Here is a 111,457-nt window from a genome sequence, read left to right as displayed (position 1 = left end):
AAGATGAGGCTTGTGCTGTTTCATGGGAGCTTGGATCTTGCTCCCTTGTTATTTTTTATGTTTTTATGTTGACACAAACCTCAATACATGTAGTTGTTTTTTTAGCCCCTTTTAATACACTTTATTCAATTTTCACTACAGGTGTGTATTGGCCTAAGATAATTACTATATTGACTTGTCGTTCAATAAAAGATAGATCGAACTATAATTTTTGGGGGTCAATATTTATTGTGTGAACTTTTTCTTTGCACTAGTGGGAGTTTTTTCTGCAATATCATAAGACTTGACCTGCATAAGATTGAATTATGAACTTTTATAACTCATTATAGATACAATCTACAACAAGAGTTTAATTCTGCTATTTAATTATTTATTGCAGCCCATGTTTTTTTTTAACAATATAACATTTATGTCTGTGTAATCTTGCAGTCATTCAGGCATTATCCATAGTAAGAGAAAAATTCATATCGGTGAACTGGACAAGAAGTTGGAGTGAAGACGTTTTGCTGCTCATCCAAGCTGCTTCTTCAGATTGTTGCTGTACATCTCCATCTCAAAGCCACTAACCACTCCTTTGAAGATAGTGAGGTACAAATCTTAGCCAAAGAAAAGAAATGGTTTAAGCGGGGAGTTAAAGAATCAATTTTTGTTAGGAAAGACAATCCATCTTTGAACAGGAATGGGGGTCTTAGACATCATCTGTCTCCTATTTGTAACTCCATCCTTAGACCTATATCTAAGCACAGAAAACCATAGGGCTAGCCAGTATGCTAATAGTAGGGAGAGCATCAAGGGCCTGAATGATTATGCTAAGTATGACTCCGGCACATTTCACACTTAGTGTAGCTAACTAGACCTAACCTACTAACAGAAAGTATAAACAATAGATGGGTTAGTTTCAGTGTAGCTAGCTTCCTCCCTTCAGCAGCTTTGATGAGCAGTAAAACATCTTCACTCTGACAACTTTTTGTCCTTTTGACTTGATTTGAACTTTTCTTTTACAATAATGACATTTTGAATGCTTTTTAGGAGATAATTCTGCTTCATGGTTTGGTTTCAATATTATCATTCATCGTCTATATTTACTTGAGTAAATAGTTAAGTATATTGCACTTCGTATTTTGTTATTGTAGGAAATGTCATAGAGGTGGTTCATGAATATAAATACCTTGGTGTCTGGATTGATGACTCTCTCACCTTTAAACCACACATAGAAAACTTGTAAAGAAACTGAGTTCAACTTGTTTTTTTCTTCCGTAATAAACAGTGCTTTTCTTTTGCAGTAAAAGGCGTCTTGTTACTGCAACCTTTTTATCTGTGCTAGATTATGGTGACATTCTGTATATGAATGCTTCTTCTTCATGTCTTCTAATGTTGGACACAATGTATCATGCTTCCCTGAGGTTTAATACCAACTGTAGATCTATGACCTATCACTGTGACTTGTACTTAAGAGTAGAATGGCCCTCTCTGGCCACTAGAAGGCAGGGGCATTGGTACACTTTTATTTACAAAGCTATACTTGGATTGCTGCCTCCTTATATTTGTACTTTGATCACAAGGAGAAATAGTGGCTCTTACTCCTTGTGATCAAATGATCAGTTGTTGTTTTAACGTTGTTTGTTTGTATGTACTTGTTTTGAAATGTGCTGCCTCTTGGCCAGGACTCCCTTGAAAAAGAGGTTTTTAATCTCAATGGGACCTTCCTGGTTAAATAAAGGTTAAATAAAATAAATAAAATTGTGACAGCCCCACATGTGTACATGTGTATGCAGGTGGCTGGCCGTTCGACTGGAGTTTGTGGGGAACTGTATTGTGTCGTGTGCAGCCCTGTTCGCTGTGATTGCCCGAGAAAGCCTCAGTCCTGGGATCATGGGCCTGTCCATCACCTACGCCCTACAGGTCAGCACCTCTCCACCCTCATCCACAAGGGAATGAACTTGATCACAACAAATATAATTTTCCCCAAAAGCACATAAACCACTATGTGTGTTTGTGCAGCTGACAGCCTCTCTGACCTGGTTGGTGCGGATGTCCTCAGACTTGGAGACCAACATTGTGGCTGTGGAGCGTGTGAGAGAGTACAGCGATACGGACAAAGAGGTCTCACACATCTTGCTCATTCTTGCTCAGTGTAGCTCTAGTCTAGTCTAGTCTAGTCTCGCACTTTCTGGCACAGTCTGGCACAGTGTCGCGCCGTCTCGTGCCATCTCACAACACCCCTGCTTTAAACACATATTTGTGTACCACTAAGGATCTCGCTTTACTAGTTCAGTCCCATCTTCATTCAGCCCCGATTTCTGTGCAGACTAACATCAGGGTTGCCAGCAAAAGACACACAGACTCACTCCCTGCTGGTAGCACCAAGCACTTCCTGGAGAGGGTTACTACTACGGGAAGCAGATTAGCTCGAGATTAGATTGCTCATCAAATTTTTCAGAAAGTAGAGGGCCTATATGCTAAAGTTCTCAAGCACGTGTAAATGACATTTACACATGTCTTAATGGTGGAACAAGACACATTGTTGTGGCAGGTCAGTTTACTTTTGTTTATCATAATGTGGACATTTTGATTTGAGAATAATTGACCATTGACTACTTCAAATTAAAACTCAATCTGACTCCCTGGACAGGATCTTAAAGTGTTACATAGTGGCAAAGGTTTCAAAGGACTTGAATCCAGATGTAGTCAGAGTGTGAGTGTATACAATGCCTAAGTGGGACCTCCATGTGATCCTTACTGTGCTGTCTGTCCTAGGCCGAGTGGACCCTGCAGTCCCCGGGGCCCCAGCCTGACTCCTGGCCCTCCATAGGCTGCATCGACATCAGGAACTTTGGGCTGCGCTACCGCCATGACCTTGACATGGCTCTGCACAACATCACCCTGAGCATTAGAGGAGGAGAGAAGGTATGGACTGTGCCTGCACGCACAACACTACAGGACAAAACTGAACATTTTATATGTGTGTGTGTGTGTATATGTGCATGCATATATGCATATATGCATATATGCATATATGCATATATGCATATATATATATATATATATATATATATATATATATATATATATATATATATATATATATATATAAAAATAAAAAATTGAACAACACATTATGTGTTCTTCAATTATTAATAATTTTTATTGTGCATGGGATGTGCTGGGAAGAGGTTTTGATGCCACATCCAAGTTGTCTTTATGCAGCCTGTCCTGGCTCATCTGTGTTGTGTATGTGTGCTTTAGGTGGGGATCGTGGGCAGGACTGGAGCAGGGAAGTCCTCCCTGACCATGGGGCTTTTCCGCATCATCGAGGCCTCAGAGGGGCAGATCCTCATCGATGGAGTGGACATCTCACAGCTGGGCTTGCACCAGCTCCGCTCCCGGATCACCATCATCCCACAGGTTAGAACACTACACTCTTTTACACCATTAATGTTTTTGTGACCAAAAACATTAATTACACTTTTATTTACACTTATGCATTCTGAGCATCCGAATTATTCACTGCAATAAATTTACAAGTGTTTTTCACAACTTTCAGAGACCAGAGCGGAGTTTCACCATCACAGTAATGATACAATGGCAACAAAAATATTACAATAATCTATTTATATACTTTAATGCTAAAATTGTGGAATGCCCTTCCAGAGTCTCTGAGGGCACCACAAAGTGTCGAGGCCTTTAAAAAAGGCCTTAAGACATTCTTTTTTTTAAAAGTCTTATCAAGTTTTATGACTTTTAACGGTTATTACTACTGCTATTAATTATTTAATGTTTGCAAATGTAAATTGTAATGTCTTTTTTATATGCTTATTACCTTTTCTGATTTATAATGTTTTTAGTGTCTAATGTTTTTTCTGTGTCTGTAGCACTCTGAGATTTCTCTGAAATGTAAAGTGCAATACAAATAAAATTTATTATTATTATTATTAAAATTGTGACCACACAATGTGTTTATAAATTATGTCAAAATCTCATCTTGTCCCGTTCTTGTGGCTCAATCTCACAAGACAATCTCATGTCTTGTGGAAATTGTGTAGTATAGTATACAAAATCGGGTACAGGGCCTTAAAGTTATACGTTCAATGCAAGGCACTGGGAGAAGTTTCAAGTCTAACTTAAAGTGCTTGAGTTAATGCATAGTGTTCCCCCAGGACCCGGTGCTGTTTTCGGGCTCTCTCCGCATGAATCTTGACCCCTTCGGCAGCTACACTGATGAGGAGGTGTGGAGAGCTCTGGACTTCTCTCACCTCAAGACCTTCGTTTCGGGGCTCACGGGCAAACTGAACTATGAATGTAGTGAAGGAGGGGAGAACCTCAGGTATGCACAGCGCCACATTCACCTGGCACATGAACGGCAACCCTTAAGGATTATTTATGTAGCTATTTATGTTCTCTTTTACTGTGTAATAAAAATCACTTAACTTTAGGTTTAAATTAATTCATTTTTACATCAGCATATAAACCCACAGACCAGATACAGCAACCATTTCCCATTTAAATTACATTTTATTTCTTTGAATGGTTTAGACCTACACCTGTGGTAATGAAAATATTTCACCATAGTTATTATTATATTTTATCTTAATAAAAAATGTAAATGACAGAAATGAGTGGGAACTAGATCCAAGTTTCAAGTATATTTATATATCACAATTAAAATGGTTTCAGCTGACAAATGTGCTTTACATAAAAGTAAAAAAAACAAAAAAAAAACAGAAACAAACTTATAACATGATACATAGGAAAAGTACAATAAAGCACCTAGATGTTCTGTTTAGCTAGTATTAAATGCCACAAAGAAGAGGTAAATTATATATTTTCGGGTTGATTAAAACTATGATTTATTAACTATTTAGCGACTAAAACTGAAAATCACTTTAGTCACAAGACTAAAGTCAAGTACAAATATGTAGTGCAGAGTGGTGTGAGCGGTGTGAGCAGCATGAGCAGCTGTCCTGACTGTTTGGTCTGTGTGCTCTCCTGACACATTCCTGGGACTCCTGTTTCCTACTGCTCCCCTTCCTGTCCCTGCACCCCCTCTCCCTCCTCCTCTAGCACAGGTCTAAAGGCAAAAATCTAACATTTTTTCATAATGTTCATAGATTTTACTCATGTAAGGGTACTGGCACTTAACTAGAAAGACAACAAAATATCTATACACTGTACTGATTGGTATCAACAGGTGAAGGTCATTGCAGTAAAGTACTTCTTCAACAGTGTATCCCATACCCCCCAGTGTGCCAAGTACTGTTAGTTCAAAATGGAAGTATAGAATACAGTGTGATAATGTGATTGGAGTATCAAACAATGTACATTTTCTCAGTATTCTCTTTGTAAATTAGTTATACATGGTGTGTTGTGTCCAGTGTGGGTCAGAGACAGCTCCTGTGCCTGGCTCGTGCTCTGCTCAGAAAGACCAAGATCCTGGTGCTGGACGAGGCCACGGCAGCTGTAGATATGGAAACTGATAATCTGATCCAGTCCACCATCCGCTCCCAGTTTGAGGAGTGCACTGTGCTGACCATCGCACACCGCCTCAACACCATCATGGACTACACCAGGTGGGGCTGGCTGTGCACACACACTCACTGTCACACACAACACATATCAGGTGGGGCTGGCTGTGCACACTCAGTCACAACACCATCATGGACTACACCAGATCGGGCTGACTGTGCGCACACACACTCACTCTCACACACAACACATATCAGGTGGGGCTGGCTGTGCACACACACATTTCCATACTTTGTGGGGACACTGACTTAATCATAACCTTAACCATAATTACTATATCATAACATAACAACTGTAACAGTTCACTGCAACTAATCCATAGCAAGGTTTACTGCAAATACAGCATGGCTATTAAATTGGATATCCTAACTTAAAACCATGTAATTGGTCTAAAATTAAAGATTTACCTCACAAAGACTTTGTACAGAGTTCAGACCCTGCCATGTAATGAATCCCTGCCCACAGGCACACTTGGGCCTCATAATAGCTAGTGATGGCAAAAGCAGTCCCATGAGTGATATGTTTACTCTTGCCCTCTATATTGTAAAGATGATGATTTATGAAGTATGTACAAACTCTGTAGGTGTCCTGTCCCTCCGGCTGCTCTGATTGGGTATTTTTAAGTTGATCACAAGTGACAGTTGTAAATATGAAATATGCTGGAATAATTTGAGATTTTGGAGCTGCGCCCTGACAAATAGTGCTTACAGAATCGCACTGACCCCACAGATATAAAAAGATAAAAAGTGTCACCCCAAAGAATCACTTATGAGAAGCACTAGTCAGGCCACGCCTCCCATAACTCAGAGCCAAATCAGGAAAAAATTGGGCTTAAAAATTGTCAATGTGTATTCGGCTTAACTATGTCCTCTGTCCTGTAGGGTCCTCGTTCTGGATAGGGGTGAGATGGCAGAGTTTGACAGTCCAAACAACCTGATCGCTCAGAGAGGACTCTTCTACAACATGGCCAAAGATTCTGGGCTGCTCTGACAGCCCCAAAAACCAAGCCGCAGTGTGAAGCTCTGTTACAAAGAAAAGCTATTTATATTTATGTACTTGTAAGATTGTTGTGTTGATGAGTGAAAATATTATAATGAAAAAAGAGATGACAAAGACTACTATGCCCAAATCTGTACTCTCTCAAGAGATCATGGCTGGGTCTCATTTACTTCTCTATATCAGCTTAATCCAGGTCAGTGTTGTTCCAAAAATACTATTGGGTCATAGTGGATGTGCCTTCAAGACGTGACCTGTCTCCGTCCACACCTTTCTTTGGAAGGCACCATATTTGAGTGTTTAAGTGTTATATTGGCCCAATAGTGTCAAAATATGGTTGATTTGGGATTTAGTTTTTCCATTATTTGTTGTATGCCTATTGTTTAAAATAATAAATTGTAAAATGTTCTTGCAAAATCAAAATTGTTAAGGTGTTTATATTTTAAACCAGGTCTATTCTCCAAGGACGTGTACAGGGAGAATTCCTTGGTTTGTTGGTCAGTTGTTGCTTTTATCAGCTCTGCATTTCAGTGTCAAAAAAAAAGCAGTGCACAATGACAGTCTTTTGCACTCCAAGGTCCTTTTTGTACAGAGGGAATAGCCAGTAACTTATAATGAATGTATACAATATGATCTAATGTACGTTTTCAGGTTTGTACTTTGTAAATTAAATTTCTTTTTAATAAAATATAAAATGCCATAATTTTTTGTTTTGTTATTGCTACAGTTTCTTCACATGCTCTGGTCCACTTTGTGACATCACTAGGTGTTGAAACGCTCCTGGGTTTTTCTATCTATTCACCTTCATCACTCATCTTGGTCATTTCAGTGCTCAAATTGCCTTGACTATGGTGCGCCCTCTACTGACAACTGGTAGTTTAAGAAAATTAGGTTTAATTATTATTTGTACTTGTTTTCTGTACATTATAATCATCAAATGGCTCGTATCTGAAATGTAGCACAGGTAGGCAAGTTATACGTTTGGCATATTAGAACAATGTGTAAATGAGACCTTTGTTTAATCATACATGTATTTTTTTTATTAATGCATTCATAATTTATTTTTATTTTATTTTATTTATTTTTTTTACATCTTTTGGCACCATTATGTGGTGGTTAAAAACTCAACTGCTACACTGCTGAGTTTTTAAGAATGAACAGAAGATAGATGACGTCATATGAAAACTCAATTCCCCACAATTCTGTGCGACCGTTGCATCGATTGAAAATGGCGGCGATTAATGGATGGATGTGCGCTTGAGTCGGCTTCAAATCAGTGAGTTTTTACTGTACAATCTTTAAATATGTTGCCGCAGATGTGCTAGTGCAAGGCGACCTGGGGTGTAACTTCATGGCAGGAGAGTATCGGTGGAAAAGGGCTCGATCCGCGGTGTTTATGGACTCTTTGGTTCGTTAGCTAGCCTCTGCGAGCTACATCACCCTGCAAGAATGAATTGTTCCGCTTACACATATTTGCCGATCCCGCTCCTGTGCTTGTATTTGTCCACGGCCCGTGACACAGCCATGCAGAGCTGCTGTGCTTGTAACACACGGAGCTCTGATGGGACGCGTAAGCGCAGTTTTGGGACAGATCAGAGCCTCTCCCGACAGCGGCCAGCGGAGCCACGGGGAGGGAGGCAGTGATCCGGGCTGTTGCGTCCCGTCCGCCGCCTGTCTGTGTTTACAAAGACTCCGACAAAATAAAGCATCTGATTGCTGGGACAGTGGATGTAAGATCCAAGTTCCTTTGTGAGATTAAATTCGTAGATGTGGATTAATCAACATGGAAAATGTATTTCTTTGCCGCATTTCTAGATTGATGAAGTATGCTGATTTTACGTTCTACCTCAACAGTACATCTCTTCCTCAGGGTACACTGAGTAGCGGTGGGGTAATGGGATACTGTACACTACATACAAATACAAATTATTTTTATTTGAATAATGTGTCATTCAGTTTGTGGAGTATAAATACCGCATACTGCCTATATAAATTTTTAAGCAGTCATTTTGACCTGTGTTTTATAAAATCATGGTAATATAATGAGCAACAAATTCTAATTTTGTTATGCCAATATATAGTGTTTAATTTAGACTATTGGACTATTTTAGATTATGGGGAGCACCACAGTCTCCCGTATTAATGGGAAATACTGTTTAAAGTTCTAGTTCAAATTAGATGAGATGCTTATATGGCGTTTTACTAATGCTGGGTATTTCAGATTTAATATGGCAGAGGCAGAGCTTGAGGTAAAAACTTATTTATGCCAGCCATTACCTTATAGCTAGGAATTCATTCATTGTATGATAGTTTCTGACGATCTTGATAATGATAAGCAGATCATTTTGTCTGTCTAGTGCCTTTGGGTGGATTAGTGGGGGGTTTAATATTGCATAAATGTGACAGTAAAATGAATCCACTGTAGTGCAGAAATAACTTTTATAACCTTGTTTTATTTAGTAATTTACTTACCATCCATAATTTTTATATACGGTTGAGATATATAACTGTGTATTTAATCCGTTGTAAAGCAAATTTGTTTACAAAGTAATTTATTAAAAAATAAAATTCTAAATACTTTGAGTTGTCATTTTTGCTACCTTATTGTATTACTTTTTAAAAAAAATATTTTTTATTAAATTGTAATTTATCAGCTACGGTGTCCAAGTGATTTCCCTTGTGTAACAATAATGTTTGTCTAAATCTAAATGTTCCACACTTTTTAAGCCCAGAAATAGTAATTTATATTTGTTCTTCCCAGGTTTCCAGTGGCTTCTGGTGTGACAGCGCTCCCTTTTCCTGTCCTGGCCTGCACATGTGTAGGAGCACACCTGGCCCATGGACCTGTCCGTAGCATCGGGCTTCAAACCGAAGCCGGCTTTCCTGCCTGGTGAAGTGGCTGAACTCCCTGACAGAAGCCCGCCAGCCAAACCCCAGGCTGGGGGTCCACTTTCCCCTGGCCCTGGCCAGCCCTCCCCGTCTGCTGCTGCCTCTGTGGACTCCACCTTTCCCTCTGACCATGTTAGCGAACTGGACGGAACTGCCATTTCTTCAACATCTCCTCCATCGTCTCCTCTGCCCAAAGACTCTAAACAACCAAGAGAAATGTACGATCCATTTTCTCCAACTGATGCAGAGAAAGAGGAGAGAGCTGGGTATGAAGAGGAGGTAGCTGAGAAGTATGACCCTTTTGAGCCAACCGGTTCTCCTGCATCAGACCATGATATGAGCAATGAGTATTTGAAGAACCAGGTAGAAGAACAAGTACAAAACAATGAGCCTACCAAAATGGAAGAAAGCATGGAAGAACCACCTGATTCCACAGACACACTGGTTGATTCTCCCAAGCACTCCCCCGGTCTGCTGTCTCTGCGACGCACAGTGGACTGCAGCACCATCAAAGAGGAGCACACAGACTCGGAGCACTCGGAGATAGAGGAGGGGGAGATAGTGGGACTGGCCGACCGGGAGGCAGGGCTCAAACGGCCAATCATGGAAAGCCTCTCAGTCAACTCTCCAAGTGCCACCTTTTTTGGTACGAAGCCCGAGCGGATCCTGCGAGTCCTGGACGGGGACGGGTTCGTGTCGGTGCGGGCTGACCCGGACTGGCCTGTGAACAGGGAGCCTGAGGAGGAGCTGGTGGTAGGGGTGGAAGATCTAAGGAGGAAGTTGGTGAGCAGGCGCAAGGAGAGGTACATCACATTTCCAGGATCCTCCATCACTCTCACCACCGAAACAACCCCACCCTCGGGACACCTACACAGTCCGCCGCCAACCCCACCACCAGCCCCGCTCGATGAGGAGGATGGCAAGATGCACAAGTCCTGCAAGAGTACCAACGACCGAGACAGGCAGAAGAGCAAGGATAGAAAGAGCGGAGCGAAGGAAGAGAAGAGAAAAAAGAGGAGGAAGGAGAAACGTAGTCAGCACAAGAGCAAAGATGCAGCGAAGGATGATCTGAAAAGCGCCAAGGAGACAAAGTCCAAGAGTTCGAGTCACAGCCGAAGCTCGAAGAGGAAGAAGCGGCAGCATGGAATCCTGGACGCCATAGGAGTAGAACGCACTTCCAGGATATCACCGGAGCGCTCCCGAGACAGGCCAGTGGACACGAGCAGACATGGGGACAGAGACAGGGACAGAGATCGCAGCCGGGACAAGAACCGGGAACTAGACCAGAGTCGAGACCGCAACAGTGAGCGCAGCCGGGACAGACATCGAGAGCGCAGCAGAGAGAGGACGCGAGGAGACAGAGAGAGGAGCAGGGAGAGAGGAGACAATGAGAGGAGCAGGGAGAGAGGAGAGAAGGAGAGGAGCAGAGACAGAGACAGATACTGGGACAGACACAGGGACCGCGACAGAGACCACAGAGACCGCCGAAGCCAAAGAACTGACGAGGGCGATTCCAGGGGCGGGAGGAAGAGAGTGCATGACTCCAGAAGCCGAGAGCGAGACAGTTCAAAGAGGTCCAGAAGGAACTCGGAGAAGAACGATGGAGACCGTGAGAGAAATCGGGACAGAGACAGAGAGAGGGACAGAGAGAGGAGACGGGACGGGCGCCCTGTGGTACCCCCGTCTATCCAGGATCTCAACGGCTCCGACCTGTTCGCCATAAAGAGGACAATTACCGTCACCACTACCACCACGACCACCACTGTTCCAGGCTCCCCACGGCTGGCCCCCGATTCCCCCAACAGGTCGCCCCTGGACATGGACAAGTCTCACCGGAAAAAGAAGCGGAAAGGACGCTCGAGTCCCGGCGACAGAGTACGCCCCAGCCACTCACTCTCGCCCCAGCGCTACCACAACTATGAGTCTGATCGTTATTCGGATAAGCTGGACATCGATGTGCTGTCCTTGGATGGAGAGGCGTTAGACTCAGACTACCCCTCCTTAGAAGACACGCCTCCACCAGCTCCACCCCCACCTTTACCCAGTCCCAAAGCCAAACCCATGTCCAAGACTGGTCAACTGAAAAGGAAGTCATTGAAGAAGAACTCAGAATCCTCCAGAACCAAAAGTAAAACACTCACGGGGTCTGCAGAGTCAGATATTACAGCAGTTTCGTCTGGGCTCCCTGTGGTTAAGCGAACGCGCAAGGTAAAGGACAAAACTCGCGACAAGGGCAGTCGCAAAGAGTTGGGCCGCTCTGGAAAGTCGAAGAAGGATGGCACCACTAGCCGGAAAGGCAAGCTGCAGTCCAAGGTGTCTGTGCTTGTGCGTGAGGGCGTCAGCAGCACCACAGGCTCCTCAGGGAAGCTGGGTATGGACCTGTTAGGGAGTGGAGGGCCTGGAGGAGGAGCAGGCGGTTCGGTGGTGGGTGGCTCCATCGCAGTTGTATTTTGCAGAGACAATGAGAGCAGATCTCCGTTCCTAAAGCCTTGCTCAGAGCCGCTCTCACTGGGAGGGCGAGGCAAAGATCTGAGCTCCATAGGGAAGCGCAGTAGCCTGGCTGCACCACCATCCTCCATGAACAGTCCAGCAACTCTTCCATCCCAGAAGGCTAAGCCTGGCTCCATCACCTCCACCTCCTCGTCAGCCTCGTCACCCTCTTCATCTCTGGTGACAAAGCGGCGGCGGCGCCTGGTGAAAAAGACAAGAGAGAAGGGCGGGGCTGGTGGTTCCAAAGCTGAGGAGGGCACTCAGGGTGCAGCCAGTGCCTGGGTAGGAGCCTCCACAGAGCCTCCAGCCACGTCCGGAGAGGTGTGCAAGGCTGCCAGCCCTCACCCAGGCCCTGCTGGTTCTGTACCCTGCTCCTCCTCCTCTTCCTCCTCCTCCACAAGTGTGCTTCCTCCCTCCTCCTCACCCCCTCCCTCTCCTCCCCCCTCAGCAGCTCCGATGCGGGACATGAGGGAGTCCTCTCCAGACTCTCAGACTGTGGATAGCAGCTGTAAAACTCCAGAGCCATCGTTTTTGGTAGAGGAGTGCCCCTCTCAAACCAGTCCCACTACACCACGCTCATCCAGTCCCTCCATCATGCCTACGTCCCTGGGCACCGGTCTGAGCCTAACCCCCACAGACCCCCCGAAGCCCTGCAGCCCTCCCCCCTGCCCCTCCTCCTCTGCTGTCTGTGGCCTATCTTCTCTGTCCTTGGACCCCTCTTCCTCCTCTGTGTCCTCCTCATCAACCAACAAGCCCCCACCACCTCCACCTCCCCCCACTGCTCCTGCTCTGCCTTGGAGCCTGCAGACTGGTGTGGACTGCACTGCCGGAGGCGTGCTCGCATGTGAGTGTGTTCTCTCATCACATAAATTTGTTTACGTACCTGTACTGAACACCTCTTGTGACACTGATGGAAGAGATTTGTGTAGGATAACAAATGTGAATGAAGCACAATTTAGTGTTTTGAAAGTATAAATTCACTTTTTTTTTTTTTTTTTAAGTGACTGCCTTGCTTTTCAAAATGGAGGAAGCTAATATTGCCAGTAGGGCCAAAGCACAAGAGTTCATCCAAGCTACTAGTCAGGTAAGGTTATAATTTTGTTTACTTCAATGTAAACCTAAATTTTATGGAATTTAATCTGGAATCTCAACTGATCAAGTCGATCGTAGCTGTGATTGGCTAATGTGCCACTGAAAAGTCCCACCTCCTCACAAGCAAATTCAGTGGCCGTTGTTGTAAATGATATTACAGAGCTAACCTTTTTAGCACTGTATTATCGAACTGTTTTTTCAGCAATTTAACTTGTTTTCTATCCATGAACATAATGTTCATGGATGGAAAACCAGCTATGCCAAGACTGTGGTGTAAAAAACATTTATGATATGCTTTCTCAAAAAAGTATCTGTTAGAAAGATCCTTTCAAGATTTTCAATTTAATCTCAAGATTTGCCCAATGTTTGTTTTGTGCCTGTCCTGTGTGTCACAGATTTTGTCCCAGGCCAATCAGAGCCAGCCTACCCCCACTGCCTCGTCACAAGTCCCACCCTCGCTCCCGCCACCGTCTCGCGTTAGCCCTGGGCAGTTCATCCTGCACAACTCCTCCCATCTGCACCCATGCGCTCAAACTCCGCCCCCAGTCGGGCTCTCGGGGCTCAGCAGTAGCATTGGGGATTCTGGCTGGGACAATGACAACAAAGACCCTGACAAGGTAACCCTCCCTTTGTACTAAGCTGATATAAGTACATTGATGTCAGTACTAAGCATGTGTGTCTGTTTCCCTCCACAGTACCTGAAGAAGCTACACACGCAGGAGAGAGCAGTGGAGGAGGTGAAGCTGGCCATCAAACCATACTATCAACGCAAAGACATCAACAAAGACGAGTACAAAGACATCCTCCGCAAAGCAGTTCACAAGGTATGGAGCATACAGAGCATTGTGGTCAGCAAGTATCACACATTTTAGCTCAACCTAACACACTGTAACTGTTACAGATTTGTCACAGCCGCACTGGAGAGATAAACCCAGTCAAAGTGAGCAACCTGGTAAAGCTGTATGTGCAGAGATACAAGTACTTCAGAAAGCATGGACGCAAAATGGATGGGGATGACCGAGAGGACCGGGAACCTGGGGGTCTGCACTCCTCTGCCTGAGACTGACCCAGCCTGGGAGGGCTGCCCTCCTCTGAAGGGCTGACCCAGCCTGGGGTTGCCTGTCCTCCTCTGAGGGGCTGACACTCTTAGAGGGCTATGCTCCTCTGCCTTGTAGTGCATTGGCTCTCATAGACATGCTTTTATCTTACCTTTTAGAAGTCTCCGTCTTGTTGCTGTGATCTGACTGTAAATGTTTCACACAGATACACATTTTGGAGAGTGGAGGCAGTAAACCTGTGTGTACTGAGACAAACTGTGCAATAAATGGCCTTTGTGATGTAGATCTTTTTCCAGTCAGTGTTTTTGAGGGGCATGTTCTGCCTTTCACTTGCTCCATGCTTTAGAAGGCCTGTCGTTTTCTGCAGTCCTGTTCTTCATCATGACCATCATGTATGTTTTTATATAAAAAAAATCATCTTGAGTTTGTCAAGTTAACATTTGTTTCCACCTTTGTGATTGTATAATACACTACATAGAATATCAAATTGAGCATCTATAAAGAATGTGTTACTCATGTGTGCATGACTTTTCACTGAATTCACTGATTCATCTTGAGTAAAGAGTGTTTGTGAAAACTATCACAACAGCCAGTTAAAGGTTCATTTAAATACACAATAACTTCAAAAAATGGATTGTCAATTTTACTAACATACATTTGTGAAGTGAATTAGATAGATTCTTGTGTGGGACTGAAAAAGGTGTGTTTGAAATGTAGAAAACCAAAACCCAGCTAAAGATGGTTTTGACAGCTTAAAGTGCTTCTTTATAAAATGTTCTTGCTCATGGCTTCACACATGGCTGCAGTTACATGCACACTGAAAATCAGATAGCTAGTTTTGTTTTGTTTCATTTACACATGTTTAACAAACAAACCATGTCTATTCGTCATGTTTATTTAGGGTGAGAAAACACTCTGATGTCATGTGGTAATACAGGAAGTGCTCCACTGGGTTTTTAAACTCCATATACCTTCATTAGAATCATTTGGATAATTTTGGCCATCTCTACTCAACAAAAGGCAAAAGGAGCTGTTAACTTGAAAACTACTGATTCTCGACATCACAAGGTGGAACACAGCATTTTGAGCTTTGGAGATGTAAACAGACAAAGGGTTACTCAAAGGTGTGAATGAAACAAAACATAACTCTGGGTAAGTTTTTGATGATGTAACAACATTCTAACATGGCTTAAAGCTCAAAAAAGTCAATTTTGCGTAACAGGGGACCTTTAATGACTGATTTTGGTGTGCAATTAAACAAGATTCAGGCTCGTTAAACTGAAATTGTCACGTGAGTCCGCTAGGTGCCGCTTGTGTCTCCTGTTTTGCATTAGTGCGCGTGGTCATTATGCGTCGCTTTACGGCAGCCCGCCATTTTACTCCGGCGCACATATCCTGCACACATCTGCTCGCCCTGATCACATGCTAACGCCCCAGCCGCTTTTGTCTGCAGTTTGGACCGAGTTTAAGTGAGGGGAAACCACCGGGAGCTCCGTGGAGATCTCAGACCCACTCCTCTGATGGTGTGACTTGTGTCCGCTCACAGGAGGAGCTCAGGTAAGGACCGAACACCGCGGCTCTATGTAGCATCACGCTAACGCTAATCCCGAGGGTTTCTACAAGAGCGCGACAGAGGCGGTTTGTCCGGTCTGTTTGGCAGGTCCGGGATAACGCGGAGGTTTTATTGGTATTGTTGTGCTGTTTTGTTGTGTTTGAGTTGTGTGTTTGGAGCACTTGCTTAATGCGAGCGGCCGTCCTGGTCTTTGTGTGCGCCTCGGCCCGTGGCACAGGCGCAGTGTTTGGTGCAGGCCGCAGTGTGGCACATTTAAACTTGTTTGCGTAAATCTCTTTGGGCTGTTTCAAATGGATAGAATATCGCGTCTTTGTCCCATCGGCCCTGTTCACAACCTGTTCTGTTTTATGCCTTATTCCATGTCCCGCACTGTTTCGACGCGGTGCGGACGTGTAGATGTGTGGCGACATACAGGAAGGCAAGAGGAATACACTTGGATCTAATAGTATGTCCATGTTTTTCCAGGTAAAAAATGACCCAGTTTTTGCCTCCAAACCTGTTGGCGCTGTTTGCGCCACGAGACCCCATTCCCTTTCTGCCGCAGCTGGAGAAGCTGCCCCATGAGAAGCATCACAACCAGCCGTACTGCGGGATCGCTCCATTCATCAGGCACTTCGAGGTGGGTCCTCACCCAGCTCTCATACACACTGCTCAGGGGGTTGTTGTCCATGTCTCATGATGTTCTTTCTTCAGGACCCCAGAGATGCTCCTCCACCTACAAGAGCGGAGACCAGAGAGGAGCGCCTCGAGAGGAAGGTGAGCAGCAAAGTCAGGACTTGTCATCTGAGTCTATGCGCAGTCTATGTTTGATATACACATCTGGGGCATTGTGTCCAGAGGTTGACGCAGCCACTGCCCTTTATTCAGACTTAAAACGTTAATTGTTGGGATTTATCTTACCACCAATAGTTTGGCCACTCCTGCTGTTTTGACAAGTAATCGTTACTTAAACTGTGGAAGTTCACATTGATATATTTCTGCCAGTTTGCCCCAGGGCGGCTGTGGCTACAAAAGTACAACCAGTATGGAGTGCATGAATAGAGCACGTAATTGTAAAGCAACATTGAGTGTCTGGAAAAGTGCTACATAAGACTAATGCATTAGTAGTATTTGGCCAGTGGCTCTTTTGAGTTGCTGTTGTTGGAGGTAAACCTGCTTCTTTCTTCTAAATGAGCAGTCCTTACTCTGTTGGTCCTAGTACTTGTAACAACACATTTGTTTTGTTCTCAGAGGAGAGAGAAGATTGAGCGCAGGCAGACTGTGCTGGAGTCTGAGCTGAAACTCTGTGAGTACTTATACTTGTACACGCAGTATGTACTCGTACAGATACATTTTTGACTGTCTGCTGTTGCTTTGATGTAGGGGACCCCCACAATGACCCAAATGCCCAGGGCGATGCCTTTAAGACCCTGTTTGTGGCCCGAGTGGTGAGTACTTTATCATAATGTCAAATGTCTGAAAGCACAAACATGTTTTTTACTCTCTATTTTCCTCAGAACTACGATACCACAGAGTCTAAACTCCGGCGAGAGTTTGAAGTCTACGGCCCCATCAAAAGGGTAGGTTTGTACCACTCTGCTGCAAGGACTGAATAGAGGGGTTCTTCCATTTACCTGTTATTAACTGACAAGATGACAATGAATGTTTTTATCAAACCATGTGTACATGGTGCAGTTGTACTACTTTAAGTGGATTTTAAGAGTGAGAAACATGGGGCAAAAGCAGATTAGTGCAGCAGCACAACCACTAATACTGAAATGTTATGTGTGCTTGTTTAGATCTACATAGTGTACAACAAAAGGACAGGGAAGCCTCGTGGGTACGCCTTCATCGAGTACGAGCACGAACGGGACATGCACTGTGAGTACCCCGCTGTACCCACCATCAGGCTCTGTGTGCACATGAGGCACAGTGTGCACAGTGCAGGCCTGGCTGTGTCCTGGAGCCTGGGCTACGGTTGTCGTCATAATAAAATCTACAACTATGGTATTGACATGAGTATCGCATATTAAGTCTATTTCTTAGTATCAAAGTAATTATAAGTTAAAAAATTATTTTGACAATAGACTGACATTTTCAACACAAACACTCACTACGTGGTCTTAAACTAGTTCTGATCAAAACTGTTCAGGAAAGGGCAAACTGTGCAGTTAATGTGATTTGACCTTTTCTCAGTATTTGTATCTGTTCAAATGAGTATAGAAGTTTCAACCCTAGTTTTATGGATAGTGTCTGAATTTGGAATCAACCCTAGCCTGTGTGTTGTAGCCCATGCACAGCTCAGGCCTGGCTGTGTGCTGTAGGCCTGTGCATGTGTTAGGCTGTGCTGTGCTGTTGTGTGGTCCTGAGGGGTAGGCTGTGTCTGAGCTGTTACCTCTGTCACAGGAGCTATTATAAGTGTCAGACGTGTGAGCTCTGAGGCCAGAGCTCAGCTGTGAAGGCGCATGGTAAGCACAAGGTGGCGCTGAACAGGGTACTTGTCTGTGTCCATAGTACTGGGTGTGGTAGTGCACAGGTCCTCAGGTCTGCTCTCAGTGCCCTCCCCACACCTTTGGTGGAATGCTGGAGCACTGGGAAGCAGGGCTCTAGGAACTGTGCCTGGATAGGGGCAGGAGAGGGAGGGGGAGCGCGGGCCTCTGGAGTGTATTAACTCTCTGTTGTTCTCATTGCCACTGCAGCCGCCAATCTGTGATGGCTATTGGCCAGAGCTGGCTGGCAGATGATGATGCTTAAGATACATCTACTCTACTACCACAGCTCAGTTATGGTTGGTATAAAGGGTTTGTATGATGGGTAAGATTTCTTTCCACCCTCATATACTACTTAGAGCTGGAGTGGGACACGCCGGTCCCGGTGCACTGGAATGTAAGCATTGAGTGCACACACACATTTGAGCTCAGGCCAGAGTACATGCAGACACTAGAATAGGAGTCAACACACTCATAACCTCACAGCACACAGCAGCCTCATCACATCACAGTGCACTTGTAATTCTACTAGTCTTATTGGCTACTGCAAGACTAGCTATGACCTCCCTCACATTCAAATCCAATTCCACATCTAAAATACAAAATTACAAGTAGGTAGTTAAACTCTTGTTAGTGTTGGCCAGTGTAAGTGTAGCAGCAGTGCACATCTCCACCTGGGTGTGTCCAGGACAGACAGGTCCACTTTAGTGCCTTGTACAGCTGTTGAACTGTGGGTGTGGTAAGGCCCTTCTGCTTTGGCCTGGTCCTGTAGAGGCCCTGCGGTTTGGAGGGTATCTGGTAAGGCCCTCTGTGTGTGGTACAGGGGCGTGTATCTGGCGCCATCAGGAGGCTCTGAGGGATTCAGCAGGCTTTAGATAAAGGTTAATTTCAGCCTAATGCATGTTGTACAACATATAAATGGACTACATTAGATTTTAATGGAATAGACTATTTCGCCAGTGCCATTTTGAAAAGCATTAGTTTTCCAGGTGTCCTTGTAGGCCCTGCTCATCAGGAGCGGCCTCTACATAGTAGTAGTGGAGCACTGGGCTCTTAGGACAGGCTTGGTGGTTGTTCCTGGCTGTTGGCTAGTTCATGGTAAGCCTGGGTAAAGGTGTAAAAGGTTTTGCGCTCTCGTCTGGTGGAAGGAGGTCCTCCCCATAGTGCCTCGGCTTTTGCCCAGCGAGCGGCCCTCTGCTGGTCAGTATACAGAAGCACTGATTCCTTGGCCACATAGAGCTGTTGTTTTGGCTGTAGCTCACCTGCATATTTATGTCGCTCTGCAGCTGCCTACAAACACGCCGACGGGAAGAAGATCGACGGGCGTAGGGTGCTGGTGGACGTGGAGCGTGGACGCACCGTCAAGGGCTGGAGGCCACGCAGGCTAGGTGAGGCTAACCTCTACTGTACAAAGGCTCATATGGCTAGCACATGTTGGATTCATTTCTCCATGACATCAAAGGTGTTCATATTGGTTGATTCGTGTCTATGGCTTTGACTTGTGATCAGGAGGGGGTCTGGGCGGCACAAGGAGAGGAGGAGCAGACGTCAACATTAAGCACTCGGGCAGAGACGACTCGTCACGCTACGACGAGCGACCACTGGGCGGGTGAGCCACTCGCTTACATACAGTTGAAACCAGAAGTTTACGTACGCTCTACAAAAAGATGCATGTTTCTTTTTACTCTCTGTCTGACATGAAATCTGACTCAAATTTTCCCGTTTTAAGTCATAGGATTACCAAAATAATTTCTATTTGCTAAATGCCAGAATAATGAAAGATGGATTTTTAAAGACAGTTCTTTTCATTACTTTCTTTAAAGTCAGAAATTTACATACATTTCATTAGTATTGGGTACCATTGCCTTTAAACTTACGATTTGGATCAAACATTTTGGATATCCTTCTATAAGCTTCTAGCAATAGTTGGCAGGAATTTTGACAGAATTGGTGTAACTGAGCCATGTTTGTAGGCTGCCTTGCTCGCACAGGCCTTTTCAGTTTTCTATCCATAAATTTTCAATAGGATAGACGAGGGCAACTCCAAAAAAAGTGACTTTGTTAACCTTAAGCCACTTTGTCACAAGATTGGCAGTATGCTTTTGGTCATTATCCATCTGGAAGACCCATTTGTGCCCACGTTTTAACTTTCTGATGTCTTGGGATGTTACTTAAGAATTTCCACTTGATGTTCTTTCCTTGTGATGCCATCTATTTTGTGAAATGCATCAGTTCCTCTTGCAGCAATACAACCACACAACATGATGCTGCCACCCCTGTATTTCACAGTTGGGATGGTGTTCTCAGGCTTACAAGCTTCCTCCTTTTTTCTCCAAATGTAACAATGCTCATTATGGCCAAACAGTTCAAATTTAGTTTTGTCTAACCACAAGACATGCATCCAAAAATGTAAGCTCTTTGTCCCTGTGTGCACTTGCCAACTGTAATCTGGCTTTGTTTTGGAGTAATGGCTTCTTCCTGGCAGAGTGTCATTATCCCCAGTGAAACGAGTACTATACCAACATGGGCTGAAAGGACACTCTTAACAGCTTCAGCCAGCATCTTCACAAGATCTTTTCCATTTGTTCTTGGGTTGATATGCACATTAATCTCTGGGGCAAAGAACCTGTCTCCTTCCTGAGCAGTATGATGGCTGGACATTCCCATGGTGTTTATACTAGTGTATAATTGAACAGATGAATGTGACATCTTCAGGCATCTGGAATTTGCACTCCAGACTGGTGCAAGTCCACAGTTCTCTTTCTGATATCTTGGCTGATTTCTTTTAACTTTCCCATGATGTTACACCAAGAAGCAGCATGTTTCAGGTGTGCCTTCAAAGACATCCACAGGTGTCTCTAACTCAAATTCTGTCAATAAACCCTATCACAAGCTTCCAAAGATGTGACCTCATCTGGGTTTTCCCAAGTTGTTGAAATGCATAGTAAAGTATTGAAAGATTGTCTAAACAAGATACTTCTCTCCATTATTCTGGCATTTAGGAAATGGAAATCATTTTAGCAGTCTTAATTGACCTAAAACAGGAAAAGTTTAGTCAGATTTCATGTCACAGTAAGGGGGGGGGGGGGAAGCATATGTGTCTTTGTATATAGTGTATGTAAACGTCTGGTTTCTGTATATTCATACATGTATACAGTTGGCCTGTGCTCTGTTGGAGGGGTCTTCTGACTTTGTGTTCCTTTTGTCCTCAGTGAGCGTGACAGAGGCGAAAGGCGAGAACGCACCAGTCGGGACCGCGACAGGGAACGTCGTCGCTCCCGCTCTCGAGAGCGCCGCAGGCGCACTCGGTCCAGAGAGAGAGAGAGGGCCACTGGAGAGGACGCGGGCAGCAGACGCAGAGACAGGGACAGAGAGGCCCGGGGTGAGAGGAGTCGGGAGAGAAGTCGAGACAGGGAGCGCAAACGCAGGAGCCGCAGCAAAGACCGGAAGAGGGACCGCGACCGCACTAAAGGCCCAGATGGAGAGGACGTCCTGCCTGGAGAGGGGGCCCCTGAGGGAGTGGAGAGGGGGCCAGATGAACAGCCAGAAGCAGAGCCCGGGGCCGAAGGTGATGAACAGCGACGAGACAGAGAGCGGGACAAGGAGCGCAGACGCAGCCATAGAGACAGGGACCGCAGACGAGACCGAGACAGAGAGCACAAACGAGACAGGGACAGAGACAGAGACAGGGAGCGCAGGGACGACAGGCACATGGAGCCCCAGGACCAGGCCCCAGAGGAGGACAACGGCCCCTCACTGAAGACGGATGAGTACTCCCAGGATGAGGGCACAGAGCTCCCCACAGAGGGGCCTGAAGACTATGGCAACGGGGAGAACGGATACAAGATGGAGGGAGGCGGGGACGAGTACTGAGCTCTGTGGACTCATTGGACTGTAGTGAAGTGTTCCCTCCAAATCAAACCATGAGCTCATGAGTCACTCAAATTGCTCTCATAATGCCTTTCAAAAATGACCCTCAAACAGTTGCAAGGGGCCCAAAAGGGGTGCAGTTTTTAATTTAGATTTTTCCAGAAGTGTGGTTTAAGTCTTAGTTGAATGAATTGGTCTTTTGCTCTGCATGTCAGACCCATGTTCTGTTGGGGCTTCTTTTCACAGCTTTGTTTTTCAGAGAACAGCAAAGTGCACTCGGCTCACTCTGTCCATGTGAGAGCAAACCAGTCACGCTAATGTACCGTCTGAAACTGTAAATGATCCGCTGTATTTGACTCTGAGGGTCTCGTGTTCATTCTCAATTAAACTTTTTAATTATACCATGTTGGTTTTGGGTGTCTTTTTTCTTCTACTGCACTCACTTTATGGCCAGGTCCAGTTTGTGTGTGATTAGTCATTAGTTCCAGGGACACACTCTTATAAAAGGACCTTAGGGAAACTGCTGTAGAACATCAGCTCCTGGCACACGTGCCTTAAGCGTCTGTGCAGAGGAATCTTTTACTTTGGAAAAAAAAAGATGGCTAACACGCACATTAAATTTAAACTAAAAGACCACCATGTCTTACGAACATTACTTTGGTAATGTTTAAGTATTTTCCCTGTTTTCTACCCGTGTTCATAAAATCCTCACAGTAAAATGTGGTCGTCTCCTGTCTCTCATCCAGCGCATTGAGGACGCTGGCCCTTTAAACCACTCTATTATCCACAGACGTATCGCTGGGGCCGTGGAGTGGTCTCGGTGCAGTCCTTGGTAGATCGGCCCGCTGCTCGGAAGCGCAGTGCTGGTGGGGTTGTCATTTAGAGCTGGCGCATCAGTGAGGATGGACGCGCTCTGAACAAACCTTCGTCGACCTCATCCACGCAGCGTGATCCTTCTAAGCACTCGACCAGGGGCTCACCATGATGTCGTCCTACTACCACACCGGCAAGGAAGCAGATATGGCAGCCATGACAGAGCCGTTGTGTCTGGAGAGAGGTAACCCCACCCCCTCGGCACACATCTGTGCGCATCTGTCCGGTGACCACAAGCCCAGTGACCGGAGGCCCAGGGCTGTAGCCTACGTGTGTGAATCACCGCGACTACCCGCTTGAATGTTAATTTGTGGGGGTAGAAACGCGTAAAAAACGGATCTGTGATGAGATGGACTGTTATTAATTACTCCCTCTGACATCTCATTCTGTCGATTGTTCTCTCATCTTTGTGGACAAACCATCTTCGTTGGCCCAGTAGGTGCTGATGCTCAGGGTCTGGCGATAATAAAGAGCAGGCTACATTTTCCTCATACAGGCTGAACGGGGCTATTTCTGATCGCTCTGACACATCACGTGCCGTACGCGTCACGTGCCGTGTGCAGCAGCATCACTCCGCTCGGACCTCGAGCCGGTGCCCCGTAAAACAATGACTTGTACAAGCCCCGTCTCCCCTGTCTCCCTGTTTCCCATAGAGAAGAGCTTGGTCCTGGTCAGATGTCAGGTGTGTGGGTGGGGGTGGGTGTGTGTGTGTGTGTGTGTGGTCAGATGTGTGTGGTCAGTGACTGTGGGTGTGGTCAGATGTGTGCAGGGTGGTGGAGCTCCTAGACCGGCTGCAGAGAAGTGGGGAACTGCCTCCGCCCAAACTGCAGGCTCTCCAGAGGGTTCTCCAGAGCAAGTTCTGCGCAGCCATCAGAGAGGTGCCCCGTCGAGACTACTCCGCTAACCCATGTCCCAAAATATCACTGCTCCCTCCTCCAGCTCCTCACCCTTCTCCATTTGCAGTTCCACCACTTCTCCCTCCTCCAACAACCCCTCCACCATCTCTCCAACCTCTTCCTCCTCCTTCACCCTCCTCCTTCTGCCACTCCACCTCTGCTGTCTTCTCCACCTGCCCCTCCATCACTGCTCCCTCCTCCATCCACCCCTGCAACACCTCTCCTTCCTCCATCTGCCCCTCCACAACCGCTGTCTCCTCCATCTGCCCCTCCATCACCACTGTCTCCTCCTCCAGCCATCCCGCCACCTCTTTCCCTCCTCCGTCACTCTATCTTCACCCAGTTTGTGGTGTTGCTGCACACTTCCTGTGTGTGTGACATGTCCCTGTGTGCTGCAGGTGTACGAGCAGTTGTATGACACACTGGACATCGTGGGAGGCCCTGAAGTGCGTGCACAGGCTGTGGCTAAGGTACACTCACATACACATGTACTCTCACACACACATGTACACTCACATACACATGTACACTCACACACACATGTACACTCACACACACATGTACACCCCCCCTACACATGTACACACACATACACACACACACCCACATGTACTCTCACACACACATGTACACTCACACACACATGTACTCTCACACACACATGTACACTCACATACACATGTACACTCACATACACATGTACACATACACATGTACACATACACATGTACACTCACATACACATGTACATGCACACACACATGTACACTCACATACGCATGTACACATACACATGTACACTCACATACACATGTTCACATACACATGTACACATACACATGTACACTCACATACACATGTACACATACACATATACACTCACATACACATATACTCTCACACACACATGTACACTCACATACACATGTACACTCACATACACATGTACACATACACATGTACACATACACATGTACACTCACATACACATGTACATGCACACACACATGTACACTCACATACGCATGTACACATACACATGTACACTCACATACACATGTTCACATACACATGTACACATACACATGTACACTCACATACACATGTACACATACACATATACACTCACATACACATATACTCTCACACACACATGTACACTCACATACACATGTACACTCACATACACATGTACACATACACATGTACACATACACATGTACACTCACATACACATGTACATGCACACACACATGTACACTCACATACGCATGTACACATACACATGTACACTCACATACACATGTTCACATACACATGTACACATACACATGTACACTCACATACACATGTACACATACACATATACACTCACATACACATATACTCTCACACACACATGTACACTCACCCCCACATGTACTCTCACACACACATGTACACTCACACACACATGTACTCTCACACACACATGTACACTCACATACACATGTACACTCACATACACATGTACACTCACATACACATGTACACCCCCATACACATGTACACTCACATACACATGTACTCTCACATACACATGTACACATACACATGTACACATACACATGTACACTCACATACACATGTACACATACACATGTACACTCACATACACATGTACACATACACATGTACACTCACATACACATGTACACATACACATGTACACTCACACACACATGTACACTCACATACACATGTACACATGTACAATCACATACACATGTACACGTACACATGTACACTCACATACAGGCCTACACTATTAAATGCCATGAACAATGACACATCATTTTTAGAATCTGAAGTAAACAGGGCAGCAGGCATTATGCACATTTCATTATTTCACAATAGAAAACAAAATAATCATTGGATAAGTCATTAAAACAATGGGATGAGGAAAACTAAAACATTTTTAATACATTTTATTAATATAGTGCTTCTGGTAAATTAATGCCAACTAAGCAAGCAATGTGAAAAACAGCCATTATGAAGCAGGTTAGACATTAAAGGAACTGTATGTAGAGTGCACTTTTACAGTTTTTAAAAAGGTACTATAGTCCCAACTGACCCTAGGTTGCCAGTACCTGCAGAGTGAGGACACAGTACAAGTATTTCTCATTTTCACTATATGGACAGGACATTCCACACATTAAAACTCCAGAACTCCAAAATTCACTCACTGAGTTGCAGAGGCTGCACTAGCACTGATTTATGCATGGTTGCAGGTGCTGTGGTTTAGGTAGGTCTTAAATGAGAGACTCATGTGAGACTCTTTCTACTTTCTGATTGGATAGTAGTCTTTAAAACACATAAACAACATAGCCATCATGCCCAGTCTTTTTGTAATTAAGGTCTAGGACACTGCACAAGTGTAAAATCAGCACATTTTGGACATTTTTTTATGTATTAAAAGTGAATGGGAGCGGTAGGCGTGTATGGAGCAGTGCACTGTGCGCAAGTAGATTTCAGAAAATAGAATCAATTTTTTGACAATTTACATGAACGTAGACACATATCCCCATCAATATACATAGAAAACATGCATTTGTTGTTGTTATTGTGCATTTACCATCAGCACAACACATTGCTGTGGCAGCTATGCATCATTTGAAGGATCTCCGGTTCAGAAAGACTGTCAATTTGTGTTTTAAAATGTACTTTTGAAATCCTTGCTTTTGGTGTGGTCAGCCTGTGCAGACGGCAAATACAAGCTTGTACAATGCAGTGTATTTGGGCCTAAGAATAAATCAGTATTGCAGTTGTTATCAGTAGAAGTTATATTTGATTTGAAAATGTTTACCTCATATCTGGGGACACTGATAGGTCAAGTTTATGAAATTTTAAAACTAAATCTTACATACAGTTCCTTTAAAAGCGGTTTTAAACAGATGGGTCTTAGGTAGTTTCTTGAGGGTGGAGAGGTCAGTGCAGTTTATGCAGTGTAAAACAAAGAGTTAAGTTACATGTCTTCACCAAAGACCAGTTGGTTGTTTTAGAATGAGCTTCTACCTGACCACTGCTGTGACCCTCAGGCCACAGTGGCAGCATTTGCCGCCAGTGAAGGCCATGCCCACCCGCGCGTGGTGGAATTACCCAAGACAGACGAGGGGCTGGGCTTCAACATCATGGGTGGCAAAGAGCAGAACTCCCCCATCTACATCTCCAGAGTGATCCCCGGGGGAGTAGCTGACCGGCAAGGGGGCCTCAAGAGGGGAGACCAGTTGCTGTCTGTCAACGGAGTGGTGAGGCATCCAAACTGACCACTGTACTGGCTAGTGTTGTCATGATACAAAACTTTTGAACTTGATTTCAGTACTAAGGAATAGACTTAGTACTCAATATCAATTTTAATAGCATGATAATAAAAAAAAAAAACATTTGTTCCTTAGACAACAGAATGTGATTTTCAATATTACATGGTAGTACTTTGTTTTCTATTCCCATGTGGCCTTATATCTGTGTAATCCCTCAGTTGTTCAGTAGGTTCCATAGTGGTCCATGGGCATATACTAGTCTATGTGTCTTATACTTGTTCTGATACAGCTCAAGATCATTCTAAAACTATTCAGGAAAGGTTCATCGCTGTCCTGTGAATGTGACTTTCTAGTATCTTGTTCAAATGAGTATCTACTTTCGATACTAGGTTTAGTATCTCATTTTTGATATTTCGATTCTCTAGGACGGACCCTTCACTCAAACCACTGTATTGATCCTATCCACTGACCACTATTCCTCCACCACTGTCACTCCACTCAAACCAACACCAAGCACATGCCCATGTTCTACAATGTAATTCCTTAATGGTGCACTACTACTGACTTTTCTGATGGAGTTTGCCAACTGCTTGTCTCCAAGGAAATTTTATTCCTTTGCCTGAAATGTTCCACAGTATGGCATTAAATGTATCTCATCTCCATGGAGGCAAGCAGATGACGCCTCCAGGCAAAGTTGCAGGTCAGATCTGTGGAGAATCAAGCCCTCACAATAAGAATGTATGTTTTTCAAGGCATTTCTTAGCAATAAAACATGTTTTAATATGTTTAAATTGAATCTTGACACAAAATTTTCAATGGTAGTTTGATGTCAGACCTGCTTCTCATTTTTACATTTTTTACATAACTAAAAGCAGGTCAATTCAGCAGCTCATTTATAAAGTGTGCAAAGAGTGTAATCTATAAAAAGCAAGATGTTACTAAGCCAGGATTACAGCCCTCTTTGTTTATACATATTTTTTAATAAGAATTCCATGTAAAGTTTTATAAAGGAGATAAGCTCACAGGGACCCTACCTAATGGACACCTACTGCAAGTGCAGTGTGTGCTGACGCTGAGCCACCTCAGTTTTCCTGAACTGTTTAGTGTCTGTTGTTTGTCATAAAAAAATCTGTAGATTTGGGAATGCATGACTCCCGAGCGCCGAGTGCGTATTCATCACATTGTAAGCAGGGCTTAATTTGTAAATCAATAGAGTTACAGGAGAACATTCAGACTGAGTGTGGGGGACATGACAGTTTCCGAATCCTTCCCTTTACACTCATAATAATTTCTCAGATAGTTTCCAGAGCCACCAAAATCTACCCTGGTCCTCTTTGTGGGGGACTAAAATCACAAGTTAAGGGTTAAACAAGGTTAAGATCATGTGATATCCCTATGAAGCATGGAAACCTAACGTGTGTGTGTTGCAGAGTGTGGAGGGCGAGCACCATGAGAAGGCCGTGGAACTGCTGAAGGCGGCTCAAGGCACAGTTAAACTGGTGGTGCGCTACACGCCCCGAGTCCTGGAGGAGATGGAGGCACGTTTTGAGAAGATGAGGAGCGCCCGGAGACGACAGCACACTACCAGCTACTCGTGAGTCCTGCAGCCTGGGGTCACAGGGGTTTAATGATGGACAAATCACAATGTGAAGAGACAACTATAGTTTAATGATTTTTTTTTTTTTTTTACAAAATGTCATTTGAATGGAATAAAGACAGACACATGCACTTTTATTCTGGCATATAGAAAGACACCTTTGTATTTTATTTTAACAAACACTTCTCCAGGTATGTTTAAGGTCCAAAGATATTTTAGCTTCATCCCTGAAAGGTGCTTAAAGGAACTGTATGTAGCCTGCACTCTTACAGTCACAACTGAACCTGAGCTGCCAGTATATTAACCTGCAGATAGGACGGTATATGGACAGGCCATGTGAAAGCTCAGAACCTCCAGAATTCACTCACTGAGCTGCAGAGCCTGCACTATCACTGATTCATGATTGGCTGTAGATGCTGGGCTTTAGGTAGTGACAATTCAGATTGGAGAGAGTCATTCTGGGTTTAAACCAGCTAGATTCCAGCATTAGCAGCCCAACTGAGGTGATTGGATAATCATCTTGAAAACCAAAACACCAAATTATAACAACTTGTTCATCATGTCCAAAGTTTTTGTAATTAAGAATTAATTACTTCTTTTCAGTGAAAAATAGATTTGATTTGCGCGTTTACCTTGTATCTGGAAAGTCAGTTCATGTTTATGGAATTTAAAATGAAAATCTTCTCACAGGTCACTGGAGTCCAGAGGTTAGCTGCCTACCCTCTCCAGACCCCCCATGCCCCTCAGCCTGATGGACACAATGAGCCTCTCCTCGAAGACAAGCCCCACCTATCTGTAGCCCGCCGCACATTTCTGAACCAGCGCTGTGTGCCAAAATCCTTAGCTCAGAAATAGCTGGAGGCTACTAGCTTAGGTATAGCATTTATGTATATGTATTACTGCCACTTATTTATCCCATATAGCCTGAAGAATAAAGATCTGTGTCCAGAATGTCTATGTGTCTATCTTACTGTTATAATGTAAACAATTATTTAGTTGATTTTATATATTATTTGCGATGGTAAAAATCTAATAAACTAGAATTAGGAAATATCTTTTTACATTTTTTTTGACAAATGATACACATTACACAAGTTTGATAAAAATGAAAGTTATATTTAATAACAACACTTCACTTCAGGATTAACATGTTTCCTAAGCAAAAAAGATTTCAGGTTTGATTGCGTCTTGTACTCGTTGACTGATGACTCTATTGCTGCAGAGTGTGAACACCCCTGTCCTATAGGACTTTTAAATAGAATAGTCCTGACCAAATTAAGCTAGCGTCGAAACTTTGGTCTCTCACAAGCGTGAAAAGTCTTCACGACGTCGGACCAGAGCCCTGCTCACCTCCGAGAGCGAGCGGCAGCCTGCAACAGATATGGCTTCAGAGAGCAGCATTAAAGGGGGGCAAGTGTGGGGCACGGGTCAGTCTTTGGGCTTTTACATGATATAAATATGTATTGGATTGGTATTTGTGCTGTTTAGGTATTTTCAAGTAGTTAACAAATCTCAAGGTGTTATGATAACCAACATTGCCAAAAAAAAACAACATTTTTTGTAGAAGTTTTTCAAAGGAAAAGTTTTTTTTAAAAAAAAAGGAAAAGACAGACCTGCCAGGGCCATAGCCAATCGCAGCTCCTCTTTCAGAAGGTTCAAGAGCTCGGTGACGCCCTCCTCCCCCTGCACAAGCACACAGACAGATTTTTAATGGGGGATTTATGATAATTGCCAGTTCATTGACAATTGTTAATTGACAGTGTCATAAAACAAGTCTTAAGACAGTTGTTTTAACTGTAATTATATCAAATATTTAGCATGAAACATAATTAGTTCCTGTATTATATCAAACCCTCTGCTCTGTTTTTGACATCATAGCTGCGTTGGGTCCAGCTTCACATTTTATGGTTCCATTTCTGATACCAAATGTCGTTACATGGTCCTATGTTTTGTAGTATTTTGTTGAAATGGGGACCGATCTGATACACTCCTGATAAGGCCCTGGTTAAATTAAAGGAACAGTATGTAGCCTGTGCTCTTACTGTTTAAAAAGGGTTCTACAATCACAATTGAACCTGGGTTGCCAGAGTCGTAACCTGCAGATAGGACACATACAAGTTTTCCTCATTCTCAGCATATGGACCGTCCTCATGTGAAAGCTCAGAACCTCCAGAATTCACTCACTGAGCTGCAGAGGCTGCACTAGCATTGATTCATGATTGGCTGCAGGTGCTGGGGTTTTCAGATCAGAGAAATTTCTTTTAGGTTTAAACTGGATTTTAGTTCCTTTAAGTAAATATGCTAATGTAAATCAAATCATGCTCATTTGTGGATGTAAAAATGCCAGCTGAGATGGAGAGATGTACCGATCCAGCTCTTTCAGTTCTGATGCCGATTCCGATACTATAATTTAGTTGAGCAGTTACTAGAGGTCTCAGTGGTGCTGTGCCGATTCCCGATATCAACAGATACCAGTTCGAGACTGAAAAGAGCATTTATTTCCTAAAATAAGCCAAAACTGATCCAAATGTGTTAAGTAGCTGTTATTGCTGCCTCTTGTTCAAATATTATGAGATTTTCTGGGCCAAATGCAACCAGTAAATTATTTGCAACAGCTGATATCAACCAGGATATCAGCTGAAATCATATTTGGAAGCTGATATCCGATCCAGCAAATTCTTCAGTCCCAGTGAGTGCACAGTGTGAACGAGCATTAGCATGGAGTGTGGAGCATCACCCCACAGGCCAGGCCCCAGAGCACCGGGCGGCCCACGAACACGGCTTTGGCCCCCAGAGCGAGTGCCTTTAGGATGTCCGTGCCCCTCCGGATCCCTCCATCCAGGAAGATGTCGCATCGGCCCCCCACGGCACGTACCACCTCAGACAAGACATCCAGCTGGAGAAGAGTGAAAACAAGCATCATGGAGCATTAGTTTATTTCATCATACAGTGTAAAACAGGATATATTTCCTTTGGGTGTAGTTTTGAATGCTGTTGAGTGGATCAGCAAACTCACAATATCTAAACAAGGCCCAAACCAAGACTAAGCCAGGAAATGACCAAGTTACCACCAAGTAACTACCTAACCAGGTCAGAACCAGGACAAAAAATCTACTATGTTTCAAACTAGAAAAATAAAAGATAAATGTCAAAACAAGCCAAATAAGAACTACTGGTCTATCCTTTTGAAATACCAAACATACATGACATAAATCAGACATTATGGCCCAAAGATTATAAATAATCAAAAGTATGTTTTTAAATCTATTTCCATGGAATCATGCAGGTGATGTGCCATCTCCAGAAATAGCTTTAACTATAGCTGCTACTAATATTTTACACTTAAACATGTACTTGAGTAATACGCTTTTAGAGAAATACTGACACTAAAGGATCTCTTCTCCCCTGCCCCTCCACTGACCGTAGCAGGCACCCCGTCCAGCTGGCGCGCTCCGTGGTTGGACACCAGGATCCCGTCCACTCCACAGTCCACAGCCTTACGCGCATCCTCCTCTGAGAGACACACACAGAATTAGGCAAAAATACACAGTTGCAACGTATGCTATACAAGTATGAAAATATGTTTCACAGTTAATAAAATATGTTTCATGTCTTCTTAATAACATTTGTTCAGGCGTTTTTTGCTGCCAATAACAACTTGAAAAACACTGGAAAACACTAATGGAAACAAATGTACAAATATCAGACATGTTGTTTTCTTGAAGCTAAATATAGATGGGGAAAGACACAATTTGTGCAGGACAAGATTGTAACATAACTCTTTATTGTGTGGCAATTTTCAATTCTGTGGCTCACAATTTTTCATTTGATTTAATATTTTTGTTGCCATTCTAGTACTGTTTTTTGGAACCATTTTTCTCATGTGTGTGCTCTAAGCTATGACACAAAATACACAAGGCAACAGATGAGTTTTGTCTCACGAGATGCTCTGGCATGAGATCTTTACTGAATCTGCTAGGGTTAAAAAGGTCATGGCCATACAGAACTCTTCTCAAAGAGCTTTACATCAAAGACAAATCACACAATATTGTTTACAACCTCTCAAAGCAAAGCAGCAGGCAGCAAGAATCTGGTACCTTCTAGTTAGAGGGCAACTGCACAGACTGTACATACTGACCACTGAGGACCCCCTTGAGGATAACGGGCAAGTGTGTGTTCCTCTTAAGCCACAGGACGTCCTCCCAGCTCAGAGAGGGGTCGATGGCTTTGGACACGTAGACGGCCAGGCCACTGTCTGCTCCGTAACTGCCCTCGGAGAAGGACAGGGAGGGGGCCAAGAAGTTGGACATGCTGCACACAGACACAGAGGGAGGGGTCAGATGGGAGTTAGGTTGGGGGGTGAATGTTACTATGATCATGATTATAATGCTCTTTTACTCTTTTAATGACCTTTAGAGTCATTTCACAGTTCCATTATTATTCATCAACTCCTCATTGACACTCTATAATGTCACTTTTACAGTCACAGCTGCCCTGGCAGACTGGCAGAGGTGTGGCTGCCTATTTGCATTACATTCTCAGTGACTACTACCAATCACACAGTCACACTTTTTTTTTTCATGTACTATGGAGTGAGATGAAGTGGGGACATTGGTGAGGACGTGGTCATACCAGAGGAGAGTGTAGTCATACCAGAGGAGGGGGTGTGGTCATACCTGAGGAGTGGGTGTGGTCATACCTGAGGAGTGGGTGTGGTCATACCTGAGGAGTGGGTGTGGTCATACCAGAGGAGAGAGTGTGGTCATACCAGAGGAGAGAGTGTGGTCATACCAGAGGAGAGAGTGTGGTCATACCAGAGGAGGGGGTGTGGTCATACCAGAGGAGGGGGTGTGGTCATACCAGAGGAGAGAGTGTGGTCATACCAGAGGAGGGGGTGTGGTCATACCTGAGGAGTGGGTGTGGTCATACCTGAGGAGTGGGTGTGGTCATACCTGAGGAGTGGGTGTGGTCATACCAGAGGAGAGAGTGTGGTCATACCAGAGGAGAGAGTGTGGTCATACCAGAGGAGAGAGTGTGGTCATACCAGAGGAGGGGGTGTGGTCATACCAGAGGAGGGGGTGTGGTCATACCAGAGGAGAGAGTGTGGTCATACCAGAGGAGGGGGTGTGGTCATACCTGAGGAGGGGGTGTGGTCATACCAGAGGAGAGAGTGTGGTCATACCAGAGGAGAGAGTGTGGTCATACCAGAGGAGGGGGTGTGGTCATACCTGAGGAGGGGGTGTGGTCATACCAGAGGAGGGGGTGTGGTCATACCTGAGGAGGGGGTGTGGTCATACCAGAGGAGAGGGTGTGGTCATACCTGAGGAGTGGGTGTGGTCATACCAGAGGAGGGAATGTGGTCATACCAGAGGAGAGGGTGTGGTCATACCTGAGGTGGGGGTGTGGTCATATCAGAGGAGGGCGTGTGAGCATACCGGAGGTGGGGCTATACCTAAGGTGGGGGTGTGGCATGCCTAAGATGAGGAGGTGGTCATACCTGAGGTGGCTGGGCAGTTTGAAGCGGTTCCGCATGTCGTCCCACCTCCGGCCCAGGTAAGGAGTGTCGACGGTGAGGAAGATGGCCTGATAACCGGCCTGCTCAGCACGCCGCACCAGAGACAGGCTGAGCTCCCGGTCTTTGTAGATGTAAAGCTGCATCCACAGGACCCCCCCGGGACCCCCTCCTGCCTCAGACACCTCCTCTATGGTGGAGGTGGCCCAGGAGCTCAGCATCATGGCTGTGCCCACTGCCCTGCACGCTGTGGGGTCAACACAACAACTCGATCACTACAGCAAAACGCCAGAACATACTTGTGTACATTTCAGTGTCCCTGGAGGAAAACTGAAGCTGTGGGCTCTGAGTGGTCATTTAGTCCTGAGTTAAGATCTTCTGCTGGACCACCACACACAGAAACTCTCCCCCTCTCTCCCCCACCCCCTGCTGTGGACTCGTCAGTGCATTCATGTGCTTCTGATGCCATCACTGACCTTATCTCCACAATGGTCTTGATAAATCAGATAAACTGCTCTTCTGAACTGATTAACTATCTCATTTTAACTATCTCAAACTCATTTCTACAGTACTATTTTGAGTAAATGTTCTAAAACTCTACAATGTCAAAATTAAACAAGAAATATTCTGTACACCATGACTAACAATGTGCTAACACTGTACCATGTATCGGGACCATTGCAATAGTGACAACAACAATTAAGCAAAATCTGATCTCTTTAATCTCTCTGAATTTTGCAAATAACAGGAAGCTGAAACGCTGAATTAGAAGCCACTCAGTGTTTGAGAGTTCACACTTCACTGTTTGAGAGTTCACACTTCACTGTGATTGGTATGCTCTGACTGGTGGATTTGACCAAAGGCTGACCAAGGAGGAGTGGATGTAATTGTGTTTAGAAAAGAGGCGCTCAATCACAACATGACATGACCAAAAAAAACATATTGTCACAGGGATTCAATTCAAATGTCATTCTAATCATCATATAGACCCTAACCCTGCTGTACCATGGGAAAGAATGGTTGGCAATGTTGGTAGGAGCCAATTATGTAAAGTGAGCCTACAGTATATAGATATAGGCCTATAGTGTACAGATTACAGTTGTCAAAAGAAAATAAGATCGAAAATCACATATTAATAGCTAGTATTGAAACTTTGGAAGCTTTAGAATGATCTTGAGCTGTATCAGAACAAGCATAAGACACAGACTAGTGTACACACATGGACCACTATGGAACGTACCTGGACCTGAGGGAATAGAAAGGCCACATGGGAATAGAAAAGAAAGTACTAAGATTTAATGTTGAAAATCACATTCTATTGTCTAAAGAAAGAGTGTTTGTTAGTATCAGAATCAGTATTGATTATTGAGCCTATTACTTGGTATCAAAATAGAGTTTGGCCTTTTTTTTTACTGTGACAACACTAGTAGAGATGTATACAGTGGAGGCCACAGTGTACAATTATAAGCCTGTAGTATACATATGTAGGCTTGTAGTATGCAAATATAGGCCTACAGTGTACATATAAAACCTACAGTGTACAGATGCACCACTAGTCAAAGTTTGGCTGTACCCTCTCATTCAGTGTTGTTATTCTTTATATTTAGTACTTTCTACATTTTAGATATATACAGAAGCCATCCAATATATGAAGCAAGATATATGGAATAATGTAGCAAAGAAAAAAAGTAAAAAACTCAACCACTTAAAAAAAAATCCTCAAAGTCTGCACCCTTTGCATTGTTGACAGAGCTGCAAACTTCTCTCATTGAGCTTCATGATGAAGTCTCCTGAAATGATTTTCACTTCCCAGCTGTGTCTTGTCAGGGTCAAGAAATGCCAAGTGCTCAAAGCATTGATCGAAGCAAAGGTTGTCATTGTTAAAAATGTGAAATCTGAAACAAATTGTTATTTTGAGTTCTTTTTTTTTTTTTTTTTACTCCATCCCATACACATACACACATACATAGTTTTGATACCTGCAGTGAGGATCTACAATGTAAATAATCATGGAAATAAAGAAGAAACAAATGAAAAAGTCCAAACATTTGGCTGATGGTGTATAATCCTACAGTGTGCACATACATCAGGAGAGAGTACCTCTGGCTGTGGCTACCTCCCCGTCAGCATGGGCCATCCTCTGCATAGCTGTGGAGGCCACACACACAGGCATGCTCAGCCTCTGTCCCAGGACACTCAGGGACATGTCCACTGAGGACACGTCCCGGAGGACACGAGGGAGCAAACACCACCTGCACACAAGGACAAATGAGACAAGGCCTCTCATTGGAGCACATTAAAATAATGGAGCAGAAGAGGACATGGCAGAAGTAAACACTGAAGACTATTTATGTTTCAAGACAAGGGGATGATAATAGGACAGACAATGTATATCACGCCAATATTAAAGGTGCACGTTTTCAAGTTGAGTGTCCAGCACCAGTTTGTCACCATAGAGATGTTATTGTTTTGTCTGAAATGGGCCACAGTGAAGCATTACACATACCTGGCTTGCATTTATTCTATATCTTGAAAACATGCATTCTTACTGTGAACGGGTTTGCCTCTCCACAGATCTGATCTGCGACTTGGCCAGGTAGTGTCACCTGCTTATCTCTATAAAATTTGGGCAAGTTCGATATGGTAACATTTTAGGCAAAATAATAACATTATGGAAAAAAAACAAGCAGATGATGGACCCTTTACTCAATAGTTACAGTCAAAGCCAGTTTACAAATACTGTATGAAAAGACACTTTTGCTTTTTCCCCCACTGTCTGACACAAAATAAGACTAAACTTTTCCTGTTTTAGGTCAGTTAGTATTACCAAAATAATTTCCATCCATCCATCCATTTTCTTCCGCTTATCCGGGGCCGGGTCGCGGGGGCAGCAGTCTAAGCAGGGACTCCCAGACTTCCCCCACCCCGGACATGTCCTCCAGCTCCTCCGGTGGGACCTCAAGGCGTTCCCAGGCCAGCCGAGAGACATAGTCCCTCCAGCGTGTCCTGGGTCTTCCCCGGGGCCTCCTCCCGGTGGGACATGCCCAGAACACCTCCCTAGGGAGGCATCCAGGAGGCATCCTGAGCAGATGCCCGAGCCACCTCAGCTGGTTCCTCTCAACGTGTAGGAGCAGCGGCTCTACTCCGAGCTCCTCCCGTGTGACCGAGCTCCTCACCCTATCCCTAAGGGTGCGCCCGGCCACCCTGCGGAGGAAACCCATTTCAGCCGCTTGTATCTGCGACCTTGTCCTTTCGGTCATTACCCAGAGCTCATGACCATAGGTGAGGGTAGGAACGTAGATTGACCAGTAAAATCAAGAGCTTTGCCTTTGGGCTCAGGTCCTTCTTTACTACAACGGACCAAAATTATTTCTATTTGCTAAATGATAAGGACTTTTTTTAGACAATCATTACTTTCTTCAAAGTCAGAAGAAAGTCAGTACTCTTACTTTAAAAGTCAGTACTATCTCTTTAAACAAATTGGGAAAACCCAGATGATGATGTCATGTCTTTGGAAGCTTCTGATTGGTTTATTGACAACATTTGAGTTAATTTGAGAAATACCTGTGTATGTATTTGAAGGCACACCTGAAACACTCTGCTTCTTTGTGTAACATCATGGGAAACTCAATAGAAATCAGCCAAGATATCAGGAAGTGAACTGTGAACTTGCACAAGTCTGGTTCATCCTTGAGTGCAATTTCCAGATGACTGAAGGTGCCATGTTCAAACAGTTAAGCTGGTAAGAGTGTGTCATTATCCACAGTGAAATGAGTACTGTACCGACATGGGCTGAAAGCACACTCTGCCATGAAGAAGCCATTACTCCAAAAGAAACATAAAAAAAAGACAGATTGCAATTTGCAAATGCACATGCAAACCTGAGAACACCATCCCAACTGTGAAATACGGAGGTGGCAGCATCATGTTGTGGGGTTGTTTTGCTGCAGGAGGGTCTGGTGCACTTCACAAAATAGATGGCATAATGAGGAAACAACATCATGTGGAAATACTGAAGAAACATCTCAAAACATCAGCCAGGAAGTTAAAGCTTGTGCGCAAATGGGAGCAAACTGACAATGACCTGAAGCATACTGCAAAACTGGTTACAAAGTGACTTAAGGATAACAAAGTCAGTGTTTTGAAGTGGCCATCACAAAGCCTTGATCTCAATCCTATTGAAAATGTATGGGCAGACCTGAAAAGGCCTCTGTGAGCAAGGTGGCCTACAAACATGGCTCAGTTACACAGTTTTGTCAGGAGGAATGGGACAAAATTCCTGCCATTTATTGTGAAAAGCTTGTGGAAGGATATCCAAAATGTTTGACCCAAGTCATACAGTTTAAAGGTGATGGTATCAAATACTAATAAACTATAAAATACTAATACTTCCTGCTTCTGAAGAGTGCAGATGCAAACCTTGCTTGCTCCTGCTGCTTCCTCCTTACTTTGCTTTTTAAATAATTTTACCTCTTCCATTGCTGGGAGATTTGTTTAGTTATGATTTTTAAACCATTTTCACTTTTTTTTTTTTTTTAACAAAATTTTTGACGAGCCAGCAACATGTCCGCGGGAAGAAACAAAAGGAATTCTTTCTGCGAACGCTGTCGGAACTATCAACAACAAATTAATGAGCTACAAGCATGGATATTTGTTTTAGAATCTGAAAAAGGACTTCACCAAACGCTTCCTGTGACCTCCAGTGGTAAGCTACCCACAGTTACTTTCAGAGAAGAGAGTGAAAAATCTGCTACTTTCAACTTAAACCTGAGTGATACGGTGTCTTTCCCAAAACTTTGTAAAGACAAGAATTTCAAGCCAACGCGACAAGTGATAAGAGACAATGCTAATATAGTTACATCACCCAAAATACAACTTACAAACAGATTTTTACCACTGTCACAGACTGATGTTGATGTTAATATACAAACAGAAAATGGATTTTTGTCGCAAAACAAGAGCAATGAAGTTGGCAAAAGAGCGGCGGCAGACAGGCGGTCTGTGCCAAACGTCAAGGTCAGAGATACGCTGCTGCTAGGAGACGGTGCTATCAGAGATGTGACTCACAGAGGAATCCAAACTTGCTCGTACCCCAGTCACACTGTCTCTGAGATTACAAAACTCCTCCCAAAAGTTTTGTCAACACACCAAGGAGCTAAACAGCTGATTGTGCACGTGGGTGCAGTTGACACCAGAATGAATGAAACTGAAATCTTGAAAAAGCATTTCATTGAATTATTTGAGGAGCTTGATAAAGTGGAGGTTAAGACTTTCATCAGTGGACCTCTTCCTACCATAGACAGAAGGAAGATGAACAAATTTACCCGGCTGCTTCAGCTGAACACATGGCTGTTCAACGAATGTGCAGCCAGAGGACTGCACTACATTGAGAAGTTTGATCTTTTCTGGAAACGAGAGGACCTGTTCAAGGGAAATGGCCCGCACCTGAGCAGAGGTGGAGTAAGAGTGTTGACGGATAACCTCCTCCACGCTCTGAGAAACCGGCCTGGACAGGGTCCTGGGCCAGTGAGAGAAAAGAGGAATGAGAGAAGCATTCCTGCTGCACCAACCACAGACCAAGCCAATGTGTCAGCACCACCAGCAGCACCACAACTACAACCACCACCTCCCCCAGCGAAGGAGTCACCACCAGCAGCACAACCATCTCCCCCAGCGAAGGATTCAGCTGCACCACCACCTCCCCAAGAGAACAAATCACCCCTGCCCACAGACCAACCCTGGGTCCCCTTTGCTACATCCACTCCCTCTAGGGACTCCTCACTCTCCTTTTCCTCCCCACCTTGACCTATGGCCCTTCCCGACCATCTAGAAAGTCTCATCAGATCAGGAATTAAGATGGCTCCTCTCACACCTAATATAGAGCGATCAAGAGTTCTGGCATCAACTATGCTGAACTCTTCCCCGTACCCACCTATCCCCCCTCGTCTTTCACGCAAACTCCCCCCTGCTCCGCCTCCTCGGCCCTCACCTGGTCCCTCACCCAAACTCCCCCCTGCTCATTCACCTGGTCCCTCACCCAAACTCCCCCCTCCTCGCCCTTCCCTGCCTTCCCCCAGAGCTGTTATCAACAAGAGCTAGGACACACAGGGCCTCTGCTGTCTCAGGACATACAGTCATGATAAAGATAATATCATGCTGAGGCCCTGTGATGGAGCTATATCTACAGTTACACCGCGTAGACTGATTAACAGAAGGACAGTTAGACTGTCCAATCAGAGACATTTAGTTCACATTCCCTGTAAGAAGATAACATGCAGTCCTACTGAAACTAATCTGAAACTTGCTGTGCTCAATGTCAGATCTTTATGTAACAAGTCCTTTTTAATTAATGATTTTATTTCTTCTTTTAGTCTTGACTTTGTTTTTAACTGAAACATGGCTCGACAAAAACACAGGTAATGCAATTCTAGTGGAATCAACTCCACCCAACTTCAAATTTGAATCTGAAACACGAGTAAACAAAAAAGGTGGAGGTGTGTGCGCATTTTTTAGAGATAGTTTAGTTACTCACAGATTGTCATTTGGAGTGTTTTCATCTTTTGAGTATGTTTCATTCAAAATGGAGCTAAAACAATCCCCCTCCATACTCTACTTAGTCATATACAAACCTCCCCAGCACTGTCTGAGTTTTATTGATGATTTTACTGAGATGCTTTCAGTCATATGCACAGACTTTGATGGTTTAGTCATTACAGGTGATTTTAATGTACATGTGGATAATGTGTTTGACAGGAACGCTAAAGAGCTCAGTTCTGTCCTTGAAACCTTTGGCCTGACTCAGCATGTCAGCGAGCCCACCCACAACAGAGGACACACTCTGGACCTGCTCATCACAAAAGGAGTAAATATTTCAAATGTCAATGTAGTGGATGTTGCTCTGTCTGATCATTTCTGTGTCTTCTTTGACCTGTCTGTTATTCCCAAACCAGCGGCTGGTCCTGCAGTTGTTCGAAGGAGACACATAAATGATAACACAGGTGCACTGTTCATGGAAATGATACACTTTGAAAATGCCTCATGTTCTGATGTTGATGATTTGTTGAACTCTGTAACTTCGAGTGTTTTGAATGTTCTGGACACCATTGCCCCGATGAAGGTTAAAATGGTTAAAGATAAGCAGAAAGCGCCATGGAGGAATGATGACTCGGTCAGGGCACAGAAAAGGGAGTGCCGGAGGGCCGAGCGGGAATGGCGCAAGTCAAAGCTCCAGGTTCATTATGAAATTTACAGAGAAAAGATGCACATGTACAACCACAGTTTATGTAGAACAAGGCAAAGGTATTTTTCTGACATTATTGGAAGTTGTAGTAACAACTCTCGTATCCTGTTTGCAACGGTAAACAGATTAACAAACCCCCCAGCTCCACTGCCGTTAGAACTAATTTCCACATCTAAGTGCAATGAGTTTGCAGTATTCTTTAATGACAAGGTTCAGGGTATTAAAAATGCCATAAATTCCACAACACAAATAACAACCCAGCACCCACCTAGACACTTAGAGCTGACTCACTTTACACCTGTAACTGATAAAACTGTCCAAGAGATTGTCACCAGTCTGAGTTCATCTACATGCTGCCTCGATGTGCTACCCACTAAATTTTTAAAGTCTGTGCTCAACAGTTTGCTGTCACCACTCACTCACATAGTTAATATGTCACTTCAATCTGGAACATTCCCAAGTGCTTTGAAAACTGCGGTTATCAAGCCTCTCCTAAAGAAGAGCAGTGTTGTGGAATTTCTAATAGTCAAAAAGTCTTAAAGATATAAAAATAAACAGAGAAGTTGTCTTGAATCAAAGGTCTGGTTTATTGAATCAATTGTGCACAATTGTCAAAGAGCTGTGTCCCTAACGGTGTCGTCTCGCCCTCCGCTGACAAATGTAAATAATACAGAGTATTTATACCACCAAAACAATCTTGCCAGTTTGGTCTAATCGAAGCGGCTTTGACGCCAGACACAAAAGAACATAACAACATAACAGATAGTATTATGAAGGTTAGGTCAGAATGATAGGTCAAAATGATCCATAATAATACAAATAAAGATTTATGCTAAAGAATGCCATAACAGCAGTCTTGATGCCACAATATTGAACAATTATCGACCAATCTCAAATCTGCCATTTTTAGGCAAAGTCCTTGAAAAAGTTGTTTACCAACAGCTTATTAACTTCCTCGAAATGAACAACTCCTTTGATGTTTTCCAATCAGGTTTTAGACCCCACCACAGCACTGAGACTGCTCTTATCAAGGTGACAAATTACATCAACCTGAACACTGATGCAGGCAAAGTCTCAGTCTTGATCCTGTTAGATCTGAGTGCTGCTTTTGACACTGTTGATCATGGGATCCTCTTACAGAGACTGGAGGACTGGGTGGGCATCTCTGGTACGGCACTAAACTGGTTCAAGTCCTATTTAGAAAACAGGGAGTACTTTGTTGAAATTGGAAAATGTATATCAGATAAAATGTCCCTGACCTGTGGGGTGCCCCAGGGTTCAATCCTGGGACCCCTGCTGTTCAATCTCTACATGCTGCCGTTAGGCCAGTTAATACGCAGCAATAATGTGTCTTACCACAACTATGCAGATGACACTCAGATCTATGTCTCACTAGCAGCAGGTGAATATGGACCAGTGGATTCACTCTGCCACTGCATCCAACAGATCAGTGTGTGGATGCAAAACAACTTTCTTCTGCTAAACTCAGACAAGACTGAAGTTATCATCTTTGGCCCACAGAAACATAGAGAAAGTGTCAGCAGTCACCTCCAGTCTCTCTCTCTAAAACCTTCAAATCAGGCTAGAAATCTAGGGGTAATAATGGACTCAGACTTGAACTTTAACATCCACATCAAATCAATAACATCTGCAGCTTTTTACCACCTAAAAAACATTGCAAAAATCAAAGGTATACTGTCAAAGCCAGACTTAGAGAGACTTATCCATGCATTTGTCTCCAGTAGGTTAGACTACTGTAACGTCCTGCTCACTGGCCTCTCCAAACGAGCCTTAACACAGCTGCAGTACATCCAGAATGCTGCTGCTCGGGTCCTGACTAGAACCAGGAAGTATGAGCACATAAGTCCTGTGCTCAGGTCTCTGCACTGGCTTCCTGTAGCTCAAAGAATAGACTTTAAAGCAGCTCTGCTTGTGTGCAAGTCTCTCCATGGCCTAAGTCCAAAGTATATCTCCGACATGTTAGTACCATATGAACCATCTCGCAATTTGAGGACTTCAGGGATCGGCCTCCTGCTGGTGCCCAGAGTCAGGACTAAACATGGGGAATCAGCGTTTAAATTTTATGCAGCTAAAACTTGGAACAGTCTTCCTGAAGATGTGAGACAGGCCTCTACTTTGACAATGTTTAAATCCAGACTCAAAACAGTTCTGTTTAGCTGTGCATATGACTGACAGGTTTTTATTCTGCACTCTTCTCTTTTAATGTTGATTTTATGATGATTATTTGTGATTATTTATGTTTGATTTGTGTGATTTTAATGTCTTTCTTATTCTGTAAAGCACTTTGAATTACCTTGTGTACGAATTGTGCTATACAAATAAACTTGCCTTGCCTTGCCTAATAAACATCTGACTTTGAAGAAAGTAATGAAAATTTGTCTAAAAACATCCATATCTCATAATTCTGTAATTTAGCAAATTGTAATTGGTAATCCTAATCCAAGAAAGGTTTGGTCTGATTTAATGTCACACAGTGAGGAAAAAAACAAAAACAAAAAACAAAACAAAACAAAAACGTATGTCTTTTTATATAGTGTATGTAAACTTCTGGTTCCATCTGTACATAACCCCCTTTTATTCATAAAGATTTTTTCATACATTTGTCCACTATGTATTTAAAAAATCCTAAATATTTATCACAGAATTTTTTCATTCCCAGGTTGTCTTCAGTTGAGAAAGAAACTTATTTTACAAAAGTAAAAGTACATTTGTAAACTTTACTAGGGTACAACTTTACTTTTTAAAATAATGATATCAGAAAATGTCAGCTACTAACCACAACAATAAATATTGGTTGTTGTTTTGGCATTAAGGCATTTTTTTAAAAGTAGCATTTCTATAATACTTAAACTAATATGACACAAATGCATCAATACTGTGCTAATATGACAGCAATATGAATATTGTTACCTTCCCAGCCTCTAGTGCAACACAGTTTAAAGATCCCCAGCTAAACCTTTTCTAAATATCTGGAATAAAAGCCCTACTGTGGAAGATTCCACTGAATGATCAAGTATAATGTTATGCTATGTCAAAGGTTGTTTCAACTTTCTTACGTCTCCATGGAGATGCCCGCTACCAGAAATCTTATGCAGTGTCACTTTAAATATTCAACAACATAGATCCTTAAGATGCCACATCATCAGAATGTTAAGTCTGGATTGGAGCACATACAGCACATTTTGACTGATTAACTGACATCAGATCAAACTGCTAATGGTTAGTTTGCGTTTCTATGACAAAACATGGGAGAAGATACTGTTTTCTACCCCCAAAATTGTATTTACGCTCACAAATAGTAATCTGTTATAAATTATGTAGTACATCTGTAGCAGGGTATATGTAGGAAGCTTGAAGTAAAATTGAATACCTTTTTTAAAACTTTTAAAGATTGTTCAAAAAAAAAAAAAAAAGACCCCATAGTAATTTTAAGTAGGGCTGCAACTAATGATTATTTTAGTAGTTGACTATAGTCAGATTTTTTTTTTCTGATTAATCGATGAGGCAAACCATTTGTACACTGAAACTTTTTAAATATATTTAACCAAATGACGACTGAAATATGTTGACTGAAGGCTTCTTCAGCGTATTATTCATGAAAATAATACATTGTTTATTATTTTTGGGACATTTTGGTGTAATAAAAGCCATTACAAAAAACTTTTGGCATGAGTTTGTACAGATGTGTCATCCCTCAGTTATCCAGGTTTGTTCCATAGTAAAAGAAAAAAATCAAGTCTGTCAACTGAACAAAAAGTTTTTTGAGTGAAGACGTTTGGCTGCCCACCCAAGCCGCTTCTTCAGTTCTGCTCAGATTGCTGGTGATTGCTTGATGAGCAGCGAAACGTCTTCGATCAAAAAACTTTGTCCAGTTGAAAGAATACATTTTTTCTTTTACTGAGTCTATATAATCAAATGATGATTAATGATCAAAATACAATCATTTTAGTAATCGGTAAGTCACAATTAACTGTTGTACCTTTAACTTCAGTCATACCCAAATTTAAACTTTTTTAATTTCCACCTAGTTTTCACAAAAGTTAAAGGTCTGACTTTTAAAGAGCCTTCATTTTTTAAAATCTTATTTTGAGGTATTCTGTGGTTAATTCAAGTTTCTCTACCGGAACAGCTGCACAATGTTCCACTGCTCTTTTGCCTCATTACACATTTTTAGTCTATATGAAGCACAATTAACAAGTTTGTCTCAACAGTTGAAACGAACCAGAACTATATAAAAAAAAAATTCAAATTCCAACAGCTCCCATGTGCCAGTAAAGTTTGAAACTACATTATTCGGATTAACCAAATGCTCCCTTTTAAGTATACTTGTGTTGAGCCTAGTCAAAGCATATATTTTAACACTGAATGATAAGGTATTAAAATGATAAGAACCTAGCAGTAGCCCCCTCATGTCCACATAATCACCCTCCCATGCAGAGTACAGCTGGAGCCATACCTGTTGAAGGCCTCCACATTGTCGTGCAGAGTGCGTTGCTCATCGGCACCAGAGCGGTAGTAATCGTACACTGTTTTGGGGAGCACTTTTCGGGCTTGCTCCTCGAAGTCACTCACACACACGCGCTGGGACATGGCTGCACTGGGGACAGCTGAGAGGGGCAGAGGAGAGCAGAGCAGGGACAAAGGCCAGTGCTCCATCAATCATTAACCCCAGCACTGGGCCAAATCGGGGGGGACACATGGATTGGACAATATCTTATTAGATATGCAATAATATTTCATTCATGGTAGCTCTGTATTATGAAATCAGTATTAATTATGTGGAAAATTTCTCTGCTGCATTTGCCCCATCCCTGAATCCTGCTGGAGAAATCTGTCAGGAGTGGGGGCCCCCATCTCCCAATCTTGAGCTAGGTTTGGTAGGAGTACCTGAGGGATAGCCAAAATACTGAAGGAAACCCACCCAGACTTGTGCAATATATTCACTGATTACTCACAATGTGTTAATGTGTCTTAGAGACAGAAGCAGTTTTGAACATATGACAGGAGAACCCCCAACAGTACTCGACATTACTGCAAGGATACCAAAACACAGCACATCTTGTTAACTTTCAGATTTATTTAGCATCAAACAAATTCCAATAAAATCATAAGAAATTGTGTTCACCAGCACCAAACCAATGTCCCACTAAAAAGGTAAAACTAGAAGGAAGGTTAATAAAAAGCAGGCAGTAGGGCTGGGGTGAGTACACGAGGAAAGCAATATATCAAGAGACAAGTCAAAACACTAGCACTGAGCCAACAGGACACTACACGCTTACAGACAGTCCAGTCTGAGACAGCAGCCTGTGGCTCTGTCAGAGCAGGCTGCTCTACAGTCCTGTTCTTTAGGTTCACATGGGTCACAAACATGTCCGAGTAGTTTATGTCCCGCTGAGCTTCAGTCCCCTCCTCCTGGACCTCTCCAGGAACCACAAGGCCGAGCCCAGAGTAGAGCTGCAGGGGCCCAACGGGATGCACTGTTGATGGGTACGTCTGAGAGGCTGTGCAGGTGTGTGGGGGGGGCGCAGAAGTCCGTCCCCCTCTCCCATCCCACAGCACTTTACCACCCACACCCAGAAAGACGGGCTGACCGCAGGCCAAGAGGGCGTTGTGTTGGCCCTCATGTGGCGGGTCGTGCGGCTGCCGGCGAGGGGTGCCAGGAGCGCGGGGTGCCTCCCAGCTCCTCCCCCCGTGTGCTCCGGTACGGCTGTGCCCCCAGACCCACATGAGTCTGGTGGATCTCCAAGCCTTCGCTGGACCAAAGACAAGAAGCAGTGTGAGCTCACACCCAGGCGGTCCATCCCTCATATAGCTGGGCCAGGTTCTCCAAGCTGGTGGCCTCCTTAATCACCATGTCCACCTAAGCATAAACAACACTGAGTATAACAGAACCAGAGAGGGGCTCATCCAGTTGTTGGAAATCTTGTAAAATAAAATTTTATTCTGTCAACTGGACAAAGGTTTTTGGCATGAATATTTTTGGCCACTCATTCACGAGGCCTCTTCAGCTCTGACAAGATTCTGTCACCATCTTACATCTGTCTGAAGGGAGGAACCAACACACCTTAGTTGTTTTCTGAATTTGTTATTAGTTAAGTGCATTGAACTACACTGAACTCAGTGTGAACTGTCACCCAAGTCCTATTTTAAACGATGTGCAGGTTTAGCAATTCTTTTTTTATTTAATTGTTAGGCTGTTAGCAACGTGAAGCCAAGACAAGAGAACCATCATATGTACCACAACAGGGGAATTTCAATGTTGCAAAGTGAATAACAGGAATAGTAGTATAAAAATAATTTGATGATAAAGAGTCTTAAACCTAAGCATTAAATTGGAGGCTAGGAGCTCCATGCAATGGTGTACGGGCTGTACAGGTACCTGCTCTGTGACGCTGATCCTCCTGTTGGGGTCGATGTCACGGCCCTCCAGTTTGGCCTTGACCCTCTTCCACACACTGACGGCATACGAGTTCCTCTCCTGCACAGCTGCACACACCGAGCACACCGAGCACAGGGTTAGACCATACTCACCAAGGGGTAGCAATAAACAGGAGCAGCAGAGAGCAAGGTGAAGCAGAGGGGCAGGGCAGGGGCTTACCTCGGCCTGTTTTGGGGTCCCGCAGAGCCCTCTTGGGACTGGGGTTCAGGCCCTTATTCACCACTAAAGCACTTGGGGGGGTGTCAGTTGGTGTGGCGATGTTGCGTGGGAGGGTCTTGCGTGCATTCTGGGACATGGAGTCTGGCTGGGTCTTCACCAAGCTACACCGCACGGCTGATGGTGTAAAGAAAAACAAATATATAAGAAAGTCAGAATAAAAATGCATGTACTTTCATTGCACATTATGACTGCATGACTCCCTACACTTTCATTTCCTGCTGTAAAACTGTTCTGAGGTGGAATTAAATAAATTAATGATATTTACTCAGTATGTTTAATTTTCATAAGCATGACATCTGGGTCCCAAGATATGAGGTAAACATGTTAAATATTTGCTTTACTAATAACAGTTGTACAGCCAATCAAAGAAGACAGAGGCAGGCCACATACTATGGCCAACAGAAAACAAACCAGTTGGAAATAACCTAAAAAGGCTATATAAATTATAAGAATTCTCACTACGGCAGTCAAGTACTGCCATTGTGAGAATTCACTACGTAGTGTTCTATTCATGTACCTGTGGCGAAGGTGGTTTGAGCAGAGCTCACTGGACTGTAGCAGGTGGTGTCCTTGTCAGTGACCAGAGGAGATGCGAAGCCCACCAGCCCATTGTACACACTACACACAAAACAGTACACAACAGTATTATTGTAAGAACTATTAGAACTATTCAAAATTATGTGCACTTGGTAATGCGTTCTGAGACCCCCTGACCTCTGGGTCTGGGGCAGCAGCTCCTTGAGTGTGCCCGGCACTTCCTCTAGGAGCTCCAGCTGCTCCTGGCTGCGTGGCTGCCCACTGGCCTGCAGCACGGTAAACAGGGCCAGCTGCATGTTGTCGTGCCATGCCTTGTACTCCATCAGGAAGTGCCTCACACAGCCCTCATAGACCACCTCCTCCCCCTCTGTGAGAGCGGCCTCTTCGTCCTGTGGGAGGCCATCAGGGACATAGCGGTCAGACATACAACATTAAGGAGTGACTAAGAAAGACTGCATTCAGGCATTTAAAGGGCCTGTACCTGATTTTAATTAATGTCAAAATAAATGCTCTTATGTGCCGTTTGTTAAAAGAAGCTACACAAGAGATAAATTATAATCTGTACAATATAATCCATTCACTTTACACTGTATTCTCAAATAATAATTATCACAGAAGCCACAGGATCACCTTTTATTGTTCAGTGTTAATCAGGCATGATTCCTGGTAACAAAGTGCCTAACAATTGCCTGATACTATTGTTATTTGGATTCTCTCTTGGTGCATAATCAGTAGTGTCCTTACAGTTGTCCAATCTATATATGCCACTATACACCTTTGGGATAGTGGCATATAGTTCTGACAAAAAAACAAACAAACGGACAGTCCTTTCTGCCACTGTGATATTGCACCATGACACAGAAACAGCTAAGTGGGTGGGGCTAGCAGTTCAAACTGAAACATGTTCCTGACTCATAGTTTCAAATCAGGTACAAGTACTTTAATAGTATTAACTAGAACTGCAAAAGCATTTAGTTTCACCGTCCTCATTTCATATTTCACACTTTAAAGTTAAAATACTTAAAAAACAAATTGCGCTATTATTGTTGAAGTGTGTGTTGAGGGATTACATAAACTCTAAATACTGTATGTTGGTGCAAAAATGTGAGCAGTTCGACCTTGGCCATAGCTCGGAGCAGGTGCTTCACGTCTCCCAGCTGGCGGTTGTGAGTGGACAGAATGCTCTTGATGGAGTCGACCAGGAGCTGCAGTGTCTCTCCACAGGTCTCCAGCTTTCTTTCCTGCTCCTCCTGTTTCCTCTGCTCAACCCCCAACTCCTCCTCCAGACGTCTGCGGGCACAACTCAGCCAATCAGGGCTGCCGATGGGGAGGTCCAGCACAGGGCTCTGCAACCATAGGACACAGTTACATCTGACACTTACAAGTACAACTCTAACTGTATGTCTCAGTCACAACCACCAAGCAAAGATCAATACTACCAGACATATTTAGACTGATCAATGTATGAGGGGGGGAGGAGAGGATTGAGAACAAAGGATATCATTCAAAACAAGAGAGCCATGGGATAGTCATTAAAGCCTCCACACTCAGGACATACATTCCACTGTACCCATCCATGTACAGAAAACCTTCTGGTAGATGTGCAGGTAACGGACTAACCAGCCTCTGCAGCAGCTGCAGCTCCAGGGAGGACACACTGCTGTTGAACTGGGCTGCGTACGAGCACGTCTGTTGGCAGCGCTTCAACAGCTCAAACAGGGTGGCGTCCATATTGAGAGCCTCTGGGGTGCGTGTTCTCAGACTCTCCAAGTTCAAGATGGTGGAGCACAAGAAGGTCACCTGCAGGACAGCAACCAGTGAGTGGATGTGGAATCGTCATACTCATGAAATAACAGCAAAGCAGATTACCTGGCTGGTGCGCTGGTTCTCCCTGGCCACCATGGCCCTCCTCTCTCTGATGGTCAGCTCAAAGTCCTGCAGGACTGGGGCCAGGGCGGGGTTGGCTCCTCCTGCCCACTTCAATCGCTGCTCGATACTGGCCTCCAGGGACACCAGCTTCTCCTGAACACACAAAGCTACATGTTAGAAGAGTGTAGCTTCCATCAGTTTAAGATGATATAGGCATATCCATTGATTGTTACACATGAATGTAACACTTATTCATTACATCTCCTACTGTTGGAGGACCCGTGCATGTGAAAAGGCAAGGGCAAGGCAAGTTTATTTGTATAGCACAATTCGTACACAAGATAATTCAAAGTGCTTTACAGAATAAGAAAGATATTAAAATCACACAAATCAAAACATAAAAAATAAATCACAAATAATCATCATAAAATTACCATTAAAAGAGAATGGGGCAGAATAAAAACCTTTCAGTCATATGCACAGCTAAACAGAACTGTTTTGAGCCTGGATTTAAACATTGTCAAAGTCGAGGCCTGTCTTACATCTTCAGGAAGACTGTTCCAGGTTTTAGCTGCATAAAACTTAAACGCTGATTCCCCATGTTTAGTCCCGACTCTGGGCACCAGCAGGAGGCCGGTCCCTGAAGTCCTCAGAGTGTGAGATGGTTCATGTGGCACTAACATGTCAGAGATGTACTTTGGACCTAGGCCATGGAGAGACTTATACACAAGCAGAGCTGCTTTAAAGTCTATTATTTGAGCTACAGGAGCCAGTGCAGAGACCTGAGCACAGGACTTATGTGCTCGTACTTCCTGGTTCTAGTCAGGACCCGAGCAGCAGCGTTCTGGATGTACTGCAGCTGTGTTAAGGCTCGTTTGGAGAGGCCAGTGAGCAGGACGTTACAGTAGTCTAATCTACTGGAGACAAATGCATGGATAAGTCTCTCCAAGTCTGGCTTTGGCAGTATATCTTTGATTTTTGCAATGTTTTTTAGGTGGTAAAAAGCTGCAGATGTTATTGATTTGATGTGGCTGTTAAAGTTCAAGTCTGAGTCCATTATTACCCCTAGATTTCTAGCCTGATTTGAAGGTTTTAGAGAGACTGGAGGTGACTGCTGACTGGCCCACAGAAACGTAGAGAAACAAAGATGATGACTTCAGTCTTGTCTGAGTTTAGCTAAAGAAAGTTGTTTTGCATCAACTGATCTGTTGGATGCAGTGGCAGAGTGAATCCACTGGTCCATATTCACCTGCTGCCAGTGAGACACAGATCTGAGAGTCATCTGCATAGTTGTGGTAGGACACATTATTGCTGCGTATTAACTGGCCTAACGGCAGCATGTAGACATTGAACAACAGGGGTCCCAGGATTGAACCCTGGGGCACACCACAGGTCAGGGACATTTTGTCTGAGATACATTTTCCAATTTCAACAAAGTACTCTCTGTTTTCTAAATAGGACTTTAACCAGTTTAGTGCCGTACCGGAGATGCCCACCCAGTCCTCTAGTCTCTGTAAGAGGATCCCATGATCAACAGGCACTCAGATCTAACAGTATCAAGACTGAAACTTTGCCTGCATCAGTGTTCAGGTGGATGTCATTTGTCACCTTGATAAGAGCAGTCTCAGAGCTGCGGTGGGGTCTAAAACCTGATTGGAAAACATCAAAAGAGTTGTTCATTTCGAGGAAGCTAATAAGCTGTTGGTAAACAACCTTTTCAAGGACTTTGCCCAAAAAACGACAGATTTGACATTGCGCACCTCTCTTTTCTCTCTTGAACAATTATCGACCACAGTACCTGCACGGACACGATGGCGCTCTCCTCCTGGCTCAGCTTATACAGTTTCTTCTTCATGTTATTGAGGATAACAGAACGAGGGGGGATGCTCACACTCAGAGGCTGACTGCTGGAGCCCAGGACATCCTCGTGCTGCCACTGTACTCAGATACACCACAGTTTTAAGTACTAATATGGGTTATATACAGTACTATGATGTGAGCAGTCTATCTTGCTTGTACCTGGAACACTGCCGTGTGGAGCTGACTGCGCTGCAAGCTGGCCTTGGCTATCTCCAGGCCCGTGTCCAGCCTGCGGAGAAGGTCCATCTTCTTCCAGGCTGTGTCGAAGGAGGAGGCCAGCACTGTGGCCCTGTTCAGGAGCAGCTGAGAGACACGCCCTGAAGCCAAACACTGCTCCACCGCAGTCTTGCACACCTCCTCCAGAGAAACCTGCAGAGCCCAAAGAAGCATTAGACTGAGGGACATACTGGAGATGTATATCTTGTATAAGATCCATGCAACTACAGGCCTTTCCTTTTAAAACAACATGATTTAAACAATTTGCGCATTTTCACCAGAATCAATGGAGTCACTGTTTGATCCAAGTAAGAGACAATAACTGCTGCTCTATGTGTGTCTAAACATCCGTCTGTTGCACTTTAGGTCTGTCTTGGCCATTGTTCCTTTTTTCCACAGTATTAAAGATGACAAAAGCCATTGATGTTTGTCAATAGTTAAACATTTGATTAAGATGTTGCCCTATCATCAGGTACTTTTAAGTTAAATATCCATGCTGAGCACACCTTGCTTTCTGCTCCAAAGTCTTTGGCCTCCACGTGGCTGACGATGTCCAGTCCCAGAGCAGAGATCATGCTGCAGAGAGCCAGCCCCATGGCTTGACTGGGCAGCCCCATCAGCATCTCCCTCACAAAGTCTGCAGTGAAGGCTCTAATAGGTCGGACCATCTGATCCTCGCTCACCACAGCCACACTGGCAGAAGTGGGGGGCAGGTGCAGTGGCTGGCCCCCTAATGCACTTGGCCCGTTGGTTGGAAACAGGTCTTCAGAGGGGTAGGTACCTAAGCACATGGGAAAGGTGGTTACACGTCAGCAACTATATACTATATGTAAGTAATATAAGTCCCAGCGTATGGATCTTACCAGCAAGCACCTGGGAGAAGGAGGAGCACAGTCTGAAGAAGTCCCTGATTGTCTGCAGCCTCTTGAGGAAGAAGAGCTCATCCATGAGTTGCCTCTGAGATGTGCTGTCAAAGAAGTGCATTTGGGCAGCGCGTGCCTCCTTCAGCACATCCACCTTCCTCCAGGCGACTGGCACCTCCACACAGCTCAGCTGAGATCAAGATCTACAGTTAGTATTGGTTCAGAGCTCTCACCAACAATCACCAATTCAACTAATGGACAGATTGTTAATGCAGCAAATATAATTTACATATTGCAAGCTGTAATGCACTCTTTCCCTGCCAGGGAAAGCATGCAGCGTGCAGCTTGTTGGTGCACATGAACAATCTGCACAAATCAATCTAAAAAAAACAAAACAAGACAATTTAAATGAATAGTATTCCCGCTTCAGTGGAAATGCAGGTTAGCAGCAGTCAAAAGTAAAAGTGGGCAGGAGGAATAAATTTAGATTGTGTTATTACATAGTGCCTTGTGTGCTGAATGTTAGGACAGCAAACACCACACTTGCTGTCCTCTGGTACATGACTGGTACATGACCACCCATGTCTGGGCCTCCTGAAGCAGTTCATCCTTACCTTTTCAGTGAGCTGGCCAAAGGCAGTCTCCAGCTGAGTGAACATGCCGTCAAAAGCCACTAGCAGCATCTGGCCCGCAGACATCTGCCCCGCAGAGGTCTGCCCCGCTGAGGTCTGCCCCGCTGAGGTCTGCCCCGCTGAAGTCTGCCCCGCTGAAGTCTGCCCCGCTGAAGTCTGCCCCGCTGAAGTCTGCCCCGCTGAAGTCTGCCCAGCTGAGGTCTGCCCAGCTGAGGTCTGCCCAGCTGAGGTCTGCCCAGCTGAGGTCTGCCCAGCTGAGGTCTGCCCAGCTGAGGTCTTTGTATGGTCCTGTAGGTCCTGTACAGAGCCATCACTGCGAGGCTGGATCAGCTCAGAGTATTGAGCGCGCAGCAACCTGGACACAGGGGATTGTTACAAACTATTCTCCCATAATGAATGTTTATTTTTTAGAATAGAGTGTGGGGTTGTGTCGTCACACCTCATTCAAATAACTTTTTGAATGAAATTCATTCCATTTTTCATTGTTTTAGGGAATGCATCTCCAAGTTTTGAACACTTGCATACAAACATAGCAGAGTTTGCCAATAATGTTTGTAATTTCACTTTCAACCCTGAGCCCTATATATCACCAGGCATCACATCAGACAATAGCAGTGTGTTTAAGGAGGGGGTGTGTCCTGACCTGGTCACATGCAGATAATGCCCATCAGGCTCTAGTCCTGCAGAGGCTTGCAAGTTCTCAATGAGCTCTTGGAGGTCCAAGCCATCAGACGCCTGCTCCACCAAAGTGTCCAGCTCCACCAGCATGTTCTCCAGAGTGGACTCTCCTTTGATCATGCAGCGCAGAGCCTCAGGGAAGATGATCTGACGGAAGTTTGTGTTCAACTCCTATAAAGCATGAAAATATGTGAAAGCGTTAGAATAGAATATGTGTGAGAAACCTAATGATCACACACCTGTAGGCAGGTATAAACTGCATTGGCCAGGTACATGGTCTGGCTGGTTGCTGAAGGGGCAGGCAGATCCATGTCATGGGGCAGTGGGGGGCAACATTGTAGCAGGGTGCTCAGAGCACAAACATTCCCCATCATACTACACAGCTCCTCCAGGAACCAGGCCCCATCACGAGAGGTCAGCTCCAGAAGCTGCTCTCCTGCACTGGCTGCAGCACCCTCCATCACCAAGTTCCTTCTGTAAATGGCCCAGAGAGAAGACACAGATGGTGCTTTCAGTAAAACTACAACTGTCAAATTCAATGTCATTCGTCTGCTCTCAATGTATCAGAACAGAAAAAAGCCATTTGTGTGACCAGTCCAATTTATTATATACCATGTAGCACAAATGAGACTTGTGGAAGGGTGAGGGGTAGAGCCTACCTGCAGAGAGTGCACAAAGCAGAGGTGACGATTCCTGATAGGCTGAGCGCACCCTTGTCTCCATTCTCCTGCAGAAACACAGCGATACAGTGCTGGATCTCTTGGAGCTGCTCCTCACACGCAGCCGCACTGCTTCCCTCTGCCTTCAGACGTTCCGCCTGGTGCAGGATGCGCTCATTGGCCTCTGCTACCTGATGCTGTAAGGTCAGCTCCATTTTGGAAAGAAACTGACAGGAAGGAGAGGGGGTCTGGGACGCAAACAGCACCTCGTATCTATAAATAAACCATTTATGAATCAGTTAAGATTAAAGACACTAGACATATTTGGCTCTAGTTTAGGGGGTGTGAACCATAAAAACTGTGGTACATACTGTCGATAGATATGTTGACATCTCTCAGCTGTCATCTCCCTCATGAGCTCCTCTAACCAGCTCTTCCACTGGTAGGCTCGGTGGCGTCTTAAGCTGATGCGAGGGTACAGAAGGGCCACAGTAGCATAGCTGTGCAGCTGCTCCAAGCAGCTCCGTAGGAGCCCACGGCGCTGCTGCAGCAGAGAGCTCAGCTCCGCCTCTAGGCTCTCACACTGGCTGATCACATGGGCCTGTCCAGCATTCTGCAGAAAGGCTGTGGCTGGCACATAGCTGGGAGGACCTGAAAAGCAGAGGCAAAGAGGTCACTTTCCAACACAAACCCTTGCAGATCACTTCGCACTTCCAATGCTATGAACGCACCCAGGTCTATGGGGCTGCTGATGTCCTGTAACAGGCTGGCCAGCTGAGTGGCCTCCAGACTGGAGAAGGCGGCCTGGTACTGACTGATGCACTGCTCCAGGTCAGACAGCTTGGACTGGATGGCCTCCTGCACAGTTCTTTGTCGAGACTGAAGTTGGTTGTGCTCAGAGTACCTGCACATACACAGCCATTAGCATCTATAAAACACATTTTCCATGTCTTTGGGTATTGTGTTATATAAAAATTATATGAAATTTTCTTCCAAATTCTCAATTTTCCTTAAACATAAAAATATGGCTGGAGGAGATTGAGCTATTCTTAAATTAGCATGAACAGTAAAATGACTTGTGCTCAAGGTTTAATGCTGAGATGGTGCAGCTGTGAGTCTGACCTCTGCTCCAGTGTCAGGATGAGGTGCTCCGGTTGGCCCTCGGCTCCTTCCAGGAAAGCCAGCTCCTCCTGCAGGGTGACCTGCTGCTTCTCTCCCTTAAACAACAGCTCTTGGAGCATCAGGTACTCATCTAGGGCCTCCTCCATCTGTGGCAGCACTGCCAGCATCTCGTCACGGTTTTTAAACCAGTTTACCTGTAAGCACACAGGCAGTTAGCCCAGCAACCCTAGTTTTTTTTTTTGTTTTTTTTTTAAACATTCATCTATTATATTTTATTAACTAAACCGTATCAAAAGTTATGTACAGAAAAAGATAAATGACATTTCACCTAAACCACCAGCCAGTCTTGTGTGCTAAGATGACATGCCTGCTTTTAGTTGAGTAATAGTTGCAACAACACAATGGACATTTTTACACCTGTACTTGCCTTGATCTCTGCCACTCGTGAGGAGAAGAGGGAGCGTGTGATGTCCCTCTCCATCTCACGTTTGGTCTGCCTCGTCTCAGTCTGCTGGCCCCCTCCTCCGTACACAGCCCCAGCAAACCCCACCTCTCCCCCGGCAGTCCAGTCCACTAGGGGATCATACACAAAGGCTTCCAACAGGGTCAGGAGGGTCTCTCTGCCCCGACGCATCATCTGAACCACCTGCATAGCACCATAGTCAAATCATTGTCCCACACAGGCTGTGGTACTTTCACATGTCAAAAGGGGGCGCAGTTACCTGTTCACAGGAGAGCCGAAAAATCCCCTCCACTCCTGTCACTCCCAGAGCTGTTTCTATATTGTGAGTCATCCTAAACGGGACCTTCTCTGGTACTCGCAGACTTTTGCCTAGCACATACGGATGCACATCATTAGCATTGTTCAACATAAACAAAATGAGCACTGAACAATAGGGTGATGCTTATTGATACTTTGCAGCTAATGTCATCAACATTCCCTGGGGTTGTGATGCTACAGTTGAAACCAGAAGTTTACATACACTATATAAAAAGACACATGCACTTCCTCACTGTCTGACCTAAAACAGGACAAGTTTAGTCTGATCTCATGTTAAATAGGATTATCAAAATTATTTCTATTTGCTAAATGCCAGAATAATGAGAAACATTTTTAAGGCAATTTTTCATTACTTTCTTCAAAGTCAGAAGTTTACATACAGTAAGATTACTGTGCATTTAAACAATCTGGGAAAACCAAGGTGATGATGTCATATTTTTGGAAACTTCTGATTGGTTTATTGACAACATTTGAGTTAATTAGAGACACCTGTGGATGTATTTGAAGACACAACTGAAACACTCTGCTTCTTTGCTGATTTCTTTTGACTTTCCCATGATGTGCAAGTCCACAATTCTCTTCCTCATATCTTTGTGTAACAAGTCTGGTTCATCCTGGGGTGCAATTTCCAGATATGTATAATTGTTTGAACAGATGAATGTGGCATATTCAGGCAAGTATAAAGACCATGTCTTGGAACGTCCTGCCATCATACTGCTCAGGGAGGACGTTCTGTGTCCCAGAGATGAATGTGGTTTGGTCTGAAATGTGCGCATCAACTCAAGAACAAATGCAAAAGACCTTGTGAAGATGCTGGCTGAAGCTGATAAGAGTATGTCATTATCCTCAGTGAAATGAGTACTGTACCGACATGGGCTGAAAGGACACTTTGTGCATTTGCAAACTTATGTGGCTTTTTAATGTTTGGAGTAATGGTTTCTTTCCGGCAAAGGGACAAAGAGCTTAATTTTTGGAGACATGTCCTGTGGTTAGACGAAACAAAAATTTAACGATTCTCATTATGGCCAAACAGTTCGAGGAGAAAAAACGGGGAAGCTTGCAAGCCGGGGAACACCATCCCAGCTGTGAAATACAGGGGTGACAGCATCATTATTTTGCTGCAGGAGGGACTGGTGCACTTCACAAAAAATGGCATCATGAGGAAAGAACATTATGTGGAAAGCAACATCTCCAGACATCAGCCAGAAACTTAAAGCTTGGGCACAAATGGGTCTTCAAAATGGGCAATGACCTGAAGCATACTATCAAACTGGTTACAAAGTGGCTGAAGGATAACCAAGGATATCCAAAACATTTGACCCAAGTCATACAGTTTAAAGGTAATGGTACCAAATGCTAATGAAATGTATGTGAACATCTGACTTTGAAGAAAGTAATGAAAAATTGCTAAACTCCAGAATGTGAGAAGGATTTTTTTTAGACAAATAGAAATAATTTTGGTAATCCTAATTGACCTAAAACAGGAAAGGTTTGGTCTGATTTCATGTAATTGTAAGCACTGCTGTATCTGAGGCTTGTTAGACTTTAATCTGAGCTTTATTTTAACACAGAAAGAGCTGGTTCAGTTGGAACTACAAGTGAAATAATTTGTGCTCTATAACTGAATAACTGTTAGCCAACACTAGCTAGCTTGTGATTGTCACTCTCACTTGTCAATCATCAATTTTGCATCTGTATGCATTGTCACCATTGCTGAACATTCCACCATAGAGATCCATGTGGAACACCCCAATGTGATGTCACTGCAAAGTATCAATTGTTAACCCAAGTTAGTTGTGATCGTTAGTTTTGTAGTAAATGGGTGTCCTTCCTACCTTTTTCAAAGCACACATTGTAGTCTATGTGCACCACCTCTCCAGAGGTCATGTCAATCAGCACATTGTCCAGGTGACGGTCACCAAGTCCAATGATATACCCCACCATGGACATGACTGCTGTAGACCGAGCGTACGACTGGAGAAAAACATTCATAAAAAACAATTATGACAGCAAAATGCCACATTCTTTAATATTTTTAATGCATATAATTGTAGAATTTATTAAATAGGTAAAAAAAAAACAAAAAAAAAACATTGCCAAAATTATAGCTGAAGACAAAACCAGTCTAGGAGCAAAAGACTGGACATGAAATGTTTTAAATCATAACCATTTAGCAGATAGCATTTATCATATGACAAGAACTATGCTGTTTAGAGCTGAGCAATCAACAGTCACAGCTTGTGCAGGTGCTTACCTGTGTGACCCTCCACCACTCACTGGGCGTGGTACAGGAGCACCACAGCTCCTTGGCCAGCAGGTTGGAGGGAGTGGCCTCCATCAGGTCTTTCAGGACATCCTTCATGACGCTGAGAGGCCAGTCGCGCCGAGACACCTCCACACTCAGTCCCACAGCCTTGAGCGCCGGGCCAATGTGGCTGTAGTACAGCTCACTGGGGCGGGGCACCGAGGGCATCGCCTGGGGGGTGGGCTGGCCCGAGTCCTGGGCAAGAACACAAGGCAAACGATACATCCTTGGTTAACGTGACAAGCAATTATGGGACCACATTAACAGTACAGTTTTCCCTGGTTTTCTTGTTATCTGCTAATGTTACACACGATTTGCTTCATAATATTTTTGTTATGATTGTTGGATAGTTGAATTCAATTTCCATCACAGTGGTGATCATAAATTCTTAACCCACATAATTCACTTTAAGTATATTCATGTTGTGAAGAAAATATTATCTTAGAGCTTTCACACATATTAATGTCTAGTCTGGGTCTGACAGACTGACACCGATCAAATGCATTTAAAGACATGTCTCCATCTCACACGAAGCTTGTTGTTATTCTACCTGTCTAAGTGTAAAGGTTCATTATCATATTGGTGTGAAACAAAAGTCACTTGAGTTCCCAGAGCATCTGAGCATGAACAGAGTATTTTATAACAGAATGACAATGTTACATTTCAAAGTAGAGACTTGGGGGGGGCCAGGAGGCTACCAGTCTGTGGCCAGGACAGGCCTGGGCCCTGTCTTGTCTGTATCTGCTGTAACAAAGAATAAACCTTTTTCTGTATTTCAAAACTAACAGGACTTTACAAATGGATTACTTTTCATCTAGAATTGTAATTTTTTCCACAACAAAAACCACCACATGGCAACAATTATCAACTATTGTTATGATTGTTGTTTTAAGACTGATAGCTTTGAGCTGACCTTCTGAGACTGCAGTACAGCCTCCCTCTGCTGCCAGCGCTTGTACAGGCCGAAAAGTGGGGTGGCCCCATCCACCCACTGGATAAGCCCTGAGCGGGTGCCCAGGGGAGTGACAGAGTAGTGTCGGGCGTGGAAGCGAGGTTGCTCCTGCTGGTTGATCTTGGTGAACATAGTGTTGACAATAGACAAGAACTGCATGATGCGCTCATCCAAGTGCAAGTCCTCCAGGCCTGAATCAACATAATACAAGAGTTTGCATCAAAGAGACAATGGATTCGACAGAATGTGTTCTGTAGGCTAATAAGAATGGCTCATATTTATACTGAGTTTTAGACTGACAGGCATTGTTGTCATTCTGTTCAAGCAGCTTTTCCAACCACCAATTACTCACGGACTCCATTCTCACACATTCTCACAGCTTTAGTGGGCGGAGTGTCTTGCCCAAGGGCACCACAGGAGCTGGACTTGAACCCTAGGTTGTTGGCATCTGACCTTTAAAGAGATAGGGGTAGTTGCGTCCATCCGAGCCGAGGAAGAAGAGTTTCTTGGGCTTGGTCTTGGTGGGCAAAATGGTGATGGTGTTTCCAACGTTCTGGATGGTGACTGTGTCTGAGGCAGACACTTCTCCAGGGAGGGCCATCTCTGTGGTGTTCATGGAGGCCAGACGAGGGCTGATCTCATCCAGGCGGAGCAGGTAACTAGCCCTCTTGTGAGTGCGCTGCTGCAGGTTCAGCATAATCTATGTGATCAACAACACAGGGACATTCTTTAGTCTCAAAGCATAATTGTATTTTGAACTATCAACAACAGAAAAACAAAACAGCAATTTGCCCTATTTTGTACTTTGGATGCCCTTCCTGTAGCAACCTGCCATATAACAGTAAATGGCCCAATGGTGCAGTGTTTACATTTGTCCTGTTAGATCCCGATTTAGCCCCGATGTGGACTTCTTTGACTAGACCATAACCAATCCAAGACTAGAACAAGACCAAAGTTTAGTTTAGGGTTTAGTCTCCATCTTGATGTGATGTGTGTGGATGTGTGAATGCAGCGTTGCCCAAGAACAAAACAGTATATGACAGGTTAGACTATCCTACCAAGTCAGAAATAGAAAGACATGAAAACCTGTCATATGCACTTGAACCCACTGCATTACTACTTATGTCACTGTGCAGAGACCTGTTTGAAAGGTATCCAGCTGCTGGCGGGGCTGGCAGGGTTATGGGGAGTGCGAAGGCGTTCCAAGGCCGAGTTGATAGCCTCTCCGTAGGTCTGCTGAAACCACTGCTCATGGGGGGTCTCTACAGGAGCTGAGGTAATGCTGCACACATGCTCCAGGGCAAAAACCACCGGGCGCATCAGGGCAGAGTGTTTCTCCCGCATGATGGCAGTCTTCTCATCCCTGCACCACACATAGCACAGGGACACGGTTAGAAATAGGCCTGTCATATATTGAACTATCCCTCTACATCTCAGATCTGAAGGGTTTCATTTTGGCATTTATTTCAGTTTGGTATTGTACATTTGGAATAGTTTCACTTTACGACAATTCCACTTTACGGTTATTCTGTCAGTGGCGTAAAGTTTCAATATTAGTTTATCATCTGTATTTTCTTAAGCAATATAAAAAGCAAAGCAGACTGACACTAAAACTAGAGCCAAAATTAGTTACTCACTTAAGCAAGTATCAATAGTAAAAAAGTCACATTCACAGAACAGAAATGAACCCTTCTTGAAAAGCTTTAGAATGAGCTTGAGCTGTATCAGAACAAGTATAAGACCACATACACCCATGGACCACTATGGAACCTACCTGGACCACTGAGGGATTACAGAGATATAAGGCCACATATGAATAGAAAAGAAATTAATATTATTTAATGTTGAAAATGATATTCTCTTGTCTAAAGTAAGACACTTCTTACTATTATCATGGTATCAGAACTGATTATCAAGTCTATTCCTTAGTATCAAAATTGAGGTCTAATTTTTAGTATCGTGACAACACTAGATACAATCACAATACAATAAATATTGCAATTTCAGTATATAGATTCTTTACCTATAACAAATGAAGAAAACATTTTTAGACCATGTCCCCATGTAGCAAAAAAAAGCTTTACATAGGGGTACGTAATTAATCAGTTTGACCAATTATTTAATTTTACAATTGTGACTACAATTATTGTTCTACTTGATGGTTGGTGGTTGTTCGCCACAATCCTCATCTGCAGTGGCTTAATATGAAACAAATATAAACAAGTCTTCTCTTTCATATGTAATAGTTTCAAATCATGTTTTAATTATGACCCTAATAATGGGGAGGATTTTCTTCATAATCGAAAAGAACTGGTAATAATAACAATAATATTAATAGCACAGATAAGTTTAGTAAGTCATTTGATAGCTCAAAACTGTTGCAGTTGTCCAACTAAGACCGTGTTTTTATCTGTTGTGGTTTTCAAAGCCTGTATGTATAATGCTGAAGCTGCCCTCTCAATTCAATACATTCTTCTTGGAGAATCTATGGCTAAATAAAGATAAACAGCCTTTTGACAGCCAGTCCGCATGACCAAGGGAGTCTCATGTGTCTCTTTCCTTGAGTCCTATCCTCGTTTCTGTAGGAAATGAGTGAGAAAATCCAGGCAACAGAGGAGACACAGCGAGGAGAGAGGAGACACAGCGAGGAGAGAAGAGACACAGCGAGGAGAGAAGAGACACAGCGAGGAGAGAAGAGACACAGCGAGGAGAGAAGAGACACAGCGAGGAGAGAAGAGACACAGCGAGGAGAGAGGCAGGAGGAAACATGAGCTGCCAGGGGTGTGACTTACGAAATTATATATTTGAATAAATTCACATATCTTTCTTACTGTCACACTGACAACTGCGCAAGGGTACTCTAGGGTTGTGTAGCAGTATAGCAGCCACGTGGAAGACGCGCTTCATCTACTTCAGGAGCAGGCGGGGTTGTTCAGAAGCGACACCGAGGATGAAGAATTCAATGGATTTAGTGATTTCGAGAGTAAACTTGTTAGGTAATTTTTTTTTTAGTTATCTGGTATGTTAACGTGAGCTATTAACAGTTAATCAGACATGTATTCAGTTTGTCATCTATGCTTCATGTAGTTGAATAAACGTCTTAACAGCTGATTATACATGTTACAGTTCACTTGTTTGGCCAGTAGATGGCACCGGTGTTTGTAATACGTGTAAGAAAATTGACTCGTTTTCATTTATGCATTTTGTATTTAATTTCCCCTTCATTTATGAGACCATAAAGGTGATCATTTTCATTTGGAACAATATTGCTTATCTAGTTTAAGGTCACGAAGACTACCTCTTATTTTCCAGTTCAACCTTTTACGCTAATGCAAAGTCTTACCCGACAGAGCACAATTTAAGAAAAAATTGAAAGTAAAAATATAAAGTTCTCAGTTCACCAGTTTGGTTATTAGCAGGCCAAAGTGGTATGTATATTTTCCATTCGTTCATATGCAGTTTTGTGTGTATATGTAATATGAGCGAGAGCTTATGTTATATTTTATGTGTTGCTATTCTATGGTGTGAACTGTGATGAAGTAAGGCCAAAGTAATCAGTAAAAAGAACTCTTGTATTTGTGGACAAACCGGCATATGCTACGTTAGCGTAGTTATCTGATTAACCTTTAATATCTTACGTCAACATACCAGACACGAATTCAGATCGTTGTGTTACATTAGCGTCCTGTACTACTATTCAGCCTGTTATTCTCCATTTTATTGCTATTATTATAACTTGCCTTTAAAGATAAAATGTCTTAAAATGAAATCTATAGTCCAGTGCAACTTATCTACGTTTTTATCTTCATTATTATGCATTTTTTCCAATGGTGCGATGTTTACTCTGGAGGACATATAGTCTGGAAAATACAGTAGTTTTAATGTTAAATTCAGAATTATGCAACATGTCAAACATATTTTGCTGCTGTCCCTTTACTTGTGCTGTTGCACCAATACAAACTCCTCATGTGAGACAAATAGTTTGACTATTTTATCTGATGTTTGCACCCTGAACCCTCGCTTACGTTTCCTCTGTGGTTTCTTTCCCTCGCACAAGTTTCCTGCCCTTGCCTTCTCTGAACTTTGGGGCCCCAATTAATATGGCACATTTGATTGACGGCTGAAAAATAGGGAATCGAGGAAAGTAATCAAGGAAAAGGAAGCAAGGAAAGAGAAAGGAGATGCGGCCATCACATGCAGAAAGTCAGACCTGCGCAGGGTGTTGTTGCTCTGCACCCTCTTGACCTCGTCTTCCAGCTGTTGGATCCTCCTCATCACATGCATGTTCTGTTGCTGCAGTACGCCTAGCCACAGCTCATCCCAGAGCAGGGTGACCCGGCGCAGCTCGCCCACCAGCTGCTGCACCTATGGGCAACAGGTCAACAGCTCACTCTAGAGGTACATGAGGCAGGAAAGGCTCTAGCCTGGAGCACTCACTATGGCATATTTTTTGTAAAAACTCCATTTTGATAATAACAAAACACTAAATTAGTCATCATTGCTATTCACCTTATTCTTCCCCGCCCACTTGCAGTAAATGTGACAAAACCGTGCTTTCTTTGTGGTGGCACTTCTGGTTAAGCAAGAATATTGTTGCCAAAATATGAAATAAGGTAGATTTATTTTTGTAAAATGTTCATGTGCACCAACAAGTCAACACTGCATAGATTCTCTGGGAAGCACAATCGCCCCAATGACGATTGTGGCACCCAACGCAACTTCTGGAATAAGGTGAATATGGATATACAACTCTTACCCAAAACTGTCACTATGCTCTTTAGAATAATCCTTAACCCTGGATTTATCCCTTGACAGCAGCCTGAGCAGACAGTCCCAGCCATACCTGCAGCACCATGACGGGGTTAGCCTGGGACAGCTTCTCCACGATCTTGCTATAACAGTCATGCATCATGGCCTGGTCTGGGCTGCAGTTCTGCTCCTCAGAGGGCTCTGCTCTGCTGCTGTCCACCTGTTCCTCCTCCTCCCCCAGACCATCACTCTGCATGCTGCCCAGGAATGTGGGCAGGGCCGACGGCAGTTTGACCCCTGTCAACACCAATATTTGAAACCAACTACTTCCTTTTTCAGTTTACAAATAAACCAAATATTACAGCTCTGCACCATATAGACCATAAGCCAATTTATGTAGCCCACCTGCGCTCTGAGCTTCCCCTCCCAAGGACAGAGAGCCCACGATGGCGGGGTACAGGATGAGGTGCGGGGAGTCCTGGGCCACTCGACACAGCAGGCTGCAGATGCTCTGTCTGATGTAGGCCTCTGGGTGGTTCAAGCGGGAGAACAGCTGTGGGATGATGGCTGAGGAGCAGTGGAACATTACAGGGATTATAAGCAGTTTACCTGAGAGACTTGAATGGATCTAAGAAGAGCGCCTACCTCTCCAGGGGGCTGTTGGGGTGGAGGCGAGTCCGACCTCCAGACCGTCCCGGAGCTCTCCAGCATGTTTCACCAACAAGCGCAAGAGCCGCAGAGTGGCCATCACTATCAAGTCATCGTTGCTCTGCTTACTGATGTTACAAGACAGGAGCAGTTTGGGGTCGTTCTCATCCAGAGGCACCTTCAAGACAACAGGGGCACTGTAAGGGGCTGAGCAGACCCTGCAGAGCAGTCATTTGCTGCTGCAGGCTCTCACCTGTCCTGCATTGAGTTTGAGGAATGTGAAATAGGCCTGACAGGAGACACGGTACAGGCCAAAGATGCGGTCGACCACATGCCTCCACACCCTGATGAGACCATCTGCAATGGGCTGGCCCATGTCCAGCAGCCAGGGGCAGGCCGTAGTCAGCTGCCTCCAGATTACATCCACCAGGTCGTCCTCCTCATCCTCCTGCTGCAGGGCTATGTCCTCATCCTAGCACACACACAGTTTAGAACCCGGCCTGCTCAGGTGCTTCTGCTACAATGAGTGTACCTGTATGCCTGTGGGCCGACACATGGCCTGTCCCAAGACACTGAAGATGGCACTCTTATCTTCTTCACTGGTGCCTTCAGGCAGCAGCTCCTCAATCTCCTTCTTCTCTGCAGGCAGCAGAGGCAGTCCTTCCCCTTGGCTGAGACGGTTCAATAGTTGTTATTCTCAGCTTTTAAAAACAAATATGTGGAAATGAGCCTCAACTCACCTGGCATTATCCACCACCTTCCGGCCCCAGCGGTAACTCCAGCTGGCCAGTGCTGCCCAGGACTTAACCATCTCTGGGGCCAGGCTGGTGGATAACTGGTAGAGCTGGCCTAACACATAGTCGGCCTCTCCTACGCCCACTTTGACTGCAAACAGAGAAAGGGTCAGAACCCCTGAGACCTGGGTTCAGGTTCAGAGGAGGTGTGTGGGTACCTGACGTCTCGGCGGTGATGTGCAGAGTGCCCTGGTCTTCCAGAGGCACTGCCAGCAGGGAAGCTATGTTCTGGCTCAAGTTGCTTACACTGTTGGAGTTCAGCATCCCAGACTTCTTTACCACCTACAATCACAGAGCAGAATATATTTGACAAGACACTATAGTTTTGTTCTCAGCACACATTTAAAACATCCAGTAGCATTAACATTTGAGTGAAGGCTGAAAAAGGCCAAACTAATACAAACATGATCCCATGTAACTCATAACATGCTGGTCTAAAGTAAAGGGGAAGCAACGTATATACAGAATTACCATTTGAGACAGTATATTCAGTTCACTACAGATGATATGAAAAAAAATTGCAATTTTGTTCTGATTGCTTTGTAAAATAAGACATTACAATGAACACAGGAGGCTACTCGCAAAGTGAACCTGCCTGTTTGAGCTGAGGTGTCATGTCCTTCCAGTCAGCCAGCAGCCACTTGCACAGTGTGAGCACAGACCTACAGGAGGCGCTCTCATTCTTCCTCCCACTGCAATAAGTGACTGCCATCTTGCTCAGCATTTCCATGGCTGTGCTGGACTGACCTGTAAAACAAACTGTTATAGGGACCTCCCTCTCCATTCCCTTGAATTACAAAAAAAAAGTGTATTGTTTTGAAGGTGATTATGACCTGCAGTTCTCAGGACCTTGGCCTTCTCAATCTCCAGCTCAGGGCCCCATGTCTCCTGGAGGGTGGCATCCAGAGACAGGCGTGTGAGGGCGGTGTGCAGCTCCTCCTCTGGGCCTTCCCTTGAAACTCGGTCAGCACACTTATTCAGCAGACGCCACGCCAGGTGAATGTTGCCCTTTTTACGGGCAAATTTGACTGTAGTCAGATACAGCTGCATCAGGTGTCCGTCTACAGAAGATGAAGAGCCTAGAGAGGGAAAAGCATCAATGACCAATATCATTAAGTAAAACACACAGTTCACACAAAAAAATTGATTAGCATCATGTTCTCAGGACCTAACATTATGCTATATTCTAAACTCATAAGAGCTCCATGCCTCACCCTTGAGCTTGTGCAGAAGCCGCTTCTGGAACATAGTATATCTGAGCACTTGGAGGAATGGCCGCACGTCCTGCTGCTTACATGAGCTCACAGCCTCGCTGTACAGAGGGATGACACATTCCTGCAGGCACTTGGGGTTAGACTCACTGTAGACACTACACTGACACAGGTACAGTACAGGTTTAATGCTTACCTCCTGAGAGGTGATCATGCTCTCCAGAATGCTGGTGCAGTGCAGCTGCAGCAGGGGTGGGGTGGGGAGGGCATCAGACAGGGTCAGAGTGGAGAGACGCAGAGGGCCTAGGCAGATCCGGCCTGTCTGCTTCAGGCAGCGCACCAGAGTACTACAGGAGCATACCAAAGCTTACTTTAAACATGTGCCATGTGTATGTGGGCCGTTTCAGTGTGCCGCAGGACAGCAGTCTAAACAGAAAATTATGTGTGTCTGTGGGCTTACTCTGGGCTGGCTGTGGGCAGTGGCTCCACTGGTGCCTCCGCTTTGCCCATGGCACTGACAGCACTGCGCAGAACTTGCACCTCGATGGCCCTGTGCAGTTCGGAGGGGTCTGGGCTCATGGAGGGCAGCAACTTCTTCAGGTCTGACAACACACAGCCAAAACACACTTATTAGAATTCAAAATGTATGGAGATTTGAGCTGCTAGCTTTTAAATATTAATATTGCAGTGGAATTAAATTTCCATACTGCTCAGTTTAATAGAATGAGAAAGGATGGCGGGTCAGTGTCTGGAAGACTAAAGGCCAGAGTGAGGAGAGGTGGATGCATGTGGGAACTTTTTGATGATTGGTCTGACAAATTAAATTGGGGCAACATTGACTCAGTGCTAAGAGCTTTGGTCCGCCAACCCGAAGGTCGGAGGATCGTGTCCCGCTCGGACCAAGTTCTGCCGTTGTGTCCTTAGGCAAGACCCTTCATCCACATTGCCTAGTATGAAAGTGATGTGTGCGTGAATGATTGGTGGTGGTCCAAGGGGCCAATGGTAGCAACACAATAGTAGCGTACCATCAACAAGTGTGGAAGTGAATGAATAATGAGTATAGTGTAACACTTTGAGAGGCTATGACAAGCCTGTAAAGCACATAAGTGTAAGGCATTATTATTATTTATGAGCAGAGGCATGTCACAGGTCACTTGAAAAGTAATAACCAAATGTCAACATGATGGCTGTTGCCGTCTGATCATTTCTGTGTCTTCTTTGTCCTGTCTGTTATTCCCAGATGAGCGGCTGGTCCTGCAGTTGTTTGAAGGAGACACATAAATGATAACACATGTGCACTGTTCATGGAAATGATACACTTTGAAAATTTGCTGAACTCTGACGTCAAGTGTTTTGAACGTTCAGGACATCATTGCTCCGATGAATGTTAAAATGGTTCAAGATGAGCACAACGCGCCATGAAGGACTGATGACTTGATCAGGGCACAGAAAAGGGAGTACTGGAGGGTCGAGCGAGAATGGCGCAAGTCAAAGATCCAGGTTCATTATGAGATTTACAGAGAAAAGATGTACATGTACAACCACAGTTTATGTAGAACAAGGGAGTGGTATTTTTCTGACATTATTGGAAGTTGCAATAACAACTCTAATGTCCTGTTTGCAACAGTAAACAGATTAACAAACCCTCCAGCTCCACTGGCCGTTAGAACCAAATTTCACATTTCCACAAAATGCCATTAATTCTACAATGCAAATAACAACCCTGCAGCCACCTAGACACTTAAAACTGAGATCGTCACCAAAGTGAGTCAGCTCTGTCAGTTGGAGGAGGCAGCATGTACATGGGCTCACACTGCACAATGTGTTACTCACTAGATTTCTAAAGACTGTGCTCAACAGTTTGCCATCACCACTCACTTGCAGTTTTCAAAGCTCTTGGGACTGTTCCAGATTGAAGTGACATGTTAACTATGCAAACCTCAAGCCTCTCTTAAAGAAGAGCAGTCTTGATGCCACAATAATGAACAATTACAACCGTTCTTACTGTCCTTAGATCTTCCATCTCGCACTCTGAGGACCTCAGGGACCAGCCTCCGGCTGGTGCCTGGACTCAGGACTAAACATGAAAAAGTGTGACATGGCCTTACCAAGCTTGTCCTTCCCAGTGGATAGTGCACTGCAGTCCTCCCCAGGCAGTAGCTCCAGCTGAGCCTTGCACTCCTCGAGCTCTCCGGCCTCAAAGTGGCTGAGGGCCTGGAGGTAGTTGAAGTCTGCCTTGAGGCTGATACTTGGGGGGTTAGCGGAGCTGTGCTTTAGAGAGTTGATGTTGTTCTGCCACTCCTTCACAGAGTCCCAGTCGCTCAGAGCCACGTAGCACTGACATGCTTTGTTTGCCAGGAAACTCAGCACCTCAGGGGAGCCTTCACTGGTCTTCAGCAGCATTGTCTTCTTACCGTCCCCTGCAGAACCATCAGTATTAGAGGTCAGATCCCCACCAAAACTAATATAAAAATAATCTCTGATCTAGCGTTTAGTACAGGTAAATATAGATGTAGGCTAGACAAAGCCCAGGCCTAAAAGGACACAATGATAAAACGACAAGCACTTTCCTAATGGAAGTATAGTGCTGGTGTTGAACTGCAGTGAAGTGTGTATTTTATTTTTATTTCCTACACAGACAGTCTCTGGTATTACCGTTAATGCCATGTTTGGGGCTACTGCTGCTGCTGCTGGACACCCTTAGCAGAGGAGAAGCTGAACTTTTGACAGAACAGTCTACTCCAGTGGCTGCTGACAGCTGGTCCTGGTACTCCAAAGCAGCCTTCTCAAACCTGAGGTTTGACAGGAGACACATCAGTTTATAGCAGATATATAAATATATATATATTTCATGATTTCTTTGGTGTGATGCGTCTCATCCAGCCCACGCTCACAAGCACGTTAAAGGGAGTAGGATTCACTCACCGTCCCTCAGCCTGCAGAGCCACAGAGGTGAGCCAGCCCAGGCTGCGGCCAGTGTTGGACAAGCTCCAGGAGACCAGGCCATGGATGGCGTCTGGGCAGCGCAGCTCACACAGAGCATCTACCAGCAGCATGAGGACCACCTCCAACTCGGGCCCCTGGGACACATGACGGAGAGCACACTTTAATACAGAGACGAGTCATGAAGAATGACTGAGACACATAAACACTGTACAGTGTACAGACCTGAGGGGTGCTGCTCTTCACCTCAGACAGAAGGTCAAAGCCATGCCGGATAGTGACCGCAGGTTGCCCGGACAGAAGCCCCACCCGCATGAGGGCCAGGCGGATTCGGGTTAGCCAGTCCTGGCACGTCTGTCGATTTGTGTAGAAAAAAGTCCTGATTGCCTATGGCACACACAGGGAAAGATACAATGAAATCTACATAGAGAGAACAGTATATACTGCAGTTATATGTGAGATCATCAGCTTGCAGACCTTGGGAGGGGGTGAGAGTGCGTTGGCACAGCCCTCGTAGGCATTGTACATGAGCTTGTCCAGGTTCTCCAGGTACTGCAGAAGGAGGGCCAAGCGCAACTGGTTGGAGTGATGACAGTCTCCATCAGTGCCTGCCCCAAACCATGCCCCTGCATCCTGCTCTGGGTTGATGCTGTGGGCTGCCAGGCTGCGGATCATTCCTGTAAGCCAGGGAGTTAGAGTTAGCAGAGACAGAGGGTGTGTGCAGACAGGAGCTGAGGCTGGTACCTTCTATGGTTTGGAAGGTGTCCTGAGCGCGGCCCAGAGGGGTGCGCAATTTGGACAGGACAGTGAACTGAGCGGCCTCCCACACGGCCCATTGCCACAGCACCACCTCAGTCTTGAGCAGAGCCCGAGGGACCAAGCCTGGCCCTGAGCCCTCCATAGCCCCCCGACTGTCACGCTTCTCCAGCCTCTGACAGCTCTGGTACAGGCGCTCCAGCCACGGCTCTTTGCTGTTGGAAAACACAGTGAATGTGAGAGAACCACCACAAAAAGATACAGGGTGTCTGTGAAATATCTATAAAACCATATTTATGTGTTTAGATGCTGATGTAAAGATTTCCATCAAAGTGTGTAATGAAAATGAGCTGTGTGGTCATGGTTAACATTTGAGGGCTTATTTTCCATCTTCTTTACCAAACCACTACTGGCCATGAATAGAACAATCTTGGAAGGTGTATGGACTATAAAGACACACAGGAGCACTTTCTCAATTAGAATAATTATTTACATCTGCTAATACTACTTCATCAGCAAAATGAAATACTTTTGACATACCAAAAAAACCAAAACTTCAGACAGGATTTTATAATATACATAATAGCAACTAATGATTATTTAGTTTCAGCTCTAAAGCGTAAAAACATGCTCCCCTTAAGGCTGCATTAAATGAATAATAGAAGGAGTTTGTGCACGTATTACATACCCTCCACGGTGCAGCACTCCATACAGAATGAAGCTGATCAGGTCGCTGAAGTCATGGGGGTGGAAGGTGCTGCTTGAGCCCTGACTCTGGTGCTGACGGATGGCCAGAGAGAGCTCCTTCAGCCTGGACTGGCTCTGGTTACTGTCGTCACACATGGACATGCTTTGTCAAATCAAATCAGACTACACACATCTACACATGCTGAACAGAAAAAATACACACATTTCTTTCCACAATAAGATGACACTATTGGGGGGGTATTTACAGTATTCATCGGTGGGAGCTGGAATCGCACTGCTAATGTGTGTCAGTGAATTTGACCACTCTACCAATGATGTTTATGTGGCGAGCAGGATTCGAACCTCTAACTTGCGGATCGGGGGGCGAGCACTCTAAAACCTGAGCTACTGTCGCCAAACAAAACGCCATGTTTGGGGTGTACTGCATGTATGTCTATGCCGTAATGTTCAGCACCATACATTAGTAAACATAGCCAAAAACATTTAGATTGTCCGAAAACTCAAGAAAAAATACAAAATGGATTTAAACAACACATTTTGGGAGCCTGTGATCAATATGAGCGTTCATGTTTAGACATTTGATGTTCAACAAAAAGGTGAGTGACTAACTGAAAAACTGTTGGCCATTGCTAGCCAGCTTGTGACTAATGTTACTTGTGAGAGAGAGCATTTGTGAGAGAAACGGTAGTGCCTACAGTTAGCATCACACTCCCAGGAAAAGTTGATGACTTCAGCTGTAAAAGTATACAGTTTTTGTAAAGATGACAGTAGTGTTCCAGTGCATTAAAGTAGTAACAGCACAAAGTGGAAGAGGGTAGGGCCTAACCCGAGAGCCACGTCGAGGGGCAGGCTCTTGAGAAGTTTGCTGTAGGCCTGTCTGACCCGCACGGCTGAGTGGACCAGCTGGACTCTGCACACGTCCACACACCTGCAACACACACATTACTCAGATACACCCCAAAATATACACCAAAGGCAAACTAAATTCTGAGGGCTGGCAAAAGGTTCATATTTCTGTCACAAATATTGGGTAATATTGGTCCAGCTTAAAAGTATATTTATAGCAGCAGCTGTGCTCCTCACCTCTGCATGAGCTCAGGGGACAAGGCTGTTGAGAGCACCTGGAGGGCGGTACAGGTCTGTAGACACAGGCTCTGGTCTTCATTCAGAGCTGCACCACACAAAACACATTACCAACTGTATGGACATAAATGCAGAGGTGGCAGGAATGTGCGAGAATGAAGCCGATATATGGGCACTGATATTAAAAAAGTGCTGGATATCAGCCAAAGAACAAATTTGTTTTGTGGTTGCCTGATAGAAATAACATCTACATATTTACACATTTTAGTTGAAAGAAAAGTATTTGTCTCTTCACAGGTATTGGATAAAAAAACAGGTATCAGCAAATATTTAAAGCAGTAGTATCAAAATCGGTATCTGAACTGAAGAAGGTGGAATGGTACATCCCTAAAGACAACTCTAGGTAGGTTTGTGATGAGAGGACAATAATATAACATGGTTAAAAGCTCAACAAAGTTGATTCAGCATAACATTCTTCAAGTCAGTTTTGCCATTTTAATTTAATAATGTCTTTGTTATAAAACATCTTTTGAAAGATATATTTGAACTCAAGGAATGTGTCCAATATATATCACTATATAAAAAAAAGGGAAAAAAAGGGTTTTAGAGTGTGTAAAGATCAGCTAACAATTATTAAATAATTTAGTAGTGACTAATCAACCACAAAATAACTGTACTATTTTATTTTTTATTGTCATTTGTTACCATTACTTTGAAAGCACAGTAGTGTTCCGTGTACAGCTCTGACTACCCGACACACCGTGCGTGGCGGTGTGCGTGGCGGTGTGCGTGGCGGTGTGCGTGGCGGTGTGCGTGGCGGTGTGCGTACCGTTGGCCAGAAGCCCTCTGCAGAAACGCGTGAAGGAGGGCAGGGAGAAAAGAGGGCTGTATGTGTCACACTTCCTCATGAGAACACAGACCTCCTGAGCCCAGGTCAGCAATAGCCTCCTGAACACACAACACACATTTTTACTTTACAAAATCAAAGGATGCCACACTTCTATTTAAATATGCACAAGGCTAATGCTAAGGTGAGCTGCACATTGTTTCAGTGATCTTTCAAAATACAGACATCAATAGGGATGGGTTTGAATATCTCTCCATTTTTTAATCTAAGTGACATTCAGATGATTATGGCGATCATAATTGTGCTTAAATGTTCCTGTAAAATTACCCCTAAAAATCTAGAAATATTACTTCATAGTTTCATATTTGAAAAATAACACTGCTTGCTTGTTTTATTATAATTTGAACCTGTTCTTTTTCCAATCTTTTAAAAGGGGAGATATCTAACACTTCTGAGAGTCCGCTATCTCCTTGAGTCCATATAGACGTTATTGCATTCTGTGATGTTCGGTAATTTCGCCTGGTGGCTTGTCTCCATGGAGAAAAGTTTAATGCCAGACTGCAGGTCAGATTTGTGGAGAGAAGATGGATAATTCTAAAGCATTACTGCGGAACATTCTAGGCAAAGCTATAACATCTGCATAGAGAAAAAGCAGGTGCATAGTGCACCTTTAATAGTTATTATTGATGATAGACTGAATTCTGTGCATCTCGATGACAACAATTTCAATATCAATGTTTGGACTGCTCCCCATCACACATTATCTGTGTTATATAAAACCATGAAGGGGGCACACCTGGACTCGGCATAGAGGTGCTCCTTGACCAGCAGCGCCCCCAGCAGGTTGAGCACAGTGCTGAAGTGTTTCTTGGTTGCTGTAGTGACTGTGCTGATGACCGCTCCATCAAACAGAGAGGGCGACGAGGACGATAGGCTGGATGAGATGAAGTGGTCGTGTCTGCTCATAAAAAAACATGAGTTTAATAAGTCCAACCTTCTTGTGTTTTATGATGTGTAATGCCACACTGTGTGGTATTGCCCATCATAATATTTGGTGATTGTAATTGTGATATGTAATCAACAGACTTATTTAACAGGGAAATGCACTAAAATGGTGGGCAAATATGTATTTTATAAAGACAAAGTCAACATATACATTTGTAAATGCAAAATCATAATTGGTCGTTGTGATGTTTTGTCCTTGAGTGTAGTCATTTAGTATGAAAGTATATAAGAGTCAAAGAATTTACCATAAGAACAATTCTCAATGTTCACTGAGTGTGACTGCATAGTATTATTTATTCCTGTAAATCAGGGACTAGAGATGGAAACTACCTATTCAGCTAGAATATGGCGAGAGAACATATGTTTGGGCTTAATTTTGTACATTTCCCCTTCAAATGAAGATCAAACTAGTTCCTTTGTTTCAAAAAGTTATTTGTTTTTTTTGTTAAATCTTTTTAATAGCAGTAAATACCACAATTTGAATGGGTACGCAATTAGGGGCCAATTGGTGCTTTCCAGACCCATACAAAATCAGAACCCTCAGTGTTAAATCATTTAGCCTTCAGTAGTTTAACACACCACTTGTTCTATAACAAAAGAACAGAGGCTCACCGGGTGCAGTGGGAGTACAGCGTGTAGAGCACAGCATACTGAACCGCAGGGTAGAACACAGCGAGCTCTGAGTGCACCAACAGCAGGTCATGACTGAGCAGAGCAAAGACTGTTGGGGACAGCGCCCACATCTGCAACACACAAACATGGTCATGTACAACGCTTTACAAGGAACTATGCAACTATGTCACACATTACACTATACTCCAAAAATATGACCTAACATTTACCATCTTCTAGAAAAATCCTTTTCTTATGTCACATATATACATTTTAGCATATTATTTCATAAACAGAGTGACATAATATAGGTCATCTAAGCGGTTAATGCTCAAGGATGGGTAAACAATACGACCAGACCATTCACAGAGGAGGGGACTGGACCAGCAAAAGAAGCAATAGTTGGAGAGCATGCCATAAGCCTTTACATTGTTTGACATAATACTTGCCTCCCCTAAGCATTACCATGAAGCTCCAGTTCAGAACCCATAGAACCTTAAATAACTGCAGCGGTGTGAGACATGATCGAAAGCTGCATAGATACTGTAAAGCAGCATTCACCAGCCTTTTGTCAATGGCCTTACCCCGATCAGAGAGTTTTTGGTGTTGCCAATGGTGGTGAGGGTGCTGAGGTTGAAGATGACCGTAAACTGGGCCTTCTCTGGGGGTAGGCTGAGGGAGGAGAAGGCTGGGTGGTGGAGGTTCTGTGCTGGACTGTCGGGGTTCAGTGTGTTGTAAGCGGGCTCCAGGCTGCTCTGGAGACTGCACAGAGCACACGCCATCTCCCCCAGCACCAGCTTATAGGCTGCCTCCAGAGTAGGAATGTTCTTCAGGCTCAGCAGGGCCTGGTAGACCCCATGCACTGCAGACATCACCTACAGACCAAGAGATATTAGAACAGCTCCAAGGAATTCTCCAACTGGATTCAAATATTGGCTGATTATTTTATTCTAACTTGTCAACTCTCGTAGGCAGTTTGCCAAAGTATCAAAAATCAGATTCTAAAACTAGACTCTACTCTAGATATTCATCCATACTAGCAGGTATCCAGACTAAATACTAAAAAAAAAAAAAAAAAAAAAAATTCACAGAACAGAAATGAACCTTTCCTGACTAGCTTTATCAGCTGTATCAGGACCACATTGACCAGTCAATTCATATCGTGACAATGCTACTGCCTACACCAACCTCGTTCTCTCTGTGAAAGCGGAGCTCAAGCAGCAAAGAGTCTGGGGCCAGTAATTTCTCCACATATGACGCTGGCAGCTTGGTGTTGACTTGCTCCACAATCTGACCGTGTAAAGAGTTAAAACATATGACATTTATGGGACACATTATTAGTATATATTGAGTATTTTCAAAGATAAACATGCTTTCACTCTTCTGTTGTTGGTAGTAGTTGTAAAGAAGTGCTATATCTGACAGCCTGTAGAGCAATGACTGTAAACATGAAAATTAGTCGGTGTTGGATGCTTAAATGCAGTAGTACCAGAGTGAGCAGGCTGAGCACAGTCAGGTTGAAGTCAGAGCCACAGGTCCTGCAGCAGCTAAGCTGGTCCAGTCCATAGGCCAGGACAGCGTCCATTAGGGATCCACAGGGCTCCACACTGGCCAGGAGGACCCCCACACACTCATTACCCGCAGTCAGCACTGATTCACAGAACTGCACCTGTTTGGCTGTGCGCACACACGCCAGTACTCGAGTCAAAACCTGTTCGCAAAGAGACAATGTGGTTTAATATGGTTAAATGTGTCGGAAATACTCAGAGAATGCCAGACTAATGCTTACATCAGTGACATAGGCCTCTGTTATGGGAGGCCCTCTGGCTGGAGTAAACCTCTCTCCAATGCTGCGCACCACTGAGCTGAAGACCCGCAAAAGAGCAGCCAGTTTGGGCAGAGACACAGAGGGAGGAGGAATGTCCTCATCCACCACCTCCATGGAGCCCACATGGCTCAGGTCCTGCACACAGCACAGAGGAAGACTATTATACTAACAGCAGCGGGGAAGAATCTTTATTAGAGATAGACCCAATATATCAGGTTGATATTTGCACCTTTCAGCGCATCAACTATCAGCCTTAAATCTAAGGCAGATGCTAATATTTTGTTTGGGGTGACAAGCTGCTTAAAAAATATACATAAAGATTTATTTGAACACTTCAGTGCAAACTGCTAACTAAATATAACTACACTGCTCTCCTATCCAATTCGAAATAGGGGTGTTTGATGACTTTGTATCATTTTCCCCATATTATGTAATTTAAATTTACTACAAATTGGCCCTACATGTCAGACCAAAAATATCGGCAGGGCTTATAGGCCATCGGCTAATATGGCTTTTTAATGGCTGATTGTTTAGAATCCATATTGGTTGATCTCTACTCTTTCTACAAACAACACAGAGGAGGTTCTCTTCATAGAACACACTAGTGCAGTGCTTCAATTATTTTCTATCATGCCCCCCCATGAAGCAGAAAAAATTTCGCTGAAAAAACTCTAGCATCTTAGAGCGTGACTGAGGTGTAATGAGGTGGCGCCTTAACTTATTTGACTTCATACTGTCCGCTGCCAACATTTTCAGACACAGCAGACACCCGTCTGTCCTTGTGTCCCACCGTAGTCACGGTGAAGCCAAGTGCTAAATACACTTCATCATACTTCCTCGTCTTACTTTTCGGGTGACTTTCGTGTGTCTCATTACCTCCGTCTATCTCCGCCTTTCTTTTCATCCCTGTTAAAATGTTTTCCATAGCGTCTCTTTAGCAAAAATGTCTCTTGTTCACTGCCCTGTGTCACGATCTGTTCGCTCTCTCCTGTTCTTTGCTGTGTGCGCGCTGTGTACGCGCTGTCTACAGTACCTGCGGAGTCATACACGCCCCCCTGGCATCTCATCGTGCCCCACTATTTGAGAAGGACTGCACTAGTCTAATGTAAGCATGTTTAAAAGGCAGTTGTAAGGTCACCTCTGCGTATGCCTCCATATCCTCCAGGAACTGTCCCAGCAGAGTGGTGGAGAAGGTGAGGTCTGCCACCCAGAACTGCTCCAGGCTCTGCAGCCAGCCTTAGAGAGGGGCAACACATGTGAGATTTGGTCCAAATACCACATACAAGTTAAAGATCCTATACTACACAAACTGGATTTTTGAGTTTTAAGTCTGTTACAATATTACCTCATCAAAAACAGATTCCAGGGCTAAAAGCATACAAATGATTCTAGTGGAGCACTTCCTGTGTTACCGCATGACATCACAAGGCATTCTGTTTTGAGAGAATAATTCAGATCTGAGAGAGAGCCCTGGAGAAAGCATTTGACAGTGTCCTGATGGTGTCCTTTGGGGGCTACTCTGACAGTATGGGGTCTGGGACCCTTTGCTAAGGGCTGGGTGTGACCAGAACAGGAGCTATGTTTGTATTGCCAGCAGTAAGTCAGACCTGTTCCCAGTGTATGTTGCCAGGGCTGCCCTTTGTCACCAGTTCTGTTAATTTTGTTTATGGACTTTTTATGACTTTCTAGGCGCAGTCAGGGATGTGGTCGCTGCACCAGACTCTTGTAGTAAAGGAAGAGCTGAGTCGAAAGGCAAAGCTCTTGTTTTACCGGTCAATCTACGTTCTTAACCTCACCTATGGTCATGAGCTTTGGGTAATGACCAAAAGGACAAGTGAAACATGTATGGAATGAAACAAAAGTCAACTCCAGATGTGTTTTTGATGAGGAAACAACATTATAACAATAGTGCAATATGGGTCATTTAAACAATAAAAAGACATGCTCCTTACTCGACACCTGCTGTGTCAGAGACTGCCTCTGGGTGTGGTCAATGTGCCAGCCCACCAAGATGTCCACCGTGTCCTGAAAATCAAACATGAGAGTTAGAGACTAACCCTGTTTGTATGAATAGGAGTAATAGGGGCTGACCCTGAAGTTGGTGCTGAAGACGTGTGGGTAGCAGCGTGCCACCTGTAGGATACACCTGACACTCTGACACAGCAGCTCCGGCGTATCCACATTCTCCAGGATGGACTGCAGGTTGTTCATCACCATCTGAAGCACAGCACAGACAGATCAGTATGCTCCCGTAGCAGACGCAATCATCTTGTTACTTTGACCAGGCTCATTTTGACTATAGACTCTTTGTAGGTGATAGCATCACACCCCCAGGGAATGTGGATGACAATTGTAGGCATTGCTCTGTCTGAGGCTTTTTTAGACTTTAACCTGAACTTTATTTCAACACAATCTGACCAGAAAGAACTGACTTAGTTGGAACTACAAAAGGTGATCTGATTTTGTACTGTTAAACTCTCAAGTAACATTATAATCACAAGCTAGCTAGCATTGGCCAATAGTATCAGTTAGTCACCCTCACCTTTTTGTTGAAAATCAAACAAAACCATGAGTGCTCGACTTGATCACAGGTTCCATTTTGTATTTTTTTTCTTGAGTTTTCAGACAATTTAAAAATGTTTTTTTTTTTTTTTTTTACACTGTGTCACCATGGTAACTGATGCCATACACATACATGTGAAATACCCCCAGCATGATGTCACATCAAAGTATCAATAGTCAAGAAACCTTAAAACATGTCATTTGCATCATTGTCACACTACATTATTTAACCCAGGCCTGTCATGGTAATTGCTATATCGACTTATCCTTCAAAATATGAAAGCTGGACCAATACATTTTGGAACTCAATATTTATCATGCGTACAGTTTCTTGGTGATAGAAATAGTGATTTTTGCCATTTTTATATAATAACTTCTATTACTTATTATTAGTTCATTCTGATACTGATTTGTTGCAGCTCATGCTGTAATGATACAATATTTAAAAACTGCTTTATTGGAAGTGGCATAAAGTAGTTTCAATGTTATAGTTAATCACAATATTTTTCTGAAGCAATATATCATGCTTCAAAACTTGTTATGGCAGACCCAATTTAACGCTAAACATCTGTGGATGTAGACAAAAGGCCAATTCATTGTTCAAAAATTATGTTGTTGCACGTAAGAATTAAAAAAAAATAGGGCTCAAATACTAGGTTTGAAGTGGATGAAGCAGAGAGCATGACGTTTGAAGCACAAGGGAGGAATGTTTGTAGGAACATTAGACAATGCTATTCGAACCATATAAAGAGCTAAGTAGGAAAAAAAGGGGATTTCACTTCAAATGCATACTTCCTCTTTTTTTTGCGCTCAAAGAAAAAAATTGAGAGAGAAGTATCAAGAGGAGATATTGCAGAACTACTTGATTGTCATGACTGTTTAGTATTGGTCCTCACCTGCATGACATGAGAGAAGGCCTTCCTCTCTCCGGCAGCCTCCAGGGCCCTCTGAACTGCCACCAGGTAAAGCAGGCGCACCTCATCCCGGGTGCTGGATGAAAACTTGACAAAGAGCCACTTAAAGATGCGCTCGGCCTCATAGCTCAGGACGGTGCAGAGCAGACCCAGACAAGAGGCCGCGTCCTGCCTCAGCTCCCACAGGAGTTTACTGCTATGGGACACCAGCACACACACAATTAGTGCCGTTTGGACTCAGACATCCAAAAATGAGATTTAAGATTAAGCTTAGTCGACCAAAATTTGTATTTATTGACTAATTCATTCATTTCATTTAGATTATATGGGTTTATTTGAGACAACAGCAACAGGGAGAAGTGAGTGAGTTACCTGAATATTTGGTATTTATATTAGGGAAGCTTTTAGCTTTTTCAGTTTGAATACAAATTCCGATACTATAAGTATCTGCTGATACCTGATATTAGCCAATTACCAGTGACAGACTGAAAACAGCATTTTTTTTCTTTAAAAAAAAATAAAATAAGAAAACTGATTCAAATGTGTTGTGTAGCTGTTACTTATCCCTCTAGTAAGTATACAGAACAACTTTGTATAAATAAAAATTTCTTTCTGGGCCAAGTATGACCAGTAAATGGTCTTATTACATCAATTTATATGTCCAACCAGGATACCTGGTGACCTAACATTTGGAAGCTGATATCTGCTCCAGCAAATTTTTCAGTATCGGTGTCGATATCAGTTACCAATATAAGGTCAACAAATCCCTAATTTATATGTAAAAAGCCAGATTAAACTCATGATTCACAAGTTGAATCTGTCTTATATACAACCGCAATTCCAATGAAGTTGGGACACTGTAAAACTTAAAAAAAAATACAGAATACAGTTACTGTCCTCGGTTCCCAAACACTTATTGATTGTTGTTAAAAGGAAAGGTGATGTAACACAGTGGTAAACATGCCCCTGTCCCAGCTTTATCAGAACGTGTTGCATACATCAAATTGAAAATAAGTGAATATTTGCATATAAACAATAACGTTTATCAGTTCGAACATATCATGCGTTTGTAGTTTATTCAGTTCAACATAGATTGAAAACGATTTGCAAATCATTGTATTCTGTATTTTTTATTTATTTTTTTTTAAGTTTTACACAGGGCCCCAACTTCATTGGAAGTGGGATTGTAAATATATTGTTTTCTAGTACTTTTTTCTGCGTAAATAGTAGTTTTTGAATGAACTCCCGCGTAGGTGTAGTCTTATGAGTGCCGTTTAGGTCAGATACAGTTACGGAATAGTTCTGAGAGCTTTTGCCTCGGACTAAAAGGCATTGCTTTTTTTTAGTCCACTACTTGATCAACAGGACAACAAGAGGTTTTTTGCATGGCCGATGCCTATAGCTTAGAATCCGGAGAAACCCATAGCCAATGAACTCTGCCAATATTTTTGAGCCGATATTTTAGTCAAGTTTTCATTATTTTCCCGAAATGATTCAATTGAAATTTACTACAGTCTCACCCAGAGCCCTTTTTACCAAAAAATGTGTAAAAGCCGTGTAGTCACGTTTTGAGTTATCTCTTCACACTGAAGGGTTCAAATAGAGCTTTACGTGTATCTTTAGGCAGTGGGTCGGCCAAAAAAATAAAAATAAATAAAAAATCGGCCTGTGCAGGATTTAGAGTCAATGCGCTAAATAATCCAACCATTATATCCATCCCTAATTGCCATTTTTATACATTTGAGAAAAGACAGAAAAATGAACCACTAAATCAACACTAGGATCCCATGCATTTCAGAACATTTGTAGAGGTATTAACTACAGAGTTAGTAGCAGGGCTTCACAATGTATTAAAATGAAATCAAAATCACAATTTGAGAAGATGCAATTATCAAATAGCAAAGATTGCAATTATTTAGGTAATATAATGTAAAAAAAAAAAAAAAAGTTGGAGTATGAGAGCAGGACAGATTCAATAGGCTTCAAAAGATTAGACCTATGTAACGTGGGGAAAAAAAGTAGTCAGCCACCAACTGTGCATGTTCTCCCACTTAAAAATTATAGGCCCCTGTCATCTTTTTATCATAGGTACACTTCAACTATGAGAGACAAAATGGGAAAAAGAAAATCCATCTATAAAATCACCTCGTCTGATTTTTAAAGAATTATTTGCAAATTACGGTGAAAAAAAAGTATTTGGTAAATAACAAAAGTTCATCTCAATACTTTGTCATTGCCAACAAGGGGTATATAACAGAGGTCAAATGTTTTCTGCAAGTCACCACAAGGTTTTCACACACTTTTGCTGGTAGTTTGGCCCATTCCTCCATCTCTAGATCTCCTCTAGAGCAGTGATGTTTTGGGGATGTCGCTGGAGACTGGCTAGGCCACTCCAGGACCTTGAAATGCTTCTTATGAAGTCACTCCATCTTCAATGCCCTTGCTGATGGAAGGAAGCTATACATTCAAAATCTCACTATATGTAGCCCCATTCATTCTTTCCTTTACATGGATCAGTCTGTTCCCATTGCACAAAAACAGCCCCAAAGCATGATGTCTCCACCCCCATGCTTCACAGTAAGTATGGTGTTCTTTGGATGCAACTCAACATTCTTTCTCCTCCAAACACGACAAGTTGAGTTTTTACCAAAAAGTTCTATTTTGGTTTCATCTGACCATATGACACTCTCCCAATCCTCTTCTGGATCATCCAGATGCTCTCTAACAAACTTCAGACGGGCCTGGACGTGTACTGGCTTAACCGAGGAATTTACCAATTAATAAAAAAAAAATCCTACAATGTGATTTCCTGGATTCTTTTCCATTTTGTCTCTCATATTTGAAATGTGCCTATGATGAAAATGACAGGCCTCTCTCTTCTTTAAGTGGGAGAACTTGCTAAATTGGTGGCGGACCCAGTGTACATGCTTTTATTACAAGCTGTAACAATAAAACAATGTAATGGCATTACATTACAACGGCGTTTTTTAATTTGGGAATTAAAAAACATAATTTAATGTTTGAGGCACTACTGCCTAACACGATGTGTCACAAAACAAATTTATTAACACACACAAAATGTCTGATGTTGCAATCATAAGGAGACTAATGACCTCAACCACCCATTTAAAACACAGCTCTTACCTCTCATTCAAAATATCATTTAAGGTGCTGAGGATGTTGTCCAGTTGTTTGCCCAATGTCTGCCACAAAAAAGAAAAAGTAAAACGTTACAAAATTCAATTCTCAAGAATAGTTGCATCAATGAACCCTGTTCTCTAAACCAAGTTATCAAATTTCATATATACATACACACGTACATATAAACACACACACCGTTTTTTCTGGTCTATAAGTCACACTTTGTTTCATAGTTTGGCTGGGGGTGCAACTTATACTCAGATACAACTTATGTGAAATTATTAAAGTATAGATTTTCACATATTTGTGACTGTAACACTGACAACTGCGCAAGGCCACGCAAAAGCGGCACTTCATCTACTTCCAGACATACCAGACACTTACTCAGTTCGTGGTCTAGGCTTCATGTAGTTGAATAAATATATGTTATGTAACGGTTGATTATACATGTTACAGTTCACTTGTTTGACCACTAGATGGCACTGGTTTTTGTAATACCTGTATGAAAATTTACTTGACTTTTCTTTTATACATTTCATTTCCCCTTATTTATTTCCCCTTCACTCATAAGACCATAAAGGTGATCATTTTTCAACACACACACACGCGCCAACTGTACGCATGCTCCATCTGAGGCTTTGTTAGATTTTATGACAAGAAGGAACTAACTTATTTGGAACTACAACAGGTGTACAACAGGTGTGCAGTTAGACATGTCCTTAAATAACATGAAAATCTTAATCCAAACATTGGCAAACCCTGCCATAACGTTTTGTGTCATTATGGTAACTGCTGAACAATCTGCCATACATATCCATGCAGAACATCCCCAGTGTGATGTCACTACAAAGTATCAATATTATAGTTTGTGCTACATTTCCAATTACATTCGCACTAATTAAATACATATTTTCCAGTTAATTTTAATCAAAACTAAATGTATGCATTCTTAAAAGGCTGTGATCATATGACATCACACCATTTTAGAATCCCTATAGTTTAAAATTGATGTGGACGACAGGTCAGAATTATGGAATGATTTTTGGTTAACATCTCTATAATCACTTGGTCTATAGACAAAAAACAAAAACTAGCACAGATGATCAGTATTTACAAAAGTGACTTTTTTCACAATAGTATTAGAAAGTGGTGTCATTATTCAAACCTAAAGTCATTATCATTGTCAGTTGAAAGGACAAGTTTGTGGAGCCAATCCTAAACAAATAATGAGTTTGGATACTTCTTTCAAAAACAGTGAATCTCCCATAGAGTTATACAGGCCCTCCAAATTCTGGAACGTGAACGTTGAAGTCTAAAATAGGAAGTGAGCATGGGCACACTTCTGGCTCCACTGAATCTAGCTCCAATTTACTCTCTATTGAAAAACATCGCCCTTTCTCTGTAACTGCTGCTGCCACGGTTGTTATTTTGGTCTTAAAATGTTTGTATTAACCTGCTCTACATGTGTAGAGTCCATAAATAAAGTTATGAACATTAATGACAGACAAATCAGATGCTTTCTTTCCCCGAGGTCACTCCCACTAGCGTTAATAACAGGGTTGATTGACAGCATTCCCAAGTGTCCACTCCGTGCTAAACCAATGGTGCGGGTGGAAGGGGCATTACCTTCGTTACCTGGCTCGACTGGTGCTTTGGTTGCTATGATACTTGCGGTCAGAATTCCGCAGAAAATATGGAACTCAGCTCCAAATTGCCCCTATAGCTGCAAGCCTTAATGAGCTTCATTTGGGTGAAGGTGAGGGGTGACACCACACTGACTTAGTCCACTTCTTTATGGCATCTATGGTCCCCCGTGAGAGAAGTGTAGGGCACCCACCGTCTTGCTCTCGCTGTGGCTGATGAAGTCCTTGAGCTGCTTAAGTGTGGCCAGTCTTCTGTCCCGGTCATCCTCTCGGGACACTCGGCGCAGCAGGTTGGACAGCCGGGCCTCGTCCGAGTGAGCCATGGCCCTGTCTGCAGCACAGTGTACACGCAGTGAGTAGGATTCAACAACATCAGAGTCTAATTTCATTATACTATGAGTAGGCCTAGCACGATAATTACTATATCCACTGATTATTCAAGAAATGATGGAACAGATTTTGGGGCTCTATATGTATTATGAGTACTTTTTATATTAGTGGGGAGATATATATATATATAGTAATTAATACTTTGTAGTCTGAAGTCATCAGCAATCCCTCGGGGTGTGAAGTTAACTGTAGGCACTGCTCTGTCTGAAGATCCCTTGTTAATCTGATCTTTATTTTAAAATAATCTGACCATAAAAAAAACAATTTAGCTAGAACTGTTTAACAATTCTCACACATAAAATTGCAGTCACAAGCTAGCAATAGCCAACAGTTTTCAGTTAGTCATTCTCACCTTTTTGTTCAAAATCAAACACCTAAACAAGACCATGAACGCTAATATTGATCAAATGCTCATGAAAATGTGTTGTTTAAATCAATTTTGTGTCACCATGGTAACTGATGAACATTCCACCATACACAAACTTGTAGAACACCCCTAGCGTGATGTCACTGCAAAATATCAATATTTATTGTGTACATTCTTTTAGCATTAGAGGGGATATATTTTTTGTAATGTGTTAAGATTTGAGTTGTCCAGGTTTGAATAAGTAACTTGTATTGATACTGAAACTACTTAATGCCACTGACAATAAAAACAGAGCAGGATAAAGTCAGTTAACACATTTTTAACTATATCATCAAAAGCCAAGGGGCCGCAACAACTGAACAAATGAATGAATAAAATAATTAGCCATAGAATTTATTCAACCCTCTACAGTTCAAATCTTAACGTATTACAACTAAAATAACAAAAACTCCTCATTATTACAAAGAAAAAGGTGCAAGCGATAAATATTATTGAGCCCAAATATATATTGTTCCAGCCATTACATATTTGTTAAGTACAGTACTTATCATGACAGGCCTAATTATACTTTCATTCTGTTATTTCTTGCAGCATGTACCTTTTAATTTGGGCTCAGCAATTAATCGAAATATGGAGAAATCATTATTCGGTCATGTCTAATAATTGTTATGGTCTCTGAATGGAGAGGTCCACAACCACTCCTCTGTCGGTAAAAGAATGGTTTGGAGCAGACGCAAGACTTTGGAGGATGACATTTAATTCATTTTTGTTTTATGTGGCACAGATTAAAGGTTTTTATTGTTTATGTGCATTAAATCAATATTAAAGAGCCTTTATTATTATAACAAAACTCAATTTGAAAATTGAGATGAAAATATGATGATTGAAAAAAAAAAAAGGGACTTTTTTCCCCCCAGTATCTTTAGAAATGGTTTAGTGGAATTTTGGGCAGTAGTCCTCAAAAGAAACTCTTGGTGGACAAAAGACATGTCCTACCAATTGATTAGTTACCTAAAAATGGGCCTGGCAAAAGCTCTCTAAACAATTGCATATATCTAAATATCTGACCCAAACTGCACTGCAAAAACTAAATTTATAATTATATAAAGAAAGCCAGAATCAACTTGCGAAGCATGAGTTTAATCTGCCTTTTTACATTTAAATCTTCAGTGAACTTCTGCTGTTGTCCCATTCAAATCCTTATAAATTTAAATAAAATTTGTCACCCACTACAAATTGTGTTCACCTGAGACACCATGAACCAATCAAACAACTAAACGAATTCTTCGTTATGGTTATTTTGTCAGTGGCATGAAGTAGTTTCAATATTATCGTTTATTACAATATATCATGCTTCAAAATGCGTTATCACAACAGGCCTAACTAGATGTTAAATTCCAAAAACAAATTTGAAAACACAATAGCTGTTGTGTTTCAAGATCTTCATTTTATCTCAATTCATGTACACTTATGATCTTTATAGTGCCTTTAAGAGGCAAACAAACTGACCTGCTTCTTCTCAAAGTTCACACTCTGGTTGGTTAGGGGGGTATTTTACTTCTATAGAATGTTAAATACTAAACATAACATATTTAGATCAACATGTTACTTAATTATTGTTTTGAATATGCTACATTAGCCGAAAACTACATATTAACATGTTTTATAAGTTTTACTTTTGTTTTTGAAGCAGTCGTCCCCTCCCTTTAGTCACCGAATTAAGTCACTCCCCCTTCAGAGTGCCATTACATTACAATAAGCATGCAACCCATTAATGAAACTACTGCACATGGCATCAGGTTTGTCAAGTTGCTGTGTGCTGCATGTTTTATTTATTTATGAAGAATTGTCGAAAAGTCTGATAATCCCTCTGTCCCTCAGTCTCACCCTGTGATTTCCTCATGTCCTTTGTAGCTAAAGCACGGGATCCATGCTGAAAAGGAGTGGAGTCCGGCGTCACGTCATTGGGCCTCAACTCTTGCCCCAGCGACTTCCAATCAGCTGTAGTATCACCAGCATAACCAGCGCCATATCCACCTGTCACACACAAACAGTGAGCTCACACAGGAGTACAGGACCAACAAACACTTTCTCGTCTGCACACCTGTCCACCTGCTGAGCAGAGGTTCAAATGTTTTAAAAGGTAAGGTGGGTATGTTTAATGTGTATTAGGTTTCCTTTAAACATGATCTGCCCCCCCAAATATACAGTTAATTTGACCAAAGCTGTGCTTCCACTCTAAATGCTAAATAAAACCACCAGCAACCTTAGAATGCAAAGATATGTGGTGTATTTAATGCACTACCTCTTACACAAGATAATAATGTTGGAGCTTTTCAGCTTCGATCTCTGCTCTCCCAATTAGTTAAACAGGTGTCAGCTGTGAAGAACACCATGCAACATCTTCTACAAAGCGCATGCTCTTCAGAATCCAAGCACAACCATAAAAACCATCAGAGCTCAGAGAAGACTTACCTTAGACATGAAAACAATCAACTAGTGACCTGCACAGTTTGGTGACACCTCTTCATACATCTGCTCATACAATCAGTTTAAGTTGGATCAGCTGTGAAGTGTTAGGCCTACAGCTGCTGTGTAAAATGAGTTCTCAAGTCAATGTAGTAACTAACATATTTGAATGGAGTGTTATAGTGAAAGACTGGGGAATTAAAAAGTTCACAGAACAATTAAATCTTTAAAAAGGAAGTGCATGTAAGATTTTGATTTTAAATGTCATAAGCATGACCCATCTATGTCCACAAATATTAGGTAAACATTTTCAAATCAAATAAAGCTCTAAACTATAACAATGGTAATTCTTATTAATTCCAGAAACATTGGATATGATGGACAACTTGTTCATGTAATAATTTGGCGTTTTGCTTCTCAAGATGATTATTCAATCAGAAATCAGAATGAGCCTCACACAAGTCTCTCATTTGGGTTGCCAGTTTCAATGATGAAATCCAGTTTATTTAAACCTAAAAGGACTCTCTGATCATAATTGTTGTGTAGTGATGCAAATGAAGCAGCCAATCTGCGCCATTGGTCACTCCCACCACTAGACACTTTGGTAACATGGGGGAGATGTCTTACAAAAGGACACCATGTCCACATGCACTGGAGCTGGGCTAGAACTACCAACCATCCATTTGATCTTTAGTAGGTTTTATACATAGGAAGACCTCATAGAGACTGTTAAATGTTGTTCTCCACACAGACAAATGACAATAAATCCATAAATAAAGTGACAGAGACAGGAGGCATGAGGACTGACCATCTTCCCGTTTGTCTGGAGCAGCGCAGGCATCGCTGGACACTGCTGGGTCAAGGCCACTGGTAGGCACTTCACCATGCACCGCAACCGGGCCGAGCTCTCTGGACTTTACTCCCTCCGGGGCGGACGAGGAACTGTCAACTCTGGTGACACAGGATCAGAACAGCCTGTTTGAGTACACGGCACGGGTACACTTAATGAGCCACTCAAAGTCTCAGGACTGAGCCACCCGCCGCTGCGGGCCAGCTGTGCCCGCCTAAGCCTCGGGCTGACTGATGCCAACAGTTGGCTGCTCACACATGGACTTTACTACAGCACTAAAACGACACGATAACTTAAGTTATGTCCTGTGATTTAACACTGTCATAAGTGTAGCCGTCTGTAAGCATTTCCAATAAGAGCGTGAATAATAGCGCGGAAGAGACAAAGTGAAAGCATTCAGACTGTCGCGTCCTAACTGCGTGACACTTGTACCAACACCTCAATACTTCGCTGATTCAACAGATATATCAGATATACGGTTGTTACACGCAGCGCAGACAGCATTACCAGATGTTTAGAGACCCCAGTTAGCAGAATGTTAGCCGCCTTCAGCTAATCAACTGTAACGTATGAGAGCAGCCGCTGTACGGACACGTTACCCGCGGGCTAACGGCCTGTCCCGGCACTACTCGGTCCTCACACATGTAAACACTGTTGACACATGAACCACGCTCCCCATGTGTCCGTACAGAGCGCTCAGGCCGCGGACACAGCGCACGCAGCGGGCTCTGCTGGCGGTCTCACCCGGAACAGCGCACGGACCTGGGCTGCCAGTCATTCCAGTGAGGCTGCAGTCTGTGGGCGCCGCTGAGCCGAGACCCCGGGGCTTTGCGGCTCATACCCTTGTGGACAGCTGCATGGCCCGCAGAGAGCGCGGGGCGGGGTGGAGCTGGGGCGGTCCTGGTGTTGTGCGGGGCTTTGTAGGGGCTGGTGCGGGCTCGGGTGCGGGCTGTGAGGCAGGTACACTTGTTATCTCGGTTTCGGTGCTCCGGTGCTCCAGTGTTAGCTTGTGCTTCAGGCTAAGCTAGGCTAACGCTAGTGACACCTTCTTCTACGGTCTAAGGCGGCACAACTTTACTGTGTCCTTATCAGCGCGCTCTGCTGGTAGTCGATGTTTGTGCAGCAGGTACGTGTGTGTTTAAATCAATATTAAACCACTCAAACATCATGGTGAGTGTGTTTAAAGGTCATTATACAAAATAGATTCTTTTAAGCTTTAGGCCATACTATAATGTTACCTCATCAAAAACATACCCGGAGTTTAGTTTTGTTTAATTCACTCTCTCATCCCCTCACTCCATCATAAAACAGACCTATTCACTCTCTCACTGCCTCACCCACTCCCTCACGCCATCATAAATTAGCCCTATTCTCTCCCTCACTCCATAATAAAGCAGCCCCATTCACTCCCTCACCCGATTCACTCACTCACCCCATTCACTTACTTTCCCTCGCTCTTTTACCATCTCTGCCTCTCTTTCACCTCTTCCCTCTCCCCCACTGTATTAATCCATCACCTCCTCACTCCCCCTTACTGTCCCTCAGTCTGAGCCCTTTGTTGTGGCATTGACAGGACAGTAGCCAACGCGGGCCCTGGCTCTGGGACCATGAGGGCCACTCCGGGCTCACTGTGCGTCACCGCTTACGTCAATGCCTCCACAACACAATGCTGTGCTCTGCTAGCTGAGCATCACTAGCTACTGCCACAGCCTAATTGAAATCACTGTATGAATAACAGCAATTAGGAAAGCACAAAGGCTGCAGTTATTTAGGCTAACTCTGGTGAGGTCCTCTGAGAACCAAATGTCCCTGAGTCTCCAAGGGATCAAATCAGCTAACCCTGTAGAACTGTACATTTTGATTTTAAACTTCATAAACCTGACAAATTTGTGTCCCCAGACATGAGGTAAACATATTCAAATCAAATATAGCTTTTACTGATAACCATTGTAATTCTGATTTATTCTTAATTACAAAAATATTTGACACGATGGCATAATTTGGTTTTGGTTCTCAAAAAATTATCCAATCAGAATGCAGGATGAGCCTTGAGTCTCTCATTTACGTTGCCAGTTTCAATGCTGAGATCCAGTTGGTTTAAACCTAAAAGGACTCTCTCTGACCTGAATCATCACTACAGATTCAGTTGTGATTGTGGGACCTTTTTTAAAACTCTAAGAGTGCAGACCACACACAGTTCCTCTAAAAACATTGTTTGTTCTGTAATGCAAAAATGAATATCAAACATCTTGTGAGATTAATACAGCCACTGTTACATCCCAGTGAATCAAAGCCCTTGCCTGTTAGACTAACAAAGAAGACGTTAAACTTTGCACCAATTTTTGTTTCATGTGGATAAACTCAGTAATTGCAGTAATGTTTGGATAATCGAAGAGCAAAGTCTCCAATTTCACCCTGCCCCCTTCATCTCAAATTTAGACCCAATCAATGCACCATATCAGATGTCCTGGTTGTGGTCACTTATGGTTTATGGTTAACATCTGTAATTACTGGGCCTATTCACATGAAAAAAAAAATGTTTAGAGTTATCTGCCTCAGTATAAAATAAAATTATATACTATTTTAGGGGTAATAGAATAGAAGGGTTTTCAGAATAGTGGAAAATTAGGACTGTTGCCATAGCTATTTAATAATTTTATCTAACAATTTTAAGAAAAGATATTGCGTTTGCGTTATAATCTATGGCACCCATGGATCACTATGTTATCATTTGCACATTTTAAGTCACAATATTCATCTAAAATTACTTAATCAAAGAAACAAGTCCGCTGATCTCTGTATTAGAAAATTGCTTAGTCCAATGGGAGCTGATATCCCCATAAATGTCTTTACAACAAAGAGCTGCATGCTGTCGGCCTCTCCTATGGATAAATGCACATCATGCTAACAGGCAGTGGATTTTTTTTTCATTTGTACCATAATGACAACACGATGTGGCCGAATCCTTGTGTATCACCGATGAAGGAAAAAAAAAAAAAAAAATTGGAAGAGGTAAGTAAAGAGCAGGGGGCATATGCTGCTGGCAGTGATGTGATCGCCAATATGGCGTCTTGAAAATAAGTCATTAAAGATTGCTCAAATATGCACAAATCAATCCAAATATAACTTCAAACAGTAAATGAGAAGGGGCAGAATTACTAACATGGTTAAAATCTTGGAAAAGTCAATTTTGCATAATATGTGCTGACATTACTATATATATATATATATATATATATATATATATATATATATATATATATATATATCTTTTGAAGTCCTCACAATGTTGCAATGTTGCATATAACAGAAAGCTGAAATAATTGAATAGGCCTACTGGGTTTGTAAGTTAAAGATGCACCATGTAACTTTTCTGGTGGATCACCTGAAGATGCTATTGCCTTTTCTGATCGATGTTATAATGTTGTTTCTTCGTCAAAAACATTCACACATGTGTAATAAACTCTCCATATTCAGGCTTCAGTTTTCTCTCAAACAGAAAACACTCTGTTCTACCTTGTGATGTCATGGGGTAATATTGGAAGTGCTCCAGTCTGTTTTTAATCTCCACACACCTTCACTAGAATCATTTGGAAATTTCAGCCCTGGAATTTCCAATCTCTACTGAACTAAAGGTAAAAAAGTAGCTGTTAAATTGAAATTTACCACTACTTGACATCACAGTCATGAGGAACAGAGCATTTCGAGCTTTTGAGATGTAGACAGCCTAATAATGCAGGGTTACTCAAACGTGTGAATGAAAACACAACTCCAGGTATGGTTTTTGTGACCTAACAACATTGTTACATGTCTTAAAGCTCACAGGAGTCAATTTTATGTAATAAAATTGAAACGAATGCATCATGTACCTGGGTGTTTTCATTGCTTAAAAAGCACATTGAAAAGCATGCATTCTTTCAGTGAATGGGAGCTGGCCTGGTGGTAACTTGGCCTGCTGCAAACTTGGCCTGGTGGTGTCACCTGCTTGTCTCCATGAATTTATTTGAGTTGAAAGTCTCTGTGTCCAAGTGTATTTCAGTGAAATGAGTTTTAAAAATAATGAATGGTCAAAAATATTTTTGACATCATCGCGTAACCTATTTTGTTGTTTGACATCTGTATAAGTGTAATTTGGTCCCCCCCCCCACACAGGCCCATCCCCTTCTTTTCCCCGGCGACGCTCTGTTACTAAGAGACGGATGCAGAGAGGCAGTTTCTATGGCAACAGGGAGGCTGAGTCATCTCCAAGACTGGGTCCTCCTCTCTGCCACCATCATCATCATCATCAGCAGCAGTAGAAGCAGCACGCGATCCATATGCCCCTTTTTGAAGCGGAGCGTACATATGTTTCTTCACGGTGGACACACCTCCCCCAGAGAGTGGTCGCCCAAACCTCCTGCATTATTCATCTGGCATATGTCCAGCCTGGTTTGGGCTGGCACATGAGTTTGTATGTACTGTCTGTGCGTGCGAGTGTACATAGTCTATGTGTGTGTTTAAATGTGTGTGTATGAGGTGGGAGTGGGAGTGTGTAGGGCTAAAAATAGCTCCCTCTTCAGCTCCTGCCTCTCTGGACTTGGACAAAGGCACAGATCTAGAAGAGAAATACAGACAGGAGGGAGGGGGCAGAGATGCACAGCTGCGATGTCACTTCCTGTGTGAGGTGATGCCCATAACAGGACAATTAGCTTCTTTCAGCACTGCTAATTGAAACATCTTCATCACAGCAAATGTTATGATACTGGGAACACTAGAGCAGACTTTGGCTCATAAGCTGTAGGCCTAGTCACTGCACCTTAGACACTATCTGGTGGTGCGGGTAGGCCTATGTAAGTCAAATAGAGATGGGAAATAGCCTACTTTTAATCTATATTCATTTTAATCATCCCAAAAGCACATATTAGCCACCTATTTTGGCCCATCACTCTTTGCTTCTTTGATGAAAGAGACAAACAAACATGACCACAGTGTGTTTGCTGATATAGAGCTATAATAAAACCGTTAACCGGCTGCATTGCCATCTCTCCATGCCGGACAAACGCGTGACCGGTCTCAGGTCCGTGGTGGGCGGGCCCTCGCTGGCCCCTGGGCTGGCCTCGGGCCTCCTGTATGAGTGCGTCTGCAGTGCACGGTGTTTGTTACATAAGCAGGACGCAGGCTCGGTCGTGCACGCGCTGCTCCAGCTGCTATCTCTTTAAATGACACGAAGCCTGCACTGCGCGCGTGCGTGCGTTGGAGCGTGCTGAAGAGAAATTACGAGACAGGGGGCTCTGTGTTGTGGAGAAGGACTAAGCCAAAACAAACAAAGCCTGTGGATTGCACGCGCTTGTCCGCGGAGCGCTCGGTGCTGCTCGTGCTGTCGGAGCTCGGGCTCGGGTCTATGGGCAGGACGGCATCACTCCGCGCGTAGCCTCCTCTGCTCTGCTGCCTTCTCCGCACCCGCCACAGCGCTGGGAGCACCGTGATCATGGATTAAAACTCCAGAGGATTCTATGTGAAGGTAAGGCTGGTGTGGGCAGCAGCGGGATGGGGAGGAGAGGGGCTGTACCGGGGCTGGAGAGGGGCAGAGCCGCAGTGAGCGCTGATGGCGGCGCTCTTTGTGCGCGCCGCGGCCTATAGATCCACCGCATCGGCCTGACTTTCATTAACAAAAACATGAGGGCAGCGGTACCGCTGACGTAACCGCTTTGATTTTCATCCGTGTACCAGTCCCCGCGCGGCTCCGGCCCGGACCGTGGGCCTACCTGCGGGATGGAGAGGCTCTGTGGGGCTGGGCGGGCTGGGGCTGTGGAGCTCTGGATATGATGAAGTGGAGGGCCGCACGCTCTGCTCTCACAGCTCGGGTTTGGGGCTGTAGATGCGCACGCGGGTAGGCCTTTCACCACAGCAGACTACAGGGACATGACCGGAGCTTTATGATGTAATATGTTTCATTTGTTCAGAGGCAGGTGGTCCTTCACAGCCTACAGACTCAGCATCAGCATCCTCACATAGGCCTACAGCCTGAGTATGAATGAACACAGGTCACGTGGGGCGGGTTTGGGCAGGGGGCTGGTCCCACACACGAGGTGTCCTTGTATTTCTACTGTAGGCCTACCTTCTCTGTAATTCTTCTGTTTCTCGACTGTTCCTCCATTGTTCTTCTCCTTCCTCTGTACATTCTCTGTACCTCTTGAGCACCTCATCTGCACCTCCTCTGTGCTTCATCAGTACATTCTCTATACCTCTTCTGTACCTCTGCATTTCCTCTGTACCTTCTGTGAAGAAGAGGAGTCAGGAGGTGGATGTCCTGTCAAGAGGAGGTGGAGGTTCTGCCAGGAGGATGAGGTTCTGTCACTTGGAGATGAAGGTTCTGTCAGAAAGGAAGGTTTCTATTAGGTGGACGTTCTGTCAGGAAGAGGATGTTCTGTTAGGAGGAGGTGTAGGTTCTGTGAGGTGGAGGTTCTGTCAGGAGGAGGACGAGGTTCTTTCATGAAGTGGAGGTTCTGTCAGGACGAGGAGGTAATGTCAGGAGGAGGTTCTGTCAGGAGAGCGAGGAGAAGGAGGTTCTGCAGGTGGTTAGGGTTCTTTCAAGGGTGGCGGTTCTGGGTCTGTGAGAGTGGATGTTACATAAAGAAGTGTAGGCTCTGTCAAGAAGAGTTGGTGGTTCTGTCATGAGGAGGTGGAGGTTCTGTGTGTAGGTGTTTTTATGTTCTTAAATGTTATGTTATGTTAAAATAATGAAATACAATACTTACCTTAAAACATACAATAAGTAGAATATATATATATATATATATATATATATATATATATATATATATATATATATATATATATATATATATATATATATATATATATATATATATATATATATATATATAGTATAGAGAATACTGTGAGGTACTTTAAATTTTTATTCAAGCCCATTTTCAAATGGGACCTGCATGTGTACCTGGCTACATAACACATTTTACAAAGCTACAAAATGACTCAAATACTATCACTGAAGATTTAGAAGTTCATAACTGTGTAAAAAAAGTACTGATACTGGAGGATGTTGTCAACAGGTCTTTGGAGAAGTTTTTGTCGTCATAAAGCTGAAGTAAATGGAAGGAAAGCTAATAGTACAGTAGTACAAATTTACTGAAGATATTAAGTACTTTATTGCACCTATAACAAAAATAGTAAAGGGTGCAGGTGGAAGCTAAGGGGGATACTTGTATGAAAATGACTTAAGCAAATTCCCAAATACTGCAAATCTGACAAAAAGTACAGCTATTATAAGTACCCTAATAATGGCCTGTCCAGTGCCCCCTGAACCCATTGCCCTCTGCACACTCTACCCGCTGGACCCTCTGCCCCCTGGATCCTCTCCTGGTCTGGGCACAGAGAGGCAGAGTTTGGCAGCTGGCACTGTGGAGGCTGCTGCTGCTGGGCCTGTATCAGGGAGTTACATAACTGTGTATCAATCACCACCAGGGGGAGCACTGGTGCCCTGCTCAAGCGAACAGTATCACACCACAAGTGAGCAGTGTTTAAGATCTCTCAAGCCTCATACACAGAGCACATGGCCCTCAACAGGGGGCCACATTTGATCACACAAGGACCTCACATCTAATCACACGGGCCTCACATCTGATCACACATCTGATCACGCAGAGACCTCAGATCTGATCATACAAGGCCCCATATCTGATCACACAGAGGACTCACATCTGATCACACAAGGGCCTCACAGGGGCCTCACATCTGACCACACAGAGAACACACATCTGATCACACAGGGGCCTCACATCTGATCACAAAGGGGCCTCACAGGGGCCTCACATCTGACCACACAGAGGACTCAGATCTCATCACACAGAGGCTCCACATCTGGTCACACAGGGGACTCACATCGGATCACACAGGGCTCCACATTTAATCACACAGGGGCTTCACTTCTGATCACAAAGGGGCCAGTCTGCAGAGAGGGAGAGACAGGAGGGCCAGGGCCAGTTTCCTGAGAGTCTCCAGTACTAGTGTTGTTATGAATGGTTCAGCTGCCCAGGAAACAGCAGAGCTGTACATTGATTGTCTCAGACTGTGTATGTGAGTCACATCCACAGTAGTCAATGAGAAATTAAGTTTTACCAGGTCTCAAGCGCATCTGCATATGCGTGTGTGCTGATGGGGACAGGGCTGTGCTGTAAGCCTCAGATGGCCTGGTTAGGGTCTGCCTTATATCTGACATTACTAACCTGTTCCTATTGAGTCTAATGCGAATCTGTTTACTTGACCTGCAGGTCCAGTGTTGAACATGTCCAGCCCCAGCGAGCTCAAGTCGACCTGCGTGACTCGCAATGGTCTGGTGAAGTTACCGCCCAGCCAGCCCAACGGCCTGGGCAGTGCCAGCATTACCAAGGGCACTCCGGCTGCTAAGAACCGCCTGTGCCAGTCCTCATCTGTCCCCGCCATCCTGCCACCGCCCTCCACCTCCCTGCACTATCATCACCATCACCACCTGGACACCACCTCCTCCCTCCTGACCAACGAACTGGACTCGGGGAAGCCTCTGGGGCTGAAGCCATCCCTGAGGGGCCTGGCCCCTCTCAGTCTACCCAAGCCAGTGCTGCTGGAGCGTCAGCTGGTTCTGGACGAGAAGCTGCTGAACCGGCTGCTGTGGTACTTCACCACAGCTGAAAAATGCGTCCTGGCACAGGTCTGTAAGACATGGCGCAAAGTCCTGTACCAGCCCAAATTCTGGGAGGGAGTGACACCCATCCTGCATGCCAAGGAGCTGTACATGCTGCTGCCCAACGGGGAGAAGGAGTTTGTCAGCTTGCAGGCCTTTGCCCTCCGAGGTTTCCAGGCCTTCTGCCTGGTGGGTGTGTCAGACTTGGACATTTGTGAGTTCATAGACAACTACCCTCTGTCCAAGAAGGGGGTGAGGTCCCTGAGCCTCAAAAGGTCCACCATCACAGACGCAGGCCTAGAGGTGAGTGCTGACCGCATCTTCATTACATGGCCTGTGAGACTGTACAACATGTGAGATGTCTATAGATCTAGCACAAGCTTTAATGAAATATGATGGTGTGATGCGGTAATACATATCGTGGACATCTGACAATCCGTAAATATAGATGTGGGAATGAGTTGTGTTGTGCAGTGCTTGGCTGCGCTCTGGTGCACTCACTCTCCTCCATGTTTTGGCTGCTATTCTGGGACAAGGGGCTGGTTGCCATGGAGATGGCTGGGATGGCTGCATGTGCTTCCTCTGCTCCTCAGACCCAGATCTTCAGGTTGCAGGATCACAGTGTGTTTAAGCACTGAGGGGTGTCCTGAGAGCGGAGCTGTGCACTCCTCACTGTTTAAGCCTCTATACATAAGCACATCTGGGCTTTGTACAGGAGTTATGACTATAGTCATACTGACCTTACTATAGACACACTGTAATGCATATGGCTCCACCAACCCTGAATGGCTCAACAGAGACTGCACCTGCCCAGGGACAGAGTATCTAGAGGTTGCCTGCCATTTTCTTCAGCTCATGACAGTACAGGGTCTTATCCATAACAGTATACTGATAAACCAGGTGCCCTGTGGGCAGTGTTGAGTACTTTTACACACATACTTTATCAAACTAATCATTACAACATTCAGTTCCTTTAGTAAACTCTTGAAAAAGTATGCATCACACGAAATGTTATTTGGTTAGTTAAACTATACTGTATAGTATATTCTTCAGATTCTTCAGTCAAAGTAAGACCTTGTTATATGACAGGTGATGCTGGAGCAGATGCAGGGCCTCATGCACCTGGAGCTGTCTGGCTGTAATGACTTCACAGAGGCAGGGCTGTGGTCCAGTCTGAATGCACGCCTCACCTCCCTCAGTGTCAGCGACTGCATCAATGTGGCTGATGACGCCATCGCCGCCATCTCCCAGCTCCTGCCTAACCTGTCTGAACTCAGCCTGCAGGCCTACCATGTGACCGACACCGCCATGGCCTACTTCACCGCCAAACAGGTGAGAAGACACACACACATTAAGAGCAGATAGAGCATATTGAAATAAATAAATAATATTTATTAAGATTTGTCAGTGAGTGAGAGCTGTGCAGAGAAACTGGAGACTCTGTATGTCTAACATAAGCTTATTTCCCATCAGTCCAGGACTCAGAGGTCCAGTCAATATGCTTTAAAGGTGCACTGTTCCCTGAGCATTGTTACCACAAATCTCTCTTGCACAATTTTTGTCTTAAGCAAAGCCACATAAGCTTGTTAGCAGAGATTTATTTTTTTGTCATTTATCAGATATAAAGTCTTCAAAAATGACACACGCTCAGTGTAAATCAGTTCAATCATACACGTATTAAAGTCACAATAACAAGATAGAAGATAAGCAATAATATTGTAAGTACTTCATGCCACTGATAAAATAACATTAAGCAAGATGAATCCAGTAAACTATTTTAAATAGACAGTATCATTAAAAGCCTGAGCTGTAGCAAATATATAACAGAATAGCCAATAATTAGCCATAGAAGTTATTTATTCAATCCTCAACAGCTCAGATGTTATTGTATTACAACAAAAATAACAAAAATCTCTACATTATTGCAAGGAAAATGTGCAAACAATAAATACTGAGGCCAAAAAATCTATTGTTATAGTTCTCTATTTCGTGATGATCACAACAGGCCTTATATGCTAGCTGCTAGCGTCTACATTGTATGAATATTTGGATCTGTCTACAAGGTATCACCAGCCACTTGAACACATTCTAGACCCATTCTCAGCCCCAGTGAAAACAGCGTATTCTGTGTCCCCCTCAGGGCTACACCACCCACACCCTGCGACTGCACTCGTGCTGGGAGATCACTAATCATGGGGTGGTCAATATGGTGCACAGCCTGCCGAACCTGACAGCCCTGAGCCTGTCGGGCTGCTCCAAGATCACAGACGACGGAGTGGAGCTGGTGGCTGAGAACCTGAGGAAGCTGCGCAGCCTGGACCTGTCATGGTGCCCCCGCATCACTGACATGGCCCTCGAGTACATCGCCTGTGACCTGCACAAGCTGGAGGAGCTGGTGCTTGACCGGTCAGAACACACACTTTTATCTTTGTATAATATTGTCTCCATGGTAACATTTGCCTTTTACATTTGACCCATCTTCAACCACTGTCCCTGGGCAACCCATCAGGACCACTTAAATTAGTTAACATCATCACAATAAGACTAGCCTAACCCACTGTCACTGTACATGTTTGGCGTTTAGGTCTCTGGTTTCTAAAGTTAGCTAGTGTTCCCCGAATCCTTCCAACAGTTATTGATGGACCACATATTTTTTTGTTTCATAAAGAAGATGGCTGACACAGGGCTGTACAGGCTGGCAGGTCCTGTTCAGGTCCTAATACAAACCTTTGGAGCCATTACGCTGTGCTTATTCCTATGCTCACTTCAAATTACCAAAAAAAAGCGAAAATGGAGTTGTTCGACAGTTGCGGAAAATCACTAAGTTTTGTATAGTAGGTTCCTGGGTAATGGCCATGCTTTTTTATCCTCAAGCAAGAAAGCAACAAGTCCCACAAATGGACTTGATTATACATTGATGCTTTTGCTCTTGGCTGGAGACGTGAAGAAAAATCTAAGACCTGCGGATGCAAACGGGCTCATGTACAGCTAAACCAACAGCCTCTATCCGTTGCTGGATCCCAATTGCAACAAGCAAGACAACACATTGATCTGCTCTCCTCCGCACATGTAACCGAACCTGAGCACTTATTACACCCGGCTGGCCCGACACAGCGATACCTGGATATTCAAGCGCAGACTCCTCCTGGACACCACCCAGGCCTTTCTGATCACAAACAACATGGCAAAATCCTGGCTCCTCGTGTCAACTGACCGGGCTTTTCCTGGTTGGTGTGTTCCTGGTGTCGGTGCACAAAGGGGAGGCATGACTGTGGCTCGGGTAGTGGTGGTAGCGGGGTGTCCTGGTGTGCGCTTTCCATGGCACGCTGTGATTGAAATTCCAATGGTGGCTCTGGAGTGAATTCCTAGTGCGCACGTTTTAAGAAGGTAGCGGTGGATCCAGCTACAGCAGATGGTGACTCCACTTACATTCAGGTTTCAGATTCCGGGAAATTACTGACAATAATGAAAATAAAAACTCCTCCATGAAAACTGTACCCCATCAAAGGAACAAAGTGATCATCAAACAACGTAAGTGCAAACTCTTCCAGACTTTAAATAATGCACGCAGTTTATAGGACCCAAAAGAAATTCTTAAACAGTACAATTTTAAAAAGGAAGTAATTTTAATAAGAGATTTTAATTTGGAATATTAAGCCAAACTGCAACAACAGCTTTTACCTTGAACTGATTAAAGGGCCTACTCGGATAAGCAACTACAGAAACGTGTATAGATCTTGTAATAAAACATAATTTTGTTACTGGGCTGTCTGATCACAATATGATCTTATTTTCAAGAAAACTAACAAAAAACAGGATAACTCTTGCAAATCCTAAGGGTGACAAACTAATATCAAAAAATGACATTCCAAACCTAGTAAATACAATGGTCTGACTGTTAAGAAGTGCAGTGCTGTGAAGTGTTTATGTCTGTGATCCAAGGTATGATAAATCACATTATGAAAAATAATGAATATAAAACCTCGAAAAAAGGAACATCTTCCCTAGTTAAAGAGCACAATATGGTCAGTAATGAAACGAGACCAGAGTCTCAAATAAGTTCTGAAAAGTAAAACTAGACATAGCTGACAAATATTCACTTAACTTAGAAATAAAGTAACCAAACAATTAAGATATGCAAAAGCTAAATTTAAATATAAAATAATATAATCAGTAATGCAAAAGGAAATCCTAAAGAAATCTGGATGACTATAGATAAACTGACAGAAAAATATGCTACAAATTATTGCATGAAGGAGTTAAAGATAAATAAAAATTTAACAAATAATCCAAGTGAAATGGCTCAGGCACTAGATACTTACTTTATTGACTCAATGAAGACAGCCACAGTACACAATGTGACCCAGCATGAAACACCCCTAGACATCACAGCCCCAGTGCTTACCATGACCCAAGTATCTGAATCTACGGTGGACAGGATCATTTGCAGTCTCAAGAGTTCAAGAGCCAAAGATGCATTCTGCTTGGACACCATCTTTTTTCAAAAACACAAGCAATCACTCGATATGCCAATCACAAATAATAATAATAATGGCTTACACTTGTAATGCGCTTTTTCAAAGCCTCTCAAAGCACTACACTATAGTCATTATTCATTCATTTCCACACTTGGTGATGGTAAGCTATTATTGTAGCCACAGTTGCCCTGGGGCAGACTGACAGAAGCAAGGTTGCCAATCTGCACCATCGGCCCCTCCGACCACCACCTAACATTCGCGCACACACCACTTTCATACTAGGCAGTGTGGGTGAAGTGTCTTGCCTAAGGACACAACGACAGAACTTGGTCTGAGCCGGACTCGATCCTCTGACCCTCGGGTTGGGGGGACCAACACTCTAACCACTGAGCCACTGTCGCCCATATTATCAATAAGTTTCTTTATGAAGGTATTTTTCCAAGTCCATGGAAGGTTGGAGTTATTATAGGCTTCACATCCTTAGTGCAAAATAAAGCCTCACTAATGTCACTGTATATAATAATGCATAGGCTTTCCAGAATTTGAAATATACGGCACCAAACGGCTCATATATGTCAAAGTCACACCCACTCCACAAGTCGCACTTATTCATAAAATTAGTTTGACAATTTCTTCACCAGTGTTTCTTGGTTTTATTTATGGTTCAAAGTGTTGTAATAAGACATCTATCTTAAAGAGCTATCATCTTCTCTCACCTGCCAGACTGTCCTCCCCCACAGCAGCGAGTGGACAGGCGCTTGCACACACACTTGTGGCGCGCTGTGTCTCACCCATGGATTTGTGGTCTCACTACCGTTTACTATAGAACCATTTTGGCACTGGCTCTAATGGCTCTGTCGTTTGGGACATGGACCTGGGACCAGAGAGTTTAGGTCTAATCACCCGCTCAGTCCCAAGGCCACATCAATCTCACCAGCGGCTGGTCTCTATTACAGAACCAGTGGCCAAGGGGCAGTTTGGATTTGTGGCTGAACCTCAAGACTCAAGGGGCTTTAGCCTCAGGAAATTGGCCTAGTGATGCCTATGGCACAGGCTAGATACACTCCCTTTAAACATGTTATAATGTAACCTGCATTAAGGCTTTACCAGATAGGTTCTTTTTCTTATCTCTGACCCTAACCACACTGTCCTCCTAACGTCATTCTCCTGACCCTAACCCCCTCTCCTGACCATAACCTCACTCTCCTGGCCCTAATCCCAGTCCCCTCCTAACCCCAGTCCTCTCCTAACTCTCCTGGCCCTAACTCCACTCTCTTGAACCTAACCCCATTTTCCTGACCATAACCCCACTGTCCTCCTAATGCCATTTTTCTGACCGTAAGCCCACTTTCTTGACCCCAGCATTACTTGTGTTTGTGTTCCAGGTGTGTGCGCATCACAGACACAGGCCTGGGATACTTGTCCACCATGTCATCCCTGCGCAGCCTCTACTTGCGCTGGTGTTGCCAGGTACTCTTTCCACAAGTCTCTGTAGAATACTGTTTATATGGACATATACAATGCCATTCTTATACCCAACTTTCAGGTAAAATGTACACTGCCTGGCAAAATAAAAAATAAAAAAAGTCGCTACCAAAAAAAAGGTCACACACACACTAATATTTTTCATTGGACCGCCTTTAGCTTTCATTACAGCATGCATTCGCTGTGGCATTGTTTCTATAAGCTTCTGCAATATCACAAGATTTATTTCCATCCTGTGTTGCACTAATTTTTCACCAAGATCTTGCATTGATGAGGGTCGAGTCTGACCGCTGCACAAAGCCTTCTCCAGCACATCTCAAAGTTTCTCTATGGGGTTAAAAAATTCACAATTTGAGCCCGATGAATCCTGGCATTGTCATTTTGAAATATGCCTGTGCCATCAGGGAAGAAAAAAATCATTGATGGAATAACCTGGTCATTCAGTATATTCAGGTGTCAGCTGACCTCATTCTTTCAGCACAGACTGTTGCTGAACCTAGACCTGACCAACTGGAGGAGGCTGGTACCTATTTGCTTAGTTAAATCCAGGTGGCAACTTTTTTTTGGCCAGGTAGTGCATTTCTTATAGTCTTTTATATGTGTAATTATTTACAATTGCAAATAGTATCTTTAAAGCACCAATGTGTATCGTTTTGGCCAAAAAACTAAATAAAAACAATTATTATTATTATTATTTTTTTTCTTATTTGGCCTGGAGGAGGGTCTCCTCCTGCTTGTGTTCATGGAAATGTTATTCCTTTTGCTGTACTATTCCTCCATCTAGTCTCATTAACAAATTTTGAAGTGCGATACATTGCTGAAGTAAATATAGACGATAAACCATAATGAAACCAAACCTAAATGTATAATATTGTACAATCTGCAATAAATAAACACAACACAACAGAACACAACTGTTAAGTAGTTAGTATCTATAACGAGTCATAGAAGTTCATAATTCAACCTTCTACAGTTCAGATTGTATCATAATACGGAAAAATAACCAAAAATGTGGAATCAGTACAAAGAAAAAGTACTCACAATAGATATTGCAGAGAACTGACTCAAGTTGGGACACATGAAAAGTGGAGTGAATGCGAAGGGAAGAGGACAATTGGATGCAAACAGCAGAAGGACTTAAGCCCTTAGTGATCTTGAAGGGCCCCAAAAAATGAGGAGAGAGCTTCCGGAAATCAGTCTTAAGAGGAATATTTTTTGAAGATAACCAAACTGACTGACCTGGTAGATACTGAGGAGCAGGGGAGCGGAGCTTGTCAGTTGCTGCCTTAGTTTTAGCCATAGATTGGAAAAAGACCTGTGCAGCCCTTCTCCAGATATTCTGGCAACGTTAAAGATGGTGCTGGACAGAGGGTGCCGCCAGGTCCATTTCCTCAAAGAGAAATAGTGGGGGTTGATAACCTTGGGAGGCTTGGAAAGGGGACAGACCGGTTGCAGAACTCAAAGAATTATGAGCATACTCAATCCAGGGAAGAAAGGACCTCCAGGTAGGGGAGGACACAGCACAGCGCAGCTCGGTCTCCAGATGTTGGTTGACATGTTTCGTCTGTCCGTTAGTCTGGGGATGAAAGCTAGATGCAAGACTTACTGACTTGACAGGTAAATTGTGTTCCTCGGCCAGAGACTATGTCCAGTGATATGCCATGAAATCTGAAAACATGGCGAGTTATGTAATCTGCTGTCTCTTTAGCTGTAGGCAGTTTAGGCAGAGCAATGACATGAGCTGCCTTTGAAAACCGGTCAACAACCGTCAGTATGACTGTATTACCTTGGGACAGAGGGAGGCCAGTTACAAAGTCCACTGCAATGTGTGACCATGAGCATTTAGGAACAGGCAGAGGTTGGAGCAGACCAGAGGGCAATGAGTGGGATGCTTTGCCCCTAGCACAAACTTGGCATGCCAAAACATAGGCTGTGTTCAGTTGACCCCAAGAGGCAGGAGAATCGTGAACAGTGGACCCATTACAGTACTTTAGAGCGGACAGCATTTGGAACTAAAAGAGAGCCGGGGGAATCTCACTGATAAGATTTTCAATGTCCCAACTTATAGCAGCGACCACACACACAAGTATCTTCCGAGGAGAACTGACATGAGTGCGCATCAGTCTTAATATTGCGTGAACCTGGACGATAAGTGAGAATGAAGTTAAATCTGCTGAAGAAAAGCGGGCTTGCTGTGAGTTCAGACGTTTAGCAGACTGTATGTAATCCAAGTTTTTATGGTCTGTCCAAACCAAAAATGGATGCACTGCCCCCTCCAACCAGTGGCACCATTCCTTCAGGGCAAGTTTCACAGCTAACAGCTCTCTGTTCCCCACATCATAATTCCTCTCTGCAAGAGTCAAATGTCGTGAAAAAAGCACTAGGGTACAAACAATTGTGTGGGTCAAACCTTTGAGAGAGTACTGACCCAACTACTGTCTCTGAAACCTCCACAACGAACTGGCGGGAGGGATCACGCTGGAGTAGATGTAAACAGATCTTTCAGCTTGGTGAAGGCAGACTGAGCTTCCGGGGGTCTAACTGCTTGGAAGGAGAGGTTAGGAAGTTTAGTCAGGGGTACCACAACACAACTAAAGTCTGATAAATTGCCATTAAAAGTTTGCAAAACCAATAAGCCCCTGCAACTGCTTTCTACTGTTGGCCGATCTATCACGGCCTTCACCTGTCCACTTTCGACAATAAAGCCCCCAAAAAACTGAGTGAAATTTACATTTTTTCCGCTTTTACGTAAAGCTTGTTCTCGAGGAGTCTTTGAAGGAACTGGTGCACATGCTGCTCGTATTCCTGTGGAGTCTAAGAATATCATCCAAATACACAAAGACAAAATTATTCAGAAAATCGCATAACACATCATTGATAAGAGCTTGAAAGACATGGCATGTTAAGCCAAAAGGCATGACTAAATACTCAACGTGCCCCAGTGGTGTTTTAAAGGCAGTCTTCCACTCATCCTCTTCTCTTATATGTAGCAAGTGGTAGTGAATCTGAAGTCTACTGTGCTGTTTATCTGGGACTTGTGTGATTAGTTCACCCATTATTTTTTCACTTAACTCCTTGACAAAAACAGCTTTAAGTGTGTTGTTGGTCCAATCAACATCCAGAGACAGTGTCCAAAATTCAATAGTATAGTCTGCAACGGATCTTGCATCCTGAGAGAGACTTAACAGGCGAAGAGAGGTGTCAGCTTGATAGTCTGGAAGGTCAAAAACATGTTTAAGTTTCCCCCACATCATAAGTCACTTGGTCAAAAGAGAAGATGGAGAATTTTGCCTCAGCCCACTGAAGTGCTCTCCCTCTCAATAATCCACACATGTAACAGATCTTAGCAGAGTCCGTTGTAAAAGAGGCTGGACGTTGAACATAGAGGAGCACTGTAAAAGAAAACCATGGAAGTGGCTTGGCTGATCCGAGTATGGATTACGGTCCATGCATGTAGGCGAGCAGAAGAGGTTGTTCCAGGAGTGAAGGCATAAGCCATCCTAACTGTATCTCTTGACTGTGTGTGTGCAGGTGCAGGACTTCGGGCTGCAGCACCTGTTTGGGATGAGGAGTCTGCGCCTACTCTCACTCGCTGGTATGCACTTTCATTTATGTGCTAAGATATTATTCTTTTGAATTTTTTGTCACTAGGGTTTTATTGTATTCTGATTTATTAATTATTGATTTGATTGGGACAGTGCAATTTAATGGACACAACATGAATGTAAACACACAGGATTACAGCCGAACCTAATGAAACAGAACAAAAGGAATAAACAATAAAACAAATACATTTCATATATACAACAAGGCACATTGGCGTCATCGCACACTCAACATTATTGCACACTCCATGACAAGCTCTTTTAAGGTTAATCAAGCTGTTTAAGTCCAATAGTCTACGTTATTTCAGAATATATATATATATATATATATATATATATATATATATATATATATATATATATATATATATATATATATATATATATATATATATATATAATTTTTTTTTATCAAGTGTTCTAAAAACTTTTTGCAAAGGTTTTTTATGGTTTTCAAGAACAAATATGTTTTTATGACATACTAAAACATGTATGTATGGTGTATAATACTTGTAATATTAGATTCTATGGTCTTAATTTCTCATAATTTGTGCTCCAGAGCCCCATCTCAGACTATGCGCTATGATGCATGCATCGGGCTACAATTATTCAATGATTTTGTATCCGTCTCTATTCAAATAAACCAAATACATTTTTACTTACTGAACTAGCTGCAAATCAATAATCCTCTGGCTTCTCAGATTCATCCTAGAGTAACTCCCAAACATTGCAAAATGTCCTAAGAGAGGATCAACATTTCAGACCACATCGGACTCAAAAAACCCAACATAAAATAAAATACTGCCACTGATAGTTGTAAATTACCCACTGGTGCGCTTCCTAGAATAGGCTGGCTATTCCATTTTTTTTTAAAAGTCACAGTGAGGACACTTCTGCTCCATGCACAGAAAAGTTCCAATGGTTCTTGTCTTTATTCCTGAAGCTCGCTGGCAGACTGGGCACACCTCCAAAAGATATATATATATATATATATATATATATATATATATATATATATATATATATATATATATATATATATATATATATATATATATATATATATATATATATATATATATATATATATATATATATATATATATATATATATATATATATATATCTCAGTTGGTAGAGTGTTTGTCCACTGATCCGAAGGCTGGTGGTTCAAATCCCGCTCTCGACAAAAAACATCATTGGTTGAGCGGTCAGATCCACTGATCCATAGGTTGGCGGTGCGATTCTAGCTCACACAGATGAATGCTGTCGTTGTGTCCTTGGGCAAGACACTTAACCCACCTCGCCCTCAGTGTCTGCGTACACTGGTGTGTGAATGGGTGAGTGGTTCCTTGTTGTAATGCGCTTTGAGTGCCTTGAAGGTGGAAAAGCGCTATAGAAAAATGTGACCATTTACCATATATATATAACATATTTATATACAGCTAATCTTTTAAGAGATTAGTAATTGAAGCTTTGACTTACATCTGAGTACCTCTGACAAAACAGTCAGTGAATCTTCTGGATCATATGTATAATCATCTGGATCTGATGGAATATGCATTGTTGAGCTACCTCCTAAGGGGTCCTCTGCTATGGCCCCTTCAAGACAGGGTATCCCTTCACAAATATCACCCAAGCTTGGCCTTTTTACAGGTGTTGATGTGATGACTGTCTGTCTATGTACAAAGCCAGCACTGTGGGGTTGTCCGAGTTTCGTTTGCGGTTGTCCGAAAAACAACAACAAAGAAACACTGATATTAGCCTTACAGTTCTTTCAGGGCCTATACTCCAAATTCACATACGAAAGCAGGGTACTATTAATCTCTTTACCACTTTATAGTATCTGCACATAGCATAAATGTTTACATACCTATACTCCTAAAATGAGGCTGCAGGGTTTTGACAGAGAGCTGTGTCCCTGTTGTGCACGTTGTTATTATTTCTGTCTGGCAGCCCGTTGTAGCAGACGATGGCTGGTGTGCACTGGAGGTGGAGGTCCCCTAAATAGCAATAACATGTTAATTGTGCAATATATAATCAATACATAATAGTTCTTGTGTTGTATTTGTTATCCATTATATTTAAGTAGACATCCTAACATCAACAGAAGAATAAAAAGAATGTTGCCTATCTATGCTATTATTATTGTTCAGTGTTCTACCATGTAATGCTTTCTTTTATTGGTGGTAGGCAGAGGGACTGTCAAAGGGGTTGGTAGGCAAACGTTCCAACAATTGTGCCAGTTCAAGACATGTAAAAAATCTTTATTTGCATGTGTCTATCCTTAGGCTGCCCCTTGCTCACAACCACGGGCCTGTCCGGACTCATCCAACTACAGGACCTGGAGGAGCTGGAGCTGACCAACTGCCCTGGAGCCACAGCCGAGCTCTTCAAATACTACTCCCAACACCTGCCCCACTGCATGGTCATCGAGTAGCCCCCCCCCATCTCCACCAGTACCTCCCTGACCCCTTACCCCACCTCCGTCTTCCTCCTCGCGCCATCCCACAGCCAGAAGGACCAGCAGGAACCTGGGGGCCCCAACTGAATGGCCCCTCCGCTGGGAGTCAGGAGCTCCGCGACGTCTTGTCCCAGAGCTGGAGCAAACAGGGACAATCTGTAGGCTTGTAGAGACCAGAGGAGGACGTGTACAGCCAAAAAGACTAGAGGAGAGGCCATCCACACGTGTACAGAATCGGACTAACGCTCGCTGTAAGTACGCCGCTGCGCTTCTCGTGTACGCTGTGGACTCATCATCGGGGACATCTGGGGACATTTGGACATTGGGAACATCTCCAGTTTTTGTCTCCGCTCTCAGAAGGATGTGGGGAGATCATGTTTACAGCTCCTTCAGTATTGGCTCTGCTTTTTGATACACCGTTTTTGAGTTGCGACTAATGATGTTTGCAAGGAATGTGTCTGTGACTTATTTATTATTAATATTCATATTTTTGGACAGGTTGGACTTTAATTTTTTTGAATGATGGAAATGTGGACGCTCTTGCCTTTAGGTTTAGATTTTTTCATTTTTGGGTTTTGATGGGGGAGTTAGTTTTTGATGGGGGAGTCAGGGAGGGCCAGGCAGTTTGTGGATGTCAAAGTATTGGTTATATTCAATTTAGTTAGTACATAGAAGGAACATAAAGGAAAGAGGCTAAAGGGACAAAATAATGAGGGT

The 111,457-nt window shown here is 43.5% G+C and overlaps 7 protein-coding genes across 7 annotated transcripts in view; 5 read left to right on the top strand and 2 right to left on the bottom strand.

Moving 5' to 3' along the window:
• abcc1 (ATP-binding cassette, sub-family C (CFTR/MRP), member 1) overlaps positions 1-7,218 on the top strand; it is a 27,195-nt gene extending 19,977 nt beyond the window's left edge. The window contains exons 25-31 of the mRNA XM_033971628.2: positions 1,776-1,902; positions 2,002-2,103; positions 2,758-2,907; positions 3,247-3,405; positions 4,158-4,324; positions 5,373-5,567; positions 6,405-7,218. Coding sequence (XP_033827519.1) covers positions 1,776-1,902; positions 2,002-2,103; positions 2,758-2,907; positions 3,247-3,405; positions 4,158-4,324; positions 5,373-5,567; positions 6,405-6,513 — 1,009 coding nt within the window. The 3' untranslated portion in view covers positions 6,514-7,218. The remainder of the gene's footprint in view (positions 1-1,775; positions 1,903-2,001; positions 2,104-2,757; positions 2,908-3,246; positions 3,406-4,157; positions 4,325-5,372; positions 5,568-6,404) is intronic.
• A 493-nt stretch (positions 7,219-7,711) lies between these two features.
• On the top strand, positions 7,712-14,331 carry scaf1 (SR-related CTD-associated factor 1). Its single transcript, XM_055223605.1, has 6 exons — positions 7,712-7,795; positions 9,281-12,742; positions 12,900-12,982; positions 13,386-13,607; positions 13,686-13,814; positions 13,892-14,331. The coding sequence occupies exons 2-6, from the start codon at positions 9,358-9,360 to the stop codon at positions 14,048-14,050; spliced, it is 3,978 nt and encodes a 1,325-aa protein (XP_055079580.1). The 5' UTR covers positions 7,712-7,795; positions 9,281-9,357; the 3' UTR covers positions 14,051-14,331.
• Positions 14,332-15,410: 1,079 nt separating this feature from the next.
• Positions 15,411-22,358, top strand: snrnp70 (small nuclear ribonucleoprotein 70 (U1)). The gene is made up of 10 exons (XM_033970775.2): positions 15,411-15,605; positions 16,087-16,240; positions 16,315-16,377; positions 16,852-16,906; positions 16,984-17,048; positions 17,118-17,180; positions 17,400-17,481; positions 19,376-19,477; positions 19,599-19,698; positions 21,302-22,358. Exons 2-10 carry the CDS (start codon positions 16,094-16,096, stop codon positions 21,960-21,962), a joined length of 1,338 nt encoding a protein of 445 aa, XP_033826666.1. The 5' UTR covers positions 15,411-15,605; positions 16,087-16,093; the 3' UTR covers positions 21,963-22,358.
• Positions 22,359-22,756: 398 nt separating this feature from the next.
• On the top strand, positions 22,757-29,374 carry lin7b (lin-7 homolog B (C. elegans)). Its single transcript, XM_033971091.2, has 6 exons — positions 22,757-23,016; positions 23,592-23,710; positions 24,127-24,198; positions 26,806-27,015; positions 28,458-28,621; positions 29,315-29,374. The coding sequence occupies exons 1-6, from the start codon at positions 22,941-22,943 to the stop codon at positions 29,334-29,336; spliced, it is 663 nt and encodes a 220-aa protein (XP_033826982.1). The 5' UTR covers positions 22,757-22,940; the 3' UTR covers positions 29,337-29,374.
• A 168-nt stretch (positions 29,375-29,542) lies between these two features.
• hao1 (hydroxyacid oxidase (glycolate oxidase) 1) lies at positions 29,543-46,009 on the bottom strand. The gene is made up of 8 exons (XM_055223787.1): positions 45,854-46,009; positions 36,237-36,388; positions 34,122-34,383; positions 32,763-32,935; positions 32,046-32,137; positions 31,362-31,520; positions 30,238-30,307; positions 29,543-29,994 (listed from the first exon to the last, which is right to left on the bottom strand). Exons 1-8 carry the CDS (start codon positions 45,985-45,987, stop codon positions 29,927-29,929), a joined length of 1,110 nt encoding a protein of 369 aa, XP_055079762.1. The 5' UTR covers positions 45,988-46,009; the 3' UTR covers positions 29,543-29,926.
• A 445-nt stretch (positions 46,010-46,454) lies between these two features.
• smg1 (SMG1 nonsense mediated mRNA decay associated PI3K related kinase) lies at positions 46,455-91,003 on the bottom strand. Its single transcript, XM_033971422.2, has 64 exons — positions 90,794-91,003; positions 90,008-90,150; positions 88,618-88,767; positions 86,168-86,304; positions 84,334-84,392; positions 81,172-81,385; positions 79,805-79,930; positions 79,666-79,738; positions 78,852-78,949; positions 77,675-77,848; positions 77,375-77,596; positions 77,074-77,175; positions 76,470-76,760; positions 75,886-76,016; positions 75,065-75,226; positions 74,251-74,369; positions 73,422-73,509; positions 73,165-73,266; positions 72,319-72,459; positions 71,619-71,845; positions 71,352-71,551; positions 71,100-71,261; positions 70,857-71,011; positions 70,587-70,723; positions 70,040-70,351; positions 68,392-68,533; positions 68,128-68,278; positions 67,935-68,055; positions 67,554-67,799; positions 67,316-67,467; positions 66,879-67,002; positions 66,667-66,811; positions 66,459-66,597; positions 66,180-66,398; positions 65,924-66,104; positions 65,684-65,845; positions 65,373-65,575; positions 64,740-64,894; positions 61,670-61,892; positions 60,983-61,229; positions 60,491-60,720; positions 59,527-59,772; positions 59,108-59,246; positions 57,214-57,323; positions 56,919-57,137; positions 56,492-56,685; positions 56,101-56,273; positions 55,741-56,020; positions 55,370-55,642; positions 54,950-55,184; positions 54,676-54,881; positions 54,015-54,387; positions 53,401-53,590; positions 53,044-53,318; positions 52,481-52,690; positions 52,260-52,397; positions 50,462-50,614; positions 50,213-50,392; positions 49,711-49,938; positions 48,770-48,981; positions 48,573-48,673; positions 47,996-48,169; positions 47,777-47,883; positions 46,455-47,257 (listed from the first exon to the last, which is right to left on the bottom strand). Exons 1-64 carry the CDS (start codon positions 90,886-90,888, stop codon positions 47,180-47,182), a joined length of 11,154 nt encoding a protein of 3,717 aa, XP_033827313.1. The 5' UTR covers positions 90,889-91,003; the 3' UTR covers positions 46,455-47,179.
• A 4,422-nt stretch (positions 91,004-95,425) lies between these two features.
• On the top strand, positions 95,426-110,716 carry fbxl16 (F-box and leucine-rich repeat protein 16). The gene is made up of 7 exons (XM_033971193.2): positions 95,426-95,549; positions 98,320-99,011; positions 99,798-100,040; positions 100,849-101,114; positions 104,572-104,656; positions 108,203-108,266; positions 110,568-110,716. The coding sequence occupies exons 2-7, from the start codon at positions 98,334-98,336 to the stop codon at positions 110,714-110,716; spliced, it is 1,485 nt and encodes a 494-aa protein (XP_033827084.1). The 5' UTR covers positions 95,426-95,549; positions 98,320-98,333.
• Positions 110,717-111,457: the final 741 nt, after the last annotated feature.

This window comes from Periophthalmus magnuspinnatus, chromosome 8 (assembly GCF_009829125.3).
Source record: "Periophthalmus magnuspinnatus isolate fPerMag1 chromosome 8, fPerMag1.2.pri, whole genome shotgun sequence".
Classification (NCBI taxonomy): Eukaryota; Metazoa; Chordata; class Actinopteri; order Gobiiformes; family Gobiidae; genus Periophthalmus; species Periophthalmus magnuspinnatus.
The sequence above is the reverse complement of the archived record's forward strand: the minus strand, read 5'-3'. Positions and strand labels throughout refer to the sequence as shown.

Excerpts from the sequence above, each read along its gene's own strand:
- snrnp70 (XM_033970775.2), top strand. The coding sequence starts at position 16,094 with ATGACCCAGTTTTTGCCTCCAAACCTGTTGGCGCTGTTTGCGCCACGA. Across the intron at positions 16,378-16,851 it reads AGGAGCGCCTCGAGAGGAAG|AGGAGAGAGAAGATTGAGCG; the intron begins GTGAGCAGCAAA and ends TTTTGTTCTCAG. Across the intron at positions 16,907-16,983 it reads GGAGTCTGAGCTGAAACTCT|GGGACCCCCACAATGACCCA; the intron begins GTGAGTACTTAT and ends GCTTTGATGTAG.
- smg1 (XM_033971422.2), bottom strand. The coding sequence starts at position 90,888 with ATGAGCCGCAAAGCCCCGGGGTCTCGGCTCAGCGGCGCCCACAGACTG. Across the intron at positions 79,931-81,171 it reads CCTTCTCTCATGTCATGCAG|ATGGTGATGAACAACCTGCA; the intron begins GTGAGGACCAAT and ends GCTGTGCTTCAG. Across the intron at positions 48,170-48,572 it reads TCAAACCACCTTCGCCACAG|CCGTGCGGTGTAGCTTGGTG; the intron begins GTACATGAATAG and ends TTACACCATCAG.
- lin7b (XM_033971091.2), top strand. The coding sequence starts at position 22,941 with ATGATGTCGTCCTACTACCACACCGGCAAGGAAGCAGATATGGCAGCC. Across the intron at positions 23,017-23,591 it reads GCCGTTGTGTCTGGAGAGAG|ATGTGTGCAGGGTGGTGGAG; the intron begins GTAACCCCACCC and ends GGGTGTGGTCAG. Across the intron at positions 28,622-29,314 it reads CAGCACACTACCAGCTACTC|GTCACTGGAGTCCAGAGGTT; the intron begins GTGAGTCCTGCA and ends ATCTTCTCACAG.
- fbxl16 (XM_033971193.2), top strand. The coding sequence starts at position 98,334 with ATGTCCAGCCCCAGCGAGCTCAAGTCGACCTGCGTGACTCGCAATGGT. Across the intron at positions 101,115-104,571 it reads GAGGAGCTGGTGCTTGACCG|GTGTGTGCGCATCACAGACA; the intron begins GTCAGAACACAC and ends TTTGTGTTCCAG. Across the intron at positions 104,657-108,202 it reads ACTTGCGCTGGTGTTGCCAG|GTGCAGGACTTCGGGCTGCA; the intron begins GTACTCTTTCCA and ends GTGTGTGTGCAG.
- scaf1 (XM_055223605.1), top strand. The coding sequence starts at position 9,358 with ATGGACCTGTCCGTAGCATCGGGCTTCAAACCGAAGCCGGCTTTCCTG. Across the intron at positions 12,743-12,899 it reads TGCCGGAGGCGTGCTCGCAT|TGACTGCCTTGCTTTTCAAA; the intron begins GTGAGTGTGTTC and ends TTTTTTTTTAAG. Across the intron at positions 13,608-13,685 it reads ACAACAAAGACCCTGACAAG|TACCTGAAGAAGCTACACAC; the intron begins GTAACCCTCCCT and ends TTCCCTCCACAG.
- hao1 (XM_055223787.1), bottom strand. The coding sequence starts at position 45,987 with ATGTCCCAGCGCGTGTGTGTGAGTGACTTCGAGGAGCAAGCCCGAAAA. Across the intron at positions 34,384-36,236 it reads GGAGGTAGCCACAGCCAGAG|CGTGCAGGGCAGTGGGCACA; the intron begins GTACTCTCTCCT and ends TTGACCCCACAG. Across the intron at positions 32,138-32,762 it reads CCTCAAGGGGGTCCTCAGTG|AGGAGGATGCGCGTAAGGCT; the intron begins GTCAGTATGTAC and ends TGTGTCTCTCAG.